General features: G+C 50.5%; 8 protein-coding genes across 20 annotated transcripts in view; 3 read left to right on the top strand and 5 right to left on the bottom strand.

Moving 5' to 3' along the window:
- PFDN5 (prefoldin subunit 5) overlaps positions 1–2,937 on the bottom strand; it is a 3,367-nt gene extending 430 nt beyond the window's left edge. The window contains exons 1-5 of the mRNA XM_046012464.1: positions 2,836–2,937; positions 2,529–2,631; positions 2,207–2,238; positions 1,155–1,229; positions 932–1,037 (exon numbers count right to left, since the gene is read on the bottom strand). Coding sequence (XP_045868420.1) covers positions 932–1,037; positions 1,155–1,229; positions 2,207–2,238; positions 2,529–2,631; positions 2,836–2,907 — 388 coding nt within the window. The 5' untranslated portion in view covers positions 2,908–2,937. The remainder of the gene's footprint in view (positions 1–931; positions 1,038–1,154; positions 1,230–2,206; positions 2,239–2,528; positions 2,632–2,835) is intronic.
- A 1,377-nt stretch (positions 2,938–4,314) lies between these two features.
- Positions 4,315–27,267, bottom strand: ESPL1 (extra spindle pole bodies like 1, separase). 2 transcript variants are annotated; one of them, XM_046014080.1, is made up of 31 exons: positions 27,139–27,267; positions 26,559–26,651; positions 25,333–26,391; positions 24,941–25,045; positions 24,648–24,768; positions 22,100–22,236; positions 20,980–21,173; positions 20,229–20,468; positions 19,863–20,007; positions 19,618–19,756; positions 19,280–19,419; positions 17,125–17,259; positions 15,203–15,322; positions 14,545–14,716; positions 14,010–14,138; positions 13,720–13,876; positions 12,916–13,025; positions 10,715–11,703; positions 9,960–10,296; positions 9,588–9,749; positions 8,728–8,941; positions 8,436–8,626; positions 7,546–7,673; positions 7,288–7,410; positions 6,374–6,529; positions 6,094–6,264; positions 5,864–5,968; positions 5,585–5,700; positions 5,122–5,205; positions 4,790–4,954; positions 4,315–4,516 (listed from the first exon to the last, which is right to left on the bottom strand). In XM_046014080.1, exons 2-31 carry the CDS (start codon positions 26,637–26,639, stop codon positions 4,315–4,317), a joined length of 6,327 nt encoding a protein of 2,108 aa, XP_045870036.1. In that variant the 5' UTR covers positions 26,640–26,651; positions 27,139–27,267. The 2 variants fall into 2 exon arrangements, with proteins under 2 accessions (XP_045870036.1, XP_045870037.1); XM_046014081.1 differs by having other exon boundaries at positions 27,151–27,224.
- A 5,906-nt stretch (positions 27,268–33,173) lies between these two features.
- On the bottom strand, positions 33,174–35,526 carry MFSD5 (major facilitator superfamily domain containing 5). 2 transcript variants are annotated; one of them, XM_046010623.1, is made up of 3 exons: positions 35,372–35,526; positions 33,851–34,785; positions 33,174–33,766 (listed from the first exon to the last, which is right to left on the bottom strand). In XM_046010623.1, the coding sequence occupies exons 2-3, from the start codon at positions 34,765–34,767 to the stop codon at positions 33,415–33,417; spliced, it is 1,269 nt and encodes a 422-aa protein (XP_045866579.1). In that variant the 5' UTR covers positions 34,768–34,785; positions 35,372–35,526; the 3' UTR covers positions 33,174–33,414. The 2 variants fall into 2 exon arrangements, with proteins under 2 accessions (XP_045866579.1, XP_045866578.1); XM_046010622.1 differs by having other exon boundaries at positions 33,174–34,785.
- Positions 35,527–42,714: 7,188 nt separating this feature from the next.
- LOC123947068 (sperm mitochondrial-associated cysteine-rich protein) lies at positions 42,715–43,212 on the bottom strand. Its single transcript, XM_046013032.1, has one exon. It carries the CDS (start codon positions 43,210–43,212, stop codon positions 42,715–42,717), a length of 498 nt encoding a protein of 165 aa, XP_045868988.1.
- A 9,674-nt stretch (positions 43,213–52,886) lies between these two features.
- On the top strand, positions 52,887–73,691 carry RARG (retinoic acid receptor gamma). 4 transcript variants are annotated; one of them, XM_046013659.1, is made up of 10 exons: positions 52,887–53,199; positions 53,964–54,027; positions 57,537–57,868; positions 68,745–68,893; positions 69,112–69,253; positions 69,943–70,103; positions 70,291–70,467; positions 70,852–71,056; positions 71,468–71,626; positions 72,407–73,691. In XM_046013659.1, the coding sequence occupies exons 3-10, from the start codon at positions 57,685–57,687 to the stop codon at positions 72,604–72,606; spliced, it is 1,377 nt and encodes a 458-aa protein (XP_045869615.1). In that variant the 5' UTR covers positions 52,887–53,199; positions 53,964–54,027; positions 57,537–57,684; the 3' UTR covers positions 72,607–73,691. The 4 variants fall into 4 exon arrangements, with proteins under 4 accessions (XP_045869615.1, XP_045869614.1, XP_045869618.1 ...); XM_046013658.1 differs by having other exon boundaries at positions 53,961–54,027; XM_046013662.1 differs by lacking the exons at positions 52,887–53,199; positions 53,964–54,027; positions 57,537–57,868 and adding an exon at positions 60,157–60,176.
- Positions 73,692–75,873: 2,182 nt separating this feature from the next.
- ITGB7 (integrin subunit beta 7) lies at positions 75,874–91,811 on the top strand. Its single transcript, XM_046013960.1, has 16 exons — positions 75,874–75,964; positions 82,430–82,506; positions 83,411–83,614; positions 85,280–85,481; positions 85,558–85,728; positions 86,466–86,707; positions 87,052–87,210; positions 87,523–87,618; positions 87,761–87,850; positions 88,718–88,864; positions 89,217–89,410; positions 89,785–90,008; positions 90,253–90,472; positions 90,611–90,819; positions 91,126–91,283; positions 91,541–91,811. Exons 3-16 carry the CDS (start codon positions 83,414–83,416, stop codon positions 91,619–91,621), a joined length of 2,394 nt encoding a protein of 797 aa, XP_045869916.1. The 5' UTR covers positions 75,874–75,964; positions 82,430–82,506; positions 83,411–83,413; the 3' UTR covers positions 91,622–91,811.
- Positions 91,812–92,242: 431 nt separating this feature from the next.
- On the bottom strand, positions 92,243–101,725 carry ZNF740 (zinc finger protein 740). Of its 5 annotated transcripts, none has more exons than XM_046010709.1 (7): positions 101,589–101,725; positions 100,426–100,736; positions 97,888–98,069; positions 97,451–97,540; positions 96,872–96,995; positions 96,411–96,529; positions 92,243–95,517 (listed from the first exon to the last, which is right to left on the bottom strand). In XM_046010709.1, the coding sequence occupies exons 3-7, from the start codon at positions 97,969–97,971 to the stop codon at positions 95,428–95,430; spliced, it is 507 nt and encodes a 168-aa protein (XP_045866665.1). In that variant the 5' UTR covers positions 97,972–98,069; positions 100,426–100,736; positions 101,589–101,725; the 3' UTR covers positions 92,243–95,427. The 5 variants fall into 5 exon arrangements, with proteins under 5 accessions (XP_045866665.1, XP_045866662.1, XP_045866666.1 ...); XM_046010706.1 differs by having other exon boundaries at positions 97,888–98,037; XM_046010708.1 differs by lacking the exon at positions 92,243–95,517 and adding an exon at positions 95,529–95,900 and having other exon boundaries at positions 97,888–98,037.
- CSAD (cysteine sulfinic acid decarboxylase) lies at positions 101,015–127,832 on the top strand. Of its 4 annotated transcripts, none has more exons than XM_046010704.1 (15): positions 101,015–101,349; positions 117,701–117,837; positions 118,108–118,234; positions 118,337–118,427; positions 118,774–118,880; positions 119,315–119,430; positions 119,954–120,033; positions 120,350–120,404; positions 124,528–124,644; positions 124,722–124,786; positions 125,069–125,150; positions 125,576–125,775; positions 125,967–126,018; positions 126,165–126,254; positions 127,136–127,832. In XM_046010704.1, exons 2-15 carry the CDS (start codon positions 117,712–117,714, stop codon positions 127,307–127,309), a joined length of 1,482 nt encoding a protein of 493 aa, XP_045866660.1. In that variant the 5' UTR covers positions 101,015–101,349; positions 117,701–117,711; the 3' UTR covers positions 127,310–127,832. The 4 variants fall into 4 exon arrangements, with proteins under 4 accessions (XP_045866660.1, XP_045866659.1, XP_045866661.1 ...); XM_046010703.1 differs by lacking the exon at positions 101,015–101,349 and adding an exon at positions 101,562–101,693; XM_046010705.1 differs by lacking the exon at positions 101,015–101,349 and adding an exon at positions 101,707–101,825.
- The last annotated feature ends 8,217 nt before the right edge of the window (positions 127,833–136,049 follow it).

Below are 136,049 nucleotides of genomic sequence, written 5' to 3'. Positions count from 1 at the left end.
TTGGGCTTCCCGAAATGCATGGAGTCGCTTGAGATTCTCTTTTCCTCTGCCCCTCCCCCCACCCTGCTCATGCACTCTCACTCTGAAATAATTAAAACACAAAACAAAACCAGAACTTTTAACACTGATCCACTGTGGGACACACATGCACACACAAATTTACAGTCTACAAGCTGTCAGGAAATATTATAACTACCGAGACATAAAAATGAACAAAATACAGTATTAAATGTGTCAAACATAACTGTGGATAGATTTTTGCCTTCAGAACAGTGTTTCTCAATCCTGACTGTGTAACAGAAAGGCCTGGGGAGGTTTTTTGGTGTTTTTTTTCCCTAAAGATTTTATTTATTTGACAGAGATCACAAGTAGGCAGAGAGGTAGGTGGGGGCGGGGGGCCAGCGGGGCTCGATCCCAGGACCCTGGGATCATGACCTGAGCTGAAGGCACAGGCCCAACCCACTAAGCCACCCAGGCACCCTTACCTGGTGAGTTTTTAAAAAAACACTGACCCCCTGGAATTTCACCACCCCCATCCCCAGGTTGATTTAATTGGTTTGGATTGGACTCAGGCTTCCTTTTTAAACTTCCTGGGTTATTCTCATGTGTAGCCAGGGCCGCAATGACTAGTACTTAGGGTTGTATTTCTTTCCTCTGTGTTCATTTACATATATCTCCCCCATTTCATCCCCATTAGATAGGACATGCCAAGAACAAAGATTATTTCCATCCTCTAAATTTCTCAAGCACCCAACCCAGCAATCTACAAATACTGGGTATGTAATGCACAGAATCTAGAGAATCCATCTAGAAACCAAAGAGAAACACATGATTTTAATCTAGCAAAGAGGACACCCTCAGTTGATACTGGAATCCATGTTCTTTATCACGGAGGTAGAAAGGGTGAAGAGGAGCCCTACGCCAACCTTACCCTGTTTCATGGCATGCTTCTCCTGCAGAGCTGGCTGGATTTTCTCCATTTGCTTGGTAAGGAAGTCTATCTTCCTCTTGAAAAAGTCCTTGGCATCCTCAGCTGTCTGCAAAGTCAGAGGTAAATGAAAGGCTAAGAGGAGACCCTATGCTGCACTCTAGGTCTTCCCCTAAACTTCCTTTCCCTGCTCAGATGGGCATCCACATGGTTGCTTTCCACTCACCTTTTCTACATAGTAGCCTGTTCCCACATCGATGAGTACATGCTCCACATCATGTAGCTTCCCAGGGACATACATCTGAGAAGCAAGGATTAAGGGAAAACTAGCCCAGCAGGAGTGTCATGATTCCCTGTCAGCTAGCCTGCTTGGCTTTCTTTTCTAAAAACCTACAATCCACAAGGACTGAAGAATCTAGAGGCCTTTGAACCATACCTGTACACTCTAAATGGGAAGGGACAGAGAAGTTGGTTCCTTATGGAGACAATGGCATATGACAGAACACTCTCTTGCTCTGATCTCATCTCCCATCCTCCAAACAGTTCTTACAGTTTTTCCACTAGCCCCTCCGGAAGGACTAGATACAATATTTTCCCACTGCTGTAGAGTAGTAGAAGTGAAAATCTGGCTTCACTTTCCATCAACAACCCCAATCATGAAATCACTAGCTAATTCCTGATGAATTTAATGGCCACTATTTGGCCAACCTTTACTACACTACTTCTGTATTTCTTTTTTAGCCTGTCAGCTCTCAGACTACAGCTTACAGATGCCCTATGGCCATAACTTATTCAAGTGAAACATTGAACGGGTAGCCAAAATCCAGGCTAAATAGTTTAGAAATAATAGTTTAGACACTTAATAGTTTAAAACTTAAACTATTGTTTAGAAATAAGTGTCACAGTTAAGCCAAAACTGAGGATTCATAAACAGAGCCCCCTTGTTTCTATATCTTACTATTCTTCCATCGTTTATGTCTTCTAAGTTATAAGTAAAAGTCTAAACCCACCTGTTTTGTCTTTGTATTAGAGGATATTCCCAAACCGCAAAGGGAAATAATCACACCTCAATTCTACACATGGCTTCGTGCTCACAAGGCATTAGCTGCATGTTGGCCCCAGACAGGGAGAGGCACAAAAAGTATATAAGAGTATTCTCAGAATCATGGGGACACTCTGTAGTAATCAAAAGTAATCCTATCCTTCCCCCCCCCCCCCCAGGAAAGGGGTGAGAGAGAAAAGGAGAGAGCAGGGTAGCAGTTTCTGTGGAAAGGATACAGAACTCGTCAGTGGGACGAGTAATTCTTTCCCTGTGAAAGCAATTAAGACAAACATCTGGGGAAGGTTAAGACGTTAAAGAGAGTTCCAATATGGCAGAGATAGTAAGAGAGATCTTAAGAATGGAAACAGGGGACAACAGCAGAGGAATGTCCTGTACATTTCAACTCTAGACAGACAACATGAAAGGGCTCATGTAGCAGTAGACAATATGTAAAGGGTTGGTTTCTCATCTCAGATAAGGGCAATTGGATTAGAAGTCCGGACGAGAGTAGCCGGCTCACCACATCCCCCAGGTTGCCTTCACGCGCCTACCCCATACCCTCGTTGTTCTTGTTCAGCACGTTCAGACAGTCCTTGGCTTCCACATACTTGGTCTGTACCACCTTGAGCTGGGCAATGGACGTGGACAGGAACTCCACCTCCTACAGAGGACGGGAAATAGGGTCAGTGTCGGGGCTGGAGAGAGAGGGAGCCACTGCCGGGGAGGGGGCCGGTCCCGGGATGGGGTGGGAGTTTCGGAGGGGAGGGGAAGCCTCCCAGAGAAGGGAGGAATGGGAGGCGAGGGAGGACGCGTGGGCGGGAGGCATGTGAGGCGGGAATGAGGTGTCTCTGCCGCCCGTCCCCACCTGGTCCAGCTGGTTCTTGAGCATTTCTAGCTGCGGCAGGTTCAGCTCGCTGATGTTAACTGACTGCGCCATGTTGGGAAGGAGGACTAACGGAGCGGAAGCTAGCTCGATGAGCAACGCTCTAGCCGCCCTCTGCGCATCTCACTGGCTGTGCCAGGAGGTCTCGCTGCGCCTGACGTCTCTATGGTTCTCCCCCCCCCCCCCCGCCCCCCCGCTCGGGACGGGAAGGAAGGGCTGGAGCTTTTGGGAGACTTAACATTGTTTTGGCGAAAGCGGCACATAATTTTTTGTTGTTGTTATTTTTTTCTGAAGATTTTATTTACTTATTAGAGAGATAGACAGAGGCCACAAGTAGGCAGAGCAGCAGGCAGAGGAAGAGGGAGAAGCAGGCTCTCCACTGAGCAGGGAGCCCGATGTGGGGCTCGATCCCAGGACTCTGGGATCATGACCTGAGCCAAAGACAGAAGCGGCACATACTTTTTACAAAACCTCCCACGCCTACCATAGTCAAATTGGAGCAAACAGGATTCCTACCTTCAGGGAGCTTAAAAATCTTAGAAATACCCAGTTCATAACGACAATATGAAAGTGATGTATGCTACCTGTGCGGATGGTATAGTCCTAAATGAACCACAGGCAAGGAAACAGCCTGTGAAATTCACGGGTCCGTAGCCGTGAACGTGGTGCTTTGGGCTCACACAGCGGAAAAGTCTGGTGGTGAAGAGGACGATAAGGAGTCACGTTATCAGCCAACAAGTACGGCACAAGGCTTATTAATCAAAACTGTTTTACCGTGTGTTAGATGTGAAGGATAACACGAGAGTGTAAGATAATGTGCTTCCAAAGAATTTAACAGTATGGTTGGGGAGAGAAAAACCATACATAAACAGAATCTCACAGAATCTCTGCTAAAGTTCACGACCCTGAGGAGTGTAACAGGCATATGTGGGGAATGAACAGTGGCCTCTTTTTTAAAAAAAGATTTTATTAGAGAGGGGTGCCTGAGTGGCTCAGTGGGTTAAGCCTCTGCCTTTGGCTCAGGTCATGGTCTCAGGGTCCTGGGAGCCCCGCATCCGGCTCTCTGCTCAGCAGGAGTCGGCTTCCTCCCGCCCCCAACTCCTGCTTGCCTCTCTGCCTACCTGTGATCTGTATCAAATAAATAAATAAAATTTCCAAAAAAAAAAAAAAGTTTAATAAAAAAGATTTTATTAGAGAGCACTTGAACTCTGCAAGCTCTTCTCACCTCTTCATAGTACCACATAGTGGGAGGAGGCAATAATTGTCTTCAGATGTTCTCGGATGAACCACACAAAATGGGTTTAAGTACTACATCTTTATTACATTAAGGTTAAACCAAAGGGAAAGCCTTCATATAAAACACTGGGAAAAATCACTTAAAATATTTATCCTAATGGTTAAATCCAATAGGAGGTAGAACAGTCACATGGCTTCCATCGACGCTAGGACAGCTCCAAGGGGTCATTGCAGGCAGACAGGCAAGCCATATGCCACAGGTGCGGCCCCAATAAGGTACTTCAGTCGGGGAGCCTGGCGGGCCTGGTTGACGTAGTAGAGAAGGGGGGCTCCTGGGCCTGCTCCAAGCCAGCCCTGCAGCAGAGCCTCTGTGTACCGGTCAATGTCACGGTCAGTCACATCCCAGAGGTTACCCAGAAACAGGGGACTGGGAAAAGAGAAGGAAGAACTACAAAGTGAGGGCTTTAAAACAGAATGCGTAGGCAGACATGACTGACAGGAGTGGGTGAGGAAAGAGAAGTAAGCCAGAGGGAAGTGCCCTGGTCCATGGTTCCAGGAGGGGGGCAGAAGAGGACAAAGATTAACGACCCAGGCATGCCAGGGAACTAGAAGAGGAGGAAGTTGGAGAACAAAAGAGGATTTTGGGTTTGGGCTCGGGAAAGAACCTGGGTGGGAGCAAGGATGGGCACTCAGGACTCACCAGCCAGCCATGATATACTTGAGCACGATGCCAGCCCCTTCCAGCCTCCCATGCACAGCCAGGGCTGCGCTGCTGCAGCCGAAGAGCAGAGCCACCGCCCGGCAGCTCAGCCGGAGGATGGCCTGTCCATCCAGGAAGCGGGCCCCAGCCCCATGCCCTGCATAGCTAAGGTAGAAGGACGTGAGAGGAGTCTGACCTAGCAGCGCCTGGCCTCTGCCATGTCTCCAGGGCTGTCCTGAGGCAGCCAGTGGCTTTAAAGCCCCAAAGCAAACTATGGTGATGCCCTCTTTCAGGCCCGTCCATCTCCCCACCTCACCACCTAAAGTACTCACATATATAAGTCATGTTCCGTCAATGCTGCCTGCGCTTGTTCTGGGGTTGGCACTTCCCCAACCACTCCTTTCCAGCCAGCTTCACTGCAAGGAGAAGGCAGGAGTAAGAACTAGGGTCAGCTGGCAAAGAGGGCAGAGGGAATCCTAGGGAGAAGGTGGGTCGCACCATTTGATTCTGCAGGAAAGGACATGTTAACCTCTTCTATGGTCTCTAACCTCCCCCACCCCCTTTCTTCCTTTTTTTTTTTAAAGATTTTATTTATGTATTTGACAGACGGAGATCACAAGTAGGCAGAGAAGCAGGCAGAGAGAGGGGAGGAAGCAGGCTCCCCGCTGAGCAGAGAGCCTGATGCGGGGCTCGATCCTAGAACCCTGAGATCATGACCTGAGCCGAAGGCAGAGGCTTAACGCACTGAGCCACCCAGATGCCCCCCTCACTCCCTTTCTTACTTAGTCCACTGACCTGCTAAAATGGGCTCGAAATTGCTCCTCTGTGCTTGACAGGTTATTGTGCGGGTTCAGGACATAGAAGGTATTGCGTGGATCTACCCCTTGGCTTAGCACCGACGAGGCCCCAGACTGAGAAGACACTGGTGATCAGGATCCTGGTCTGGCCAGAGGGCCCAAGCTTCCACAAACTCCAAACCCCTTTCCACAGAGGAGCCATCAGTCCCCCGAGACCCTCTCTTGTCTTCCCAGATCTCCACCAATCAACAACCATTCCCCAGTCCCTGAACCCCACCTCTTTAGTGATGGTGTAGCTGAGCAGGAAGCGGAAGGAGGGCAGCCGAGTGACAGGCAGTGCGCGGAGGCTGGGCATGTTCTCCCACGGCAGCTTTTGCAGGTCCTGGGCAAAAAGCACACTGCGCTTACTGTCCCCAGCCAGGCACATATGACCGTCGGAAGGGGCATGGGGGTGAGTTGGTGCCTACCGCCCACCAAACACCGCCCCTCCAGCCCCTAGCTCCTTACCTTGTCCAGCACTAAGACAAGGTGCCTATTGTTTGGGACTGTCTGACCCTGCAAACGTCCTGCTGCCTCACTCAGAAGCTCCTGGGCTCGTTCTGGCCTCGCTGGGCACAGCCCATAGGCCAGGGTCTGAATGTCCTGAGCAGTGAGGGTACTGGTGCCACTTAGTACGATCTAGAAGGGCAAGAGCGGTCAATGAGGGCCAGAGCTCCCATCTCTACTCAGTGGCCGGAGGAAAGAATTAAGTCCAACTTCCTTCCCTTTCCCTGATTTCTCAACTCACCTTCAGCAAAGTTGGGTCGGGATATTTCCAACCACATTCCTGCAGCAGCTGTTGGAGGCGGGAGGCCTCCTGGGCAGGGCCAGGGTCCTCACTGGATGGCAGCAACAGTCCCCGCCAGCAGCCCAACACATGCTTCTCTAGGGAAGTGATGAGAACCTGAATAAGGAAGAACAGAACCTTCAGTCAGAGAGGGGAGCTGAGTTTCTCGCCCACAGGCACCAACATTTTGGACACGAGGAAATGGGTTTTCCAATGTATTTGCCTGACATATCTTCCTGCCAATTAAAAAGGCAAGAAGCTAGAGGGATGTCTGGGTGGCTCAGTGGGTTAAGTATCTGACTCTTGATTTCAGGAGATGGAGCCCCATGTCAGGCTCTGCGCTGGGCCTGGAGCTTTCTTCAGATTCTCTCTCTCTCTCTCCCCGCTTCTCCCTCTGCCCCTCCCCCCTCCCTCTCTATTCCTCTCCAAAAAAAAAAAAAAAAAAAAAAGGCAAAAAGCTAGAAACATTTTTCATTTGCTGAGACTGGGGGGGGAGTACATGTAAGATGATTTATTACATATCACTATATTTTGACAAATACAAATAGGTGGGCGATGAAAGCTAAACCCAGGAAGCCGATTCTTGGGCTTAAATCCCTTTTCTTGTATGTATCTTTAAACATTCTGTTGCCATAACACCTTCAGGTTTTGGCTCATGTTTAAAGTCTTCCCCAGGTAACATCATTTAAAAAAAATTTTCTTTTTAATTAAAAAAATTTTTCTTAAAATATTAAAAAGTTTTTTACTCCTATACTTCCAGAAAGGATTTGAGGTAACACAGCACTGGCCCGGGACCCGTGAAAGAGAAAAGACACTGATACCCCAGGGTCACTCCCAGGGCAGGCCTGACCCTACCCCACCCTGGGGACACACACCTCCATCCTATGGTCCAGTTCCAGCCGCCCTGTCCACCACTCTCGCTTGTCAGTACAGCTGCTGTTCTCTTTCTGCTCCTTCTGGATGGCGTCAAACTCTTTCAGGGCTGAACTCAGAGGAAGCTTTGAGAGATGGGACTGTGAAATTTCTGCCGGTCCACACACTCACCATTTCTCCATCCCCCAGCCCCAGAATTGGAGCAGCTTCACCAGAAGCCTACCCCAGTGCAACTTTGCTTGCTGGCCCGACAAACCTACCTTGTTCTGGGCAGTGGGGATCTGCACAGTGACTGGGGGACTGCCTTTTTCCAGCCGGGTCAGCAGGAGGGTGTCGCCCACAGTTCCAGGCTGGAGCGTGGCCAGAGCTAACACACACACGGTCACTCCTGACACACAGAGCATACCCAGGATCATTTCAGCTCTTACAAGGAATTCCCGTCTGTCTTCTACACTCAGTTCCCATCTATCACTCAGGACAACTCCAACTCCAAGAAATCTTCTCTTCTCACTAGACTTCAAGATGCTCTCCCTCGCCCTAACAGCACCCTGTGGACAGAGACCACATCTTGTACTTCTTTGTGGCCCTGACAGAAACAGAAGTTCCTACACAGAGGGAGGCACTCAAATCGTCCATTAACGGGCTTCATGTTAGCATAGTGAGTCTCTGGACACCTGAACTTACCCCTGAGGAAAGACACTGAACCTGCTAGTAACTAAAAGTTGAGGTTTAAATTTAAAAAGGGCAGAGGGGGGCGCCTGTGTGGCTCAGTTGGTTACGCATCTGTTGAAGGGAGGTCATGATCCCAGGGTCCATCCTAGGATCAAGTTCCACGTTGGGCTCCCCGCTCAGCTGAGAGCCTGCTTCTCCCACCCCTCACTACATGTGCTCTCTGTGGCTATCTCTGACTCTCTCAGATGAATAAATAAAATCTTAAAAAAAAAAAAAAGGAAAGAAAAAAGACCTCCAGATTTAGGGTAGTTCTCTTTGGTGAGAGTAACAAAATGACTACTCAGTGAAAAAGTATGACATGTCCTTCCATAAAGGTAAAAGAAATCTATATTAACTAATGTCTTAAAGTCCTCCACCTAACTCCTTAGTGAGAAGACGCAGACAAGGACAGAAGAGCCACCAGAGCCTGCTACCGTACCACTGGGGATCAGAGCCAGGCGCTCCTGGAAACTCTCCTTCTCTGGCTCAGGGAATGGAGCAGATCCTGCAGCCCCGAAGGAAAAGAGGTGCTGGATGCGGGCCAGGGGCACATCTCCAGGTCTCTCCGTCAGGCTCAGCCTCTGCAGCTGGTCTGCCATTTCGAGGGATCCCCGGTGCTTCTGGGCCTTGCTGCGGACAATGCAAGTGGGGGTGAGTTCTCCCTCCTTTAAAAATCTGGACTCTCCCTTCAGTCTGCCCCAGCATGGGCCTCAGGGATTGTGGCCACTCACCTGAGCTGCCTGTGGAGGTGGGTGAGCAGCTGGTGGCGACAGGTGATGGACACAGACTCGGTGACAAGGCAGGCAGTGGCATAGGGATCCCGCTGGCCCAAGCACAAAGCCAGGACGCGGCAGAGGTGAGCATAGAGCCCACTAGGAGGGCAGTGACTAACGCCACGGAAAGCAGTGCTCAGTAAGTCGCAGATGGAATTCAGGGTAGACAGACCTAGAGGAAGGTGAAGATACTTGCTATGGATGAGTCCCGTACTTCTTAGCTGGTAGAACTTTTCACGAAAGTTCCAGGTTTCCAAGGCCTGACCTCCTCTCCCACTTGGAAAATAAAAGCTGTCATTTACGAAGAGCAATGTGCCAAGTGGGACTTACGCAACTTACATCAACTCACTCCATCCTCCCAAACCCCGTTTTACAGATAAGCAAACAGAAGCTCAGAGAGGCTGAGTGACTTGCACACAGCTAGTGGAGAGAGTGCTGGGAATCTAACCTAGGTTCAAAGGTGACCGGATCTAGGTGGGGATCCAAAGACAGAACGATGGACAGGCTAGGAGGGCATCAATATCAAGAGACCAAGAGGCTGGGCTCCTGGGTGACTCAGTCAGTTGGGTGTCTGCCTTCAGCTCAGGTCATCCTCTCAGGGTCATGATCTCGGGGTCCTTAGATGGGGCCCTGCATTGAGTTCTCTGCTCAGCAGGGAGTCTACTTTTCCCTTTCCCTCTGCCCATCCCCTCTACTCATGCTCTCTCTTGCTCTCAAGTAAATAAAACCTTTATAAAAAAAAAAAAAGAGAGAGAGAGAGAGAGATCTAAAGCCTCGCCCTCTCCCACTGAGCAGACCCCAGTGGTCAGCATATTCACCAATGGATGCAGGGGCTGAGGGGAGTCGGAGCCGAGGACCAAGGTCCTTGTCTCTCTCCTTGTCTGGGCATGGGATGGGCAGCTCCTCTTTGCTGGAATCACGTCTCAACACCTCACATTCTCCAATGGCAGTACCAGGTCCTGGAGCTGGTGCCTTCCCACCTGAGAAGACAACATGGTTTTTTGAGGTTCCTTCCTTCTGCCATTCCCTTTGTTCTTTCTAGAATCCAGTCCCAGAGCCAGGGGAAAAAAAAAAAAAAAAAAAGCTTTATTTCTGTACTATCTTTGGCCCCCATTATTTCTTGTGCTTTGGTCCTGGGGCAACCCCCCAAAAACGCAAGCAGCTTCTCCCTCCCACCGTTACCCTAATACCGGAGGTGGAGTCTTCCTCGTCAGAGGCTCTGAGGATCTCAAAGCTCATTTCCATCTCGTTGTCAGTCATTTCCTCCTCGGGGATGGTCCTCATGATCTCAGAGTCCAGCTCCTCAAAATGTCCTGATGTCACTCTCTTGGCCCTCCGGCTCTGGCCACTGACGCCAGGTCGCCTGGAGCCACTATCTGGGGCTGCCACCGAAACCGTCTTCGAGCCTGAGCCCTTCCTGGCCCGGCCCCGGCCCCGGGAAGCAGTGCCGCGTTTCTTGGACTCCTCTGCAAGCCATGCCTCAACTGAGACAGGGTCTTCCAAGTCACTGTCATCACTGAAGTTCACCTGGGATGGGTGGGAAAATGGAGGAGGGGGGCATTAGTGACAAGACATCTGCCAGCAGGTGGCACTGCGGAGGCACAATCACAGAGACCTTGGGGGAAGATTAGAAATTAACCTCTCCACCTTCTACCCACCACACTCCATCAAGGGCAGGGACTCTTGGGTATGGAAGGAGTCAGAGGAGGGAACAAAAGATAAGGGGAAGGATGAAAAGGGAAAGGAACCACTGTGTTAAGGACAGCTCCCTCTCTCTGAAACAAAGGTAGAACTGGCTCTCTCTGGAAGACATAGGGATCCTGCTGCAGTAGAGCTAAAGGTCCCTGCAGGCCCTGGGAAGCCATTCCATAGACACCTACTCTGCAGAACTCTCCAGAACGACCCCACCTGACACCACCAGCACCCAGCCATAGTCCCATCTCACCTTGAGGCGTGTCTGGATCCTCTGTTGTACCCTCGGGGCCTTGGGAACCTCAGCCTCAGGCTTTGTAGGGAGGACTTCCTCAAACACAGTGAAAGGGACACGAAGGCCTGCTCGCCTGACCTGGCCTGGGGGCTTAGGTGTGCAGGGCAGTCCTCCACCTTCCAGACCTTTCAGAGAAGTATTATGGAGGGATGGGGTAGAAGAGGTTGCCCGTTGACGCCCTCTTCCAGAATGTTTTTGGCTCCGAGGCTTTGAAGGCTCTGAGCCTGGGGTTGGTTTTATGGGTGGTGGCTGCCAGCCCCAGGAGCTTGCAAAGAGTTGGGCAGTGCAGGAGCTGAGGCCAGCCAGCTTTGCCAGGGCCCGAATCAAGAGCAGGCTGGCTCGCCAAGGCTCCAGGTAGGGGACCCGCACTGCCACAAACTTCAGCCCTGACTCCAGGACCTTCCCCAGGCTCTTGTTTGATGGCTGGCTCAGGCCCTCCAGGGCCAGCTGTGTGTAGGCCTGAGCCAAGATCTCATCCAGGAGCCTCGGGGCAGGAGAGAGGTGTGCCATGTGATTCAGGGAAGTTTGTAGAGCTTGGGTGAGGCGATCAGTGGCTGCAGGGCAACCCTTCAGCACGACCTGCAGCAGATCCAGACCCTGGGCCTCATGGCCCGTGGCCAGCCTCACCCCTGCTGTGACCAATGCCCAGCGCAGACAGACTGCGGAGAGGATGGGGCTGGCACACAGCATGCAGTCACACGTGGGCAGGTGCGTCAGGAAGCCGGGGCTGGGCTGGGGCTTCATTTTCAGTTGAGGGGAAGAGTTAGTGGAAGGGGCTATAGGGCCAGGCTCCTTGGCCACAGTGGCTACCAACTCCAGAGCCGGGCCTCTTAGGAAGGGCTCCTCTTCTGGAAGCTCCGGTGGGCGATGGACCCGGGCCGGCTGCTTGCCCTTCTGCAGATGGACCTTCTTCACAGAGTCCAGGCCCTGGAGTGGTCCACCAAACTCTGGGGAGAGTGCAACCAGAATTACAAAACTGGGAGAGGTGCTGCTGAGTACTTCCTGATCTACCCCCAGGCCCAACTCCCTCATATAGGTGTTACTGAGTGACTTACTACTTGTACGTATTACTGTATGAACATACTAAATATTAACACGGCTTGTTATTTTTTTTCGATAAAATCCTTTATGTTTTCTTCCCATTCCATGGAGGATTAACACAACCCACAAAACCCCCATATCTGCAGCTGAGATGGCTGCGTGGCTCAGGATAGCAGGCCGGCACCAGGAGGCCTGTGTCTCGGTCCTAACTCCTGACCCTGGCTAGGCCCATGATCTGGCCCCAAACACTGAATTTCCTGACTTCCTCATTTTACAAATGAAAGAAAATCTACGTGACTACCTGACTTTCCAGGGTTTTGTGTGGGTCCATGAAATACTAGAGGTAAAACTGGCTGATAAGAAAAAATGTTTCAGAGGTGCCTGGGTGGCTCAGTGGGTTGGAGCCTCTGCCTTCGGCTCAGGTCATGATCCCGGGGTCCTGGGATCGAGCCCTGAATCGGGTTCTCTGCTCAGCGGGGAGCCTGCTGCCCTTCCTCTCTCTCTGTCTGCTTCTCTACTTGTGATCTCTGTCAAATAAATAAATAAAATCTTAAAAAAAAAAAGAAAAAGAAAAAATGTTCCATAGACTATTTCACTATTAACTTAAGCTCTCCCGAGGCCTCTGCATTTGTGCTGTCCAACAGAGTAGCCACTAGCCCCACGGGGCTACTGAGCATACGAAATGTGGCCAGTGACAGGGAAATGAATTTCAAATTTTATGTGAATTAAATTTAAATAGGTAGCAGCACCTGGCTTGCTCAGTTGGTGTAGCATGAGACTCTTGATCTTGTGGTTGTGAGTTCAAGCCCCAAGATGGGTGTGTAGAACCCACTTAAAAGTAAAAAATTAAAAAAATTAAAAACTAAATAAGTGTAAGTAGCCAAAATGTATTCGCACTGAAAACTAGGGGCAGGTAGGCTTAGTTGTGGACAAGTCATCTGAAGGAGGGAGACCAGCGGTCTGAGTGATATAGAAGGAGCTTTGCCCAGAGAACCGGAAGTCAGACTCCGATTTTGAAGGGCACCACACTTTAACATACAAAGGCGTGTTGCAGTGTGTGTGCCCATCTTGCCACCACTTGCGGGTGTGGGGGGTGGGGTGGGGGCATGGCAGCTCACCTGTGCAAGACTCAAGCAGGAACAGAACTTGCTGCAGGTCTGACTGGCAGAGGTCAATGTCGTTTCGCGCCAGCTCCAGCTCTGCCTTCAGCACCAGGAACAGAGTACACCTTGTTGGGGGAAGAGATGACAACCAATGTGTAAGCCTTTGTTTTCCCAGAGTCTGTCTTTTGGCCCCTCTGGCAGGCAGAGCCCTGGCAGTCTCCTAGCCTCTGAAAGGCCTCTCCTGCCTCCGGCTGAATTCGAGGCTCCCGGAGGAAAACCCTCTACACTGCTTTCTCATTCCAAGTCATCCTTGCATACAAGACAGGACTTCCCAAGGGAAACAAAAAGGGATTGGCAAAGGGATTTAGGGAGACACGTACACTAGATCTCTCTCTTTTTTTTTAATATTTTATTTATTTGACAGAGAGAAATCACAACTAGGCAGAGAGGCAGGCAGAGAGAGGAGGAAGCAGGCTCCCCGCAGAGCAGAGAGCCCGATGTGGGGCTCGATCCCAGGACCCTGGGATCATGACCTGAGCCGAAGGCAGAGGCTTTAACCCACTGAGCCACCCAGGTGCCCCACTAGATCTCTCTTTTGTTGAGTTATGCTTATGAGCACACTGAAGGACCTGAGAAGTCCTATAGGAAATAAAAATGTCTAGCCTTGGTTAACTCAGCACGTCCCACTTCCTTACCATGGAACGTACTCTCCCAACCCATCCAAAGAGAACACATTAACCTGTAGAAGAGTCTGGAAGCCCAAGGCCCAGCATGTGGGCGCTTGGGCTCTGGACTTGGCCTCCTCCCGCCTGTACTCACTGGCGTGGCAGCTGCAGCTTCGTTGTGAGTTTCAGGGCCTCCAAGCAAAAGGCCTTGGCTTCGCTCACACTGCCCAGACGGCCCAGGTGGGAGACCAGCTTCTCTGAGCAGCTCAGCACCTCTGTCAGAACCTGCCATTTTTGTACCAGATTTTCACCTGCCGCAAAGGAGAGAGACAAGGCCGTTGTCACTCAGTTGCAGCCTGGCTCCTCTGGGAGCAAAACTGGCAGAACCTCCCTCCATCTAGCCTGCTCCCGCCCACGGGGCCTCGCTCTCTGCCTCAGACTCACCAGAGTCCAGAAACAGAGTCTCCACAGCTGCCTTCTGAATCGAGAGCACATCGCTGCCCATGAGCAGGAGGATAATGCTTCGGAGGAGCTTATGGGAGTCGATGAGGGCGATCTCTGGCGTCTGCCAGCCTGTGGGAAGAGGGAGTGGCAGGGGTGGGAGGACAAGAAGGGAGATTAAGCAGCTGCAACTGCTACCACTTTCACCTTCTAAGGTACCAAATGCCAAGCCTGCTGCCACTCCTCCTTCTGTGCCTCCGGCAGCAGAGGGACTCAGTCACAGAATTCTTTCCCTCGGACCACACAGGGCCTCAGAATCCTTGTCAGAACAGCATTCTAGTCAGGTACAGAGCAGTCAATCAGGGAGCAGGCAAACAGAAACTCATATGCTACCCCAAGCCTACCCCAGGCAGCCTCTGGGTAGGCTAGTTTACACAGGTGGAACAACACCAGAGGGGACAAGGGCTTGAGAAGGGCCGAGAATGGACAGACCACCAAAGGGGATCACAAAGGGCCATCATCCTCTCTATTTTCTCACCTTGGGCACAGAGCTGCTCCCTCAGGGAGGCTGAGAGGCTGTCTGACGAGAGGCTGAGGTAGAATGCCACCAGCTGCAGGGCCTGGACACGCAGCAAATACCAGGCCTTGGATGACCTCTGGAGGGTAGGGTCCCGAAGCACAGACAGCAACAGAGAGGCACCCTCAGTCACCTGGGAGATGAGGAGGGCCGGAGGAGAGTGGTGAGTGAAGTCAGGTCAGCAATTCAGAACTTAAAATGCCCCTGGAGATCCTCTGGGCCAGGCCTGGCTTTCGAGAATGATCAAAGCTGTGGAGAAAACTGTAGTCTGACAGGACATAAGACTTGGCCAAGTTCACACAGTTGGTTTGTGAGAAAACTCAGGTCTTCGCCATCCTAGTTGATTTCTACTCTAGGGCTCTAGTGCCTTCCCAAGATCATTGTCATCCTGGTTTCTAGTCACAGGACTAGATAGTGTGACTGAGCAGACTGGGAAAGAATGGGAAGGACATTCTCCTCTCCTTTTCTAGAGGAGCGCTGGTGACATTTCATTGGAGAGGGCAAGGCTAGGAAACAGCACTGCTTCTCTAGGTCAGGAATATTCTTCCTAGCTCCAGGGAAATCTCCAAAAATACTTCCAATACCTGGGGACTTTGGGGATTAAGAAACTGAGAAATACCTTCTGGTGAACACAGTAGAGTTGACTTCGAAGTAGGTCACAGGTCAGCGAAAGGAGCAGATACGTGTCAGTGGTGTGATCCAGAAGTTTCAGGCTTGAGTCTGCCTCTTCAAGGTGTAGCTAAGGAAACAATCATGGGGTATGTGAACATGCTGATAAGGAGAGGCAGCCAGGTATTTCAAATTAAAGTGGGTTAAAGCACTTGCAAGTGAGATGCAGAACACATGTGATGGAATAGGAAATTATTTCAAATATAATCTGCATAAGAGTTATTCATTCAGGGGTGCCTGGGTGGTTCAGTGGGTTAACCCACTGTCTTCGGCTCAGGTCATGATCTCAGGGTCCTGGGATGGAGGCCTGCATCAGGTTCTCTGCTCAGTGGGGAGCCTCTGCCTGTCCCCCTCCCCCTCTGCCTGTCTCTCTGCCTACTTGTGATCTATCTCCCTGTCAAATAAATAAATCTTAAAAAAAAAGTTATTCATTCACTAAAATGTTCAGTTAGTATCTTTTGGTTAACCACTATGCTATAAAGACATAGCTGAATAAGAAGTAAGCAGGACTTGGGACGCCTGGCTGGCTTAGTTGGTGGAGCATACGACTCTTGATCTGGGGGTTGTGAGTTCGAGCCCCACGAAACATTACTTAAAAATAAAAAATTAGGGGCGCCTGGGTGGCTCAGTGGGTTAAGCCTCTGCCTTTGGCTCAGGTCATGATCTCAGGGTCCTGGAATCGAGCCCCGCATTGGGCTCTCTGCTCAGCAGGGAGCCTGCTTCCCTCTCTCTCTGCCTGTCTGTCTCTCTGCCTACTTGTGACCTCTCTGTCAAATAAATAAATAAAATCTTTAAAAAAATTAAAAACAAAATTAAAGGGGCACCTGGATGGCTCAGTCAGTTAAGCATCCTACTCTTGATTTCATCTCAGGTCATGATCTCAGGATCTTGAGATCAAGACCCGCATTGGGCCCTTCACTGGGTGTGGAACCTGCTTAAGATTCTCTCTCCCTCTGCCACTTCCACCACTAAAAAAAATTTTAAATGAAAAAAAAAAAAAAAAAAAAAAAAAAAAAAAAAAAAGGAGTAAGTAGGACTTTCCATCCAATACCCTGCAGTGCAATGGGGATGCAGGCCCACCTTTTGTAATCAAGACACAACGTCATTAGTGGTATGGGGACCCAGGGAATGTAAGGGATTCTGCCCTTGAAGAAAAGGACATATAAAATACTCCACGAAGGAGGGGACAGTTGAACTAGGTCTTGAAAAGAAAGTAGAAGTTGGCTGAATAAAAAAAAGGGGAGTGGGGAAGTATACTTAGGGTGGAAGGGCTAAGACAACCAAAGACAGGAAACATGTACAACACTGTAAAGTAACTTGTGTGGATGGACATTAAGTTCCAGTGCGGGGTGGGGGGGCGTGGTAAGGAAAAGTGAACTAGAATATAGAAGATGTGTGATGCCAAGCAAGGAGTTTAGATAGCATCCTTCAGGTAATGGAGAAACCAGTGAAATCCTGATGCAGAAAGAAAGACAAGACCAGATCCAGAAAGATCATATTAGCAGTAGTTTAGGAGACAAAGTGCAGAAGGGAGAAGCTGGGGGGCAGGGAAACCAGCTGGGCATCAGCGCAGTGCCAAGCAAGCAGAGAAATGGCGACCAGGGCAAGTGGTGGGGAAATACGGGATTAGCGGCCTATTCCTGGGGCAGGATCTGTAAGACAGCGAACAATGGTTTTGCGGTGAGAAGGAAAGGCGCTTCCTCTTCCCACAGCTGCCTCCCAACCACTCCACACTTTACGATCCTCCAGCAGGATGTGGCTGTTGAAGGCAGGGAAGATGTCCCTTTGGTATCTTATCTTTTTCGGGAAAAAGATGCGTCACTAGGGCTGGTTCTCCCCTGCAGCTCCAGGCTTGGCTGGCTGGGCACTCACCTGGGCATAGTGGGGACAGCCGAGGGTCAGCAGCATCTGGGCAGTGTGGCAGGAGGCAGCAGTGGCCTTCGCATGGTCCTCCAGTCTCTGGGAGACGATCCGTACAAGCAGGAGGACCTCCAGAGCCTGCAGGGGCTGGTCATCGAGGAGCGGGAAGTTTACCCAGCTCCTGCTCAAACCTCCATCTAGACCATACTAGACCTCGGCTCCCCAGCCCTTGGAGACCTCAGTCTGACCTCAGAGCCTAGATGGAGTGTGGCTCCAGACAGAGCAACTGCCAGCCACCCTCAAGGAGTAGGAGACGAGAGCAGTGAGGGAGCCTACCATCTACCCTCCTGTCTGAAAACTTAGGTGCCAGTGAGCATCAATGGCTAGGATTTACTGGAAGCTTACTCTGGGCTAGGCACCATGCTGAGAGGGTTTACCTGGGGTAGGGGATGGGCAGGATAGGTAAAGGGGATCAAGAGGTATTTCCAGGGGCGCCTGGGTGGCTCAGTGGGTTAAGCCGCTGCCTTCGGCTCAGGTCATGATCTCAGGGTCCTGGGATCGAGCCCCGCATCGGGCTGTCTGCTCGGCAGGGAACCTGCTTCCTCCTCTCTCTCTGCCTGCTTCTCTGCCTACTTGTGATCTCTCTCTGTCAAATAAATAAATAAAATCTTTAAAAAAAAAAAAAAGAGGTATTTCCAGTTATAAAATAAGTTGCGGGGATGAAAAATATGGCGTAGGGAATAGTCAATAACGTGATAACGTTGTATGGTCACTACACTCATCGTGGTGAGGACCAAGTAAGGTGTGGAATTGCCAAACTGCTATGTTGTGCCCCTGAAACTAATATAGTATTCTATGTCCGTTATACTTCAATCAAAACAAGTTTGATAAGATGAAATCAGAGAGGGAGACAAACCACAAGAGGCTTTTAACTATAAGAAACAAACTGAGGGTTGCAGGAGGGGTGGAGCATGGGGGGATGTGGACCAGGTGATAGGCACGTGATGTAATGAGCGCTGGGTGATATACACAACTGATGAATCACCAAACTCTACCTCTGAAACTAGTAATACACTGTATGTTAGTTACCTGAATTTAAATTTTAAAAAATTTTTAAAAATTAAAAATTTGAAGGAGTGTCTGGCTTGCTCAGTGGGAAGAACATGGGACTCTTGATCTTGGGGTCCTGAATTTGAGCCCCACATTGGGTATAGGGATTACAAAAAAAAAATAAACTTGAGAAAAAAAACGGAAATGAAACTTCAAAAGTAGGGTGCCTGGGTGGCACAGTGGTTGGGTGTCTGCCTTCTGCATGGGTCATGATACCAGGGTCCTGGGATCGAGCCCCCTGCTCGGCGGGAAGCCTGCTTCTCCCTCTCCCACTCCCCCTGCTTGTGTTCCCTCTCTCACTATGTCTCTCTCTATCAAGTAAATAAAATCTTTAAAAGAAAAAAAAGAAACTTCAAAAGTAAAGTCATAATAAAAATATCAAATTGTCCAAAAAAAAGAGGTTCATGTGCATCAAGTCATTTTATCTTCATAGGGATTCTAACCTGAGTTTTCTAGATGATGACAGCCTAAGAGATTATGACTGACATGGGCTCAACGGCTTGTCTGAGTTCCCATTACAGGAATGCCATAGAGCCAAGACTCAGGTCCAGGGCTGAGACAGCTTCCCCCAGTCCTCATGCTAGAAATATGGCCTAATGGCCGCAGGAACAAAGGTCCTTTATGTGCCATGTCCTTTTTTGGATGTTCCTAATGTGGCGGCCAGCAAGGAGCTTAGGGAATAAAAGTATAAAATTGGGCCTCTTGGTGTTTCTGTATGTTTCTGAGCATTCAGGTCTCAAACTAGCTAAGAATTAATAATTGTTATTGCTGACACTTGACGATTCGGCTCAGGCACAACACATGTCATCTCACTGAGTGCTGACGACACCATGGTATAGTACTATTATTGTCCTTGTTTTAGAGATAAGGAAACTGGGCTTAGGAAGTTAAATCACTTGCCAAGGCAAGTTACTAATAAAGGACGGAGCTTGGATTTCAACTTAGGGAGGCTGGTGGTAGAGCCCGCACTGCGTACCATGGCTTCTCAGCAGATTCGCAGGCCAAAGAAGGGGAAGGAGCTAGGTTTCTGGGCCGCATTAGCGCCCTGCCTGGTTACCTTTGCCGACAGCTGATAGAGGGCTGCTAGGGTCTGCAGGGAGGTCACTGTCTGCTGGAGACACCGGACAGCAGGCGCCTGCGTCTTCATAAGCACCTCCTTCCAAAGGGCCAGGGCTTGGTCCAGGCATTTGGACTGAGCTAGAAGTCAGAAGAAAGGGAGCAGCCATTCTCTCAGCGTGGGCTATCTAGGGAGAATGCAGCCTCCTTCAGACCACCTTCTCCCCTCTGTGCCCACCCTCCCACTCTATGGACCCACCTCTCCTGCACACTCTGGGTCCCCATTCTGCTCCAGGGAAGCCACCAGGGGAGACCCTACACTGCATTCCCAGCCCTCACCAGCGTCGGCCGCAAGGTTGAAGGCGATGTTACTGTACAGGAAGCGATCTTCCTGCAGTTTATCTTCATAGTTCAGGTCATTGACTTCAAATTCCTCCAGGTGATTAGGGGCCTGGGCTCTCCGATCCCGCTCGATACCCTGGATGGGGAGATGAGGATAAAGAACAGGGCAGGCATCCGCTCAGTGTGAGCCTGGGGCACATTCTCCCTGGACCAAGTTCTGCATACACAACAGCCACACTTACTTCCTGCATCTTGGCCTCCAGGGTACAGATGTAGAGCCATAGCAGGGCCTGGGCCTTATCATCCAGAAGCTGATCCTTGGCCTGGGGCTCAGGCCTCACAGACTCCAGAAGCTGCAGGGCTTCCTGGACGGCATCAAGGGCCGAGCTGGAGGGAGAGGGGCGCAGAAGCTGGGCCCATGACAGGTAGCTGCCCAGCATCCTGGGAAGGGCCTTCTGCAGGACAGCCAGCCCCACCCTCTGATGGAGCTCCTGCGGCCACAAACTGCAGGGGATGCTCAGGGACACAGCGAGGGAAACAGCCTCCAAAGAGGGTCAGAGGACCTAGGGCAAGGAGCAGGAGTGGCATCCCCGGCTACTCTTCCTCACCAGTTGGTCTGCTGGGCAAAGTCGTGGTAGCAGAGCACCTGAGCGAGTTCCACCAGGTGGGTGGCTCGAGCCCAGGCCCCCATCGGTGTCTCCTCAGGGCTCAGTTCCAACAGGTCACAGATGACGTTGAACCGCTCCTGCCCCGTGTCCGCTCGCACAGCCTTATAGGCCTGCAGCTCCTCCCTTAGCAGGAAGACCAGGGTCTCCGGATCCCAGCCGCTCAGGCTGTCTCGCAGAGTCCTGAGAGAAGGCAGGCCCAGTACCAGGTCAGGGAGCCCATGACACATGGACCTTCTGCCCCAGGCCAAGGAGCCCCAGGCTTGGCTTGCTGAGAGATTTGCTAAGTTTCCAGTCCTGAGGGCGCCTGGGTGGCTCAGTTGGTTAAGTGACTGCCTTCGGCTCAGGTCATGATCCCAAAGTCCCGGGATCAAGTCCCACATCGGGCTCCCAGCTCCATGGGGAGTCCGCTTCTCCCTCTGACCTTCTCTCTCATGCTCTCTCTCTCACAAATAAATAAATAAAATATTAAAAAAAAAAAAAAAGTTTCCAGTCCTGAAAGAAAGAGCGCTGCCTGTCGCCCCTGCTTCCCTAGTACCCAGAATAGCTGCCGGCCTATAGTAGGCACCTGACAAGTAACACTGAGGGCAGGAGTCAGTGCCTTTTCAGATGGAAGGTTGACCGAAACCGCACGTACCAACTGCCATCCTTAGCCAGGGAGCAAATACAGTTGCCTTTCTCCCCACCCACTCACCTCAGCTGCAGCTCCTTGTCTCCTGCTTTGGCTGCATCCATCTTGACCCGAACCCAGAAGGTGACTGGCTCAGCCATGTGCTGGGAGCCACAGGGCTGCAGGGCTGTCAGCCACAAACTTACCATCTTGCAGCCCTGGGCCTGTTTACCCAGCTTCTTCAAACTCTCTCCATGTAGCCGGAAGCACCGATTCAACTGGCCAGAGAAAGCGAACAGACCAAACTGCAGCAAGGGACCCATGAGTCTGTAACAGTGGGTACGTGCCCACACAGGTACATGCACCACAAGGTGGGCCTCGGGCCCCAGCCCCGGCCCCGAGGCAGAAGACATGCAAGCACTAAATGTCCGGAACTCCCAAACAGAAGCTTCAATCCACACCCCCCACATACTTAGGTCCACAGCCCTGAAGCCCTGCTCCTCTGCCTGTAAGGCCTCTCCCAGCAAGTCAGCACCTTCTCCTCAGTCAGAAATGCCAGGCCACCATTGACTTCTCTCCCTCCCTCACAGCCAGTCACTTGCCAGATTACTCCTGGACTTCTTGTACCCATCCACGTCTCCCCGTCCCTCAGGAAGCTGCTTTGGTCAGATACCCACCCTTTCCTGCTCGGGCCGCTTAGAGGGGCACGGGGGCCCAGCGTCGTCCTAGCACTCTGTTCATTCACCACGGTGATGCCAGAGAAACTCAAACTGCCAGTCTGGTATCATGCCTTCCCTTCCATCCTTGAGAGGCTCCTCAGCCTCACTCAGGATGAAACCCAAGGCCCTCCACCCCCCATGGCACCTACCAATCCCAGTCAACCCATCATTTCGCGGGTATCCCGGCAGTGGTCTCACTCTGGCTACTTAAAGGACCTCCTAGGGAACTCTGAAAAATATCTAGACAACTGGGGTCTAGCACCAGAGATTTTCAAGTGATTCTAGTGTGAAACCAGGTTGAGAACCACCAGTTTGGGACATGGCTAAATATAAGAAGTAGGACAATGCAAAGAAATTAATAACAGTACAAGTGAGGTGTGGGAAACACTGCCCCAAGTACTGGTCCCTACTACAAGACAGTGCCCCAGCCAGGCTCTTTCATGTCACTCAGGCCACCAACATAACCACCCTTCCTGCCCTCGTACCTTCTCAGGAGGAACCTTGGGATAGGTGGCTGGCTTTGCCAAGCCCAGATGCTGACAGAGGGGCTCAGAGATGGCACAGGCCTCGGCGTACAGCTTATGACTGTAGAAGCTGTAGGCCAAGTTACTGGTGTAAGAGGCTGTGGGAGAGAAAGAACAGTTAGCAGCCGAAGAGTTCTCACTGGCTTTTCTGTTGGAGAGATGGTAGATTGGAGCTCAACCTGGGGTCAGCTCAGCAGCTTCCAGATCAAAGAGGAACCCCTCTTGCTGGGGATGAGAAAGGGGTAGCTCTCCCCTTCCTGCTCCAAGTAGGCCCATGAGGTCCATTCTGGTAAGGAAACCCACACCAGCCAGCCCCTCGGTGCTTGTTTATTAAGAGGGCCCATCACAGGGCCCATCTCAATTCACATACCAATTTTTGTCTTTATCTTGCCCCAAAGGGCAGCAATTTTGGGGAAACACTCTGGCCTGTCCCTTACCTCCTTCCACGGAAGCCACCCTAGTAGGCTCCTTGCTATTCCTTGCACACACCAGACCAGCTCCTGCCTTAGGGCTTTGGCACCAGCTATTTTTTTCTACCAGGGATGTCCTTTCCCAGGCATCTACATGGCCAACTTCACCACATCCTCCAAGTTTTGCTCATGTCACCCTCTCAATGAGACTTTTTTTTTAAATAATTTTTAAATGATTATTTATTTATTTATTTGACAGAGAGAGAGAGAGATCACAAGTAGGCAGAGAGGCAGGCAGAGGGAGAGGGGGAAGCAGGCTCCCTGCCAAGCAGAGAGCTGCATGTGGGGCTCGATCCCAGGACCCTGGATCATGACCCAAGCAGAAGTCAGAGGCTTAACCCACTGAGCCATCCAGGCGCCCCCCCCTATTTGATTTTTTAAAAAGATTTATTTATTTATTGTAGAGAGAGAAAAAGCATGAGTGGAAGGGGCAGAGCGAGGAGAGAATCTCAAGCAGACTCTGCACTGAGCGTGGAACATGACATGGGGCTCCATCTCATGACCGTGAGACCAGGACCTGAGCCAAAACCAAGAGTTGGATGATTAACACACTGTGCCACCCAGGGGCCCCGTGACCACCTTATTTTAAATGGTAACTTGCCAGCTCACCCACCCTGCACTCCTAATTCCCTTTCATATCCTGCTGTACTCTTCCTTCCCCCCCATATTTCTTATCATTTTCCAACATATTGATAATTCAATTATCCTATTGCTTATTATCATTCTCCCCCAACTGGAATATGGTTCCATAAGGAGGGATCTCTGAGGAGGGATCTTTGTTTTGTTTACTGATATACCCGAGTACTCAGGACAGTGCTTAGTACATGGTAGGTACGCAACAGATATTTGTTGAATGAATAAAATTTTCCTAAATTTGAGTTTATACAGCTTCTTGGCTGTCAATGTGGATAGTTGGGGAAAAAATTCAGTCTTTAATATTCTGGGAAAAATTTTCATGCTAGTAGTTTTTGTGACTCCTGATCATATTTTCATCTCAGTGGGTAGGTTCAACCACTGAATATATGAATATGAAAAGTTCTCCAAAATCTTCCAATGACAGAACTCACTGGGTTTGTATAACTTAAATGGCCACACTTTTTGTAAAATGAGGGGGAAACTTATTATAAAATACAAAAATAGGGACACCTGGGTGGCTCAGTCAGTTAAGCATCTGCCTTCGGCTCGGGTCATGATCCTGGAGTCCTAGAATGGAGCCCCGCATCTGGCTCCCTGCTCCACGGGAAGTCTGCTTCTCCCTCTGCTTGTGCTCTCTCTCATTTACTCTCTCAAATAAAGAAATAAAATGTTTTTAAAAAATACAAAAATAGACAAAACTAACCTATGCTGTTGGTGGGGGTGGTCACAAAAAGGGGGGCAGAAGGACAGACTTCCCGGGGTCGAAGTCTTGTTCTTACTTGACCTAAATGTTGGTTACAAACTATGTTCACTTTGTAAAAAAATCCATGAAACCATATATTTATGATCTTAGTACTTTTCTGTCTGTACATTTCAGTCAAAAGGGTGAGGAGAAATACATACACAAATTGTTTTCTATAATACATGGTATCTCTAAAACGACACCTAAAAAATTAATATTTGTTACCTCTGTGGAGGGGAACTTGGTAACCAGGATTAGGAGTGGAAAAGGGACTTTCACCTACAGGCCTTCTTGTACAATTTAATTTTTAAAGCATTTTTACATGGTTCTTAAAAAAAAATAATAAGTTACAAATGTTCTTTAAAATTTACACAGAAGAAAGGTCATAAAGTTGCATATCAGGTATAAACATTTTCATGAAAGAAACACCAAATCATATTTCAGAGTCAATAGGGAAAAACTTACATCTGCTATTATAAGTTAGCCTCATTACTTCTCTACTGCTGTTAAGCGTAGGCTCACTTGGGCTTACAAACTCTTTTTTTCAGTCCTCCTTAAGCCATAAGGAGCCCCTACGATAGTCAGAACCATCCAGCAAGTGCTCTTTGTTGGCCTAGTGAGTGATGACCATCCCCCCGCCTCGGGGCCCCAGGGTACTAACCGGTCATGCCCAGATAGTCAGTCAGCTCTTGGCCTGACAGGCTCTGTAAGGCCTCCAGCATCCAGACCACAGTAGATTTGCAACTTTCCACTAGCTGGGCCAGGTCGGCCCTATCAGCTACCTGAAGGGACAACAAGGGTTTGCAGGTGAGAGGAGAAAGAGTTGGGTTTAAGCTGACATCTACCCCATTCCAAGCCCAAAGCCAAAGCCAAAACCATCCCAAAGATCTACCAGGAGAACGAGCAACCCCAGACCCCAGGACCTGTCCAGGAGTTTGGATTCCCAGACTGTACCTGGCAGCCTTGTGCAAAGTCATAAACCACTGCAGTGTAGAGGTGAAGTCCCTGAAAACGCATCTGAACTAAAGACTGCTGCTGCTTAGAGGCATCCCCACAGACCTGAGGAAGAAAGACGTTGGTTTGAGCAGCTGAGGTAAAGCGTGAGCTCCAAGCTGAAGACTGGCCCAGTGTCCCAAAGAGCAGACTCAGCCCAGGGAGTAGGAAGGAGGAATGTAAGAAGGGCCACTGCCCTCTCAGGGTAGACTAGGCTGCTGGCGGGTGGGCTAGGCATAATCCAGAGAGTGACTTACCAAGGAGGGAGCCAGGGCTTTCAGATCTTACCGAAGACCTTAAACTACCAGTCTGCAGAACCACATTCCTACCCTACCTCTAGGTCTTTAACTCACCCCATCCTGCAGCTGCCGGAGGAGGGAGAAGTAGCCTCTGAGAAAAGCAAAGAGGCCCAGAACAGCATCAGGTCTGTAGCGCCTCTTGATGCCTCGCTCCAGGCCAGAGAGGAAGAACTGGCAGCTGTCATACAAAGCCCGCAGTGGGGGTGATGGTGCCTCCACACTGTCGTTAAGGATAGCCGATGCCTTGATCAGAAGCTTGGCCAGTGCCTGAGGTCCTCCCTCCCCAATCTGTAGCAGTTCAACTCCAAGCTGGCATAACTGGAGGCTGGGGGCCAGACTGGTGTTCCTTAGGTAATCATGGGCCTTCTCCACTACCCTGGTGGCCTTGGTATGGTGGCAGCTCCAGCAGAGGCGACGGCAGTGTTCCAGGGTGAGTTCCAAGAGACAGAGGGCCCTCTGGGGAGAAAGAGCTCCAGGAGAACCCCCTCCCTCGCCTACCAAGGCTTCGATCACATGCCTGGAGAGCAGGTCACCGAGGAAATCAGCATCTGCTTCATTCAGACCATGCCCAGTGGCATCGAATAGCTGATGGGCAGCCACCACTCGACAGGCTGTTGGAGAAGCAAAGTGGGGAACCTCACAAGCGGTACTTTCATCCTCTAAGAGCACTAGAAAGCTCAAGGCCTTCAGCCGAGCCGAGAGTACAGCTCGCCGCTCCTCCAGGGCTTCTGCCACCTTCCAAAGCAGAGAAAAGCTGCCCCGAGCCACAGCCTCATAGTCCTGGGGAGCAGCTTGGCGGGAGCACTGCACCAAACAGGCATGGAGGGGCTGAGCGAATCGGAGTGTGGCGTCTGGGATTCCCTGTGTGGCAATGTTCCGCAGAAAAATGAAGAGAATTCGTTCCAGGTAGAGAGGTGAGCGCTGAGGGGTGAACACCAAGTAGCCATTGCAAGCCAACTCTGCCAGTTCCAGCAGGCTCTCCAGGTGCCCAGGGCAAGCCAGCTTGACCATCAGCTGCTGGTTGCAAGCCCTTAAGATGGCATCACAAGCTTGTCTCCTCTCGGCATCAGATCGGCAGCCAGGTGAACCAGCTGGAAGCTTGGACAGGAACTCCTAAGAGGAGAGGAAAATGTGATTGGGACTACCAAGATAGGGAAAAAGAACTAGAAATGGGGTTGCTCAGAAGAGGATCTCCTATTAATCTATCTCTTAAATAAGATAAAAACAAAACAGCTCATCTTGAGAAGCTGGGTGTATCCAGAACTAGACAGCACCCCTACCTTGAAGTCAGGCAGCAATTCTTCAGCCTCCTTCGGGTTGCTTAGCAAGGTCCCAAAGTTGATTCCTTTGAAGCTCCTCATGGCGTTGGAGGGCTGGGGGAAAGGAGAAGGATTAGAGAAGGCAGAGAAGATTCGAAATGGAGCTAAATGGAGAACAGGAGAAGGGCTTGAAGGCTGCAGAAGGGGGCCAAAGAATCCCATCAGAAATCCTATCGGGAGGGGGCGCCTGACTGCTCAGTTGGTGGAACATATGATTCTTTATCTCAGGGGTCGTGACTTAGAGAGTCCCACCATGGGTGTGGAGGTTACCTTAAAAAAAAAAAAAAAAAGAATGAAAAATCCTTTCGGGGAAAAAAAAACACCATGCCAGGACAGTGGGCTCCCGTTATAAACTGACGCTTCCACCTTTCCTTCCTCCGGGTTGATCCCAGGTTTCACTACCCATCCCACCACCCCAACGCCCCACACCGGAGGCCTCCACCGAGTTCCGCGCCCACCAAGACGTCCTGAGGTCTCCCAACTTTCTCTCGCAGAGCCGCCTCCGCCTTTCCCTCAAGTCAGCGCCGGGGACCCACCTCACCTTGGCGCGTACACACGTTTACGAGTCCCTCAGGCCTTATTGCCCCAGAGGTCGCTTCCTTCCCAGGTCCAGGACTTAGTCGCCAGTGTGAGTACTCCGCAAGGATCCAAGGCGCAACCTTCGTTTTCCGCGCCAGCCCCCCCTTTCAAATATGCCCAGTCACCAATCAGCGAGAGCTTTATAACGCCGGCGTGCCGCGCGGTGTTGTGGGAGTTGTAGTTTACCCGCTGAGCGGCACCGTCACGTGACGCCGGGGGTGGGGTCGTGCTGCTGTGGGCGTTAAGGCCTCTTGGGGGCGCGGGTTTCCCCACTTTTTCTGGCCAAGGCAGAGATCTCACCTATCCGTCGTTTAGTAGCTATCGGGAGGGCCAGCCCTGTACCTTCTTAAGACTCTTCTTTATCTTCAGCTCTCAGAAAGTTTAAATTTCAAGAGAAGAGAAATAGGCAAGACAACAAAAAGAACTTGCTTGGAAATTCACGCGTTTTGGGTTACTAGGAAAATAGGGCGTAGCCTTTCCTGGAATTCTTTAAAAATATAATTTTCTGAGGGTACTGACAGGAGTATCACGACGACTTCTAGCTCTCTGCCTTCGAGCCTTGCTCTTTATATCAGCTTTATCAACTGGATCGTATAAGGAAGACGGAGGATCTAGCGCTCTTGATGGGGGATGGAGGGTAGAGGGGAGGAAGGAAGAACCAGGAAAACTCATTCACTGGGATGTTTCACAGTGCTTAATGGCCTGCGTTTGTAAGTACTATTTCCCCAAACGTGCAGATTCAGTTGGCGCTGTTTCTCTTTCCTTCCTTCGCCTAAGAATTCAGTTCAAAAATTCAGGTCTTTCAGTTCACTTTTTCCTGAATTCTATTGGATAATTCATCCTTATCCCTCCCATCCTCCCTCCCTCCCTCCTTCCTTCTTTCCTTTCTTTTCCTTCCTTCCTTCCTATTTATTTATTTATTTAAGTAATTGCTACAGCCAATGTGGCACTTGAACTCAGGACACCAATATCAAGAGTGGCATGATCTTTTGATTGAGCCAGTGGGCGCCCCAATCATCGTCTTTCTTCATCATCATCAACCTCTTTTAGGAGCTCAGAATCTAGCAGAGAAGAGTATTTTAAAAGACAAAGACAAGAACAAGAACATCACCAAAGAATCTCAGTGTTGGAATGAAATACTAATGCCGGTGCAAATGTATGTTATAGACATTACATACATAATTTTTGTAGGGTAAGGGACCAAACAGAGGTCTTCGTGAATGATCAATAAATACATTAATTTTCACAGTACTCATTTCTTCTGCTTACACCTTTAGCAGTTGGTGCTTATTGTGTAGTGAGTGTTCTAGGACTTTTTTCCTATGTATTTATTACGTCTACTTGATTCTAAACTCCTTAAAGGCAAAGATTTTATCCTTTTTTATTCCTCTTCTACTTCTTACAAAAAGTAGGAAGTTCCTTAAGTATTAAGAGATTGATACATGCTGACCAGTATGAACCTGAGTCACAAAATTCAGTCCCTCACCTGAAACCCAAGCTTATAAAGAGCACAGGAAAGTGGAAAGAACTTTGAATTTTAGGTTGGACAGAGGGGCTGGATTCTAGTACCCGTTCCATATATTATCTGTCAAATGGGGATAGTAACATCAAGCCTCACTGCTTCCCAGGGGTTCTGCTGTCCTCAAATAGAATAGCCTTGAAAAGCTTTCCAAAGGTTCTAACAGTGCTTTGCAGCCATTAAAAAGCATGTCTTGTATGTACCGACATACAAAGGGTGTCAGAGATACATGAAGGACTGTATAGGCTTCCTGAGGATGTCAGCTGTTTTAAAGAGAGAAAAATGAGATATACTGTTATGTAAAAAAAAAAAAAAAAAAAGGCAGAAGAGAATGATTCGACACTTTGATTCAATTTTTAAAAAAGATTTGTTTGAGAGAGAGTGAAAGCACACACATGGTGGGGGAGGGACTGAGAGAGAGGGGTAGAGTCTTAAGCAGGCTCTGCACTGAGTGTGGAACCCAACACGAGACTTTATTTCACGACTCTGAGATCGAACTGAGCTGAAACCAAGAGTCAGACACTTAAAGGACTGTGCCACCCAGGTGCACAAGATTCGATTTTTATTTAAAAACAAAAACAAAACAACCAACTGGGGTGACTGGCTGGCTCAGTCGGTATAGCATGGGACTCTTGATCTTGGGGTCACAAGTTTAAGCCCCACGTTGGACACAGAGTTTACTGAAAACAAAACAAAACAAAAAAGCCTAATATTAAGTCTATGGATTAGACTCCGAACTTTTTTTTAAAGATTTTATTTATTTATTTGACAGACAGAGATCACAAGTAGGCCGAGAGGCAGGCAGAGAGAGGGAGGAGGAAGCAGGCTCTCTGCTGAGCAGAGCCCAGTGTGGGCTCAATCCCAGGACCTGGGATCATGACCTGGGCTGAAGGCAGAGGCTTTAACCCACGGAGCCACCCAGGCACTCCTAGACTCCAAACATTTAATAGTGGTACGAAGAGTGAGATTAAAGGAGTCTGTCTTTTTTTTTTTACATTTTATATATAAATTACATAAATTGTTTATATTAAACATATTTCTGTATTTGCATTTGGTCATTTTACAATGAGTTCATATAACTTTACTGTAAAAAAAGCTTTAAAGTGAGGCACCTGGGTGGCTCAGTTGGTTAAGCAGTTGCCTTTGGCTCAGGTTGTGATCCTGGGGCCCTGGATTAATACTTAAGATTAATATTTAAGTATTAATCTCTTAATACTTAAGGAACTTCGAGCCCTGCATTGGGCTCCCGATCTGTGGGGAGTCTGCTTCACCCTCTCCTCCCACTAGTGCTCTCTGTCACTATCTCTGTCTCTCTCTCTCTCAAATAAATAAATAAAATATAAAAAAATTTAACGCAAATGTGAAATTTTTAAAAAGATTTTTTATTTTTATTTATATGACAGAGTGAGAGAAAGCACAAGCAGGGGGAAGTGGTAGAGGGAGAGGGAAAAGCAGACTCCCCACTGAGCAGGGAGCCTGACCAGACTCGAGTCCCAGGACCCCGGGATCATGAGCTGAGCCAAAGGCTATTGCTTAACCAACTGAGCCACCTAGGCACCCCATGAAATATCTTTATAACATTAGACCTAATCCCAAGCAGGACAAATTTTTGTTTGTTTTATAATTCTATTCTGTGGTTCTGTGAGGAAATGGTGGCAGAAAGTAATAAAATGGACAGGGAGAACCACAGGTTGGGGTCAGGGGAACAGTGATGGGGAACAGAACCTAGACCTAGCCAAAGGGCCATGGCCATTAGCTGGGAAAAGCTCCTCCTCTTCCTGAGCAGGGACTGAATTTCCAGGAAGAGATAGTCCTCCAGGCCTCAGAAACCAGTGCCGTCCTCATGACCCAATCCTCCTGCCTTCTTGTCCATTGGCTCCTAGTTCCTTGGGATGTTTCTGCTCTCCTCAGGATCACTTAAAAGTTCCAAATCAAATAATCATGTGTCCAGCTGGATGGGAAGTCAGAAAATCAGGAGCCTCTTAGTGAAAGATGGTGGTGTGTATCAAGTCTGACACCAAGCTGACCTTCCCACTTGAGGAAGAGGAAATGAGTTCAAGTGGAACATACTGACACCCTACTCAGCTGCTCACATACCCCAGAGCAGAAGGCCTCCCAAATAGCTTGATACTTCTATCTGGGCCAGGAGCAAGGATAAACACTTCTGGGAATCACCCAGCCACTGGGATGAGTTGGAAAGTTCTATACCCCATGACAGGTCCATCCATTCATTCTTCTAACCAGATCTGGTTAGCCTCAGCTGGACTGAAAAAGTTTAAAAATAAAATATAAAAGCAAACACTTATGTGGTGATTACACTGTGGGCCAAGTGCTGTTCTAAGCACTTAAATACAATAATGCTTTTAATCCTCAAAAGAGCCCTATGGGGGTAGAGACTGTATTATCATCCCTACTTTACAGATGAGGAAACTAAGGCACAAACTTGAACCCAGGCATTTGAGCTCCGGTTCCATTCTCTTAACCACTTGCTGTACGGCCTCCCAGCAGAGCATCCTAAGCAGTGCCCCGGTGAATCAATCTCTCCTTTGACCCATATGGGCAGATACCAAAAAGTGGACCAGATAGTGGAGGCCAAACACTCCCAGTCTCTTGCCCTTCTCCCAGGATGGAGCTTGGGATGAGGGAGTGAGGCTGTGGGGGGAAGGGCAGGTCGGCAAAGACCCAGGGAACACAGGCAATACCTGTCATAGAAGGGGCACGAGGCAGGCAGCAAGGAGCCCAGTTTAGCTTTGGCTTGGCCATTCACTTGCTACATGTTCTTTATAAAAGAAATTTACCAGCACCTAGAAATACACTGCATGGCATACAGCGGATGCTTAATAAAAATATATTTAAGGCTGAACGGACAATGTCAAAGATGCCTTGGCGCTCTTAATTCCCTGTACCTCTGTTGGGAGAGAGTCCTTCCCACTCTACCCACCACCAACCCCTTTGGGGAAAGCTCAGCAAGGACAAAATTAAAGGAACCTCATTAGTCTGTCTCTTCTTCTATTTCCTTATTGCCTAGGAATGTGGGGGCTCCCTCATGCTTCCATTAGTAAATAATTACTGTCATCCCAAAGACCAAATCACTAACTAGGCTCTGGACTCTAGTCTAGTAGACTTCCCGAACGGGCAGCTCTTGAAATGCAAAGTGTGAGCTAGTCTCTCCTCTCCAGATATGTACTGAACACAGCCTCAGCAGAGCACCCACTGCGTGTCTATATGGAGAAGACAAAGGTAAAGAAGACACAACTTGCTCCAGTCCTCAAGGAGACCGCACTGTGGTAGAGAGATGGAGAGTCTACAAATAACTATAAAATATATCTAGGTTCACCTCAACAGGGCAGAAAGAGGAAGTGGAATTTTGCAAGAGGACTCTGTCTCAGCCTCAAGATGGGGGAAGGAAAATGTATCTGTTTTTCTGTACTTAACCTCAACTTCTATTCCCTGCAGTCTGGGTGGGGGAACCCTTTCCCCTCTTCACTGAATAGGGACCTGAGCCCCCCACTCCTTCCTCCCCTATTTCCCCCTGCAGAGGCACATCCGCGCTGCATTCCTGTAGCCCTAGCTGATGTTATCTCTCCACACAGGTTGGAACTTGCAGGTCCTGGTACATCTTGCATCCTCCGGTCTGGAAAGTAGCTTGGGACCCAGGGAAATAGTGCCAAACCCTTTCCAAAAATGGGTGGGTCCCCCATCTCCAGCTCAAGCACATTCCAGGACATACCCCTGAGCCTACCCTCCCTTCATCCCCACCTTAAGGCTGGCTCTGCTTTCCCTGAGAAGCCTGGGTTTTGGTGGGAGGAGGAAAGGGAGATAAAATCAGGTGAGGCAGGGAGAGGCCCACAGAACTGGTACTGTTTCCTGCCCTGATGGCTTCCTCACCCTCATTGGGACTGGGTGGGGAAGAGTCAGGTACAGACAGGGTGTCCCAGTCCCTCAGCCATTCACTGTTCTCTCTCCCCATGGTAGCCCTTTGCTTAGGTTTCATGTGAGGATATGGGACACAGGACCTGGTAGCCCCAGGTGGTGCTGGAAAAAGGCAGAAGGCAGGTAGCATACACGTGCTGAGCTGCAAGCTCGTTTCTGCAGGCAGGTGCCAGATCTGCCCCACCGGGTGGTCACAGAAGCAACTCGAGTCCCTGGAATCTCTGTGCGGTGGCGTGGGCATTCACCCCACATGCTCCAGAGACTGTCTCACTCTGGATGTGGAGCAAGGGTCTTGCTGGGCAACTAGAGATGATACCTGTTTCCAGGGTGACAAGATCTAGAAGACCTCAGAGCCTCAGGCACTTCCCACCCATTTCTGCTAAGAGGCCACAGCTCTCAGTTTAAGCTGGAGACAGTCTTCACAAGGCTAGAAATACAAATGCCTTCTGCGGGTGAGCCTGCCTCTATCCTCGAACTCTCCAGGTTCTGACTCACCAGAAATTATGGAAGTGGGTGCAGGTGAGGATGAGTGAATCACATCAACAATCGATTAAAAGTGTTTATTTTTAAGTGGAAAGGGGAGAGGGAGTAACACAGAGGCAATGTTGGCCTCTTCTTTCTAGGCCATCACCCCCCATGTGCTCTCCAACTCAAAGCACTGGCAGGAGGGGCACCAGGGCAGGCTGAGGGGCCAGAGAGTTGCGAAGTCAGTCACGGAGGGATCTGTACAACCCTAGAGAGGTGGGATCCAAGAGTCCTTCCCAGCCCCTTTGTTCTGGAACAGGGTTAGAGCTCAGGGGCATAGGGCTCCCCCGTGGGTGAGGGCACCCGCAGCTCGGCATTGTGCCTGACCACGGTGAAGAGCCCCACCACTGCCAGCAGAGCCATCACCATGACGGCAGAGCAGATGCTGAACATGTTCCGAGTGCCCGTTTTGTGATCGCTGTCATGGAGAACCAGGAGCCCCAGGCAGGCCAGTAAGTGCAGGGGAACCCGGAACCAGTTGAGTACGCCAGCTTGCTCTGTCTCTGGGATCACCTTTCTCCGCAGGAAGCTCATGCTGGGAAAGTAGAGCCCACAGGCCAATTCAATAAGTAGAAAGGCTATGAAGGACTCCACTGGACTCTCCTGGCCTGGGCTGGTAGAGAAAGTCAACATGAAAAGGGAGAAGACAACGATGAGGACAGCAAGGGACAGTAGGTGCATGGGCTGAAGGTGGTACCTCTTGGAGGTAGCGATGCGGTACAGCGAAGAGCCAAGCAGGCTGGCGGCCATGAAACTGGAGAAGACAATGCCCAGCGGAGCCCCATGTGGGTCCAGCACAGGCGTCCAGAGGAAGACAAAGATGAAGATAACACTCTCGAACAGGGCCTGTATGGTACCTAGCAGCAGCACGCGGCGGTCCGACAGGAGGCAGCGGAGGCCTCCAGCACAAGTCCTCGAAAAGGCACGCTGCCGATCATAGTTCTCTCCCCAGTTATGAAGGGCCAATGCCCCAGCCAGAGCCAAGAGAGGGATGGCAGCCACAAAGGGCGCTACTGGCCCCAGTCCCATCCAGCAGGTCACAGCTTCAGCTGCCACACCTGCCACTACAGCCAGCACATGGTTCCAGAAGGCAGCTCGGGCAAAGGTAGCTGGGATCCACTCAGCAGGGAAGTCATGACGCTCCATGTGCTCGTGGATGTACCAGGCCTCAAAAGCCGAGAAGAGCAGGGCCGTAGACAGCCCACCCAGTGCTCGGCCCATGAGCAGCACAAAGTAATCCCAGGAGAGTTTGGTTAAGCAGCACAGAGAGTAAGTGAGGGAGAAGAGGACACAAGACTTCTTGCGACCCAGCCAATCCACAAGGGAGGAGGCCACCAGTCCAAAAAGAACTGTGGAGGCAAGGCCACAGACATAGAGGATGGCAATCTGACCCTCCAGGAAGTGGTAATGCTGATAGAGTTTATAGAGGTAGGGGGCTTGGAGCCAGTCAGCTGCCAGGGCCAGGAAGTAGACCTGATAGAAGTCCAGTTGAAACCGAAGGAAGGAGGGGTTGCTGCAGGCCCTTCCAGGGGGCTTTGCCCGGCATCTTGACAGTTCCAACCCCAGGCAGGAGGCCAGGAGGACCACAAAAGCAAGATAGGCCGTCACCAGCATGGCGGGCCCCCGGACGACCTAGAGAAGGAAGGAGGGCTCGTAATCACATCCATTGCCCAGGGAGCACGTGTCAAGGGGCTGGGTGTCTAAGCAAAAGTCAGCTTCACCCACCCACCTCCCCAGCTGCATTTACCCACCCCTCAACTCCACTCCCCTAGAGCTCAGACCGGAGGGACCAGTCTGGTGGGTGGGAGGAGTGGCCCGCCAGAGTAGGTCTCCTAGGACACTGTGGGGCAGGGAGGGGTAAGAGGAGAACGGAGAAGATTGAGTATTCGCCCCACCCTTGCCTGGCATAGCGAAGAGTGAGTCCCTCTAATACACTAATCCCATAATCCCAGCTCCACAAATTAAGGGGGTGCTGTCCTCTTCCACTACACCTTTTGCATACTTCTATTACCCCCCCAATCTCTCTGGAGAGCTCGTTTTTGCCCTCAAAGTCTTTCCATCTGTCGAGGGCATCCCTCCCGCCCGCGCAGGCCTCCTGAGGGTCACGCGCATGCATCTCGGATTCCCGCTCCTCCGGGTCATAGGCACCCCCCTGCGCCCCCTAGCCCCAGCCCAGTGCCGCCACACCTGCTCGCACCTCGCCCAGACCCCGTCTCACCTGCTGCCCCGGTCTGCGGGGACGCCCCGGACACGTCCGGCTCCAGGCCGCCCGGCCGCCCTACCCACTGTACCTCCGGCTCCTACTCCGGTTCGGGTTCCAGCAGCGTGCCCGCCCCTCACAGCCTGCTTCCGGGAGCCGGGTAGGACTCTGGCCGCCGCCATGATGGCCCCGTCACGTGACGGGGTGAGTCGTTCAAGCTCCGCCCCTTCTCCGCCCCCTGGCCCCCAAGACTGGCGCCCAAGTAGCCAAGCCCGCGGTAAGCTGGTCTCGTCCGCTGCCTTCCCGGGACACCCGCTCCTTCGACTCCCGGGTACCTGCGGGGCCGCCCCGAAATAAAGACCCATTTTCTCCCTCTCCCTCCGTAACAGGGAGAATGCCCGCAGTCCCGCAGACTCTTTGGCTGGAGCAGCCGAAGGAACACCGCTGCCCTAAGCCAAGCCTGCTCCCCGGTTTTCCACCTCTCTCACTGTAGTGACCTTCAGGCCCGACGTCAGGATGGCCCAGACACCTGAGGGAGGCAGTGTGGTGTTAAGGACTTGGACTCCGGCACGAGAACGGGCTAAGGCTCAAATCCCACCTCTGTCACTTAACGATGGCGTGGCCTTGGACAAGCCACATGACTTCTTCGACTTCTTCATGTCCCAGTTCCTTTGTCTGCAGTCACAGGAGAGCAGTGCCCATGTAAAAAAGTCTAATAAAGGGGTGCCTGGGTGGTTCAGTAGGTTAAGCCTCTGCCTTCGGCTGGGCTCATGATCCCAGGGTCCTGGGATGGAGCCCCGCATGGGGCTCTCTATTCAGCAAGGGGCCTGTTCCCCCCCCCCCCCACTCTGCCTACTTGTGGTCTCTCTCTGTCAAATAAATAAATAAAATCTTAAAAATAAAAAGGCTAATAAAGTTCAGCCCTGTTCCTGAATGCCCACCTTTACCGCTTACCAGCTGTGTTACCTTGGAGAGGTTATTTTCCCTGTACTTCAGCCTTAGTAGTGGCTCCAATGGCTTCCCATCTCCCTAAGCATAAAAGCCAAAGTCTTTATAATGACCTACAAAACCCTCTGTCCCCTGTTCCTCTGCTACTTCTCTGATCTCATCTACAGTTCTCCCTCCAGACTCTCTACTCCATCTGTATTGGCTATCTCCCAGGCCTTTGCATACTGTGCCTTGAAAAGTTTGGTTTCTTCTCCAAATACCCACATGGTTCTCTCCAGCCCCTCCAGTTTTCTGTTCAAATGTCATCTCTCAGAGAGGCCTTCCTCGTCCATCCTGTTTAAAACAGCAGCAGTACCACCTCCGCTAGTTATTTCCCTACTGTCCTTCCAGCCTCTATTCCCTTTGCTGCATCTTCTCCATAGTACTTAACGCCATCTGGCACACTATATATTTTACTTATGTACTATCTCTTCTCCCTACAGATTTTTATCTATTTGTTCACTTGTATTCCCAGTACTTAAAACAGCAATTGGGGGGCACTGCATGGCTCATTTAGTTGGAAGAGCACCTGACTCTTGATGGGGGGAGGGGGATACCAGCCCCATGATGGGTGCAGAGATTTAAAAAATAATAATGAAAGAAAGTAAAAAAAAATTATTGGTAAGTAAAAATCATGCAATAAATATTGGATGAATAAATGAGTAAGTGAATCCTGATATATTAGTCTAAAAAGTGCTGGCCCATATTAGCTGGTAACACTCATCAAGCAGTTACCTATATGCATCTAAACTCTGTTTTAAGAATTCCTGGGCCATCTGCTATAGATAAATTATGTCACGTCCCAACAACCCATAAGGTAGGTGCTATTATCCTTGACAGTTGGAAAGCTTAGATAATAGGCCAAGAATCTCGTGGTAAGAGGCAGAGTTAGAACTGGGACCCAGATCTTTCCAGTTCCACATTCATGTGGTTTCTGAGAAGATCAAATGAGTTCACTCATTTGCACAGGTGATTAGTAAAAGTTGGTTTCCTTTATACTAAGGCTTGGAGGGTAGAGGTGGGAGATCCCGGGATTATATTTTGAGAAATAGTTTTGTGTTTTTTTTTTAAAGTAGGCTCCACGCCCAGTGTGGAGCCCAACACGGGGCTTGGACTCATGACACTGAGATCAAGAGTCCAATGTTTAACAGATTGAATCACCCAGGCACTCCAAGAAATACTTTCTTATGACAAAGTAAACAGCTAAGATTAATATCCTGCAAGTTCTAGAGTGTCTTTATTCCTAACTGGCAAATCCTACAGAGTAGAAAGGGATAAGTCATTCCCGCATGGGACTCAAAAACCATTTCCCCAAGGTCATTCCGTGAATGAGAACATAAGTGACCCAAATATTCTTCATCCCAGTCCTGGACTGAAGCTCCTTGAACTCATGACACCTATTTCTTTTGGGGGTGGAGGTCATCCTGAATGAAGGCAGAAGTGGAACAGGATGGCTTTACATTCCTGGCTTTCTGTTCTCCAGGAGGAGGGAGGCCAGCTTTCTCCCATTGTTGAGCTACATTTTGCTCAGAAGCACCTGGCAGAGAGAGACTTACAGCAAGATTACATTATTTTGGATTATTTTTGCATATTGTGGGACCTATTAAAAATATATTTAATCTTAAATCTCCCCTGTCCCCTCAGAACTGAGAAGCTGAGTGGTGCCTAGGTGGCTCAGTGGGTTAACCCTCTGCCTTCGGCTCGGGTCATGATCTCAGGGTCCTGGGATCGATGGAGCCCCGCATCGCATCGGGCTCTCTGCTCAGCGAGGAGCCTGCTTCCCTTCCTCTCTCTCTGCCTGCCTCTCTGCCTACTTGTGATCTCTGTCTGTCAAATAAATAACCCAGGCACCCCAATAAATAAAATCTTAAAAAAAAAACAACAACTGAGAAGCAGTGCTGGGAAAGGTCCTAACATGGGAAATGTGCCAGCAGAGGACAAGAGGGAATAAAAGTCATCCTGTGAGCACAGCCCATCCCTAGGACATGTTTTTAGTAGAGAGAAAGGAGGACTGAGGTCTGTGTATTGAGGAGTCACAGGGGAAGTCCTGGTTTTCAAGGAAGGTGGGAGGATGCTCTGGGAAAACTAGGAATCCTGCTCACCAGAAGAGCATCATTAAAACTTTTATTATGAAAATGTTCAAACATACGCAAAGGTAGAGAGTATAGTTCTATGAACCTCTATATGGTTAATTCAATAATATTAATTTTTTCACTTTGTTCCTTCTTCTCCCTTCTTTCTGTCCTTTTTTATTTGCCAAAATATCTAAAAGTGAATCCAGATAAATTAGTCTAAAAAGTGCCCACCCATGTTAGCTGGTAACACTCATCCAACAGTTAAATCTGTTCACTTCACTCATACCTCAACATGTATCTCCAGGAAATAAGGCCCTTTCCTTGCATAACCTAACCCCAAAGCCATTTTACATCTAACAAAATCAATACTGATTTCTTGGCATTGTAAATATACAATCCATAATTAAAAGGCTCCAACTCTAAAATGGTCTTTTTACAGTTGGGTTGTCCAAATCAGGAATGAAACAATGTCCATGTGTTCCATATAATAGTTGTCCTTTTGTTATTATTTATTATTATTATTATTATCTCCCCCTCCAGCCATTCAGTAGTTGAAGAAATTGGGTCAGATTTCATTGAAAAGATTCCATATTTTGGATGTGTCTTCTCACTTCTTTGTTGTGTCATTTAAGTTGTTCCTCCATCCCTGATATTTCCTGTTGAATGGAGGTTGGTTCTAGAGGTTTGATATGAATCACATTCAGTTTTTGTGTGTGTTTGTTCCTTTGTTTGGCAAGAGTCTTTCATGGGTGGTGCTGAGGGCTTCAGATTACATCACATCAGGAGGTAGACGGTGGGTGGTTGTGCTCCTTTTAGTGAAGGTAAGACCCATCAGTGGGGTCAGGTGGTGACAGATTGATTCTTCCATTATAAAGCTCCCCATCAACCATCATCTTTGGTTTCATCCATTCATAATTCTTGCTTTGATCCATATTTCATTAAGGGTTGCAAAATGATTTTTCTAATTCCATATTTCTTTTACATTAGCTGGAATTCTTCAGTAAATGAGAAGTTTTCTCCACCACTTGGAGCTATTTGGCTACCCTGAAAAATAGTTTATAAAGGACAGGCAGATAAATGCTTAATTCTTTTCTTTTCCCCCAAAGACTTTTATAAAAGTAACCTTTATACCTAATGTGGGACTTGAACCTACAACCCCAAGATCAAGAGTTGCATACTCCACAGACTAAGTGGGCCAGGTGCCCCCAATTCTTCTCCCTTTTGATTGCTGATTTTCAGAATAAGAAATTGGAAGAAGGGGCACCTGGGTGGCTCAGTCGTTAATCAGCTGCCTTTAGCTCAGGTCATGATCACAGGGTCCTGGGATGAAGCCCTGCATCAGGCTCCCTTCTCAGCAGGAAGCTTGCTTCTCTCTCTCCCACTCCCCCTGCTTGTGTTCCCTCTCTTGCTGTGTCTCTCTCTGTCAAATAAATAAATAAAATCTTTTTTAAAAAGAAGTTGAAAGAAACATCATTTTTAAAAAGTTTGAGCTTAAAGCTGAGTAGGGATAGATTGCCTGGATCATGGATGGGGAAAGGAAGGACTATTCTGGTAGCTGTGTCAAGCCCTTGCCCACACCAGTGCTTGGGACATGTGTGGGACAGACAGACATTGGAGGATTCACTGTCCTGGACCTCATGCAGCAATGAGAGAGGCATGATGCAGACAAGGTGTGTTGGTACCTGTAGGACCTAGGGAGAGAGAAGGCAAATATGGGAGGCAGAAAAAGAGATAAGAAGTAAAAAAAAAAAAAGGGGCGCCTGAGTGGCTCAATGGGTTAAGCCTCTGCCTTCAGCTCAGGTCATGATCCTGGGGTCCGGGGATCAAGCCCCGCATTGGGCTCTCTGCTCGGCAGGGAGCCTGTTTCCCCCCTTCCCCGCTTCTCTCTGCCTGCCTCTCTGCCTACTGTGATCTCTCTCTGTCAAATAAATAAATAAAATCTCTAAAAAAAAAAAAAAGTAAAGAGAACAAAACAAAAAACAGCTAGACCCAGAAGACAGGGAGGGAGACAAGGACAGAAAGGGAAACAGAAATGAAAGACAAGGAGAATGAAATGTACCAGAAGCAGAATAGGATAGAAAAACAGAGAGGGGCATGCAACTCTTGACTTTGGCATCCTGAGTTGGGCGTAAAGCTTGCTTTAAAGAGAGAGACAGATGTATAAAGTGAACTGAAAGACCAAGAAAGCAGATAGAAATGATGACACAGACTGAGACAGGGAAGGGGGAAAGAAAAAGACATATATGTTAAGTAAACTTTAAATTAGATGGAGAGGGGTGCCTGGGTGGCTCAGTCGGTTAAGCATCTGCTTTCAGCTCAGGTCATGATCCCAGGGTCCTGGCATTGAGTCGCACATCAGGCTCCTTGTTCAGTAGGGAGCCTGGTTCTCCCTCTCCCTCTGCCTGCCACTTTCCCTGCTTGTGCTCTCTCTCTGTCAAATAAAAAAAAATCTTTAAAATTAATGAATGAATTAGATGGGGAAATGGAGAGCGAAATAGAGGGATAGAGAATGGGGAAAACTGATGTAGAGACAAAGTTAGGTGAAGGCAGAATGTCCCAGTGACACAAAGAAGGAGGTAGAAATGGAGACAGTGATATAGACAGACAGAGGAAAGGTGAACAGAAGGCTACACAGAGATAGAAAGGAAAGAACAAAGGGTCCCAGAAAAGGAGGCTGAGAAAGAGAATACTGAAACGAAATAAAATCTTTTTAAAAAATTTTATTTATTTGATGGAGAGAGAGAGACCGAGCTCATGAGCACAACCATGGGGAGTGGCAGAGGGAGAGGGAGAAACTGACTCTTCACTGAGCAGGAAGCCCCACATGGAGCTTGATCCTAGGACCCTGGGATCATGACCAGAGCCAAAGGCAGAGGCTTAACCGACTGAGCCACCCAGGTGCCTTGTGAAACAAAATAAAATCTTAAAAATAGTGGCGCCTGGGTGGCTAGTGGGTTGAGCCTCTGCCTTCGGCTCAGGTCATGATCTCAGAGTCCTGGGATTGAGTCCCGCATCCAACTCTCTGCTCGGAAGTGAGCCTGCTTCCTCCTCTCTTTCTCTGCCTACTTGTGATCTCTCTCTCTGTCAAATAAATAAACAAAATCTTTTTTAAAAATCTTAAAAATAAGGGGGGGTCGCTTGGGTGGCTCTGTCAGTTGAGCCTCTGCCTTCAGCTCAGGTCATGATCCCAGGATCCTGGGATCGAGCCCCTCGTCAGGCTCCCTGCTCAGCAGAGAGTATCCTTCTCCCTCTCCCTTTGCCTGCTGCTTCCCCTACTTGTGCTCTCTCTGTCAAAAAAATAAATCTTAAAAAAAAAAAAAAAAGAACACTGAAACAGACTAGTGTCAGAGGACTTGAGGAATGTGGAGAGGAGCTTAGGGGCTCTCAGGTTAGGGCCCAGGCCTGGGCAGATCCCGGGGCTTTTACTTCCAGCTTCCTCTTGGTCGCTTCTCCAAACTCCCATCCCCACCCCCAGGGACCTGGGATTCTGACTAGCTATGTGGATGGGATCACTGGGAGCCTGAGTCCAGGGTTCCCAGCTTCCCTTCTCCCAGGCCAGATGAGCATGGATGTAGCAGATGCGATTATTGATGGAAGATTGAGGTCAGGAGACTGCGTGAATACTCAGAGATTTGAAAGGCAAGACACCCAGGCAGAGAACGCCAGGTTCCTAGAAGCAAAGGACCATGAAGGATGTCATGAGATCCAAGGGGAGGGGAGAGCCAGGAACCCTCTGCTCAGCATTCTCTTCTGGTCCTAGAGCCACTGACCTTCTTTGCCCCACTCACGGTGGGAGGTAAGGGATCCAGACTCTTGGGTTAGTCAGGGAGATGGGTGGAGGTCCAGGGGCGAGAAGTGTCCCCTGGACCAAGAATCCCCTCCTGCCTCTGGAGGAGGAATGCACCTTATCCACACAAACTACAGAGATGATGAGCCAAGAAGGATATCCAGCAGAGGTTGACTAGAGGAAGAGAACAGCCAACTTGCTCACCTTCAGCGGCCATGACGGAGGCTCTGGGAAGTACGATTTCCATTCCAGAAGTGGCAGAAGAGGATGTTCTGGAACCAGGGGAGCATGCCCAGAAACCAACATCAAAGCGGATGCACCGCTCTCAGGTACTGAGCGGGGGAGGCCGGGGCTCTGAGCAGCCTTCTGCCTCTACCTGCCTGGGCGAAGGTGTTTAGCTGATCCCTGTCCTCACTCCAGAACTTCTGCCTCCCCCCAGAGGAAGCAGTTGGCCAAAGGGCTCCAGGAGCCTGACAATCTCTCGGGGGGGGGGGGGGGGAGCAACAGCACAGCTAGACTATCAGACATTGCCTCTGAGAGGTGCGTTGCCCCCTGAAGCAGCGGCCAGTGCAGCCTGGAGGAGGCCCTCGGCCACAGCCACAGTTGTCTCTGCAGCCCAGGCAGGAGCTGGGACAGGCAGCTTGGCTTTTGGAGCAAGGGTAATTTGGGCAAGGTGAGCCATGGCCGCAGGTCAAGTGCGGACCAGTGCACAGGCTGCAGGAGCTGTGTGGACAATTCAAGGGAGGGCAGGCAGGGCAGGGAGGGCAGGAGCAAGTACAGGGTGGGCCAGGGAGGCTTGGACAGGAGGGGCAGGGGGTTGCATAGGAGGGATAGGCGGTGCAGGAGCAGATGGGAGGAGGACAGCTAGGGCAGGGGCCAAAACAGGCAGAAGGGGGACAGGACAGGCAAGGAGAGGCTGCTGTTGGGCCGTGGCCGGAGGGTGGAGGGGGCTGTTGGTGGGTGGGTTTCTTGTTCCGAGGTCCCAAGCGTAGGCCGAGAGAGAAGTCCATTTAGCTGCAGGAGCAGCCAGGCTGGGGGCTGGGTAAAGGAAAAGGCAGGGGTGAAGTAGGAGGGGCAGACTAAAAGAGGCAGGGTGGGGGCAGGATAAGACTCAGCTGAGCCTTTGCTGATCCTGCTTGGAGCTCAGACCGCCCCAGCCAGTCCTCCCCTTCAAGGTCTGCGCAGGGATGCTCTCCTGGGTGGCTACCCTCCCCGGAAAACTCTCTGGCCAGTCCCAGCGCAGAATGCAGAACTCGGTTCTTGAATCTGACACTCTCGCTTTCATGCCTCCAGTCCTTTGTTTCCACTGTTCCTTTTGCTCTGCTCCAATGCTCTTTTTCTCTTCTCTGCCTGGTGAGGTTCTCCCATCTCTGAAGTCTTCCCCTTTATTCAATCAAAATGTTTTTTTCTTGAGCTCCGGGCACCTGGGCACCTGATACCTGCCCGGGTAAGGACCCTTGCCTGGCGTGCTGCTCTGGCCCCGATGGCTACTGGCCCAACAGCCAGACCGGCTGCTTCCAGCTCCCAGACAGTCTCAAGGGGATTTAGGGAAGCAGCAAGCGTCAGTAGCCGCCGCAGCAGGGCTGTCTGAGACACTGAGCCAGGGATGTTGGCGGGAGCTGGCAGTGAAGGGAGGATGCTTAGGTTCTGGGGATTTCCAGCCAGGGCAAATCCCAGGTGTGGGGGTGGGGTGCCCGGCTGTCTCTGGAAGATTATATTATTGAGGACTTAACGTGTAGCAGTAGTGAGTAAGACAGCTAAATTAACTCTTTCACAGAGCTCCCGTGAAAGTGAGTGGTAGGGCAGGGTGGGGACCAAAACCAAACCAGTAAATAAACAAATACAGGAGCTGATTTCAGAGCATGAGAATAGCTGTGGGAAAGCCAGGGTGCCCTGATAACAAGGGGCTCAGAGAGATGGGTCCATTGGCAGGAGCAACTAGTCAACCCCCAAACTGGCAGGTATGACAGCACTTAAAAGTTTGGGGGGAGGGGCGCCTAGGTGGCTCAGTTGTTGGGCGTCTACCTTCAACTTAGGTCATGATCCCAGGGTCCTGGGATCAAGCCCTGAATTGGGCTCCCTGCTTGGCGGAAAGCCTGCTTCTCCCTCTCCCACTCCCCCTGCTTATGTTCCCTCTCTCACTGTCCAATAAATAAATAAAATCTTTTTTTAAATATTTTATTTATTTATTGGACAGAGAGAGAGATCACAAGTAGGCAGAGAGGAAGGCAGAGAGAGAGAGGTGGAAGCAGGCTCCCTGCTGAGCAGAGAGCCCGCTGTGGGGCTCGATCCCAGGACCCTGAGATCATGACCTGAGCTGAAGGCAGAGGCTTAACCCACTGAACCACCCAGGTGTCCCTAAACAAATAAAATCTTAAAAAAAAAAAAGTTTTGGGGAGATACAATCTGTCAAGCCCCAGCAGACCAAGGGGGAGCTATCTGAGGCTGAATGCATCCCAGGTGGCTGGGCTATGGAGAAAAACAAAACTGAGGAGGGGATAAGGAATGTGGGAAGTTGCACTATCAAATCTGGTGGTCTGCATTGCCTGGTGGCTCAGTCAGTTAAGCATCTGCTTTTGGCTCAGGTCATGATCCCAGAGTCCTCTGGGACGGAGCCCTGCATCGCATCAAGCTCCCTGCTAGCGGGGAGTCTCCTCCCTCTTCCCCTCTCCAGACTTGTGATCTCTTTCTCTCTCTGTCAAATAAATAAAATCTTTAAAAAAATTAAATTAAATTAAGTAGTCAAGGAAAGTGTCACCAAGAAGGGATATTTTAGCAAGACTTGAAGGAAATGAGGGAGAAAGCCATGGAAAGATCTAGTGGAAGAACATTCAACAGAAGGATGGGGGTGGGGCAGAGGTGGCGCCCCTGGTGGGACTGGGGGCAAAGGGGAGAGTCCTAATGGCACAGGTAGGGAACAGGGCAGGGCCCCCAACATGCAAGGTCCTGGGAACCCCCGCAGGGGCTTCGATCTTACCCCAGTAAAAGGGAAAACCAAGGAGGGTTTTAGGCAAGAAAGTGTGTGGGTCTTCTTGGTCTCACTCCTGACCCCTGATTAAAACGTTCTTCCTGGGGGCGCCTGGGTGGCTCAGTGGATTGGGCCGCTGCCTTCGGCTCGGGTCATGGTCTCAGGGTCCTGGGATCGAGCCCCGCATCGGGCTCTCTGCCCCGCGGGGAGCCTGCTTCCCCCTCTCTCTCTCTGCCTGCCTCTCTGCCTACTTGTGATCTCTGTCTGTCAAATAAATAAATAAAATCTTTAAAAAAAAAAAAAACGTTCTTCCTGTGTATTTGGTGTAATCACTTTGGAAAACAGTTGGGTATTATCTAATAGAGATTGCCTGTAGGAAAACTTTGACTCTAAGGTTTAGGTTTGGCTTTTTTCTTTTTTTAAGATTTTATTTATTTATTTATTTGACACAGAGAGATCGAGAGAGAGCACAAGTAAGCATTGCAGCAAGCAGAGAGAGAGGGAGAAACAGGCTACCCGCTGAGCAGGAAGCCTAATGTGGGGCTTGATCCCAGGACTACGGGATGATGACCTCAGCAGAAGGCAGACGCTTAACTGACTGAGCCACCCAGGTGTCCCAGTTTGGCTTTTCAAGTAAGCTCTACACCCAGTGTGGGGCTTGAACTCACGACCCTGAGATCAAGAGTTGTGTGCTGTACTAACTGAGCCAGCCAGTGCCCCAGGACTCTTAGTTTTTTGTTTTTTTTTAAGAAATTTTTTTAAGGGGCAGGGGGTGGGAGGTTGGGGAACTAGGTGGTGGGTATTAGGGAGGGCACGTATTGCATGGAGCACTGGGTGTGGTGCAAAAACAATGAATACTGTTACGCTGAAAAGAAATTAAAAAAAATTTTTTAAGGTTTTATTTATTCATTTAACAGAGAGGGAGAGTACAAGCAAGGGAGAGCAGCCGGCAGAGTAGGAGGGAGAAGCAAGCTCTCTGCTGAGCCAGGAGCTGGATGTGGGACTTGATCCCATGACCCTAGGATCATGACCTGAGCCTAAGGCAGATGCTTAACGAATTGAGCCACCCAGGTGTCCCCCAGGATGCCTAGTTTTATAGCCTCGAAGAACTCTTGCATGTACGCCCTGGGAAACACATGCAAGAATGTTCTTAGCCGGGGTGGCTCAGTGGGTTAAGCCTTGCCTTCGGCTTGGTCATGATCTCAGGGTCCTGGGATTGAGCCCCACATCGGGCTCTCTGCTTAGCGGGTAGCCTGCCTGTCTCTCTGCCTACTTGTGATCTCTGTCTGTCAAATAAATAAATAAAATCTTAAAAAAAAAAAAAAGAATGTTCTTAGCTGTGTTAGTTATGATGGGTATACTGAAAACAACTCAAACATCTACCAACAGTAGGATAAAAACATAAATAGTGATATATTTATGCAAGCTGAGTACTATGCAATAATAAAAAGGGAGTTATGTGCAACAACTTGGATATGTCTCACAAACAGGAAGTTGAACAAAAGAAGACACAAAAGAGTAATACGGTGTCATTTCATTTACATAAACCTCAAAAACAGACAAGATTAAGCAATATTGTTTAGGGATGCATACATAGGCGCTAAAACTATAAAGGAAAACAAGGAGGGGACCCCTGGGTGGCTCAGTTGCTAGGCATCTGACTTTGGCTGGGGTCACGGTCTCAGGGTCCTGGGATCAAGCCCCATGCCCCCATGCCAGGCAACCTGATCAGTGGGGAGTCCTCTTGTCCCTCTGTCCCTCTCCCTGCTCTGTTCTCTCTCTCGCTCTCTCTCAAAAGATAAATAAATAAATAAATAAATAAATAAATAAATAAAATCTTTTAAAAAATGCAAGGAAATGATTATCACAAAAGTCAGGATAGTGGTTACGTCTTAGGGGAGGAAAGAAATTAGAGGAAGAGGGGTGCCTGGGTGCCAGAGCCTCTGCCTTTGGCTCTGGTCATGGTCTCAGGGTCCTGGGATCAAGCCCAGCATTCCATTGGGCTCTCTGCTCAGCAGGCAGCCTGAAATTTTAAAACAAAATAAAGAAATTATGGGACATAGGGAACTTCTGGAGTGCAGGAAATACTATTTTTTTCTTTTTTAAAGATTTTACTTATTTACCTGACAGAGAGAGACAGAGAGAGAGGGAACACAAGCATGGGGAGTGGGAGAGGGAGAAGCAGGCTTGCCACAGAGCGGGGAGCCCAATGCAGGGCTCCATCCCAGAACTCTGGGATCATGACCTGAGCCAAAGGCAGATGCTTACGACTGAGTCACCCAGGCGCCCAGGAAATACTATTTCTTGACTTGGGTGGCAGTTAAGTAGGTATTTGGTTTGTTCCAGTTTATCTGTACCCTATTCGTAATGTATTTATATATTCTGTCTAGAAAGGGAAAATAAAGTATCACTTTTTTTTCCTCTGGTCCATGCCACCTCGTTCAGATCAAGATGCAGAAGTTAGATACTTTCTAGCCCATATATCTATCTTTTCCTCCAGATCTTAAGCACAGCAACTTTCCCTGTATTTCTGGCACCTATCAGTACCTGGCATGAAGCAAGTGATAAGTGTTTGCTGAACTGGATTGCATTGAATTTCCCAAGTCTCCCATCCCATGGAGAGAGGGCAGCTGCAGAAGAGGAGGAAGCCTGCTGTGGTCAAGAGCGCCCAGGACTGTGGCACCTGGGTAGCTCAGTGGGTTAAAGCCTCTGCCTTTGGCTTGGGTCATGATCCCAGGGTCCTGGGATCGAGCCCCACATCGGGCTCTCTACTCCACAGAGAGCCTGCTTCCTCTTCTCCCTGCCTGCCTCTCTGACTACTTGTGATCTCTGTCAAATAAATAAATAAAATCTTTAAAAGGAAGAAAAAAAAAAGCGCTCAGGACCACCAGGACCTGGGTTCCCATCTTAGCTTTGCTACTTCCTAACTGTGCAATCTGGGCAAGCTGCTTAACTTCTCTGATTCTCAGCTCCCTCTTCTGTGAAATAACGTGGGATCATATCTGCCACCTCTCTGGACTGTGGTGTGGGTTAAGGCACATGCCTAGCACAGTACCTGGAACACAGTAGGTGCTCAACAAAGGATAGCTTCCCAACCCCCTGGCCCCAGCCCCACATCTTTTCTTCAAAGGAAGCTACTAGATGGGGCAGCCAGATATCAAAGATGACCCCAGAGAGCGGGACAACATCTTTGGTGAAGGCCCCTGGAGCTCAGGTGGATTTGTAGTCTGGTGGAGAGCTGACAGACAGGGGGAACCAACTGAAGCTGAACTGATCCCAGGCAGTTGGTGGGAGTTGGCCGGGGAGATAGGACACCAGGGTTCTGGGAGTTTCCATCTCGGGGAAGTCCCAGGTGTGGGTGTGGGGGTGCCAGACCGGCCCCACCCAACACTCTGGCTCCAGGGGATGTGGGCACAGGGAGGAAAGTGGGTCAGAGTAGGGCTGGAATTTAAGCCATTGCCCATTACCTCTTTGCCAGCTCCAGAGGAGGCAGGGCCACAAAGGAGCCTGCTCCCTCCTCCAATGGGCCTTCAATTCCTTATCCTCAGAAAGGAAGAACCTTGGCACCTTGGTGTCTAGCCAAGAGGAACTGGAAGCCCCCCAGTGGACAGAGCAGACAGAACCCTCTAACTCTTGGATTGAGGGTCTGTACAAAACACTGCTACACCCACCCACATGACCACTGACAGAAGCCGGGAGCTCTCCCCTCACAGGTACTCCAGACAACTTGACCTGCTCCTCATTCCCAGGAGTGGGAACAGGTCAGGGCTGGATCAGGGAGGGAGAAGGGTGCATGGCAGAACAGCTTGGAGGAAAAGGCTTTTCTGTCTGGTGAGGCTCCAGCTAGGCAAACACAGGAATCCCTTACCCTGGGGGATCTGCCAGCAACGTGGAGCCTTGTATTCTGTGTATAATCTGAGGCCTAAGCCTGTGGTTTCCTCTTCCCTATCTGTGCCTCTATTTCCCTTTCCGGAGGAGGAAATCAAGGAGTTACCAGGTGTCCCCGGGGCCCCACTTTGGCTTTTATGAGGTGCTTATCATCTCTCCCTTGTACTGTATCAAAATCCAGGTGGGGAACAAGAGTGGAGGGACCCTCTTCTTTCTCCGGGGAGAGGGTGGCTGGGAGCCAGGATCCTGTTTCAGGCCCTTTGCACATATTTTGTTGCCTTCCTCTCTCTCCACTCGTCAGTTTTTCCTGGAAGCCTTTCCTGATCTCTTCAGCTGGGGGGAGGTCCCCCATTACCCCTCTCATTGTGCCTTATGCCTCTGCACACTACTTATTACTTGCAATTTTGCGGATTATTTTTTTAATTTTTTAAAAAAGATTTTATTTATTTATTTGACAGACAGAGATCACAAGTAGGCAGAGGGAGAGAAAGGGAAGCAGGCTCCCTGCTGAGCAGAGATCCTGATGTGGGGCTCCATCCCAGGACCCTGGGATCATGACCCCAGCCGAAGGCAAAGGCTTTAACCCACTGAGCCACCCAGGCGCCGCCTTGCGGATTATTTGGTAAACATCTGACTTGTCCACCAGATTTTGAGCTGGCGGTGGCAGGAACAATCTCAATATTCCCAGGGTCTAGTACAGTGCTTGGCACACAGTGGGTACTTAAAGAAGATTTCTTAAATTAATGAAGGATGAATGTTCAGGGAAGAAACTCCTAGAGTTGTTTGGGCTAGTCCCCCAGTCTTGTGTTTCAAAATCAAGGCCTTATTCCTGGCGATCTGGGCAGCACTGGGGGCCAGGAAGGGCCTTCCACACACAAAGTCATTCACCAGGAAAGCCGACAAACTGGCAAGTGGGAGAAGAGGCCTGGTCAGAGGGATGGAATTGAGCAAGCACTTGGGACAGGGCTGGCACCAAACTTGGCACGGGGCAGGTCTGAGGGAGGAGGTGGGAAAAGAGGGGAGGAAGGGAAAAGAGAAGACACGTGTTGTACAAAACATGTTTTCATCACACTCTCCCTGGGTGCCCTGGCCTCCAAGCTCCAATGGCACTTCCGTGCCTTAATGATGTCCTTGGGGGCTGTAATGTAGCTCCCCCACCTCCTGCAGACATCTGCCAGCCACCTCTGAGCGAGGCATAGGATGTTCTCCCCAGCACAAGTGTGGGCATGGGATAATTACCCATTCAGTGTCCTCATGCTGGTGTGGGGAGGGGAGGATGACAATGAGAGGTGGGGCGAACAAGAACAATCAGGGCAGGTGGGTTGGATGTCCTGTCCTCAGGATCTCTCCTATTGGTCTTTGTGATGAGGGAAGCAAATGAAGCCTGGTCCTAAGGCTCCCAAGAAATAATTTCTTCAAGTTGCCAGGGCGACCCCGTAGAGCGACCACAAACAGTAAAGGCTTGAAATAGGGATGACAGAAGGGAAGAAGACATGAACGGAGTTCTCTCCAACCAGCTTCCAGAGTAGGAGGCCCCTCTTCCCAAGTCTCCTCCTGGAATCCCTGGACGGAACACAGGAGAGAAGAAGAATCCGAACCCCTCACAATGCTCCACTTCCCTGATCCCCAGTCTGCTGACTTTTTGTTTTGACTTCCAAACAGACCCCAGTCATTGGGTCCCAGGGAGGGGCGGGGGCGGAGGCGCGGCAATCCCGAGGGGAGGGGCCGGCACAGGGCGGGTCTTCCCGGGCATCGCCCCCTGGCTGCAGTCCTTGGCTGGGGACGGAGCAGGCCACCCGAAGGGAGGAGCCACAGTTACCAAAGGCGGATGGATGGACAAACACCACCAGAGACAAAGACAAGAGAGAGGCAGACAGACAGACAAACCAAAACAAAGAGAAGGGCAGAGATAGATGAGATGGAATTTTAGACCTGCTGACCCTTTCCAGGCCACCACAAGGGTTTGGTATCGCTCTCTCCCTTTAGCTTCCTGGTCCCCAGCTGCTACCCCAGCTGCACAGTTCTAGAACCCTAGCTCTTGGCCTCTGGGACCAGCCTCTGAGCCCCTTTAAGAGGGAGAGGGGGGAAAAGTTGGGAGAGGAGATTCCCAGCAGGAAGAGTGTCATGGGGGTGGTGCCTGGTTCTGTGTCAGGATGCCCGGCCAAGGGCCAGGGAGGGAGCGGTGCCCTTGCCCGGTCAGGAGACTCATTCACTGTAAACCAAGTACAGATGTACTGGGACAGGGAGGGGGAATTGGGGCCACATTCACAAACCGCACTTGGGCCCGCCCTTCTTCCTCCAGCAGCCAGCATCAGGACGGGAGGGGTTAACTCCGCAGCCTCCTGGCAGGATCCTTGCCACACAGGCCTGCGCCATCCCACCCCAGCCTGGATGCCTGGGTCCAACTCCCTGACACTCGCCCCTCCCGCGCTGCTGAGTACTGCTCCCAGGGTAACCAAGCAAAGTCAACAGCAGCCAGGCCACCTGGGGACGGGACCCTGGAGTACCTATTCCCAGTTCTTTCCACCCCTGGAGTGAAAGGGAGGGCCTTGTCTGCACCCCCATTGACGTCTCCTGTTCTCCTGAGAGAGCCGCAGCACGCCTCTTCTTTCCCCCTCTCCGTCACCTGACTCTGGCTACCAAAAGTGGCCTTTCCTAGGAGGAAGGACACCTGGCCCCCAGGGTGGCAGTGAGGACAGAGCAGAGTAATTTCTGTATGGAAAATGTGATGATGTGATCAGGAGCCCACGTTCCCAGCTCTGGCCACCCAGGGATTGTTGCTGGGGGAAGGTCCTTTGGGTGCGTCCCTCCAGCCCAGCTCAGCCCCTATTACTGCTCTCCTTCTCTCCTTTCTCACTCCCACCCCTTGTGCCTATGGAAGTGTTTGGGGTCCATGCACAGAGCCTGGATTTCAGACCCCTCCTTTTCTCTCATTCTGTCTGCAGTAGAATGGAGACAAACCCTGGGTTCCCACTGTTGGCCTGAGACTCTTTGGTGGTCATGCTGAAGTCAGACACACACACACACACACGCACAGAGTCAACAACAATTCGTGGCGTGGCGCATCTACTAGGCAAGCAGGCGCTGGTTAAGGCCGTCACACACCCTCTGCTTGGGCTTTCTCCCTCACACCCAGCCCCAGGCTCCTCCCACTCCCAGCTACAGTTCCTCCTGCCCTCCTCACCAGTCTCTCCCCCTCCAGATCCAAGGTGGGGACAACATTGGCAGCCAGGGACCCAGGCACCCTAAATCCTGAGCTTACTCAAGGCAGGGTGAGAGGAGGAGGTCTTCCACAACCCCTCCCCTGCCTCAGCAGCCCCCCAAATCCCACTAGGTAAACCAGTTTGCTCTTGGCACCAAAAGACGACCTGGGATAGGCTTGGGGAAATAGAGACTACCTTGACCTGCAGGGGAAGGCTGAACAAAGGGTAAAGACAGTGGCATTTACTTCGTACCCGCAGCCCCATCACACCACCCCCAGAGATAGCGCTCCCATCGTCTCCCCTCGGACGGCAGCAGAGACTGGCTTCACTGAACCACACAGCCGGGCCAGGGAACCCAACCAGTCCCCCTAAATGGCAGGAAGGGGAAAAGTGCCAGAGAGAAAGGGTGGCATCATGGGCCCAGGACACTGACCTCTTCTGCCAGCCTTGCCCAGCCTCCTGGGGATGGAGCCACGGAAGCCCAGCAAATGGGAGGGGCAGAGACCCAGGCGTCCCGGGCTGCCCCGCCCAACCCCCCTCCCAGCCACCCCCGCCCCCCAGCCCCAGGGCACCGAGGAGGGAGCCGGGCAGGGGCAGGCGGCAGGGGAGGGAGGAGCGAGGGCGGGAGGGGGAGGAGGGAGCCGGGCTGGGAGGGAGGTGGGGGGGTGGGGAGGGAGAAAAAGAAAGAAAATATTTTCCGTGTCCCCGCCTGCAGAGTCAGTGTGCGGTTTGGGAGAAAATGTGTCGGATATTTTGGGGCGGTCACGTGGGCGGGCGGGCTCGGAGAGGCCCCGGGACAGTCCCAGCCTAGAGCCCGTGCCCCCCCAAAGCCCCCCATTGCCGCGAGCCCCTGACACTGCGACGCCGCATCCCCGCGACCGCCCGACGCCGGGACCTCGGGGCGTCCGCGGCCTCCCTTCCCCCTCCCTCCCCTCCAGGTGAGTCAGGCGGGGAAGCAGGCTCGCCGCCGCCTGCGGACGCCTGGGTCCCCGCCGAGGTGGGCTGGGGGCGGGGGCGCGGGTGCGGGGCAGCTACGCCGCTCAGTCCCTGCCTCGGCTGCTCCCGCAGTCCGCAGCGCTGGAGGGGCTTCCTGCCCAATTTGGGGGTCAGCCCCGATGCGGGAGGGAATAGGGAAGATTTAGATCGACTGGGGCTGGGTTGGGCTTCAGCGAGACTTCATTTCAGTGAATAGTGAGGAGAGCACTTGGGGAACAGTCTTCAGCCAGGGGGTTTCTAGCCTACTTTTGTGCTTTGGAGAGTGAGGGAAGACAGGGTTCCCTCCTGTGTGGAAGGACCTCGCTAGCCCTCCCTCAGGCTTCCCCAGGGGAATCTGACGGGTGGACTTCTGGTCCAAACTGGTCCAGGTTCCTCCTCTCCTGGTGGAATGGCCCAGCTGGGACATCCAAAGGGCAAGGAGACATCCAGAGGCAAGTGCTCGGAGCCCTTTGGGTCCTGGAGTTTGCAGAGACAAGTGGATAGGATAGGGGTCTGAGAAGGTTCCTTAAACTGCACTTCTGTATTCCCTGTCACTTGTCCCCAAGCAGGCTGTGAGTCTTGACTCCCTCCAGCCAAGGATGGGGGCTGCTCAGGAGTATTCAGGAGGGGAGCCCAAAGGGAACAAAGGAAGAGCAGGAAGACTGGGCCAGGGACCTAGGAGTCCTAGTCTGGGAGCCCCATTGACATGCCTCTCTGTCTTCAGCAGTAACAGCCCAGTCCCCTCAACCTGACCCAGTATGTAGGAGGGCAGCTCTGCAGGTGGCCAGAGGGTAAGAGTACGAATGGCTGGGGTGGGGTGGGTGGGCAGGGGAGGCTGAGGAGGGTTCTGTGGGGGGAGAAGCTGAGATGACTGTGCCCCTTCAGGGCCCATGTGCAGGGCAGGTGCAATCCCAGACCTCAGGTCTGAGTGAGGATCCTGCCCTTAATGTCACTCCTCTGATGCCGAGTTTGGGTTGAGGACCACAGGCAATGTCCCATATCCTTGAGGCAAGAAGAGAGAGGAAAGGGGTGGGGGGCACGAGGTAGTATGTGCAGGGAGCCTGGAGCATGGGTATCCCAAATAGACACACACACACACCCCACATGCATGCTCGCGTACACACAGGCATGCACACTGTAGCTTAAAGCCTGGTAGGCAGGACAGGGCACACCCCCCCCACCCCGGCACACCCCCCCCCCCCTGGCTCAGAAAGCCACCTAACTGGCACCTCCAGTTCCCCCCTCTGCCCCACCCTGCCCGTGCCCTCCATTGCCCACACACATTCCACTGGCATTGCCCGCCTGCCTGCCTCCTGGGCACTGCCCCTCCCTGGGGCCAGTGAGGTGGAGGGAGGGCACCTGGGGATGAGAGGTGGAGACTCAAGGGTCTGGACTCCCCCAAGGGTGGCACAAGGCCAGGGAAACCCAGGCCACCGCTGCCTCCTGGGGAGCAGGCTGGGGGCCCAGGCTAGAGCAGAGGATGCCTGGGTTCTCTGCCCAGGCTGGGGATGGGGTCATGGAAAAAGGTGGTCGTGTTTATACAGGGGGGAGGGGGGCAGTGGGTGGAGAGCAGCCTACAAGAGCAGCTTTGTTCCGAGCTCTAGAGCCGGCAGGGCGGCAGGGAGACTTGCTCCCCCCCATCCGGCAGCCCCCTTCATCCATGCCCTCCCTCAACTCCACCTTAGCCCTAAGAGAAGCAGCTTTGTAAGGGCCCCGGTCCCCTAGTCAGCCCCGCCTCCATCTGAGGTGGCATCTTGGGAAGAGAGAAGGGTTCTCTTCCTCCCACAGGTTCCCCGAAGAACCAAAGCTTCTGGGTCCCTAGTGCAGGACTTCCTTTTACTCTCTGTTCCACTGTCCTCAGTCCCTTGGTCCCTTCCTCCACCCTGGACCTAAGACCCTCCGGTCCCCTTCCCTTCCCAGCCAGGGCAGAGGAACCAGGGCTCAGAAATGGATGACTCTCTGTGTCCTTCCCCTCTCCACTTAACTCTCAAGTCCCTTCTCTGAAGCAAAATAGGTGGAAGCCCAAGGCGAGCTGGGGTGTCCTTCCCTCATTACAGCTTCATTCCTCAGTAAGGACCAGGAGTCTGAGCATCCCTCTCTGGGACAACGACGTCCTCCTGCCCCACACTGAATTCTCTGTTTCCCTCCTGTAAGGGAGAAGCAAGGACAGTGAGTGCTGGAGCCAGAGCCCGGGCCCAGTGGAAGGCAGTCTGAAGAAGATGGGGGGGCTCTTGTAGCTTCTCACCCTTGGCATCCTAGGGGTTAATCCACCTGGAATGTGGCCCAGCCTGTTGAGCTATGGCCCAGGGGCCTCTGGGGCCCGGACTCCTGGCTCCACCTGGGCTTAACCAGGGATGAGGACTTGAGGGAATAGGGGAAGGAAAAGGAGGAGGACCCTAGAGGCTTGGGGGTCAGCCTTTTAGGCCTGGGGAGACACTGGGCTGAGGAGTCTGAGGGCACTGGGGATATGGGTGATGCCTCGTGAGGAGCAAAGGCTGCTTCTTGCATCAGGACTGAGTGAAGGATGGTGGTGTTAGAGTCTAAGTTTCTGTAACTTCCACAAGAGAGTTTACCCTCAAGAGTTTGAAGGCCAAGGTAGATGAGAGATAGAAAAGAAAGAAGGGAAGGAAGGAAGAAAGGAAGGAGGGAAGGAAGGAAGGGAGGGAGGAAGGAAGGAAAGCAGAGGTACAAAGATGTAGAGATACTGATCCTAGAAGCAAAGACTGATGAAAAGAGATGCAGAAATGCCTATCACCTACCTCTGGGCCTGCCCACCCCATGATCTGTATGTGTTTCACTCTCAGTCTTTCTCTGTCCTTCTGCACCACAATCCATTATGGTTCTGGCTGGTAGAGGAGGTACCCAGGCTGGGTGACTCTCCTTCCCCCTAACTCCCCTAGAGTGGGCAGTTCTGGGGCTCCTGGGAAAGTCAAACTTTCCTTTGTCAGAGCATCAGGAGAGAAACCACCTGCCCAGTCCTTGGATTCCCATTTCCTCTCTCCTTCCTTCCTTTGTCCCTCCCCTGGGCTCAGGTTAAACATCTACTGGGGCAGACCAAACCTGAGGGAGGGGAGGATGTAGGGAGGGCTTCCTAGAAGCAGAAGGCTCAGAGAAGACCGAGAAAAGGAGTTGGGGAAGTAAAGTAAGGTGAGGACAAGGAAAGGAGCTGCTTCCTGGCCTCATACCTAGCACTCAGTGGGGCTTCCATCAACATCTGTGGTTTTGAAGGAGAGTAGGCAAGACAGGTTGAGGAGTGAGGGATAATGGAGATAGAGATCAAATTGGGAGAGGGGGAACTGGAAGAAGGAGTATTGAGGAAGATGGGGACAGAAGGAAATGCTAACTACAAAAGAGGTATGGAGGAAGAGAAGGTACAAAGAGAAATGACATGAGACACATGGTATTTAATATGTACCCTAGATTATTCTAAACGCTTTACATATGTGAAATCATTTAATCCTTACAACAACCTTATGAAGTAGGCCCTATTATTCCTAACCGACAAATGAGGAAACTAAAATTCAGCAAAGGGAGATTAAGTAACACACCCAAGGTCCAGCTAGTGAATGGTGGGGATCAATGCCGGTAGCCCAGCTCCAGAGTTAGGATTCCTAACCACTGGACCACTACTCCTTTCCAGAGAGATGTAGGGGCCCAAGCTTACAACAGAAATATGTTTGCTTTCCCCAGAGTGGTGGAGAGTTTAAGTAGTCTCTCTCTCTTTTTTTTTTTAAGATTTTTTAAAAAATTTATTTGACAGAGAGATCACAAGTAGGTGAAGAGGCAGGCAGAGAGAGGAGGAAGCAGGCTCCCTGCTGAGCGGAGAGCCCAAGTCTTTTTTTTTTTTTTTTAATAAGCTCTACATCCAACATGGGGCTTGAACTCACAACAGGAGGGTTTGAATCCTGGCTCTACCACTTACAGCCTCATGATCTCAGGCCAGTTGCTCAACTTCAGTTTCCTCCTCTGTGAAATGGGAATCCGAATTCCTACCTCCCAGGATTGATGTGAAGGTTAAATCAAGGGTCTAGGGCTCGCTCTTGGTCTTCACAGTCACATCTCAGCTTAGGGGTCCTCTGTGCCAGGAGTCCTAAGACCTGAACTAGTTTACCCTTCCCTGGAGAATATTTTTCCTCAACCTGCATAAGATCCTGCCCTGCCTCCTACCCTTGGGTAGAGCTAGGGCAGTGCAAACCTTAGAAGCATGGAGGGAAAAGGCTCCAAGTGAGAGAGGGTCAGGGGGCTTGGAACCTTCTGGTGATCACTCTCTTATCCTTCCCTCTCCTCTCTTTCTCCCCAGGACTCTTGGAGACCCAGTGGGCAGGCCAGGAAGGGCAGGCACGGAGCCTCCCAGGCTGGGGCAGTGGGCATGGGCGGGGGCTGTGGCTGAAGACCTCCCCCGCCCATTGCAGACCCCAGGGGACTCAGCCTCCCTCACGGCAGCAGCAATGGCCACCAATAAGGAACGACTCTTTGCAGCTGGTGGCCTGGGGCCTGGATCTGGCTACCCCGGGGCTGGCTTCCCCTTCGCCTTCCCAGGGGCTCTCAGGGGGTCTCCACCTTTCGAGATGCTGAGTCCTAGCTTCCGGGGCCTGGGCCAGCCTGACCTCCCCAAGGAGATGGCCTCTCTGTGTGAGTCTCAGGGACCTTGGGGGATGAGGGCAGGGGGAAACTGGAGGACACTTAGAGGTGGGAGCTAGAGAACATTGGCACCCTAGTTAGCAAGGCAGGAAGGGTTGGGGGTTTGATCTAAAGGAGTAGGGGGCAGGGGTTGTGGGAAGGGGTTTGGATGTGGAACAAATGACATTGTTCGCAAATGAGAGTCCTCCTGCCCCCAAAGCCTAGAATGTTGCCTCCTGAGTCAATTGGCGGTGGAGAATATTTTTTATGGGCAGCCAGGGGTGGGTCTGGGGAAGTGTGAGGCTCCTGCCTGTATGCTGTGGTGGGTACAGTGGGGGAGCAGCTTGGGGGGGTGGAGGAGTCTGGAAGGCCAATCAGCTGACTGTGATCAAGGGGTGAAGCAGTGAGGCAGCTTAGAGGCAGACAGCACAGGAAGGAAATGAAATAGTGCCAGGTGCCCAAAGATGTGTGGGGTCAGGGAACTCTCCTCTTGGTGGTGGGGAGGGTGGAAACAGCTGCAGAGAAGGTGGCCCTCGTACCATAAGTAATCCGGGGAGGTGAGGAGGTGTTCCAGAAGCATCCTCTCCTCCAGCCATGTGGGTTCTGGACTCCTCCCCTCCCTCTAGGTCTGGCATGGTGCCCACATGCTGTGCAGATCCCTACTTGTCCCTCAGGCCTGCCCTCTTTGGAATAAGCCTTTGAGTGCTGACAGCAGACAAGCGTCAGGCCTCTCCTCTTCCTTCTGGATCCTCTTGTCTCCCACTTCGTAGTGGGTCTTCTTGACCAAGCCATGACAGGCGTGGGTGCCCAGTGCCTGGAGGGCTGGATGGCTGAGTTCTGCGGGGCGGGTAAAGGGGCCGCATATGAACAGGTGTAGAGAACCCTCACCTGGAAAGAAGGGGCGGTGATGGAAGGAGAGGCACAGGGAAGGGCAGAAAACCAGAGGCCCAAAGATGGAGAGGGAGAGAAAAAGACAGAAAGATAAAGACATCCTTTATAGTTCTGCAAGGTCAGGGAGAGAGAGGTGGGAGAGAAAGGGCCCTGCCTTTAGGAGGGGTGCACACGGAGGGTTGTGTGTTTGTGTGAAGGGGTGACTAGATGGGCTGGCAGCTCTAGTGGAAAGAGTGTGCTCATCTGGAGAAGGCGTGTGAGTGTGTGTGTTTGTGAGTGTGAGCACACACGTATGTGTAGACCATATACAGTTGTCCAGGCACAGCCTGTCCTCAAGACTCTCTGCTCATACATGAGATTCCAGTGTGCACAACAGAGTCAGTGTGAGGAGGCAACATTTAATAGGGCTGTTGATGGTGTGTCTGGTTGCTGAGGCCTGCTGGTGGCACGTCTGTAGACCAAAAGGGGATATTTGGGTGGCGTACAGGTGAACAAGAGAGCACAAAGCCCCCTTTTTGGAAACCTCAGCTGGGCTTCCCCTGCCTCATTTACACCCCATGAATCTGTCCCAGGGCCTGAGGAGGGAGGAAGAAACCACCCTTCACAGAGAGAACCAAGAACCCTACAACTCAGTGCCTTGGGACTTGGTTTCCCTAGGTTCTGGGAGAGGCCACTAAGGGAGCGGGGAGTAAGGAGGGAGAGGAGAAAAAGAATGGTAGTGGGAGAATGCTGAGAGCCAGTGGCCAAGTTCCCAAGGAAGTTCTCCTGTGCCCTGGACCCACTGAGATCAAGGTCAGGGATCAAAGCAAGGTCAAGGCAAGGGAAGGGGTCACACTGGCCTCTATCCCAGCAAGGCTGCACTGAAAGCGGGGAGGAGGACTGAAAGGAGAAATCCAAGGGAGGAAGCAAAATCAGGGCAGGTAGTTGGGGAGGGTGCGGCTGGCAGCGGGGGACAGGCCTGGGCAGAGAGGTGCTGGTGGGGTGGGGAGGAGGGGAAGGCCTGGGTCCAGACAGCCTGCATGGGAGTGGGGCATGCAGGGCCCAGTGGCAAATGAGAGGGAGGCAAAGGGGAGAGGAAGGGATTCTGGGGTCTGGGAGACCTCACATAGTGGGAGAGCAGCTGAGGGGTGAAAGGGCATAGTCTCTCATTTCTCTGCCCCATTGTCCCTTTTTGCCTAGGGCCACCCAGTGGAGAGGGATTGGAGGCCTAAGTCGAATGCCAAAGTCACACTCACCTTGAGTCTGTGTCTCTCTCTTTGCCCTCTCTCTCTTAGTCTGTGGGAGGGAGGGTGGTCCATGAAGGAGTCTGGAACTTCTCCCTGAGGCTGCCTCCTGGATCCTACTGCTGGGTCCCTAGCACCTTGGAGACATCCACGTTGAGAAGGGAAATCTTGCTCCACCTCTTGGGGTTCTCCAGGGGCCTAAGTGGGTAAGGCAGGCATCTCAGAACTGGGGACGGGAGAGGGGAGGGGGGCATGTGCTGTGGAGGCAAGCACAGGCCTGTGTGCATGGGAAAGCAGAGGTGTGTGTGTGTGTGCACGCACGTGCACGCATGTGCCTGTCCCAGTGTACGTGCTCACACATGGGTGCGTGAAACCCGGGGGTCTGTGTCTCTCTGTATCTCTGTGTTTATGAACACTGATGTGTTCTGTTTGCTTTGTCAAGACTACAGGGAACAGAGTGGGATGGGGGGGAAGAGAAGCCTTGCCCTCTTCCCTGCTTGAGGAGATGTCTGTGGTGTAGAGGACCTAGCCTTGTTTATCCTCTAAACTTGGTAACAGTGTCCCTGGGGCAAGGAGCCTAGGCTGCACTGCACTAAGTCACATGGAGAAACTGAGGGCAGGCTGGCACAGGAAGAAAGAGAGTTCTACTTAAAAGAAACTGAAAAAAGACAGACTCAGGGACCTAAGCGAGGTGACAGAGAACTACACAGGCCAAAAGGCACAGACACAGAGAGAACCCAGACGCTGGGAGAGGAGGCCAGCAGAACAGGCGGGTAAGGGTGGTGAGCAGGCCTCCTCCAGGAAAAAACCCCAGCCCACTGCCTCCTTCCCCTCCCCTCCCCAGTCTCCACTGCTCAGGCTCGGGCTCCAGCTCCAGGCCTACACAAACGGGGCTTTGATTGCAACAGGAAACCTCTCTGGCGGGGGGAGCTGGGCAAGCCGCCGCCACTGGGGCCCAGGCTGCACCCCCCTCTCCTGGCCCCCTACCCAGTCCCAGCCCCCATCCTGCCCAGCTCCTTCCTTACACCCCTGCTTTGGGCCCCATCCCTCATTCACACCTCCTTTCTCTCTTCTGCTGCCCCCTCCTCCAGAGACCTCCTCTCCCCATCGTCCTTCAGGTGGGACTCCTAAGTTAGGACTTACCCTGGGGGGGGGGGGCTTCTTGCTTTGAAATGCCCCCTCTTCACCTTTTTGAGGGAAGGTTTTGGAAGAAAAGGAGAATTTAGCATGAGGAATTCCGAGCCACTTATCCTCCAGCTCCATCCAGAAGGTGGCAGGAGGGGGGAAAGGAGGGGTGCATAGCAGTAAGCTGTTCATCCCTCCACAGTCCCTCGTTGGCCAAACTCATCATTGCCGGGGTGGTAGAGGCTCTGAGGGGTGACCATGCAAGACCCTGAGTGCTAATGATCTTGTTAGTGGGGGGAGGGGTACACTTCTCTGCCTCTGAGGTCTTGCCTTTGTGGGGCTCTAGCTGGGAGGGGTGAACTGTGGTGGTGGTGGGGATCATAGATGGGGAGGGGGGGTGAGTCAGGCAGCAGCCCCCCCTCATACTCCCACCAGGCTGGTGGAGAACATCTGGTTCCCATGAAATGCTAGAAGGCTAATGGGTCTAATTGCTGCAATAAGGGCTGGGGGGACTTTGGGGATAAGAAGGGGCAATAGATTCCCCCATCCTCTTACCCTCTCTTCAAGGCTGTGCTAAGACTGTCTAGAATGGGGGGGGGGGGGTTGGGGTTGTTGGGAAGGGTGGGCCTGGCACTCTAATGCCTTGTCCCTTATAAGGCCCCCTCTCCCTGCAATGCCTGGGAACCACACACAGATGGGGTCATGAGGAGTGGGGTGCATCTGGTGAAGAGAAAGGGGGGCTATTGAGGACTCTTGACTTCCTGGAGCCCTCCACCCCCCTCCTGTGCCCCACTCCCAATCCCCCTCCCTGTGGCCTGGCCACTTCTGGTTCTAATTACCAACCAGGCAGGCCTGACTTAATTGGGACCTTTCAGATTTCGGAGGAGGAAGAGGGGGTGGGGGACTGACAGCCTGGAGTTGACTAATCAGGGCTCTTTTCCCCCTGGTTTTGGGGGTACTTCCCATTTTATACTTAATTGATTTTTTTTTTTTACTACTGCCCAGAGACTGACAGAAATCTATCATTCCCCCACACCTTCTTTTTTTGTGTGTGTGGGGGGCTGGATTGAGAAATGGGGTATTTGAGGTCGGGGGCAAGAGCAGGGAGCTCACATTGGGTTGGAAAGAACACTGCCTTCCCACTTCATCCTCACTTCAAGCCCCCCCCCCCGCCCCCCGTCAGCCCTGCCATCCCGGACGCACTCTCCATTCCCCCCAATCCACAAGCCTGGCCCTCCTTCCCAGCCCTGCCGCCCCCCCAGTCCCGGGCCACCACCCCGGCCCCTCCTCCGCGCCCGCCTTCCTTCCCTGCCTACTCCTGGCACCCCTTCCTGCTCTTTATTCTTCCAAACTGGCGCCCCACTCCTGCAGCACCCCAGTACGCCCCCCACCCGGTACAACAGATTCTTAGAAAAGCGCGCCCCGCCCTGGCCCAGCCGCAGCCGCCGGGCGGGGGAAGGGGCCGGTCGGGCGCCGCTCCCGCTCCCCGGCGCTCCCCGTGCGAGCTGCGCTGACAGAGCCGGCTGGGCCGGCCCGCCGGGCGGGCGGGAGGGCGGGGCGCGGGGGAGGGGGCGGTTTCCGGGAGTCGCCGCCGCTGGCGCTGTCCCTGGGCCAGGGTCCCCGATTCGGCCGGGCGGCGAGGGCAAACTCTTGACGTGGCCAAACCCCCGCCCCCCTCACCCACTTCTCGGCCGGGCGAGGGCGCTCAGTGCCCGGAAGGGGCTACCGAGGGGACAGCGAGGCGGCCCTCGGAGATCTGAAGGGCACTCAGTGTGGCACTGAAGGAGAGAAGGGCCAGTGACTGCCCATGGGGGGTGATGTGTAATGTCTCTGAGAACAGTTGACGACCGGATCCGAGAGTTACAGCCGAGAGGGGCCCTTGGCAGTTTGGGGCCACTGGCACGGTAGAAAGCCTGGGGGAGGGGAGTTGGCACTCAGCAGGGCAAGTTCATTGGAGGCGCGGTTGGCACTGTAGGGACAGTTTGGGGTGGCAATTTTGTGCTCGGAAAGTGAAGTCAGGCTCGAGGAAGGGGCACTGAGAGAGGCGGTGGAGCGCCTGGGGAGCGTCAGTCGCGGGACGGGGCTGAGGGGACTTGGAGGGAGGCAGCCCGGGACGCGGTGAAGGGAGGACGGCTCGGGCAGGGAGCGGTAGACTCCGGGCTGCGCAGGAGGGGGCGGGGGACTCCGCGGCGGCGCTGGCGACGGCCTGGGCGGGGTGGGGCGGGGCCGGGTCAGGAGGAGGTGAGCGCGCCCGGCCACCCGCCCCGAGGGGGGTTCCCGGAGAGTTCACGGCGGGAGCGCGCTCCGGCCCTTCGACCAGGGGTGGGGAGAACGGGAAGGAAGGAGGAGGCCGCGCGCGCCGAGCCGCAGGAATGTACGGTTCGGCCCCGAAGCGCGCGCGCGGAGGGAGAGGGAGGAGCCAGGCCTGGGAATGAGGGGGTGGAGGTAGTGCAGGTCCCCGAGCTCCGGAGAACTGCCGGGCGCAGGGAACCTCCATGTTCCTCTCTCCCCCGTCTTCCTTGATACCCCTGCCTGTATCGACTTGTGTGCAAAGAGTGCTGGGGAGGGGAGGGGGAAAACTCAAAAGGAAATGCGTGTGCTTGGTTCCCTCACTCCTTCTCCCGTTCCCGACCAGGGCACGCGCCGAAGTGCAAATGCGTGCAAAGCCTCGGGGCTGTGGAGACAGAATGCTTAACAGCATTCTGCCGAGCTAGATGTGCTTGCACAAGCGTTTGTGCAGCTATGGTTTTGTGTGCGTGCAGATAAATGCACGCGCACTGTTGCATATTTGCAGATACGTGGTGCCTGCCTAAATAAATGCATGCACGGATATGTGTCTAAGCAAGCGCGCGCACCGGGTGCGAGTGTGTGTAAGTGTGCGCTCCCCTCCCAGCTCTGCTAATCTTAGTGCCCGGCCCCCTTCGCTCTCCAAGCCCCACCCCCCACCCCTCCGGGCTTCGCTTTTACAAAAGGTCTCCCCAGTGTTAGCCGCCGAGGCGCCCAGAGTGAGCCGGACCGCGGCCGATGCGGCAGCCTCGGCTTTGCGCCCCGCCCAGTCCCTTTCCCCTGCTGGGGATCCCCCTCTTCCCCGCCCACCCCTTACCCCCCATGCAGCCTGGCGCCCTATGCTAGCCTTCCCCCTCCCCCCCTCCAGGAGCGGGGCGCCGCCGGGGGAGGAGGGGGAATCGGCTGCAGGTCCTCGGTGTTCCTAGCACCCAGCTTCCCTCCAAGCCGGGTCGCAATGTACGACTGCATGGAAACGTTTGCCCCGGGTCCGCGACGGCTGTACGGGGTGTCCGGGCCCGGGGCCGGCTTGCTGCGCAGAGCCACCGGCAGCTCCTGTTTCGCCGGATTTGAGTCTTTTGCCTGGCCTCAACCCGCCAGTCTGCAATGTAGGTACCAGAGCCCAAGGGTGGGGTGAGGGGTGCAGGAGAGGCAGCGCCTCCCCCTTTCCGTGGGTAAAAGGTGTAACCAGGGTGCAAGTGGAGATTCTCACTCTCTCTATATGAGGGGCGGCTGTGTAGGAAAGAGAGGTACTGGCCCTTTAAACGTGGGGACCTCAGCGACTCCTTTGGGTGTGTGCCGTAGTGTTTGGAGTGTGTGTGGTTTTTATGGTGGGTGTTTAGCTAGGAGCTGCGGTTGATGCCACTCCAGAATTTCTGGGGATAGGGAGAGACCGAGATGCTATTGGTAGCTTGTGCCCGCAGGTCCGTGGCCCCGGAGGGATATGGCACCCAGGACCGTTGGTGGCGTTTGTAGAGTCCATGTGGGAAGTTGGGAGCGTAGCGTAAAAAATATTTGCAGAGCGTGTGAATCCCTGGAGTGTGCAGCGCCTTACGTAGGCGGTGTGGGTGTGAGTGTAGGGGGGGTCTCTCCACGCCGTGTCGCCCTCCGACAGCGCTGGCAGGTCCGCACGGCCCTTGCGTGGGGATGTTTGTGGCGTGGGGCCGGGAAGGCGTGTGCCCCTGCGTGGCTGCGGGGGCGGTTTTGGAAAGTGCAGTGTTGGAGCGTGCATCCTGTGTGCTCTGCGTGCGGGGTGGACCGGGTGGTGCACACAACGGGGAGAGGGCTGGGCTCTGGCGCCCCTCCCCCACCTTAAAAAGCAAAGTTTGGAACTGTGTATAGGGTTGTATGCGGCGAGACGACTTTTTCTACCGCACACACACAACTTCAGTAGAAAGCGAAAAGTTTACCCAAAGTCTGTTGATGGTGGGGGGTGGCCCGCAGGAGGCAGCGGCAGGGAGAACAGGACTCCTGGGTCCCCAAATATCCATCTTCCCCTCTCTGTGAAATGGGAGATGCCAGGCCTGGGGCCCTGGAACCCCTTTCCAGAGCGGTAATAAAAAGCTGGGGACTGAGAGGCAGTAAAAATGAAGTCCAGATGAGAGGCGGCTTTGAAGCCTGGGCCGAAGTGCCTGGCGGGGGTGGGTGTGGGGAGGAGCCGGGAGGGGAGCCTCGAACACCCCCCAAATTTACCCGGGGCTGGGAGTGCCCTGGTAGCCCGGTGCGGACGCCGGGGCGAGGGGCTTTTGGGCAGCTGGGAAGGGGCGGGCGGCGGGCGGGGCGGAGGGCGCAGGGGGAGTGCGCGCGCGGGGTCACCGAGCCCCCGCCAACGCGCCTCGCTCCTTGGCACTCGGCAGCGCTGTTTACCGGAGTTCGGCTTTTTTTTTTCTATTTCCTTTTTTCTTTTTTCTTTACTGTTCTTTTTCCTTTCTTAATGTATTTCTTTCTTTCTTTTTTCTTTTTTTTTGGGAGGGGTGCTTTTGGTTCCAGGGCAATGCTGCTCATAGATTGGAGGAGGGAGGTGGCAAGCAGGAGACCGTACTTTGGGGGTGGGGTGGGGCAAGAATTAAAAGTGTGGCATTTGTAGGGTGGAGAAAACATGGAACTGTTATTACTTTGCACCAAATCCTGGTGAATTCTTAACCTTCCTTTCACTGCCCAATAGGAAGGGGAGTTGGGGTATGTCGGGAGGGGTGCTGAGGTGCAGAGACTTTCCCAGGAGGGGTTTTTGTGAGGGCTGGGTCCTTTTTTCAGGAGCTTGGCAGTCTCAGGGACTTGGCTGGCAGTCTGATTTTTTGCATTTCAATTTGGACCAATAATTTTGGCCTCTAGGGTTTTGGTGGGCTTCAGGCCTGCTCCACACACTTATAGAGAGAAAGTAGTTTAGACCTGTGTCTGCTTTGGGAAAGGGGAGCGCTCCCTTGAGGAGAGGGCCACATGGTGTGTTTGTGGGTGTTTGCTGGAGTCCTGGTGCTGTGCTGGCAGGCTGGGGGTGTTTGTCTGGTCGCGGAGCTGCTCTCTTGCAAATGTGAAGCTGGGTGTTGTGTCAGTGACTTGTGCCTCCACCGTCTGGCTGGAGTGAGTGTGCTTTTACCCCTGCCTGTGTGTTCTCCCGCGCCAGGGGCCAGTTGGGCTATGGGGGCCCATGGGTACTGTGTCTGCTTTTGTGCCCTGCGTGCTGTCGATGTGTGAGTGTCTCCAAGGAGGTGTGTGTCAGACTATGAGTCTGGGATTCTCAGCCTTGTGCCTCGCAGCTGGGAGCGTTTACAGCCGGTTATAAAGAGTTTGTTTGAAGCTCCGCTCAGCCTGGCCAGGAATTTCCTCAATTTCAGCAATTTGGGCTTTAAAAGGAGAAAAACCTAGAGCCCACCCCCCTCCTCCCCAGCAGGGGCCCCTGCCTAGCTCCTGTTGGGGTCTCGGCCCAGGGCTGAGAAAGGACTCTGAGCAGCCCTGAGCCAATTAGCTCTCTTGTACACTTCGCCCCCAGAGCCCCTGGGCTGCACTCTAGGGTTCAGGGGGCGGACTTGTGCCAGAGGGGTGCCCAGAAGGGGTGACACTACCACTTAGACAGGAAAAGTTGTCCCCAGGGCTGTCTCCCTGCGGCCCCCAGTCTTGTAATTGCCTGGCACTGCCCCATGCCAGTCTGACCGCACCCAGGTCCTTTCGCAAGAGAGGAAATGAGGCAGCGCTCTGCGGGCAGGGAGGGCGTCAGCGCTGGAGCGAGCACCACCCCACGCAGTGGCCTGTGGGGCGCACTTGTGCTGTTCTAGGATGTCAGGAGGGGTCCTGAAAGGCATTCCAGCCCGCCCCGCATCTCTCCACCCCAGCGCCTTCTGGAGCTCCCTCCCACCCCCAGACCCCGTCCTGAATAGAAGGGAGGCACCTTCTTTCCTCCTCTCTCCGCAGTCCTTTTCCAACTGGAAATCTCTCTACGGCAGGATTCTTATGCTAATGGGGGTCTTAGGTTAGAGGGTGGGGAGGGCTTCCCTCCTGTGGGGTGGGTGGAGCTAGCCCGGAACCCCCGCATCCTGGGCATTCCTTCTGCCCTGCTGGCGGCCTGGGGCAGCCCTTTTGACCAGGTGGGCCACGGCGGATTAGAAGGAAGAAAGGTGCTCACGAGGTGGGTGTGTGGGCCACTCCTCAGGGAGGGTCTCAGCGTTTTCTTGCACTAATTGGGCTCTCTAGGTGTGGGCATCAGGTCCTACCGGTTGAATAATATATAGATTTTTCCAGCCTCCGAAGATGAACTACAGACCCAAACAACCTGCAGAATCAAAAAGGTCTCCCAAGTAGTCTTCTGAATAGGGAGGGTGTCCTCCCGGCCACACATGCTCAGTGTGGCTGGGGCTGAGACCCTCCCCCCACCTTTGAGCTGCAATTGGGTATTTGTGTGGGAAATTTAGGAGTGAAGACCTAGGCTCAGAGAGGGTCCAGAGGTAGCTCCCCTCCCCCATGAGCCCTGTTTACCCACTGTCACCTGACTTTTCCTGCTTTGCTACACCCCGAACCTTTTCTGGACCTTAGAATTGGAGCAAATATCTCGGTCTCTCCTTCCCCAACTTCTCTTGAGTCCCTGCCAGGCCACTTAGAACTAGTCAGAGGACCTAAGCGGCTTGGCTCCACCATCAATTGGTAGTGTGGCCCTGGGTTGGCCACTTCCCTCTCTTGGCCTCTGTTCCTTCAGGTGTAAAATCAGGCTATTGCATATCCTCTGACCTACTTTCTTGTAGGTCCTGTGTCTGATTTGCTCTGCTGCCTCAGTGGTTTTTGGAGAAAAGGACACTGGCAGTTATTTGGGGGGAGGGGGCGGTATGAGAGGCAAAAGCTGGAAGATGATCCACCATGTACTACTTGAGAGAAACTGAGGTCAACTCCCTGGGCGCTAGCTGCTACTTGCCTACTGGGCCCCAGAACTCTTGCCTCATGAGGAGGAAGATGGTGGGAGGTAGACGACCTGACGAGGTGGACCGACATGACAGACAGCAACTACACAGTGCAGAGCCACAGCCCATAACCCCTCCCCCTGCCCACTTGATAGCTGTGGAAACTGAGGCCCGTGACAGTTAACTGCCAGGATGACCTGGACCTGGAATTTGGAGAACTGAGCAGTGTCTCGAGGGCTTGGACTGGTACTGTTGTGCAGGGAGATGGCCCGACTGCAGGAGGTGCACTAAGAGTGGTTTTCTGGAAGTGTTTGCTCTGGGGCTGTACGTGGTCGTTGGGACTTTAAGTCACCTTGCCGGATATGGTGGTGGCACCGCTGAGCCGGAGGGAGAAGTGGGAATGGGGTGGATGTGTATAGTGAGGATGCCTGGAGAAGTGAGGGACCCTACTCCCTGACCCTCATGTCACTGCTTTCCCCCCAGCGGTGGAGACGCAGAGCACTAGCTCAGAGGAAATGGTGCCCAGCTCGCCCTCGCCCCCTCCACCTCCTCGGGTCTACAAGCCTTGCTTCGTGTGCAATGACAAGTCCTCAGGCTATCACTACGGGGTCAGCTCCTGTGAAGGCTGCAAGGTGTGTGAGTAGTGGGGGTGGGAGCCCTGGGCCTCGGGTCCAGACCAGAGGGGCAGGACTCTGTGCGTGAGTGGCTCTCGCTGGGGAGCGGGAGGGGCTGCTTTGCACAGACTTGACCCCTAGACTGGCAGGGGCCTGGGCTGACCCCACAAGGCCCCAGAGAGGCTGGTATACTCCCAGCATCCTGCTTCACTGCCCACCCCCACCCCCAACTCCAGGGCTTCTTCCGCCGCAGCATCCAGAAGAACATGGTGTACACGTGTCACCGTGACAAAAACTGTATCATCAACAAGGTGACCCGGAATCGCTGTCAGTACTGCCGGCTACAGAAATGCTTCGAAGTGGGCATGTCCAAAGAAGGTATTGCCCACCCCGCAACCCGGCCGGAGCAGGAACCCTCCTGTCCTACGGGTCATCGCTACTCTCTTCCCACTGGCCCGCTGCCACTTCCTTGACCTCCTGGACCTGGCCTGCCTTGCTGTGCTGCTTCTTCATCCCTGGCCCATCCTATTTGATGAGTGCCCACCCATTCACCCAGGAGGCCCCACCCCTTGCCCTTCTCCCCTCTCAGTGCTTAATCCTTCCTCTGAATGAGTGAATGGGGGTTACTGGCTCTCTTTGCCCGGTTTCATGGGGAGGTAGTGGGGGGGGGGGCTTGACAGTCGCCTCCCTGCTCCCAAGACTGAGCCTGAGGTGGATCTGGGGTGGCCCCCCTCCCCTGCACCATTGTGCTGCCAAGGCTATAAGTGGATATCCTGCCGCCTGCATATCCTGCCCCCCCCCCTCCAGCTCCTGCAGGGTGACAGGAAGGGCAGGATGGAGCCGAATGGCCTGGGGAGGGAGCAGGGGCTGCAGGCCCTGGGTGGGGCTGGAGAGAGCCAGCCTGGGAATGGGAGCTCATAGGAGCTAGGGAAACTGAGGCAGCGATTAGGGTCCCAGGGAACAGATGTTTATGATAAGGACAGAGGACAGGATAATTAGGGTGAGAGGGGATACCCAGAGGGAGGTTCTGAGAATCCTGACCCTCTCTGTGTGCCTTCACCCCCAAGCTGTGCGGAATGACCGGAATAAGAAGAAGAAAGAAGTAAAGGAAGAGGGGTCGCTTGACAGCTATGAGCTGAGCCCTCAGTTAGAAGAGCTCATCACCAAGGTCAGCAAAGCTCATCAGGAGACCTTCCCCTCACTCTGCCAGCTGGGCAAATACACCACGGTGAGTCCAGTGAGGGCAGGGAACCCTTCGCTTGGGAGACTCGGTTGGGGTTGTATTGAGGTCATGGTCTAGTGCTGAGGACTAGGAAGGGCAACAGAACACAGAGGGGAGAGCTTGGGGTTTGGGCAGAAAGAAGATAGCCCCCAGGGCAGGCTTTAGCTTGCATTCCCACCTGCCTTCCCTGTAGAACTCCAGTGCAGACCACCGGGTGCAGCTGGATCTGGGGCTCTGGGACAAGTTCAGTGAGCTGGCCACCAAGTGCATCATCAAGATCGTGGAGTTTGCCAAGCGGCTGCCTGGCTTTACTGGGCTCAGCATTGCTGACCAGATCACTCTGCTCAAGGCTGCCTGCCTGGACATCCTGGTGAGTTAAGCCCGGTGGCCTATCTCCCTCCACAGCCTGACCCTCCTGTGAGGCCAAGGAGTTGGTCTGCACAAAGATCTCATTATCTCCCCCAACCCCATCTCCAATCTGGGACTCTCCAGATCTTCTCTAAAGCCGAGCTTTTTTTGTCTTCCCCCTGCCCAAGACCTGATCCTACACTTCTGGACGCCCTGCCTCCTTCCGACCTCTCTTCCCTCCCAAGCTTTAGATACCCACCCCCCCCCTGCCTCCCTCCTGTGCCTGCTGCAGGTTGCCCTCCTTCTGCTTCTAACTCCCTCCTTTGCACCCCATCGCCTCTTCTCTCCACCTGAGATGGGCTCTTCCCCAGGCACAGCACTCAGCCTTCCCCTTGCCTACCTCCAGATGCTACGGATCTGCACAAGGTACACCCCGGAGCAGGACACCATGACCTTCTCCGATGGGCTGACCCTGAACCGGACCCAGATGCACAACGCTGGCTTTGGGCCCCTCACGGACCTCGTCTTTGCCTTTGCTGGGCAGCTCCTGCCACTGGAGATGGATGACACAGAGACTGGTCTGCTCAGTGCCATCTGCCTCATCTGTGGAGGTGCGGGGGCGCCCCCTGGTGGTTACCTGCGCTCCTTTCCCACTGTACCCCATACCTGCTCTCGGACCAGGCAGGAGACTTTGGTCCTTCATTGTTGCAGCTGCCCCATGCGCCCCATGCACAGACTTCTCAGACCCAGTTCAGGCTCCCCGGCAGCGCTGGGGCCTAGGACAGAAAGGAGAGCAGAGGAAGAGCTGAGGAGATCCCAAATGACTGGTGCTGAGAATATAGCGGTTTGGGCAGGAGTGATTTACGAGAGGGGAGGTGGTCTGGGTAGGAACCATAGGCAAAGGGCTGATGGGACAGAGTGGGAGGTCTGGGGGAGCCATAGGGCAGGGCCAGTTGGGGATGGGCCCTCTCACTGTCTCTCCCAACTCTTCCTTTCTCACAGCACTATGCTTGTTCCTGCAGACCGCATGGACCTGGAGGAACCGGAGAAAGTAGACAAGCTGCAGGAGCCGCTGCTGGAGGCCCTGAGGCTTTATGCGCGTCGGCGGAGGCCCAGCCAGCCCTACATGTTTCCGAGGATGCTCATGAAGATCACGGACCTTCGGGGCATCAGCACTAAGGGTCAGTCGTGAGGGCACCCCTCCCCTCTCCGGCACCTGCTGGTCTCTCGAGTCAGGCAGGCAGACAGATAAGCGAAGACCGGAACAGAGCATCAGGGGCTCTGCACTGGGCTCCTAGCTCTGCTGCAGGCTAGTGGAGAGACTTCGGGAACATTCCTTTACTTATTGTTCCTTGTTTTCCTGTTTGGAAGCTAGACTGTACTTAACAGTTACCCCAACAGTTGTTGTGAGAGCTAAGCAAGTTAACAGAGAGGGCTTAGAACGGCTCTGAATTAAAAATGCAGTTCTTCAGTGGCTATAGCCGCATTTCAAGTGCCCAGGGGTGAGTGAGGACTGTGCTGGACGAAGCAGAGAGTGCCATCCTCACAGAAAGTTCTGTTGGACAGTGATGATTCAGAAGGATGTGTGGCAGATAGTAGGGGTTCAGTTGGTATTAGCTATTATTCTAAAGCTTAGTAAGAAATGACAGTGGGGCAGCTGTAGACATGGGAAGGCGGGGGAGTGCCTGAGGGATGGGACTGAGAGTTGGGCCCTGATCTTGGAGCCTAAGAATGGGATGAGTGGGCAGCAAACTTGGCAGAGAAGGTAGGTAGAAGCTGCAGGCAGAGGGGTGGCCCCCAGGGACCATGGGGTAGGGAGAGGGTGAGCTGGGACAGAGAGGTGGCAGGCTTGTGCTAGGTTCCTATGTCCCTATGTGTTCCCAGAGAGAGAAAGGTTAGGGAGATGGCCTCAAGGGGCATGGGCTTCTGCTCCCTTGAACCTCTTTGTCCCTCTGTTGCAGGAGCGGAGAGGGCCATTACCCTGAAGATGGAGATTCCAGGCCCGATGCCTCCCCTAATCCGAGAGATGCTGGAGAACCCCGAAATGTTTGAGGATGACTCCTCGCAGCCTGGTCCCCACTCCAAGGCCTCTGGCGAGGATGAGGTTCCCCGGGGCCAGGGCAAAGGGGGCTGCAGCCCCCAGCCTGACCAGGGCCCCTGACTTCCCTGCCGTGGGGGTTGGGGCTCCAGGCAGCAGACTGACCATCTCCCAGACACCGCCAGTGACTGGGGGAGGACGTGCTCTGCCCTCTCTCCACCCCTTCCAATGAGCTCCTTGTTTTTGCCAAAGTTTCCAGGGGTGCCTCTGTGTTCATAGCCTCCCTGTTCTAACTGGCTGCCTCTCCGGTCTTGGGGGCTTGCTCTGTTCCCGCCAGGAGAGAGGGCAGAGGGGTGAGCCTTGGTTTGGACTCTAAAATCTCAGCACTGCCCCTCAGACACCAGGGTCCCAGGCTCCCCAGGGCAGAAGGAAGACCCTGCCAGTTCCACAGCCCCTTCCTCTGCCAGGTGCTTAGGCCTCTGGGAGCAAACAGGAACACTAGAGACCAAAAAGGGGGCATGGGGGGGGGCTGAGCCCACCCTCTTGCCCCTGCCCTTGGTGCCTTGTGCCGCTAATGCACCTGCCAGGTGCACGCTGCCCTCGGAGCCCAACCTCGTGCCAGGTCAGGTTGGGCCAGGCTGGGCCCTGCATTTGTGTTGGGCCCAGAGGGTGAAAGGGACAGACACAGCTCCGTTAGGCACCTCTTTGCTTGGGCCCAGAGTTGACCTTGTGCCCTCCGTTACAAGCCCCTCCCCCAGTCCCATGTTGTCCCCCACCCCAGTCATGTGCCTTGGGCTTCCCCTGCCTCCCATCTCAGCCACCGGGGCAGGGACCCTCCTACACTACAGAGGGGCCAGGGGATCCCTCTCCCCCAATGCCTTCCCCACTCCTTGATCTCTAGAGCAGCTTGGCCCAGGGAGGGGGGTGGGTGGGCCCTGCTTAGCTGATCCTTCCCTGACCCAGAGGAAACCTCTATTTATTTATTAGCTTTTGTTTACACCCTGGACTTGACCCCTTCCTCCAGGGGTCTTGGGAGGGGGAGCCCAGGGCCCCTGTGACCCCTCCCTTCTTCCTCCAATCCCCAGTTTGTATTTAGCTGCCAAATAAGATTCCCACTGGCTCCCCTTTTTCTCTGGGGGGGTCAGGGTGCTGTCCCCTCCCCTCTGTTTACATCTCCCCTCCACCCCGCTGTATCGCATATTGCTGAGTTTTCTATTTTTGCAAAATAAAGTGATGGAAACTCATGGTACATGGCTCCCTCCTGGAGGAGGTGGGGGAAATGACCTGGCTCACCTGGAGAGGGGCTGGGTGAGGAAGGTGAGCCCCTAGTCTACTGGATTTTGCGGCTTTCTTAGGGAAACAAGGGAAATTGGATAAGATGCTCCTGGATGGGTGTGGTGGGAGATTGAGGGAAGGGAGCCCATGGGGCCTACCCTGGGTGTCTGGGTCTCCCACAGCCACCAGGTGTGGGCTCTTAGATTGGACCCTGTGGACCTCTGGGAAGGTGTGAATGGTCCCAGAGGCCTTTAAGGTGTCCCCATAGCCCGGGTTATGTATATGTGCATATCTGCCCTTCTCTGGCGAGGGCGTTCATTGAAGCTACCTTTGGCTCTCATGAGGGTCTCTGGCCCCAGAAGAACCACATCCCGCATCTGAGTTGCAGTGTTTCAGTTTTACACCAACCCTCTCTTTACTGCATGAGCTCCCCTGCTCTGTGACCCCACTATCACCTCAGAAATCACTCCCTCTGCCCCTTCTGACCCCACTTCACCTCACGACCCCACTGTTCCTTTGGTCCTAATATCTCTCCTTGCCCCTACGTGCCTCACCTTTGCAACACCGCCACCCTCAGCCCACTGCCTGTGGCCTCCCCACTCCACCTCTGCAACTCCCCCTCCATAGCCCCCCTAAACACACTTGTGGCCCACCTTCCTCACTGGAACTGTGCCCTGCCTACCTTGTGCCTGGCTTTCTTCGGCTTTGGAGGATGACCTGTGATTGTGGAGAGAGGTTGAGGATGGGGGAGTCAGGGAGGAAAAGAGGGGAAAAGCAGAAGAAGAAAGTGAAAGAAGCTGCGGAGGAAACCACAGGGCCTGTGGGGAAGGAGGGGTCATCGCCATAGTAACCCCTGCTTGTGGGGGAAGGGTACAAGGGCCAGTAGGCTGAGGCCAGCTGAAGAAGCCCCCACCCCCCTGCCACCAAGAAGCGTCCCCACCCTGTTCCAGTGGCTCCTCCCAGCAGCGACACTCCTACAATCCACCTGCCGCTCACACCCACCGAGAGACAGGTGCTTGTCTACATATCTACTTGTGTGTCAGTCAGTCCCCGCCATGCAGAGGGTCTCTCACAGAGAAGGCCAACCTGTGAACATAGATCTCCAGTCCAGCTCCTTCTCAGAGCTCCCTGTGGTCAAGCGTGGGCTGGGAGCGGGTATTTTCCACAACCCCTTCTCCTCCCAGGCTTCATCCTTGCCCTTGCTCCAGTGGCCGTGACCCCACCCTCAGCTTCTCCCATTTCCCTCCTCTCCGCCTTTCCCAGCCTCCACCGCTGCCTTCTTGGCACAGGGGCCCCCTAGTCTCATTCTCTGAGCCTGGCCCCGTGTCCATCTCCAACTTCCCAGCTGGCCGGACCTTGAATTTCTCAGCCTCTCTGCTTCTCACCGTGTTCCTTCTCATCCACGGAATCTATTATCAAGCCCTTAGGTTGTCCCGGGTTCTCTTGGAAGCAGTTGATGTGATTTTAGCTCATTTAATTCTCATGGCAATCCTCAGTTCCCTGGGACTGATGAGAGGAAGCCACAGGAAGATTAAGTAACTGCAGAAGTTCTCAGGGCTGTCATGAGAGATCCAGGATTGGAGCTCAGGCTGTTTGGCCCCAGAGCCTGTGGCGTTCAGCCCCCAGCATGATAAGAGTGGGCACTGGGTTTTCAAAATGAGTGCCCATAGTCCCTAACATTCCCCTTCCCGGTGCTTACTGCCTCCCTATTTCTTCCTTTCCTATCATGTTCCTGTATGAAGAAGTGGAGAGGTCACACCAACTTGGGAAGCAGGCAGCCCTGGAGGGAAAGCCCACACCAGCGAATTGTTAGCTATGTGGACTTGGGCAAATATTTTCATTTCTTACCTCTGAAACACAACATCTATCTTTCCTCTTTGCCTCTATATCTGTAAAATTTGGGGGCTGGGGGAATATTAACCTTTGGCTGTGTCATGGGTTAATTGTAATATCGTGGGACACCCCAGCATGTCATAGGGTCTTGGTAGCCACACAAGCTTCCTTGCTTCCCTGTATCATCAAAAACCCCTCGGCTCAGTTCCACTCCTATGGGCTCCACCTTCTCCTAGGTCAGTTACCCCACCACCCCCAAATCTCCTCCACCCCACCCCACCCTAGGGCGTGTCACTTCCTCCTCTGCAGCCTCCCAGATCAGTACACAAAGGCCACCGCTGCTGGAGGAAGAGCTGCTCTGTGGCATGCACCTGTGAGTACTAGGGCACCAGCCCTCTGCCTCCTCTCCTTACAACCCAACCCCTGCCTGCTCCCTATCACCTCCAGGGAATAGGGCTCTGGGCTCTGACCCAAAGATGCCCAAGATCTGGCTGAGACTGGAGAAAGGCTCTGAACTCCTTTCTGAATTCCTAAGATCCTCTTCCCAGTTCCCTCCTCCAATTTCTCAAGCTCTCCTCGCCTCACCCCTACCTATCTCTCCTGCATGGGTTTCCCAAAAGTGGGGCTGGAGAGGGAGGCAAAGAAGGTAGGGGAGTGTATGACTGCTATCATTGGAGAGCCCGCCATGTGCCAAAGATTATGTCAAGGTAGGGCTCTCCCAGTGTGACTTCCCAGCGGCTACCCCAGCTGCCTAGTGACTGGTGCTCAGCTCAGATCTGCCAGTGACAGCTTGACAGTGGCTACCACAGTCTTGGGGGATGGTGGCCCAGTGGCTCTGCTCTCTTCCCTCCTTGTGCTGCTGAGTGGGCAGCAGAGGATTCCACCTGATTTGGGAGATCTGAATAGGTTGGGCAAACCTATTTCTCAGGGCTACCTCTGTTTCTCAGATGGTGAAGGGGGAATGTTAGGGTGTGTACTGGAGTCAGAATCGAGGCCAGGAAAATGGGACAACTACAGAGGGAAAGAAGGGAAGATGGCAGAAGATCCCCTCAAGGGAAGAGAAAGGGGATCGATCAGGTGGAGCCCACTGGAGCTGATGGGGAGAAGACACAACTTTTGATGAGTCTCACCTGTCTTAATCCCTGTTCACGGTCACTTAACGCCCTGGGATTCAGGTTTGTAAAAAGAGGGGGATGAAGTTGACAGCCCTGCTGCTCTATGATTAGGATAAGAGGGAAAAGGAAGTAAAACAAAATGCTGTACAGAAGTGGAGAAGAGGGGCGCTTGGGTGGCTCAGTGGGTTAAGGCCTCTGTCTTCGGCTTGGGTCATGATCTCAGGGTCCTGGGATGGAGCCCCATGTCAGGCTCTCTACTCGGCAGGGAGCCTGCTTCCCTTCCTCTCTCTCTGCCTGCCTCTCTGCCTACTTGTGATCTCTGTCAAATAAATAAATAAAAATCATCAAATTTTTGAGTGGGTGGGGGGGAGAAATGAACAGAAACAAGCTGTAGGTCGTGTATCCCCGTTAGAAAGAAGAGGGAAAATTGGGAGAAGGGGGATGGGAAGTCCTGGGCAGGGAGTCCCAAGGGCTCCCTTTAGGGGAGATGAGTGGGTTTGAGGTCTCTGGATATGTCCAATCCTGGGGGCCCCGCCTTGACAGATGAGTCAAAACTGGGCTTTGTGCTGCAGCATCGTTGGCCTCTTTGACCACAGGCGTGCAGAGCAAGCAGGGTTGAGGTTACAGAGCCTGAGCCGTGGGCCGACCTTACACAGGAGGGGGGCCCCGAGACATATACATATATATATATAGCACCCAAGGTCCTAAGTGGTAGAACAGCTGAGGTCAACAACTTGGCACCCCACCCCTTCCCCACGCTGTATAGAGCATCCATTTGAATCTAGACCCAGGAGGAGGAAGAGGCAGGTGCTTCAGGCCAAGGACTTAGTTGGCCTTTCTCATACACACACCACTGGTGGGAATATAAACCGACACAGTTGCTAAAGTGGTTATGTCAATGATAATGCGCCAACATTATAAGTGATACCTATTTATTGACCCTACAAATCCTCTTCCGGGGACTTTAAAAAAATTATTCATTTATTTGCCAGAGAGAGAGAGAGGGAGAGCACAAGCAGAGAGAGGTGCAGGCTCCCCACGGAGCAAGGAGCCTGATGTGGGGCTTAATCTCAGGACCCCAGGATCATGACCTGAGCTGAAGGCGGATGCTTAATCAACTGACTCACTCAGGCGTCCCTTCTTCCAGGGATATACCCTACAGATTCACTCACACACATGTGAAATGATAAGTACATGAATTTACATTGCAGCATTAGTTTCAATAGTGAGCAATTAGAAGCAATTTAAATCCCCATGAGAGATTAACTGTAATGTGATACATCCGTGCTAAGTGGAAATCTATATGGCTGTGAAAATGACAAGCAAGTTCTTTATTTTCTTCAGTAACAGGTTTCCAAGAAAAGTAATTGAAAGAAAAAAAAGGGGGCAAAACTGCGTGTATTCTAGAATGTGATCATAGAAATCTGTCATTTGATTTGACCATTTGAAGAACGTATATACTTATATTAGTTTGTATATACATAAAATAATCCCTAGAAGGATTATAAACAACAAAAGATAATAAAAAAAAGCGATGGTTATTTATTTGGAGTGAGGTGTGGAAATGGAAGGATGGGGGATAGGAGTGGGAGATTTGTAAATGCTTTGATTTTTTATGTGATAAAATGCACATAAAATTTATAATTTTGTAAGGTTTTTTTTTAGATTTTATTTATTTATTTCAGGTAGAGACAGAGAAAGAGAGAAAGCTCACGCCAGTGCACAAGCAGGTGGAGCAGCAGGCAGAGGGAGAGGGAGAAGCAGGCTCTCCACTGAGCAGAGAGCCTGTCTCTGGGGGGCTCGATGCCAGGACCCTGGGATCACCACCCAAGCCGAAGGCAGACACCTAACCAACTGAGCCACCCAGGTGTCCCTAAAATTGATCATTTTAACCATTTTAAGTGTTCAGTTCAGTGGCATTAAGTACCCTTACAATGTTGTACAACCATCACTGCTATCTAGTTCCAGAACTTTCCCTTCACTCAAGAACAAAACTGCCCATCAAGTGGTTATTCCTCATCCTTCCCTCCTCCCCAGCTCCCCCTGCAATGACCATCTATTTTCTGTTTCTGGGGATTTGTCTAGTCATAAGAGTTCCCATAAACCGAATTGTACAGTGTGTGTTTTTTTGACTGGTTTCATTCACTTAGCATTGCGTTTTCAAGTTTCAACTTTCAAGTTTCAAGTTTCATGTTGCAGCATGTGTCAGGACTTCATTACTTCCTATGGCCAAATAATATTCCATCGTGTGGAGATAACACATTTTGTCTATCTGTTCATCAGCCGATGGACATTTGCGTTGTTTCTACCTTGAGGCTATTGTGAATAGTACTGCTATGAAGGTTCATGTACAAATTTTTGTTTTAAGTAACTTACTGGGGATTTATCAAACTCTGTCGTACCATTTTACATTCCCACCAGCAATATACGATGGTTCCATATTCTGTACATCCTCTTTTTCTATTTTTTAAAAAATTTAATATAGCCGGGGTGCCTAGGTGTGTCAGTGGATTAAGCCTCTGCCTTTGGCTCAGGTCATGATCTCAGGGTCTTGGGATTGAGACCGCGTCGGGCTCTCTGTTCAGCAGGGAGCCTGCTTCCTCCTCTCTCTCTCTGCCTGCCTCTCTGCCTACTTGTGATCTCTCTCTGTCAAATAAATACATAAAATTTAAAAATATATATATTAAAAAATTTTAATATAGCCATTTACTGGGTATGAAGTGGTATCTCACTGTGGTATTTTTTTTTAAATATTTTATTTATTTGACAGAGAGAAATCACAACTAGGCAGAGAGGCAGGCAGAGAGAGAGGAGGAAGCAGGCTCCCTGCGGAGCAGAGAGCCTGATGTGGGGCTCGGACCCAGGACCCTGGGATCATGACCCGAGCCGAAGGCAGAGGCTTTAACCCACTGAGCCACCCAGGTGCCCCTCACTGTGGTATTTGATTGGCATTTCCCTGATGATTAATGGTGTTGAGCATCTTTTTCTGTGCTTGTTGGCTGTTTGTCTACCTTCTTCAAAGAAATATCTATGTAATTTCTCTGCCATTTAAAAATGGCGTGGTTAGGGGCTCCTGGGTGGCTCAGTGGGTTAAAGCCTCTGCCTTCAGCTTGGGTCATGGTCTCAGGGTCCTGGGATCAAGCCCCGCATTAGACTCTCTGCTCGGCAGGGAGCCTGCTTCCCTCTCTCTCTCTCTCTGCCTGCTTCTTTGCCTACTTGTGATCTTCGTCTGTCAAGTAAATAAATAAAATCTTAAAAAAATAAAAATAAAAAAATAAAAATGGGGTGGTTTGCCTTTTAGTTGTTGAGTTGGAAGAGTTCTTTATATGTTCTGGATCCTTTCCAGATATATGATTTGCAAATATTTCCTCACTTTCTGTAGCTTGTCTTTTCGTCTTCTCCATAGTGCTCTTTGAAGCACAAAAGTTTTATATTTACACATTTATACTTTTATGAAGTCCAATTGACCTATTTTTTTTTCTTTTGTTGCTTGTGTTTTTGATGTCCTCATTAAGAATCCATTGTCAAGGGGCACCTGGGTGGCTCAGTGGTTTAGGCCTCTGCCTTTGGCTCTGGTCATGATCTCAGGCTCCTGGGGTGGAGCCCCACATTGGATTCTCTGCTTAGCAGGGAGCCTGCTTCTCCCCCTCTCTTTCTGCCTGCCTCTCTGCCTGCTTGTGATCTCTCTCTGTCAAATAAATAAATAAAATCCTAAAAAAAAAATCCATTGTCAAGTCCAAGGCTGTGAAGATTTACCCCTCCATTTTCTTCAAAGAATTTATAGTTCAAGGACTTACATTTAGGTTGTTGATGCATTTTCAGTTAATTTTTGTATATGTGGTGAGGTAGGAGTCCAACTTCCTTCTTTCACATGTGGATAGCCAGTCATCCCAGCACCATTTGTTAAAGGCTGTTCTCTCCCCATCGAGTAGTTTGGCACCCTTGTTGCAAATCATTTGGCTGTAAATGGATGAATTTATTTCTGGATTCTTGATTTTATTTCATTGATCTACATGCCTACCCTTGATCTACATGCCACATTGTCTTGATCACTGTAGCTTTCTAGTAAGGTTTGAAAGATGTGAGAGACCTCTGATTTCATTCTTTTTCAAGATTGTTTTGGGTATTCGGGGTCCCATGCAATTCCATGGGAAGTATAGGACTAACTTTTCCATCTCTGTAAAAAAAGGTCATTGCAATGTACCTTTCTGATTTTTAAAATATATTTATTTATTTGACAGAAAGTGCGCTTGCACACAGAGGAGAGAGACAGAGGGAGAGAGAGTGTCAAGCAGACACCGTGCTGGGCACAGAGACAGAGGGACAAAGGACTCTATCTCTTGACCCTGAGATCAGGACACAAGCTGAAAACCCAGAGTCAGACACTTAACCGACTGCACCACCCAGGAGCCCCCTTAACTTTCTGATTTTTGTCTCTCTTTTTAAAAAAGATTTTATTTATTTATTTGACAGACAGATATCACAAGTAGGCAGAGAGGCAGGCAGAGAGAGAGGGGGAAGCAGGCATCCCGCTGAGCAGAGAGCCTGATGTGGGGGTCAATCCCAGGACCCTGAGATCATGACCTGAGCTGAAGGCAGAGGCTTAACCCACTGAGCCACCCAGGTGCCCCAATTAATAAGTTTTTAACAATCAGAAATTTGCCTAGTTTTCCCTGGAAGTCATTCCAGGAACTACCCTGCCTTCAGGCTCTTTCTTCAGTCTATATTTGCTCTGTGCAACATACAAGAAAGAGAAAAGTTTACCAACCGTGGCTTGCCTTCCTGCATTATCCCAGGCCTTTAGAAATTTCTCTTATGGTTTAATCTTTATTCCTCTTGCTACCATGTCAGCTACCTTCGCTGTCTCTCTCACACACTCCTTCATTAGCTCTAGTCTTCCTTCCTCTCATTCTTTTTTTTTTTTTAAAGATTTTATTTACTTATTTGACAGACAGAGATCACATGTAAGCAGAGAAGCAGGCAGAGAGAGAGAGGAGGAGGAGGCAGGCTCCCTGCTGAGCAGAGAGCCCCAGGACCCCAAGACCCCAGGACCCCAGGATCATGACCTGAGCCAAAGGCAAAGGCTTTAACCCACTGAGCCACCCAGGCACCCCTCTTCCTCTCATTCTTATTCCCTGACTTTCCTCCCTTAAATTTAGAACACTTGACCCTCTTTCTTTCTTTTTTTCTTTTCTTTTCTTTCTTTCTCTCTCTTTCTTTAATGTTTTTTCTCTTTTTAAAAAGATTTTATTTCTTTTTTTTTTTTAAGATTTTATTTATTCATTTGACAGAGAGAGAGAGATCACAAGTAGGCAGAGAGGCAGGCAGAGAGAGAGGAAGGGAAGCAGGCTCCCTGCGGAGCAGAGAGCCCGATGCGGGGCTCGATCCCAGGACCCTGAGATCATGACCTGAGCCCGAAGGCAGCGGCTTAATCCACTGAGCCATCCAGGCGCCCCAAGATTTTATTTCTTTATTTGAAAGAGAGACAGAGACAGAGCATGAGCAGTGGGGAGGAGGCAGAGGGAAAGGAAGAAGCAGACTCCCTGCTGAGCAGGGAGCCCAATATGGGGCTCAGTCCCAGGACCCTGAGATCATGACCTGAGCCCAAAGTAGACGCTCAACCAACTGAGCCACCCAGGCACCCCTGTTCCTTTATTTAGAATCCAAGATTATGAAAACTGCAAGGCCTGTCAGATTATTTATTTAACTCTCTCTCTTTACAGATGTGGGAACTAAGGCCCAGAGAAAAAGTCTGATTGGCCATACAGCCAGCGAGTGACTGAAGCAGGACCAGAACTTGGTGTGTTTCCGGTTTGGTTCTGTTTCCACTGTGCCTTGGAATCTTGGTGATTAGACATTGGTGGGTGTAGACCTTAGTGCTTCCGGGGCTAGTCCCCAGACTCTTGTTACGCCATTGTGCCCACCTTGGCCCTGGCAAAGTCTGCGCAAAGGAGGGACAGGACTTCTCTGAGGCTCCTACCCACGTGTGGTGGCTGCCTCTTCCCGACAATTTTTTTTTTAAGATTTTATTTATTTATTTGAAAGAGAGAGACTGAGCAAGAGAGAGAAAGCATGAGCAGGAGGAGAGGGAGAAGCAGACTCCTCCGCTGAGCAGGGAGCCCGATGTGGGGCTCGATTCCATGACCCTGGGATCATCACCTGAGCTGAAGGCAGTTGCTTAACCAACTGAGCCACCCAGGCCCAGGTGCCCTATCTTCCTGACATTTTAAAGAAACAGCTGAATACACAGGGAGAGACTCTCAGAGGAGATAAAGATTTGAGGTAGAGGTTTGTTTGTTTTCTTTTCTTTCTTTTTTTTTTTTTAAAGATTTTATTTATTTATTTGACAGAGAGAGGTCACAAGTAGGCAGAGAGGCAGGCAGAGAGAGAGGAGGAAGCAGGCTCCCTGCAGAGCAGAGAGCCCGACGCGGGGCTTGATCCCAGGACCCTGAGACCATGACCTGAGCCGAAGGCAGCGGCTTAATCCACTGAGCCACCCAGGCGCCCCTGTTTGTTTGTTTTCTTAAGTAAACTCTACACCCAAGGTGGGGCTTGATCAAAAGTTGCATGCTCTAGAACTAAGCCAGCCAGGCGCCCCTGAGGCAGAGTTTTGAAAGTGACAAACACAGGCTAAGTTTAGAGGATGGAGAGCTTGGAGGCCCTTCCTTAAGGACCCATGTGTCACCCTTTATGTCCTATTGTAGGCCATGGTGGCTTTGCCCGTGGTCCTTGTTTTCCTGCTGGTCCTGAGCAGAGGGGAGAGTGAGTTGGATGCCATGATCTCCCTGTCCGAGAAGGCCACAGAATGGAGGGATCCTGATCCATCCCTGCAGGGGTCCTGCCAGCCCGCCTCCTCCTGCCGGGAGTGCATCCTCTCACACCCAAGCTGTGCATGGTGCAAGCAACTGGTAAAGCTGGGCCTGTGGCCTTTGAAGCCTGTGTATAGGTGTACGTGCAGAACAGAGCTCTGTGCGTGATTGTGTGGGCAAATGTGTGATTTCTGGGTGCACTCGGTAGTCCCATGGGTGAGTTTGTGCACCTAGGACTCCTGTGTGTGACTGTGTGTGTGTGCATGCATGTGTGTGCAAGGGTCTTGTGTGTATACACTTATGTGTCTGTGTATTTGTGTATCTCTGGAGAAGACTTGGTGACCTTACATTTGGTGGAAGTATGTTCTTGCTGGGACTCACACTTGCATACAGGTAGAGCGAGCTTTGGCACACGTGTACATGTGAGAAAGTGTTTGTCAGCTCAGGGAGCCATAACAACATACCACAGACTGTGTGGCTTAAGCAACAGGGATTTATTTCTCACAGTCCTGGAGCCTAGATCCAAGATCAAGGTGGTATTCATTTTGGTTCCTGGTGAGAGCCCTCTCCCGGGCCTGTAGTCAGGCTGTAGACAAGCTCTCTGGTGCCTCTTCTTATAATGGCATCAATTCCACCCCCCCCACACGTGAGGGTTCTCCCTTCATGATCTCAACTAACCCTCATTTCTTCCCAGAGGCTCCATCTCCAAATGCTTTATCATCACATTGGGGGTTAGTCCCTAACAGAAAGTATATGACTGGTTCTCTGAGTCTGTGTTGGGGGTGCAGGGGCATAGCCTTCCCAAGGTATGTAGTCTCCTGTGGCTGGGAGAGTAGAAGGGAAGGAGGCAGAAGAGGGTAGGCTTTGGGGGAAAGGCTTGATCTACCCAAGTGGCCCAGAAGGATGCTGGAGAGGAGGTGTCTCCCTGGCCTGTCAAATGAGGCGGTTCTTTGTTTGTGTCTTAAAGAGACAGGGCTCATGGAGTGGCAGAGCATGGTGGGTACGTGAGCTGGGGGGTAGGAAAAGGGAGAGTTCGATCAGAGATGAGGGCAAACTCTCTAGAAGGCAGAGCTACAGAAGCTGAGTGGAGGCTGAGCCAGCCTGGGAGAAAGGCACCCTGTGAATCTGGGAGGACAGGAAGAGGAGACTCAGAGTCTGCGGGAGACAGAGAGCAGAGAGGGGCGAGGCAGACACCTACCAGTCTGCCTCCTTCAATCTCTGGACCTAAGACTGGCACCAGGGCCAGTTGAGAAGCCACTGTAACCATTTCCTTCCTCTGCCACTTCCCAGCCAGTCCCCAAGGGACCAGACACGGGGGTGGGAGCTGGGTGGTGAGGAGTCTCTTGTTCTGTCCTGGTCCTTCCCCCTCCAGGGAACTTAGCCTGGGTCTTAACCTGACCAGCTTTCCCGTTTTGGCCTGAGCATGCAGGAGAGCTTGGACTAGGAGACCAGGCTCCTTTTCTTGTGGTAGTGAGGTGCCTGAGATCTCAACAGGAAGTCTGTGGCGCTGTGGGGAGGAGAAAGGTAGGTGGCTAGGGAGAGGGGGTTGTCTAGATGAGCAGAGAGGAGGTGGGGTGCTAGAGGAAGTGGGCTCTGACAAGACAGAACCAGGTTTGGAGGTGGCTGTGGAGGGACGGAGAGGGGAGGGCATCCGAGGGGCTCAGGGCACTGTGAGGGGAGGGTCGGGAGCGGCCTGGACCGCAGGTGTTGGGGTGGAGGGTCCGTGGGGAACCAGAGTCCCGACGCGCTTCCCCTTGGACTCAGAACTTCACCGCGTCGGGGTTAGCGGAGGAGCGGCGCTGCGGCCGGCGACAGGAGCTGCTGGCCCGTGGTTGCCCTTTGGAGGAGCTGGAGGAGCCCCGCGGCCGGCTGGAGGTGCTGCAGGACCAGCCGCTGAGCCCGGGTACCCGCGGCGAGGGGGCCACGCAGCTGGCGCCGCAGCGGGTGCGGGTCACACTGCGGCCCGGTGAGTCCCCGGGGGCGGGGCCGGAGGGCGGGGCCGGGGTGCCATCTCCCGCCCGCTGACCCACGCCCGCCCCCAGGGGAGCCGCAGCAGCTCCGCGTGCGCTTCCTCCGGGCCCCGGGATACCCCGTCGACCTGTACTACCTCATGGACCTGAGCTACTCCATGAAGGACGACCTGGAGCGTGTGCGCCAGCTCGGGCACGACCTGCTGGTGCAGCTGCAGCAGGTCACACACTCCGTGCGTATTGGTGAGCGCCCCGCCGGCCCTCGGCCTCCCCCTGCGGGAGCTTGGGCCCCTACCTGCCCTCTCCCAGTTTTTAGCAGACCTGCTCAGGAAACGGGTTTCTGGTCTGTCCTCCCAAAGGCATTCATCTTCCAGGACAGAACTGGAGGGGATTTAAGAGGCTGTCCAGTAGGAGCACTCATTCTACAGGAGGGGTAACTGAGTCCCAGAGTCTAGTCAGATGGGGTTCAGACAGGGTCAGACGGGGTCAGTCAGGGCGCCCTGGATCTATCAACCCAGATACTGCCCTGACGCCACTGTCTCAGCCCCATCTGTGTCCCTCCGACAAGGGCTAAATGCCACTGTCCCTGGCTGCGCCTTCTGCACTCACATCTCCCTTGTTCAAGATGCCCTCCTTTGCATCAGGCTATACCCTATTCCATCTCCGTCCTCCAGAGACCCTGCCTGACTGCCACTGTGTCCTCCTCTTGATCTCCTCCATACCCCACTGCCCTGAACCAGTGATCCAAACCTTTTGCTCCCCCCACCCAGCCCCCACTGGCCAAGTAGGCCAGATACTTGGACCCTCCACGCTGGGGGCACTCGCTCTCATTATCTCCTCTACTCCTCTGTGACTGCCCCCCTGACCACCCGCCACCGCTTCCCATGGACCTCTGCCTTCTGAGCCCTCAGCAGAGGCCCTTCCACCCTGCAGCTAGCCAGAGACTTCTGGCACAGCCCTCATGATTTCCGCCCTCCCAGGCTTTGGCTCCTTCGTGGACAAAACGGTGATGCCCTTTGTGAGCACGGTGTCCTCCAAACTTCGCCACCCCTGTCCCACCCGGCTGGAGCGCTGCCAGCCACCCTTCAGCTTTCGCCATGTGCTGTCGCTGACTGGGGATGCTAAGGCCTTTGAGCGGGAGGTGGGGCGCCAGAATGTGTCTGGAAATCTGGACTCGCCTGAAGGTGGCTTTGATGCCATTCTGCAGGCTGCACTCTGTCAGGTGAGGACGTGGGGAGGGCATCTGGGTCAGAAGCACTGTTTGGGGAGACTGCCACCTAGGGTCATGCAGTGCCCAATTCTAGGAGTGCCCTTTGTACCATCCCCACTGTAGTTTGCATATTCATTTGAACAATTTCCTGGTGGATTGGAGTAAAGTACCTTAAGGAAGAGGCATGTTTTTTTAGTTCATAAGAAGGTCTCCACTAGCAGTGACCATGTTTGGGGGGCTGGGGAGAAGCAGGGGGCTGGAGACAGGGGGTACACAAACTGACGCAGAATGAGGCTGGCAGATCCTTGGCTCATAGAACAAGGTGCACAGCCTAACTCCCACCCCCCCAATCCCAGGATCAGATTGGCTGGAGGAATGTGTTCCGCTTGCTGGTGTTCACTTCAGACGACACGTTCCACACAGCTGGGGATGGGAAGTTGGGTGGCATTTTCATGCCCAGCGATGGGCACTGCCACTTGGACAGCGATGGCCTCTATCGTCGCAGCCCAGAGTTTGTGAGTCTCTACCCTTGCCCCACCCCTATTGGAGCCACCCCTCCTCTACGCCCAGGCCCCCCACCCCTGCCTCCTTGCCCTTACCAGTGACCACCCTGCCCTCTTCCCCAGGAGCTCCTCTTCTCCATGTCCCCCCACTGGTCAGACAGAAACCCATGTCACCCCACTCCCTAGCCCCTCCCTCCTCCTTGCTGAGCCTCCAGGGTTCCTCTAGCTGATGGAACCCTGGTTCCTGGACTTCCTGGGCAGAGGGCATATTGGATGTTGTGGGGGAGGCTGGCAGAGCTCACCTTGTCCCTGCTCCCTGCCCAGGACTACCCCTCTGTGGGTCAAGTAGCCCAGGCCCTGTCTGCGGCAAATATCCAGCCCATCTTTGCCGTCACCAGTGCCACGCTGCCTGTCTACCAGGTGAGAGCTGTCTGAATGCCGGACCTTCCCGCCGTGAGCCTTTCTCAGTTCCCTCAAAGACCCACTCTCCTCCTCCCCATACATCCTCACCCCCCTTCCAGACCCTCCAGAAGCCCATTTCCTTCAACTCCTCATAAACTAGGAGCTGAGTAAACTGATTCCTAAGTCTGCAGTGGGGGAGTTGAGCGAGGACTCCAGCAACGTGGTGCAGCTCATCATGGATGCTTATAAGGTAAGGGGCTGAGACTGGGCAGCATGGCGAGTGCAGGCCCTGGGAAGGGGCCTTTGAGGAGGTGGCAGAACTGAGAAGGACTGATCGCCTTTTGGTGTAGCCCTCCACGGCTCCTACCTAGAGTTCGTCTATGGCTGTCATTAATCGTTCACTCAGATTGGCTGACACTTGTACATCTGAAGTGTCTGACTTGCGTGGAACACAGAGCCCTGCTCTGGGCAAGGAAGGAAAGGAACATTCATTGAGCCAGTATTTCATGCCAAACACTGTCTTAAGTGCTCATGCTGTTTGCCTTCCCACTTATCCCACTGAACCCCTGCTAACTATTAGCATCCCTATTTTATAGATGAGAATATGGACACAGGGGGCTGAATGACTTGCCCAGGGTCACACAGAGGACAGACAGAAGGGCTGGCATTTGTGCCCCAGTTGATCCATAAGGAAAATAACATCTGGACCTACTTTCACTGAGCTTACAAATAATTCAGAGGCATTTTTCACAGGAACCATAGAATTTTACAGGTAGAAAGAACCATAAAGATCCTTAAGTGTTTCTTGGGCTTAGCTCTGTAACCATGCTACAGGCGTCTTATGACGGGGATCATATCCTAAAGCCACAGTGAGAAAATCTGAGACAGGATCCAATTTCCCAGGGCAAACTCAATTGAAAGACTCTGCCCTCGAGCGTTTTACATGTACAGGTTGTATATCCTGATTGGGCGTATGAGAAGCAGCTCCTGCATGTTACAAGGGGCCCCATGGCAGGCCGAGGGCAGGCTTGTGGTGGAATTTGGAATGGCTGCAGAGGGCACAAGGTGGGGTTGGAGTCCTGCCTTCACGTGGTTACTCACTGTCTCCCCTCCACAGAGCCTGTCCTCCACGGTGACCCTCGAACACTCTCCACTCCCTCCGGGGGTCCACATCTCATACGAATCTCAGTGTGGGGATCCTGAGAAGAGGGAGGGTGAGGCTGGGGACCGGGGCCAGTGCAACCACGTCCGAAACAACCAGACGGTGAGAGCCAGCTGAGATAGGCAGAAGGAAGGAAGTGGGGGTGGGGGAGGGAAATTGAAGCAGGCAGGAAAAGATTGGGGGCAGACATAGAGAACAATGCAAAAGCGTGGGGTAGTTCTCCCTCCATCCCTTCTGAAAGGGTTTAATGAGTGACTTCCTCCAGTGGGTTTCTAAGAGATGAGTGTTAGCACGATCTTATCCCTTAATTTCCTAAGGAATAGGTTCTGGATGATCAATGGGTTTGGCGTGTGTGTGTGTGTGTGTGTGTGTGCGTGCGTGCGTGCGTGCGTGCGTGTGTGTGTGTGTGTGTGTACAGGACCTTAAGTCTGATTTCTGCCCATATTGTCCTCAGGTGAATTTTTTGGTTACTCTCCAAGCTACCCACTGCTCCTCGGAGCCCCAGCTTCTGAGGCTGCGAGCCCTTGGCTTCTCAGAAGAGCTGACTGTGGAGCTGCACACTCTGTGTGATTGTAACTGCACTGACACCCAGCCCCAGGCTCCCCACTGCAGTGATGGCCAGGGGCTCCTACAATGCGGGGTATGCAGGTGAGGCCTCCTGCTTCCTTTCAGCCATGTGACTCCTCACACATGACCAAGCCCAGTATTCCTCCTGTCCTTCTATCCTCCCACTGGCATCTCTAGACATCTTTTTCCAGATGTCCCAAGACTCCACCCTGATTTTCATCTGAAGTTTCCCAGATATGCCAAGACCCTCCCCTCCACCAGAACCCCCTCCACTCTTTTACTCCTTGGTGCTCAACCACATACCAGCATCCCTTCAGCCACTCATCTCTCTCCCACTCTTTAGAGATCTTAGGTTTAGAGGATCCTGGGAAAGATAGGTCAAGGGATGGTAACCCTCTGACCCACCCTTCCCTTTCCTGGCTCTGCCTGACTCTGCCTCTGCCTTCCCCTCCCAGCTGTGCTCCTGGCCGCCTGGGACGGCTCTGTGAATGCTCTGAGGCTGAGCTGTCTTCCCCCGATCTGGAATCTGGGTGCCGGTCCCCCAATGGGACAGGGCCCTTGTGCAGCGGGAAGGGACGGTGTCATTGTGGACGCTGCACCTGCAGCGGACAGAGCTCCGGGAGTCTGTGCGAGTGTGATGATGCTGGCTGCGAGCGACACGAGGGCATCCTCTGTGGAGGTACCTGCAGGCTTTGGGAGAAGGGAGGGGTTAGAGTGGCTCCCAAGGGTATTTAGGCTCTGGGGACTTCATGGCCTTAAGGGTGAGTATCGAAGGTTCTGGCCTAGGAGTTGGAGGTGTCAGGCACCCTTGGGAGGGAGTTGGATGCACGGGAAGAGACCAGCTCTAGGCAGCCTGTGGTGGCATGTGATGCCCATTGTGTGTGAGGAGCGTGGTTATCAGCCCGAGCATGGCTCTGCCCCAGGCTTTGGCCACTGCCGATGTGGACTGTGTCACTGTTTCGCCAACCGCACTGGCAGAGCGTGTGAGTGCAGTGGGGACACCGACAGCTGTACCAGTCCCGAGGGAATTATCTGCAGCAGGCACGGAGAGTGCAGGTGCAACCGCTGCCAGTGCTTGGAGGGCTACTTCGGTGCCCTCTGTGAGCAGTGCCCAGGCTGCGCGACGTCATGTGAGAGATACAGGTGAGACCTCCTGTTCTGCGGCTTGGGAGCAGGGGCACAGCAGGGCCCATAGAGCCACTCCTATCTGCCTGCTCCTTCCTGCCGTCTAGTGTGAGTGACAGCTGCCTAGCTGGTAATCTACTGGTGTCCACTGGACAGGGACTGTGCAGAGTGTGGGGCCTTTGGAACTGGCCCCCTGGCCCTCAATTGCAGCAGGGCTTGTGGCTCTCTCAATGTGACTCTGACTTCGGCCCCTATCCTGGATGATGGCTGGTGCAAAGAGAGGACCCTGGACAACCAGCTTTTCTTCTTCCTGGTGGAGGAGGGAGCCGGAGGCAAGGTTGTGCTCAGAGTGAGACCCAAAGAGAGTAAGTGGGCAGGGATGCTATGGACATGCCAAAGGGAGCCCTGGAAGTTTGATGGGTAGGGCCTCAAAACTCGGGTTGGGGAGGTGAAGAGAATGGGAAACGAGGCTAGGGGTTGAAGTAGAGCAGTGAGCCCAGGCAAAAGTGGAGGTGATGGACCAAGTGGACAAGACTAAGGTCTTGGCCACTGAGGATAACCTTGGCCACTGCTGGGTTCCCTTTGTTTTCAAGGATAGGCAGGGCTGGGGAGGCTGGACACACTTTGGGCAATGGCTGATCAATCTCCACGGCCCCGTTTCTTCCCCATAGGAGCAGATCACACCCAGGCCATTGTGCTGGGCTGTGTGGGGGGCATCGTGGCAGTGGGACTGGGACTAGTTCTGGCTTATCGGCTTTCTGTGGAAATTTATGATCGCCGAGAATTCAGACGCTTTGAGAAGGAGCGACAGCGGCTCAACTGGAAGCAGGTGGGAAGACTGCCTCCTACCCTACTAGGCTCTCCCTGGTTAGGACCTCTTTGCTCTCTGCTGCCCACCCCGCCCTCCAGTCCTGGCTCCTTCCAACTAGGCCGCCTCCTCACTTTGGACTGTACCTCCTCTGGCCCACCCCGCTGCTAACTTCCATCAGCTCTTGGGGAGCTGCTCAAGTTTGAGGTTGGCCTCTTAGGATTAGATAAAGGAAAGCCCAGGGACTCTTCCTCATCGTTTCCAACCTCCTTTCCCAGGACAGCAATCCTCTCTACAGAAGTGCCATCACGACCACCGTCAACCCTCGCTTTCAGGAGGCAGGGAGTCCCCTTCTCTGAAGCAGAGGGAGGAGCACTCCTCCCAGGGCTCTTCTCAGCTGCCTAGAAGGGGACTACTGAGGAATGGTCACCACCCACTTCATTCTCAGTGTGATACCGAGGGCTGCCTACCCCCGCAACCACGCTTCCCTACCTCATGAGTGGGGGTTAGCCCCCACACCCCATATACAATAAAGAGTCTTACCTCAGAGCACCGCTGTCATCTTGCTTTACCCAAGGCCAGAGCAGGCTGTGGAGCCTGAGCCTCAGGAAAACACGTGTTCCTTCCTCCCACCTGAGTGCAGGGAGAGCCTGTAACCCGAGGTACAGGAGCTTTGGTAAGCGGCTGCCTGGCAGGAGGGGGGCAGGGCTGCTCAATTCCCAGGTAATGCTGATGTGGGAGGACTGCAGACACACACTCAGAGACACGTTGGTACCCCGCCTCATTTTGTTCTGGCATGCATCCCCCTCTATATCCAGAAGTTATATCCTGTTTTTACCTGCACTTGTTGCTCTTCTGTGGAAGGGAGTTTTAAACAGTGGTTTCCAGGATGCTGGACGTTTGGACTGGTTATATTTTGGGGGAAAAGAGAGAACCACTTTGGACCCAAAGAAAAAGCTTTCCCAAAAAAAGAGATAGTATGTAGAAAAGCCCCATTTTCTTTTTATTTAAATATCCTAAATATATCACGAAGGAACATACACTGCACTTTAATGGTAAAAAGATACAAGTTTATAACATCTTATAAAAACTACCATTTAAAAGTGATCTTGTTCATTTGATATTCCCCTCCCCCAATAGCAAAATAAGTATATTAAAAAAAAAAGAGAGAGAGGGAGGGAGGGAGGGAGAGGGCAGAGAGGAAGAGTTGGAGGGATTGTTAAGATAAAAGCCCCAGGACTGCAGCAGAGGCAAAGAGCGTCTGGGGAGAGGGTTAGAAGTTGTGGTGGGACCCCACGTCTCATTTAACCCTCCAATGTCAAGCCATAGGGCACAATCAGTAGCTAAATGATGAAAGAGGCTGTTGGGGGGTGGACGGAGAAGAGTTGGGGTATAGGGAAGGGCAGGGCTGGTAGGGCCCAGTATAAGCCCCCCCCCCCCAGAACTGGTGCTACTCTCTTTCCCAGGTCCCCAAATTCCATGTCCTGGTCTCTGAGAGCCTGCCCTAGCTCCCTTTCCCTTCACTCCAAACGCACCTGAGGCATCTGTCCAGTGCTAGACCCCATCAGCTGAGGAGGGCTGGGCCTTGGGCCCAGGAGCCTCTGCAGCGCTCTTCATCTGTGCTTTCCCTGGGGTGCAAGTGGTGCTTCTGGGCCCTCTGGGAGGCTAAATCACTCCCTTCTCCTCTTTGCTCCTCTCTCCTCACACATCCTTGGCCCCAGAACCTGGACACCTAAACCTCCCACCTGCTCCTGAGTTGCCCCCACACCCAGTCCTTGGCGGGGTGCTTCTGGTACGGCTCTTTACACACCTGTGCACAAACTCCCTCTCACCCACCCCTGCAGGAGGCTGAAGCTGTGGGGGGCCGCGGCACACTGGGACCTAAGCACACATCCGCACATGTGGGGGAGAGGTCACTCAAGGGATTCTCTCCACACAGACTCCACCCCTAAACAGATTAGCTGCAACTGGCAGGGAATGAAGCCTCCTATTTTCAAAAGTGCTCCTGGGAGAAGTTTTCTAAATGTTGCCTCCTTCCAAGAATCTACACCCAGAGGTAAGTGATAAATTCCGGCCCCAGCAGAGCCCTCTAACAGGAAAGGGGCTCGCTCACATACGGGAAGCTACCCAGCTTGCGGGGACCACATGGCAGCTTCAAGGACTGAAGCCTAGGTTCTGGACAGTATCAAATGCAAGTGTCAGCGTAAAGCTAGAAGAGCACAGGCGGCAAACACATTCCCCAGTGTCTCTTCCAAAGGATCTCAGGTGCCGTCAGGGAAAATCTGAAGGGTGCCATACCTTTCTCTTTCCCTGAAATCCTCACATTTCGAGGTATAGAGCCCCTCCCCCCACCTCAGGTAACAGCCAGGAGCTTTCTGCTGCTGTTTCCTACATTTTCTAGGAAATGAAGTCACACTGCCTGGAGTTGCCATCTTAGAGCCCCACTGACAGCGTGGTCAGGTTCACCAAGCCTCCATGATTATTCCATGATTACTCCCTCTACAGGTCAGGGCAGGCCACAGTGGGGGGTCAACCAAATCCCAGGACCTTCCATAGCAGAGTTTTTTATTTCACTTTAAAAAATTCATGTTTACAAGCTATGGCTTGGATTAACACCCTAACCAGCCTGTTGAATCAATCCAAAAAAAAAAACCCCTCCAAACAAAGCCCTTCACTCCCCTAAATCAAGTTCCTCAGCTCCTGCTGGGACCTCAAGAACCCTCAGATTTGGTGGTGGTGATGGGGGCTGTTTCATGCTCATCCTCCCCTGAGTTGAGGGCCAGAGAAGGGTTTGGCTCAATAATATGCCATCTCCAAGCATACAAACGCAAGCACACACTTGAATGAACACATTCACACGCACACACACACACCCCTGATCACTTTTTTGAGGGTGGGTAGGGTGGTGTTGTTGGAGCAGAGAAGAGCAAAGAATATGATTAAGAATAAAACCTACAATAGATTTCTTCCTCAGTCCTTTCTCTGCAGCACCCTCCTCCCCCAATTCTTTGTTGGGTAGGGATGGCCATTAAGAAGGAAGTGAAGATCTTATTCTTTGGGACCAAAGGCCACACCCCTATCTCCTCTCCCTGAATACAGTGATAGGACTTGGGCAGGGAGAGCAGCTCACACTGCTCAACCGTCATGTCAGGGGACACCAAACTCCTCTGTTTCTTGAACAGTTGTTGCTGAACTTGGGACTAGCTTCGGGTTGTTCCAAGAGGGCACAAGGAGAGAGAGCCCCCTTTGATAACCATGACTACCTGCTGAACACCTCTGTCTGGCTCAGGAGTCAACGGCAGCGAGGTAGCCACACACTATCTCCAAGATCGAGTGCCCAAAGAGGGCATGGAAGGGCTCTGTGGGCCGCTCTCACCCATGTTCCCTCCACAAGGCACTTGAGCTGACCCCATCAGGTACCAGGGTGGCCTGGGCCAATGCAACAGCTGTGGGCACAGCTCTTGCTCTTCCCTGGAGGAAGAAAGAGGTACCTGCCCACTCTAGTTGGACCCAGCCCTTATCTGCTCCTCCCGCCATTCTTCCTTCTGTCCTTACAGTGTATACGGAGACCAAGGTAAACTCAGCTGCCATCCCTGATCCTACTCTCCTTCAAACAGAAGGTGAGATGCGGGCTGTGGAACACTGAGGATCAACTGCATCTAAAAACTCAATTTTGGGGAGGGCTGGACCAGCCATAGTCCCTGCTTTGACCAGGGCTCTATGCCTCCATGTTACCTGTATCCACAGTGTAGCTGCTAAAATTGCTTTTGGATAAACAAAAACAAGAACAGAACAAACAAACAAATCCCTCTCCCCAAACCTTTCCATTTCAGCTGCCAGCTGGAGTCCAAGGTTGTGGGAGCCACACCAGTCTTGGTCCTGTACCTTCAGTCCCCACCTATAACCTCAGCCAAGGGTCCAGGGACTAGCTTCCCTACCCAGGAATGCTGTAGGAACTTCCCCGAGATACTCATAGTCTCAAGATTATTTACAGAGCTGAAGCTCTGAGGCCGCTGTCCCCTGATGCACTCTTCTGGTCTCCTGGGTCAACTCCTCCAGGAGGGGGACAGGTACAGACGGGGTGGTGGTGGGACCATCAGACCAGAGGGGGTGCGCTCTTCGGTAAATTCTTCTGATCACTCCCACCACCCAGGGCCCCTTGCGCCTATAGAGAAAACTGCCCGTCGGAAGTCTTGGACTGGCACCCTTGGCACATCCGTTTGTGTCTGAGTAATCGATCTGTCCGAGAAAAACACTGAGAAGAAAGGAAGGATTAAGTGTTGAGAGAACCTCAGCAACCTTTGGATAGCTCTGCCGTCCCCACGCGGGAGGCAGGCATTCGGTTCCACATGCCCTGAGCAAGTACACAGATGGCAGGAGCACACAGCAGTTAAGAGCACAGGCTCTGAAGTCGGGAGCCCTGGCTCTAGCACTCAGCAGCTGTGTAACCTTGGACATGGTATCTAATAGCACTCAGTCTGGACACTCATCTGTAACCGGGCTAAAGTACCTACTCACAGAAGGGCTGTGTCATTCATCCAATATTTATTGTCTGTCTCAAGGCAGGTACAGTTCTTGGGGCTGAGGATAGAATGGTGAACCAGAGGGGCAAAATCTCTGCCTCATGGAGCTTCCATCCTAGTGTTTTGAGATTCAGTGTAAGAGGGTGGACCAAACATTCTCATCAGATCAGACACTGACCCCCGTCCCCCGGGCAGAGATGGTCTTTCTTCCAGGTGCACCAGCTCTGAGTTTGACTGAATCCTGCCTCTGCCCTCAATCTGCTGTGACTTTAAGAAACTTAACCTCTTTGAATCTCAATTTCCCCACATGTGAAATGATGACAACACAGGTCTTCATGGAATTAACATGAGGATTAAAAAGATAATCTATGTTAAACAGGCTCTCACAGTACCTTGCACAGAAATAAGTACATGAGAAATGCTATTGTTAATACAATTATTCTCATGGCCCCTCCCCATAGACAGCTGCACAAGCCCAGAGAGATACACCTCACCCGGACACACTAACTCTATCATGGCTAGAATTCCATGGGGCCCCTTGTCAGGTAGGGGATGGGGGCGGGCCCTGCTTCTTCGTGAAGGAAAAGTTTGTTGTGCGGGGTGGGCGGAGGACACGTGAGCTTACCTGATGACACCGTTCACACTGGTAGGGCTTTTCACCACTGTGCACACGCTTGTGACGCTCCAGGTGGTACTTCTGGATGAAGCGCATATCACATATATCACACTCAAATGGCTTCTCACCTGGCCCACATGGAGAGAGAAGTTGGTATCAGGAGGTACACAAGGCAGGGACTTCATTCCAGGTATTTTCCCAGAAATTTTTAATTTTTAGCCATGTACAGATACCTAATGAGGAAGGGTCCCCAAAGCCGTTGGTCTCAGTGACACTAGATACAGAGCCACAAATTTCTCTAATTCACTTATCTTCTTCCTCTATTTCTAATACTTGGCCTCTAAAGCAAACCCAACAAGAGCTACACACACACACACACACACACAACACACACACACACACAACACACACACACACACACACACACACACACACAACTACAGACTACTGAATATGAGCAAAAGACTTACCAGTATGAATAAGGATGTGCCTCTTGAGGTGGTAACTGCTCCTAAAGGCTCCAAAGCAGTGTTCACAAATAAAATTTTTGGGAATCTTTACTTGAAAAGAACCATTTTGTTCCACTACCACCACCTAGGGGCAACAATCAGGCATGTCATAAGGCTATCTCTCAGCCTCCTTTTTGTCCCCATTCTACCCTGGGTCAATTTCCAGTTGCTGGACAAAGTAATCTTTCTGATGTTGTCATCTCCCTCATTCCCTAGATTTAAGAGACCCTCTGAGGAAAGAGATGGGTATGGGTAAGCTGTATGCCCCATCAAATCTAACACCTCTGAATGCGACCTGAGGGAGGTCTACCTGCGTACAGGATCCCATGCCTCCCTGGTCCTCCTTCCTTTACCAAGGATGTTCCGGAGAGGGCAGAGATCAAAGACCAAAATGGTCTATGGAGGAAATCAGAGTGACACATTCACTGGCTATGAGTGACCAAAACATCTAGGGAAAACTCCTGGTTGAACCACAGATGAAAAGAAAAGGATTATCCCATTACCAAATGATACCAGTTTGGGGATTACCCCATTACCTGCCTTTTTAACAGTCTTCTTTGAATGAGAGGCCTCAGCCAAGCTGTCATCATCTTTGCGACTCCGGGACTTATCGCTGTCTTTTCGGTGGCCCTTTTAAAATAAATCAAAGCTAAACTCACAGTCTATCTCCCTACACAAGACAGGAAACCAAATGCTGTGCTTGCAGACAACTTCTAAATAACAGTAACCACCTGCCCCAAAGGTTTAGAGAGGGTACTCATCCATTTCCTCTCCAAGTACTATGGTGTTAAGGGGTTATAGGTAAAGAAAAGCCCTTCCTTAGCTCTCTAAAATACCCACATTCACTCATTCCCCAGCTGGATCCCTTTTCCCCACTTCCCTAAATAGACACACTGAGGAATCAAAGCTTGACATCTCCTGGCAGAGAGCTTGGGCCACCCGACCCCCAGGTGCCACAATGGACTCAAACGCTGTACCTGACTTGAGCACCTCAGCACATCAGGGCTACCTGCCCGCTCTCCATTCTCGGCCTGCTTGCTGGCAATCTGGCTCAGCATCATCTTCTTGCTGGCTGCAGTGGGAACCAAACTCACACCTGCTAGGCCTTCACAAGCCAGGAGACTTGCCTAAGTTGAAAGGAGATGAGGTGTCAGGTCACCTGGCAGGGCAGGGCAGGACAAAAACAGGCTGCCATCTTCTGTACAACTACCTTTCACACCCAGCCACAAACAAACTGCTTCTCTAGGGAGTGTCCCTCTCTACTGCGAGAAACTCTGCTTCCTTCAAGAGTACTCCCTAACTCACCTCACCAAGAACAAGTTACTTGTTATTATTCAGCATTTAAATACCAATCAAGTGAATAACCAAGTATTACTAACACTTTTGTCATTAGCAGTGTGCTAGGACATGTTACCAGGTACTTGACCTTGTGAATGGGCATGAGGGTCTGCCCTGCTGATCCACTGAAATGGGAGATTTCTAGCAGACTTTCCTCCTCTTCCTCTCTCAACAGAAGCTTGATCGGCAGACATCACTGGTGCCAAATATATATTATTTAAGGTCCCACAAACATGCTTATCCGCAAACTAGGTTATTTCTCCCTTCAGATTTTAAATTCCCGAGGTGTTGTCAATTTTAACAGGTCTAAAAATTAAATCACTTGTAAGGATTTTAGGATTGAGTATCACTTTCTCTTGACCTCCAAGGCCATTTATTTGTGTGCAAATCCATATGTTTTCACATTCTTTACTCTATGTATAGTTTAAAAACTACTCAAATAAGGAATGATTTAAAAAATTTTCTCTTTTCATGGCTATATTCTTCAAACTATGTTGGGCTAGCACTAGAAGATGTATTTTTTTTTTTTTTAAAAGATGTATTTTTCTTACTGAAAAAACATTTAAGAAACACTTCAAAGAAATAGTTCATCAGCAAACTTCCACAAGTCATTTATTTTAAAAATTCCTTTTAAAAATACTCTCTTAAAAAAAAGTCCCTTTTAGTATAACCTGGGACCCCTTCTTTCCTCTCTCCTTCAAGGACTTTGGACATTGAAAGGTTTAGAGGTGGAAAGTTCAGATCTGCTGTTTGCACTGCATGATCTTGGGCAAATTACTCTACCTCTTCAGGCCTCAGTTTCCTTAAATGCAAAATGTTTACGAAGAGTATCTACTCTCACAGGGCTGACGAGAATAAAACTACGATACAAATACATAGCAGTACCCAATACAAAGTTAGTGATTAGCGAAAGGCAGTTTCTCAGAACAAGAGTGAACATGATGCTGTGAAGGGGGTTGCAAACAAAGGAAGAAGAAACCAAAGGGCTCCTAATCTGCATGGAAAGGAGGAAGCTATGCATGCAGCTGGAAGAAAGCCAATTATACTATAATCAGACTGCTGTCCTGGTGAGACTGGTAGGGGAGGGTCCCTGGAAGAAAGCTGGGAGAAGCTCCAGGGATGCCTGCACATAGCTTTGCTATCCACACTTACAGCAATTTAACAGATCATCCTGTCTCTCCAATCCAATCCTGTCCCCTCACAATGACAATTACCTTCTAAATACACTGATCTGACACTACTCTGCTACTTAATGTTCTTCAGAGAGCTCCCATTCCCTACAGAATAAAGTCTGATTCCTTAGCGAGGCATAAAAGGCCCTTGGGTTATACTCTTACATCTCTAGGAAACAACTCCCTTACCCTAACTTTTCCCTCTATCATTACCTACCCTGTCCCCCTAACCCATTTAAGTCCTTTCCTCCTTAACTAGCAAACTATCTGCAGTACTCCTAACCTCATCACATTCTCCTATGCCTCTAAGCCTCTGCCCATCCAGTTCTCCTTGTCTGAAGGCCCTGTCTGCTTGTTCCTCTAGGAAAATCCTATGTATTCTTCAAACTTCATCTGCTTTTGTTCATCCAAGCAGAGGTACCCTTCTCTCCTCTGCCACGTACATACCTCTATTATTGCACGTTCCTTCAATCAAGTTTTATTGAGTCTCTGCTGCTAATCAACCACTATGCAAGGTATTATGTACATAAAGATAAATAAAAGATTTTCTCTCCACCCCCCCCCCCCCCACTATCCTGGAAGCTTGCTGGGGATGGGGATAATCTTATTCATCTTTGTATCCCCAGCATAATGCCCTTGCATGTAAGAGGAGTTCAATTAATTCCTGTTGAAAAAAACAACAACAAATGAAGCATTCACAAGACTCTTCACTCCCTCATGCCACTCAGCACTTAATGTACCAAGTGTAAACTGAGTAGTTGTTTTGCAAATGTCCCATCAGTGCCTGTGATGCAAAATGGCCTACCTCCTTCATTTGACTGGAAGCTCCCTGAAGGCAGGGGCTGTGGCCTGTCTCCTTTCCTTCCTCTAGATCTCCCCCTGGTGCTTAATACAGAGCTTGGCTCACTGGGTTGGTCAATATGTTGACTAAGGCAGCATTCAAGAGTGAAACTGCAAACACGCTTCCCAGTGATCTTGAAGGAGGAGGATTCTATAGCTTTTTACCTGAGCCATGCTGATTTCTCACTTAATGCAACCCAAAAGTTCAGGAGTTTCTTGATCCACCTTTCCTAAGACACTGTTGTTTGAAGAACTGTCACCAAATCACGGTAACAACTCCTTCGTGTCCTTTCAGTCCTGCTGCCATATTGAACTGCCTTTGTCTTCAAACAGAACTTAGTGTCCTCCAAAGGGAAAATAGATGTTCCAAGAATCCCTGGACTCAGCCTGGCTCCTGCCTATGATCTGAAGAAGTCTGCCAGTCTTGGTTTTCCAACTGAATCCTCTCGTTGAAGTTCACGATCTGTTTCAGAAACCTGAAACCAGAAAAGGAGATGGGGCTGTTAGGTGCAACATTCTCAGGCCATAGGACCTGCAGCAGGCTGGACTTTTTTTTTGTGGCTGCTCTCTGTGAACCTCAGAAAGAGGACATTAGTTAAGCAGTTTTCTTTCTAGGTCAGAAGAAACTGGCCTCCAGGGCAAAGACGAGCTGCCAACAGGAGTAAAAGTAACTGGGGCCTCTCATGGAAGAACTGCAATAGGCCGACTGTTTGGATTTGCCATCTCACGAAGAGAAGAAGGGGGCGGAGGCCCTTCGGGGCTTTTGTGCCGAGTGGGCCGGGCCGCGAAGCTCGCACTCTGTTAAGGAGGCCAGAAATGGGGTGGAGAAAAGCTCAGAGGCTATCGCTGGACGTCTGAGTAGCAAGGCAGCAACCGGACTGGCAGTGTGCGCCAGGCCGGCCCACACGTGCACGTTCTCCGAGTCCGCCCGAAGGTACGGAAACTCGCTGCGGAAGAAGGCAGGCAGGCGGAGGCCGGCGCTCCGTGTTCCCTCCCTCCTCCTCCTCCTCCAGCCAGCCAGCAAGCCGCAGCGCCCCGCCGCACCGAGCCGGAGGAGAGCGCGGAGGAGAGCGCCGAGAAGCGCGCGAGGTGCGTGCTCGCGCCCGCGTCCCCGCCAAGCAAGCCCCTCTCCGCCCGGCCGAACGAGCGGCGTGTGTACGCGCGCGCGCGCGCGCGGCCCCTTCCTCTCCCCGACGAGCCCCCTCCCTTCGCCACGCGCCCCTCCTCCCTTCCCCTCCCCCTTCCCGTGCGGCGCCCCACGGCCTGTGAGCTGCTGAGGCGCTGCCGCCTGCCAGGACGACGCTGCGCTCCCTGAGGCGTCCTCCTACCTGCCAGGCGCGGCCTCCCGCGGTCTCCGCGACCGCGCGGCGCCTCCTCCAGGCCCCAGCACACCGTGCCAGCCCCGTGGTCGCCGCTGCCCTGCCGGGACCGAGGCAAGTTTACAAACACCAACCCGGGGCCCGTTTCCCCGGAAGCACTTCCCCCTCCTCCTCGTCCTCTCAGCCGAGCCGCAATATCCACTTCCGGGCTCGGAGCCTGGACCGGCGGGAGCAGCCAGAAAGGGGGTGAGGCTGAGGACGCTGGGAGGGTCGGGGGGGGGGGGGTGGTTGTGCAGCTGGTGAGTGGGCGGTACCGGCGCGCGGAAGGACGGGAAGGGGGCGGGCCGGCGGTACGACGCGTGCGCCTTGATAGGGCGCGCCCCGGCGGCCATCTTGGCTGAGGGCAGGAAAGAAGACTGTGAAGTGACGTGCATTGGGTTCTCTGGATAGGTTTTGCTAAGTGGGCTGCTTGAGGCGCCTTGAAAAAACGCCGTCAGTTTCTCTTACTCGCGTACGTTCTCCCTGTCGCATCTGAGCCTGCAGCCCCAAGTAGAGCCTGAATAGTTCGTACCCAGCCTTTTCACGTAACTCAGCGAAGGTCCTCTTTAACTGAGTTTTCTATCAGACCCAGCTCTGAAGATTCTGGGGCCGCCCAGTCCCAGTTAATTTTCTTTGCATGCTTTGGCCGTGTACACTCAATCTGGGCGTGTCCCGAGGCCAGTCTGTTAACTTATACCGCTTACCCCTATATTTCAGACCTTCCAGTGTCTAACATTGGCCTCCTCGCCTGAAAGAAGCCATAGGACTCCCCTCGGTAGAAGACTGTTATTTCATTGGAGACTAAGCCATAGAGAGTGGCCCTTGGTCTGGCGTTAAGAAGATGGAAACTTGAGCTTTTCTTTAGAATCTCCCAGCTTGAGCTATTAGGGAGAGGTCCCGCTAAAGATGGACTATGCCAAGTGTTCTTAGTGGAAGGAAATGTCAATCCATTTTTAATCTCATCTTCTGCTGTAGGTGCTGCCAGGATGTGAGTTTAGGAGAATTAATTGAGATGCCAAAAGAAAAATAATTATTTATGGAAGAAAGGAATTCCCAACTACTCTTTGTACACGGGCTTCATTTCCTTGAGCACTTCATGTTTTGAGACTGACAGCAAATCTTTGTGCTTAGACTCATGATAAAATTGAGATAAAAAATAGAGAAATGTCATCAGAAAGAACCTTTTTTTTTTTTTTAAAGATTTTTATTTATTTGACAGAGATCACAAGTAGGCAGAGAGAGAGGAAGAGAAGCAGGCTCCCCACTGAGCAGAGAGCAGGATGCGGGGTTTGATCCCAGGACCCTGAGATCAGGACCTGAGCCGAAGGCAGAGGCTTTAGCCCACTGAGCCACCCAGGGGCCCCAGAAAGAAGTCTTAAAAAAAAAAAAAAATTCACTCATACTTAATTTGACAAGTCCACACACACATAAGAAGAAAAGGCAAAAATGTTAAATGTCTGTTTTCTACTATCCTGTGCTCTGAAGATAGTCACTTTTATCCATTTGGCAAATACAATTCCAGGTTTTTTTCTATGTTCATACAATTTTTTTTTCATCCAGAGTATATTTATTGAGCACTTACAGTGCTGGACACTGTGTTAACATTGTAGATATCTAAGTTCTTTAACATTTTAACAACTGTTGCATAATATTCTAACTTATATTTGTGCTTTGATTTGTCTAGACTCATCCTGATGGACATTTAGGTTAGTTCCGTTATTTATTTTATATACAGTGCCATAAAGAACATCTTCATAGGGGCACCTGGGTGGCTCAGTGGGTTAAAGCCTCTGCCTTCCGCTCAGGTCATGATCCCAGGGTCCTGGAATCAAGCCCCACATCGGGCTCTCTGCTCAGCGGGGAGCCTGCTTCTCCCTCTCTCTCTCTGCCTGCCTCGTTGCCTTCTTGTGATCTCTGTCTGTCAAATAAATAAATAAAATCTAAAAAAAAAAAGAACATCTTCATACAATTAATCCTTTTGCACTTATAGATTTGTAGATAGAGTATGTGCATTTAACACATTTTTTAAAAGATTTTATTTATTGAGAGACAGCACAAGCAGGCAGAGTGGCGGAAAGAGAGGGAAAAGCCATGTGGGGCTTGATCCCAGAACCTTGGGAAATTGACCTGAGCAAGGGCCCCTGTGTGTTTTAAATTTCAATCAATTCTGTGAAATTGAATTTCAGTTTGTAACAATTTACATGCTCACTCAGAACCATGTATGAATGTCCCCATTTCCTATAGCATAGCAATACTGGATACTATGAATTTTTAGTGTGGTTGCCAATTTGATAGATGAAAAATAGTTGGGTTACCTGGGTGGCTCAGTGGGTTAAGCCTCTGCCTTCGGCTCAGGTGATGATCTCAGTGTCCTGGGATCCAGCCCCACATTGGGCTCCCTACTCGGGGAGCCTGCTTCCCCACCTCTCTCTGCCTGCTTCTCTACCTACTTGTGATCTCTGTCTCTGTGTCAAATAAATAAATGAAATCTTAAAAAAAAAAAGAAGAAAAGTAGTGATTTCATCATTTAAATTTACATCACCAATAGTGGAGTGGAGCAACTTCTATTGCATCTTCTCTAAGTTATATTAACTTTTTATTTGTCATATTGTTTAAAATACTTTCTCTTCATTTTTCCTTTATTTTTCAGTTTCCCCTCTCCCCGAGCAAATTATGTTTTACAGGAAATTATTTGAAGCATTCCTATCAAAAATAGGAATGAGACAGGAATGTTTACCATCAAAGCTAATATTGTATTGGAGTTCTTGGCCACTGAAAAGTCTCACTATTTTCATATGATAACATTCATCAAGAAAGAGAATTGACTGACAAAATACTAAAACTAGTGAGTTCAGCAGTATGACCAGATGGGAGATTAACAAACAGAAATTATACACATAAAATATAAGAACCACCAACCGTAAAAATGCCATGAAGTAAATACTTTCACAATAAGAATATTACAGTTCTAGAAATAAATTTGACGGGAAACTGCAAGCCATATATTAAGAAAATCAGACTATTTTGGTGAAAGACAAAAAGATTTTGCTTAAATGGAGAGTTTCTGGCATGTATGAATAGAAAGACTTAATTTTGTGAGAGACGTGAGTTTTTGCTGTGGATTAAAGTAAGTTTTGGGGTACCTGGGTGGCTCAGTGGGTTAAGCCTCTGCCTTCGGCTCAGGTCATGATCTCAGGGTCCTGGGATCAAGCCCCACATCGGGCTCTCTGCTCGGTGGGGAGCCTGCTTCCCCCCACCCTGCCTTCTGCTCTGCCTACTTGTGATCTCTCTCTCTCTCTGTCAAATAGATAAATAAAATCTTAAAAAAAATAAAGTAAGTTCTAATTAAAATAGGACTTTGGGGGCGTCTGGGTGGCTCAGTCGTTAAGCATCTGCCTTTGGCTCAGGTCATGATTCCAGGGTCCTGGGATTGGGCCCCACATCGGGCTCCCTGCTCGGTGGGAAGACTGCTTCTCCCTCTCCCACTCTCCCTGCTTGTGTTTCCTCTCTCCTGTGTGTCTCTCTCTCTGTTAAATAAACAAATAAAATCTGATTTTTAGATTTTCATGGAAAAGAGTGCTTGTGTGGCTAAGTGGGTTAAGCGTCTGCCCTCGGCTTAGGTCACAATCCCAGGGTCCTGGGATCAAATCTGGTGGTTTTTCACTGAGTTCCCTGCTCAGTGGGAAGTCTGCTTCTTCCTCTCCCTCTGCCCTTCCTCCTCACTTGTGCTTGCACTCTCTCTCTCTCTCTCAAATAAATAAATCTTTAAAAATTAGAATAAAATAAAATTTTCATGGAAAAGAATAATTGCAAGGAGAGCAAAAATCACTTTGGAAAACAGAGTGGGTAAAATAAGGGGGGAGGGGTAAAGTCATGAGTTATCTTTAATCACTTTAATGGTGTCTTTCTTTACACAGAATTTTGAAGGTTTTATGTAGTCAAGTCTGCCTGTGGCTTTTGGGTTTTTGTGACACTACCTCAAGATTATAAAAATATTACCCCGTTGTTTCTTTTGACATTCTTATAGTTTTATATTTTCAGCTTATGTTTTTATCTTAGCTGCAGTTTATTTTTGTGTATGGTGAGAGGTAGTGAGAACTGCCTGACTTAAAAGTAACCGATAACATAGTGGGAGAGGTACTAGCATAGAATTCAGAAAATCAGAGATCTAGTCTTGTTCTCGTGTCACCTGTGTAATCTTGGACAAAAATACTCTAGACTGAGAGTCCTCATCTTGAAAACCAGGGTGAATAAATAAATATCTTTCAGGCTAATTTCCAGCACAATGTGAGGATCAAATGAGGTCACAGATGAGAAGGTTTTGAGAGAAAAAAAAAACCCTTTGCAAATCTTCTAAGATATCATTAATTCAGGTTTTTGGTCTTTGTAAATCAAATATAAGTGGAATGCAGCATTATTTTTCAGTACCTGGAAATAGTGGGTCAATTCACTCAGATGTTCATTGAATACCTTTGTGCAAAACCTTGGGGGAAGGGAGAGGGGAGAGGGTGGATTGAAAACTAACATTTTTTGGAGTGCCTCTTTTGTTTTTAGTGCTTTCCTTAAAGATAAGATTTTAACCCCCAGGAATTTACAATCAGAAGGGGGAGAAAACACTATACACATAAGGAGAGTTGGTGCCTTTATGGATGTGGCTATAGAGTCTGTAGGATTTGTGACCATGTAGATAGTACCGAGGTCAGTATCATTTTCTAACAGTAAGCCTGGCCAAAAGTGCTTTAAGGAGCAACTGCCCTGATCTTTTTTGCCTGCGCAGGCCTCCTCCTGTGTTACCTTCCCTAACTTCTTTGGCACAGCTCTCCCCTCAGGCCCACCCTATCAGTTATTCAAATAGTATTGTAATAATTACCGATGAGTCTTTTCCTGCACCAGCTCTCTATTGCTTTAAGTCCTGAATGTTTTCTCTTTGAAGGCTGCCATGAGCCAACAGAACAGAATTAACCAGTCCTGACTTTCCTTGTGAGCATTCCGCTCCTTTGTGGCAAGTGCGTCTGCCCACATCCCTACTGGCCTGTAAGCTGGAGCACACAGGGTAGACACAGTCCCGTCCCCCCCCCCCACCCCGCCGCTCCTCCTGGGTAGTGCCAGTGCCAGGGATACATAATGAGTCAGTGTTTTCTGAACTGGCTGATGCCATACATCTCTCCGAGAGCCATTTGGGCTGCATCATAGAAATGAGGAGTATATGGCTACATTTGTCACCAGTGAGACCTTTTTGATGATAGTGGATTGAAAAGTTGGAAACCACATGATGTCCTAGGGCCATTCTTGAGCCTGGTGATTTGTATATTTTGGAGTTCTTATTGCCCCTTAACCTCCTTAATTTTTCTTGTTGATTAAAAGTAACCTTTATTTTAACTATGTGAGTAATATGAAGTTATATAAAATTATAAAAGTATATGTGTATAAATAAGAAAATGAAAATAATTTATAATTCCAATAGCCAGGAATAACCCTAATTACTATTTTGAAAGCTTTCCCCATCTTTTTCAGTCTTTTAAAAAATGCGTGGGGAGCGACTGCAAATAGGTATGGGGCTTTTCTTTGGGGTGATGAAAATGTTCTGGAGTTAAATAGTGTGAATGATGCACAACTTTTGTGAGTATCCAAAAAAAAAAAAAAAAAAAACACCCCACTGAACTGTACAGTTTCAAAGGGTGAACTTTATGGTATGTGAATCGTATCTCAATAAAGCTATTATTCTAAAAATGCCTGTAGATACATACAGCGTTTGTCTTTTTCTTTTTTAAAAGATTTTATTTATTTATTTGACAGACAGAGATTACAAGTAGGCAGAGAATCAGGCAGAGAGAGAGGAAAGCAGGCTCCCCACTGAGCAGAGAGCCCGATGCGGGACTCGATCCTAGGACCCCGAGATCCTGACCTGAGTGGAAGGCAACGGCTTAACCCACTGAGCCACCCAGACGCCCCTGTTTGTCTTTTTCTGAACTGAGAGAAACTTGCAGATACTATACTCCTTTTCTACTAAATGTTTCAGTATGTTTTCTCAGAATAAGAACATTCCTTTATATAACTACATGCAATGATCAAATTAAGGAAATTTAACACTGATCGAGCGCTAATATTTATGATACCATCCATAGTCAGCTTCCACCAAGTGTTCCAGTAATGTTCTTCATAGCAGGTTTTTCCTTTCTCATCCACATCACAAGTAGGCAGAAAGGCAGGCAGAGAGAGAGGAGGAAGGGCTCCCCACTGAGCAGAGAGCCCAACGTGGGGCTCCATCCCAGGACCCCGGGATCATGACCTGAGCCAAAGGCAGAGGCTTAACCGACTGAGCCACCCTGGTGCCCCAACAGTTCTTCAGTCTTTCTTGGAGTTTCATGACATTGATATTTTTGAAAAGTAACCGGTTAGTTCTTTTCTAGAATGACTCTCACTTTAGATATATCTGTTTCTTCACAATTAAATATGGGTTACGTATTTTTGGCAGAAATGTGACAGGAGTGAGTTGAGTGCTTCTCAGTGCCTCACATTAGGGCCATATGTCAGTCTGTCCCATTATCAATGATGCTGTCTTGATCACTTGGGTAAGGCGGTGTCCCCTGGGTTTCTCCACTATAGAGTTACCTTTCTCCCTTTAAAGTGTTTTTAAGGAAAAGAATTTTACAACAGAGCCCATGGCGGGGGGAAATGAAGCTTTATTCAGGTTTTGCTGTTGTGCTGATATTTTTGGATGAGACAGAGAGAAAGATGTAACAATATTTGAAGACAAAGTGAAAATGGAAAAAAAAAATCAGTCAAGGATGAGGAGGCAGGGAATCAGTCAGAATCTAAGTCTGAGTAACCAGTAGAAGATGGGGCCATTCACCAAACCAGGGAACCTAAGAAGAAGAGCAGATTTGAGAGGGCCAATATTGAGTTTAATTTTGGACCTACTGAGTATGAAGTGCCCAGGAGTCTTCTTCTTCTTTTTTTTTTTAAAGATTTTATTTATGTATTTGACAGATAGAGATCACAAGTAGGGAGAGAGGCAGGCAGAGAGAGAGAGAGGAGGAAGCAGGCTCCCTGCCAAGCAGAGAGCCCAATGCGGGGCTCGATTCCAGGACCCTGGGATCATGACCTGAGCAAAAGGCAGAAGCTTTAACCCACTGAGCCACCCAGGTGCTCCCCAGGAGTCTTCTTAATTAGGCAGCTGGCTTCATGGACCTGGACTCAGGAGAGAGGTCTGGAATGGAGGAGCTGCCAGCAGGTAGCCCTAAGAACAGAAGCAGTTGTCCAGGGAGTAGTGCAGAATACAACAGGTAAAAGAGGCACTGGGACAGAGCCCTGGGGGCCCCAGCATTTCAAGTCGAGCAGAGGAAGGTGAAAGTGCAAACAGATCTAAGAAATGGCTGGTGGTAATCCTATGGAAGCCAGGGAAATAAAATGTTTCTAGGATAACGCTGATGTGTGTCCATTGAATATGGAAGTTCTTGGTGTCTTGGTGGTGGGCTGGGGAAAGTGCGAGAGGGGGGAAAGCGAAGATGGAGTGCAGATGACTCTTTTAAGAAGGTTGCTTGTGATGAGGAGGTGGCTAGAGTGGGAGCATGTGAGAAGCTCAAACAACTTAAAATGCTGTGAGAAAGAGGTAGTAGGAAGGAGAGTTGAAAAAATGAGGGGATAATTAGGAGGAAATCCCTGAGGGAAAAGGGGAGTGATTAGACCAATGGTTAGATCAGTGGTTCCAACTTGGATATCTCCAGGGCCAGGCAGGTAATGCAGATGAGTGAGGTGGGCTGGCGTGGACTGAGGTGAAACAATGCAAAAAGAATTTTTAAAAAGATTTTATTTATTTATTTCTTTGATAGAACGGAGAGCAAGAACAGGGGGAAGTGGCAGGCAGAGGGAGACGGAGAAGCAGGCTTCCCTCCAAGCAGGGAGCCCAATGCAGGGCTCCATCCCAGGATCAACCTGAGGCAGAGGCAGATGCTTAACCAACTGGGTCCTCCTGGTGTCCCCAGAATGCAAACTTTTAAGGGTTTCTGTCCAGTGCTCTTGTGATGAGAGTTTACATCTTCACCCATTGCCATGACTTTGGCAGTGCCCGTCTGCAGGAGGAACAGACATCCTTACCTTGCTGCCCTGGGGTTTGCCAGGGTCTCCAGGGTATGAGCAGATGTGCCCTATGCCGAGGTTTTAAGAGTCCTTGCATGGTTCTCTCCACCTTGTGCTCCTTTCCTTCTTCCAGGAGAACACTGTGTCCCAGATAGGGGTTGTTCCTTCAGCCTAGGTCTTGGACTAAAGGCACATGAATCAGAGCTGTAGCCAGCCACACCACCAACGTAAACCAGGAAAGAGAGACAAACTTCTCTTGTGGGAAGCCCGTGGGATTTTGAAGCCATTAGTTCCCACAGCAAAACTGTCTGATGCAGGTGTTCACCTAAAATAAAACCATACTAAGATACCATTTCTTATTCCTCAAACCACAAAGGTTCAGAAGTTTGACAGCATACTCTGCTACTGAGTCTAAGAAGGCAAGCGCTTTTTCATACACTGGTACAACCCTCTGTGGATGCCGGCAGTCCTCATCAAAATTACCGATGCAAGTGGCTATAACAAAAAGGGTAACAATAAATCTGGCAAGGACGTGGAGAAATTAGAACCTTCCCACCTTACTGATGGGAATAAAGAATGGTACTGGCTCTTTGGGGGACAGTTTGGCTTTTCCTCAAAAAGCAAAACATAGAGTTACCGTAAGACCCAGCAGCAGTTCCACTATCGCGTCTGTACCCAGGGGAATTGAAAACACGGACCCACACAGAAACTTGTACATTCATGTTCGTAACAGTGCCTGCCGCTCACAATAGCCGAAAAGTAGACACAACCCGAGTGTCCATCGGTTGGTGAATGGTTAAATAAAATGTGGTGTATCCATATTATGGGATGTTATTTGGCTCTAAAAGGGAATGAAGTGCTGATACATGCTAAAAACATGGATAAACCTTGAAAACACTATGTTCAGTAGAAGAAGCCGTATCTTCAAAAGAAGATCATATATTGTATGTTTCTGTTTATATGATATGTCCAGAATAGGCATATCTGTAGAAGCAGAAAATAGGGTAGTGGTGGCTGGAAGCAGGGGTGGGTGGGTGGGTGGATTGGAAATGGAGAATAAGGAGTGACCACTAATGAGTTTCTTTTTGAGTTGATGAAAACATCCTGGAATTACTGATGATCGTTGCATAATTCTGTTATACCAAAAACCACTGAAAATGTACAGCTTAAAGGGTTATGTTTTGTGGTATCTAAATTACATCTCAATAAAGCTGTTTGATTAAATAAAGAATATAGGGGCGCCTGGGTGGCTCAGTGGGTTAAAACCTCTGCCTTCGGCTCAGGTCATGATCCCAGGGTCCTGGGATTGAGCCCCGCATCGGGCTCTCTGCTCAGTGGGCAGCCTGCTTCCTCCTCTCTCTCTGCCTGCTTCTCTGCCTACTTGTGATCTCCGTCTGTCAAATAAATAAATAAATAAAATCTTAAAAAAAAAAAAAAAAAGATTAGGGACGCCTGGGTGGCTCAGTTGGTTAAGCCGCTGCCTTCGGCTCAGGTCATGATCCCAGGGTCCTGGGATCGAGCCCCACATCAGGCTCTCTGCTCAGCAGGCAGCCTGCTTCCTCATCTTTCTCTCTGCCTGCCTCTTTGACTACTTGTGACCTCTCTCTGTCAAATAAATAAATAAAGTCTATAAAAAAAAAGTTTTAAAATAAGGGTGCCTGGCTGGCTCAGTTGGTAGAGCACATGACTCTTGATCATGAGTTTGAGCCCCACTGGGAGTAGAGATTACTTAACAACAACAACATACTATGCAAACCAAATGAAACCACCTCTGTGTGAGAGTTGGTTCACCGGTGACCTGGCTTAGCTGCGAGCTTCATGAGGGCAGGGCTATGGCCTTTTCTTCCTTTTTTTGGGGGGGTTTAATTTTTATTAAGTAAGCACTCTGCCCAACGTGGGGCTTGAAGTCAACGACTGAGCCAGCCAGGTGCCCCAAGGGCTATGTCTTTTGCTCTCTATTATATCTCTAATGGCCGCCAAAGTGCTTGGCACATACTAGATACTGAACAAATATTGAAAGAAGGAAGGGAGGAGGAGGAGGAGGAGTTGTGGGGGTGCGGTCCAGAGGGCAGATAACCAAAAGTTGAGTGCTGTTATCCTTTGAATATGGTTATTACCTTCATTACGGCCCTTTGGGTTCCCTTCATCTCTCTCCTGTGTTGGAGGTGTTTGATTTGATCCGAATCTCTGTCTTTTGTCTATGACCCAGTTTTGGTTGGTTTGTTTTGTTTTATCTCTGGAAGTCTTTGGATCCTCCGCTGTTCTAAGACAATGTTATAATCTGTCTTTGTATTGGTCCTTCAGTGGATCCTTTTAATCTGTCCTTCTGTTCTATAAAGCTTTCTTTGATTTCTTTCTCCTCCTTTCCTTCCATTTCTGAGACTTGTATTACTTGACTGTTGGTCCTTTTGGATTGCTCTAAGGTTCTTTTCTTTGTCCATCTCTTTATATTTTTATCTTTCTGTGTGATTTTCTTGGCATCGTTTTATTTCTAATTTTTCATTTCCGTTGTCATATTTTTAAAATCCTAGAGTTCCTTCCTGTTCTCTGAGTATTCCTTTTTGAGGGCGACCTATTTTTTAATGAATGCAATATCTTCTGGAAATTTTGAGGCTTCTTCTGCTCCCTGACTTTCTTTTCTTCCATCAAATGCCTTCTTTCAATTTGCCTGTTTTTATCTGTGTGGTTTAGGTTAGGGGCTCTTCTCTAGTGTCTGGTAACCTCTGGCCGGTTGGTTGCTCACAGTGAAAGGGGAGGCATGCTGGCATATTGGAAGGCCCAAGTGCATGGATGGGCCATATTGACTTGTGGGCACCACTGACCAGGAGATTAGGTGAGGACTGAAATAAGAGCATCAGGAGGTCTTTTCTCTGGGGCTGTCGAGGTCAGTTTCTCTGGAGAGGAATCCTCTACTCTCCTGGCCCTCGAAAGTTTACCCCTGGCCACTGGTTCTGAATGCTGGTGAGGAGAAAGGAGTTGATTTGATGGTAACTTCCTCCTAATCCTCCTGTATTCGGTGCAGTGCCTCCTGCTCACCTGGTGTGCCTCAAGTCTCTTAAGTCCTGGCCTCCCTAAGTCCCACCCTACCTGTTCCAGTTGCTCTAGAAAACAAATCTCTTGCTTTTTTGGAAGCAGGGGGGAAAGGAAGGGAGTTGCCTGACTGTATAAGTAGGAGGAGGAGAGGGAGTTCTAACTGCACCTTATACACACTTCTACAACTCCCTCCTGCCTTCCAAGACGGCTAGTGTTTTCAGTTCCTGAGCCTTTCTGAGCTTCTGCCCCAAGATCCAGCTTGTTTCCCATTGGCATAGCCATCCACAGACATACTGATTTCGGCTTTCTGCCTTGTGCTAAACCAGTTACCACTTCTCATCTGCCTTCTGTCTTCTTTTTTTTTTTTTTTTTTAATTTTTTTTTTTTTTGCCTTCTGTCTTCTGTGATTATTGACATCTCTCATCTCTCCTCATTTACTTTATTCTTCTGAATTTAAAATGCCACTGATACAGTTTTAGTGGGGTTTCAGGAATGAATAGTGGTACACATAGGTGTTTAATCTGTTAAATTTAATTGGAATGAGCACAGGGACCATGAATTCATAGCTATATCAATTTGAATGGCTGGGTGGCTTTTACTAGTAGAATCCAACAGTTCTGGTAGATTTGGTAAGAGAAGGATTGGCCAGTTGGATTGGAGTTTCCCCAGGTGGGTTTGGTGGAAGGACCAAAGGGTGCAGGAGCTGAGGATTTTGCACAGAATGGCTGAAACAACAGAACATACAAACAAGGTTGCATAAGTGAAGAAAAGAAAGATACGAGGGAGTTGATGGCTAGAGGAGTTGATGGACTAGAGATCCCATGAAGTTGGAAGAAACGTAAATTTTTTAAACAAACCCTACTTGGTCCTACCAACATCTTCTCAGCCAGGGCTGAAGCCCTGTTCCTAACTCCATTCATATTTCTTTGCTTTATCATTCTATACTGCAGGTTAATGTCCTTCTTCTTTTTATTATTTATTTATTTTAAAGATTTTATTTATTTATTTGACAGAGATCACGAGTAGGCAGAGAGGCAGGCAAAGAGAGAAGAAGGGAAGCAGGCTCCCCGCTGAGCAGAGAGCTCGATGTGGGGCTCAATTCCAGGACCCTGGGATCACAAACTGATCTGAAGGCAGAGGCTTTAACCCACTGAGCCACCCAGTCGCCCCCCTCCTTCTTTTTAAAAAGAAAAACTCTGGGACATCTGGGTGGCTCAGTTGGTTAAGCGTCTGCCTTTGGCTCAGGTCATGCTCTCAGGGTCCTGGGATCGAGCCCCACGTTGGGCTCCCTACTCAACAGGGAGTCTGCTTCTCCCTCTCCCTCTGCCTGCCGCTTCCCTCTGCTTGTGCTCGCTCTCTCTATGTCAAATAAATAAAATAAAACCTTCTAAAAAAATAAAAAGAAGAGAAAAAGGAAAACTCTTGGCATACCTGGGTGGCTCAGTTTATTGACCGTCAGCTCTTGGTTTCGGCTCAGGTCATGATCTCATGGGTTGTGGGATTGAGCCCCGTGTCAAGTCCTGAGTCAGGCTCTGTTCTCAGCGGGGAGTCCGCTTGACATTCTCTCCTTCTCCCTCTGCCCCCCCCCCCGACTCCTGCATGCACCTGTGCGCTCACTCTCTCTCTCAAATTAATTAATTAAAAAAGAAAAAGAAAAGAAAAACTCTGCAGGTGGGGCCCTTCCCTTTCTCAGGGGCCCAGGGCAGGATTCTGTATGTGGAACAAGGGTGGTGATGTCTCACTTCTCTGTTTATCCCTGGAAAAAACTGGGAGTATTCAGAGCCCTCAGCCCCAGATTTCTGAGCTATGACTTAGGTGGGAAGGATAAAGAAGGTCCTGGGAGAGGAGAATAGAGTCTCCCCTACAGAGCCTTTCTTTGGAGCTTTGGGGAAAGCGTCCCTCCTGCTAGGAGATTCTCTTTGTTAAGCAGTTGTTCTCGCCTTACAAACCCCCTGCAACCTGTTTTCTGCCCCCGCTTGGAAAGAAAAGTCTCCCTTGGCCTGCTTGTCATGTCTCCTGGCCTGAGCTCCTGTGAACACCAGCAAGCGCCTTGGGAGTTCTCTCTTGGAAACCCCTTATTTTACAGAAAAGGAGGCCCTGAGGTGTCCTCACTCCTGGCCCAGTGGTCTCAGCAGCACAGCACACTCAGGGCCTGACGGAGCCTCATGAGAGGCAGTCAAGCGTGATTGTTAGGAGCAGGGAGCTTCAGAGCGCACCACACCTGGGTTCACACCCTGCTTGGCCATGTGCTGGCTGCGTGATCTGACCCAGCTATATCCATAGCGTCTCTGGAATCTCAGTTAAAATGTGGGCCATAGGGGCGCCTGGGTGGCTCAGTGGGTTAAAGCCTCTGCCTTTGGCTCAGGTCATGATCCCAGGGTCCTGGGATCAAGCCCCACATTGGGCTCTCTGCTCAGCGAGGAGCCTGCTTCCTCCTCTCTCTCTGCCTGCCTCTCTGCCTACTTGTGGTCTCTGTCAAATAAATAAATAAAATCTTTTAAAAAAAGAATGTGGGCCATAAACCTACCCTCAACAGTTGTAAAGATGATAATAATACACATTAAGGACAGAGTATGGCATGTGGTTAAGTGCTTCATTGGTACCTATCTTCCTTTGCTTCTTCCCCTTAAGCCTCTCCACCCCAACACCCCACAGCTGCCACCTGTCAGGGGAGCTAAAGCGACACTGATAAAGGACTGGCCTTCCATTTTCAAGTCCTGGGCCAGCTCCCCTCTCTCCCCCAAACCCAGTCTACTGAGGAAAAGTTTAAGGGTTGGACCTCTGGGGTTCCTTGAACCTGTGTTTTCAACTAGTGTGGGGTCCAGTGGCTGCTGACGGTGGATTAAACCAGAGCAACCCACTTGAGGGAAGGTTCCTCTTCCTATTCCCTTGATCCTTTCACCCACCTGTTTGTGGAGGCTTCCTAGGCCTTGGTGCTTTCCCCTCCTCCTGGCTGTCCCTCCGAACATTTTCTTCCGTGAGGAATGGAGCCTATCACCAGGCTTTAGCCTGTATCCTGACTCTCAAATCTGCTTTTTGTTCCTGTAGCTCATCAGAGCTTTGGGTGGACCTCCTCAGTGAGTTCCTGTTTTCTTTCTCTCTCTCTTTTTTTTTTTAAGGTTTTATTTATTTGAGAGAGAGAGAGAGAGAGAGTGAGTGAGCATGAGAGGAGGAAGCAGACTCACCGCTGGGATGGAGCCCCAGGACCCCGAGATCATGACCTGATCTGAAGGCAGATGCTTAACCCACTGACCACCCAGACACCTCAATGAGTTCCTATTTTCTGCTGGATAAAATTTAAATCCCTGGGCCTTTCTGGCACTCAGGGCTCTCCGCATAACCTCATGCAACTCTGCTCACCTTGCTTTGGCTCCAGTATCATCCTTGCAGACCTCCCTGCAGCCAGCCAGGCGCCTTCATTGACCTTACATCAAGCCGTACTTTTTCCCCATGTCGGCTCCTGGCATCACCCTACCCCCACATGCTCTCTTTCTCCCTTTTGCTAATCCCATTTCTCCTGCCTTCTTTCAAGATTCAGCTCCAGTCCCACTGCAGATCTTCCGCAGTCTTCCGCTGCCATCCACCATCCATCTCCTCTTTAACTCTGTAGCACATGGGGTTAGCATCCAGCCTGCCTCGGGCTGTGAACATTGCTCATGTGTCTGTGCCTTCCTAGCAGACAGGGAGGCTATCTTGGTCCCCAGTACCTTGTCACGAACACAGTTGGTGCTCACTTGAGACCACCACGTTCTGTGTATTGAGTGCTCTCAGCCTGTGAGGCACGCAGATTACACTTGTTTAACAAAACGCTTCCTCAACATAACCCCCCTTTCCTTCCTGCTCTAGGAGAGGGCTTTAGAAATCAGGATGGTTCAGGGGGCCTGGGTGGCTCAGTGGGTTAAAGCTTCTGCCTTTGGCTCAGGTCATGATCTCAGGGTCCTAGGATCAAGCCCCGCATTGGGCTTTCTGCTCAGCAGGGAGCCTGCTTCCCTTCCTCTCTCTTTGCCTGCCTCTCTGCCTACTTGCGATCTCTATCAAAAAAAAAAAAAAATGTCTGCCTTCGGCTCAGGTCATGATCCCAGGGTCCTGGGATCGAAGTGTCTGCCTTTGGCCTGGGTCATAATCCCAGGGTTCTGGGATCGAGCTCCGCATTAGGTTCCCTGCTCTGCAGGAAGCCTGCTTCTCCCTCTACACTCCCCCAGCTTGTGTTTCCTCTCCAGCTGCATCTCTTTCTGTCGAACAAATAAAATCTTAAAAAAAAAAAAAAAAAAAAAAAAGAGAGATCAGGATGGTTCTTTGGGGGTGGGGGTACAAATAGGTAAACTCTTTCACCTCCACCTCTCTCAGGCTCCCTCCCCCTTCTGTCTCCAGGGTCAGGGTCAGGAGCAATAGCTCCCTGCACCACACCCCCAGCATACTTCACTAAGTCGGATCTCCAGCTCTCTGCTTCACATTGATTCTTCCTGGCTGCTCTCTCAACCCCGATGTTAATGTTTTTTGCTTTTCTTTGCATTCCCCCCTTCTTCAGGTCAGCTAATGATTATTCAGGGACTTATCTCAACTGGTTGTCCCTATCCCAAATCTCTAAGTTCTCTTTAGGGCAAGGGTCAGGAGAGTGAGCTCATGGTCATGTGACTGTTGCCTATACCTCACCCCCTCCACTGTCCCAGTCCTAACTCTCTCAAAAGCCAGTTGGGTGCCTTCCCTCCGGCTCCCCTGAACAGAGACCTGGGTGGAAAGGTAAGCCTCTCATCGTTGCCTGAGGTAGGCAGTGGCCACTGGTTTCCACCAGCTCAGCGCTTACTGCCTGTTTCTTCCCCACCTGTTGCTACTGACCTTCTCCCTGGGCACTTGCTTGCTCTTGTCCGCCCAGCGAAGGCTGGGACTAAGCTGCGGTTGGGGTCCTTGCTGCTTAGGTCCTGCTGGGATATACTGGGCGGAGTAGGGAGTAACTCCTGCTTTGCTCACAGATTTTATCCTGATGGCTGACTCTAAACCACTCTTCTCCCCTGATGGGGACCCCATGGCTGCAGAAGCCTTGCTCCGGGATGTGTTTGGGATTGTTGTGGATGAGGTCATTCGGAAAGGGACCAGTGCCTCTGAGAAGGTGGGTCCTTTCCTCTCCTCCTGTCCATTGTACCTGGCTCCAAACTTTCCCCCAGCCGACAAGGCTTTGCCCCCCAGTTCATCACTGTCTCGCAGCCGCAGCCGTGTGCCTCAGGGATTATATGCTGCCTCCTACTGTGTATGTTTACCCTTGTTCATGAGTTACTCGGGAAACATTCCTAACTCATTTTCCATGCAAGCTGAAAGGCAGTGCGGGCAGCCGGTCCGTGGGGTGTCCACGGCCGCCAGAACCTCCCTCCCCTCCCGCCAGGTCTGCGAGTGGAAGGAGCCTGAGGAGCTGAAGCGGCTGCTGGACCTGGAGCTGCGCAGTGAGGGCGAGGCGTCTGAGCGGATCCTGGCGCGGTGCCGGGAGGTGATCCACTACAGTGTGAAAACTTGTGGGTCCTGGGCTGTGGCGGGAGGAGTGTCTGGAGTTTGTCCGTCCGCCTGCCCTGGCTGCCCTCTGAGCTCCCTGCCCCCCCTCCACTGCCCTTCTCCAGGTCACCCGCACTTCTTCAACCAGCTCTTCTCAGGGTTGGATCCCCACGCTCTGGCGGGGCGCATTGTCACTGAGAGCCTCAACACCAGCCAGTGAGTCATCTCAGGGTCCCTTCCCCCCACCTTACAAAGGCTTGGATTTGCTGGAGACATACCCCAGGGGGAGGAGAATGGTTTTGCTCCCCCCCCCCCCATTTCCTGGCATCTCTGCTAGCAGTCTTTCTCCTTGTACCCTTTGGGCTCCCTTTCTCCCAGCTTTCTCATACCTCCGGACCCCAGTTCTTCCTCATTCTTGCTTTCCTGGCTTTTGGTCACCAGGTCATTCCTCTGTTTGGACCTTTCCTCCCTCATTGTCCCCACCTCCTTTCCCTACTCTTCTGAGTCTGACCACGCCGGCCCTCCTTCCTCTTTCCTTTCTCATCCTCTCCTCTCCCGGCAGGTACACTTATGAAATCGCCCCTGTGTTTGTGCTCATGGAAGAAGAGGTGCTGAAGAAACTCCGGTCCCTGGTGGGCTGGAGCTCTGGGGATGGGGTCTTCTGCCCTGGTATGTGACAGGGAGGGGGGCCTCTCTTTGGCCTTTTTGAGGGTTCTCCTCCCCCACGATTTTTTTGCTCCATACTGGCGAGTGGGGTGATTCCTCTCTGTCCTCTCCAGCTGGGCTTGGGCCAAACCTGAGAGAAGCTGCCCAGTCCCCTGTATCCTCATGTTTGTCAAACAGTCCATGGGATCAGCATTCCAGTGCCTGCTCTGGGGAGGGGAGGCACTTGCCTGGGTCCGCCCAGGATATGGAGGGGAGTATTTGGGGGAAACTGTGAATCCCGGGGCTGTTGGGGCGGGTGGTTATCAGCATGCCCTGAGGAGAGCCCTGGGAGCCTATCACTCATGCTGCTTTGATCTGTTCTCCTGGGTGGAGGTCAGGGAGAGCAAGCTCCAGTTTTGACCCACTGCTCCTTCCTCTTGCCACCTTCCCTGCGACAGGTGGCTCCATCTCCAACATGTATGCCGTGAACCTGGCCCGCTATCAGCGCTACCCGGACTGCAAGCAGAGGGGCCTCCGGGCACTGCCGCCCCTGGCGCTCTTTGCATCAAAGGAGGTGAGAATAAGCTCAGACCTGCCCTGGGCTCCTGATTCTAACGTCCAGTCCATCGTCCATCGAGTGGAGTCTGCCCGCCCAGACCCATCTGCAGGGCCAGCCTGCCTCCAGGCAGAAGCACTTCTTTGCAATCAAGGGGCTGGGTAAACGCTCCCATTTGCCTTGCCTTCTGTGCACAGGTAGCAGAGGGACCAGGAGTGCAGCAGACATACTCCATGCCCTTTCGACTCAGAGTGTGTGGTCTGTGGACCAGTAGCATCAGTGTCACCTGGGAACTTGTCAGAAATGCAGTCTTAGAAAGGAAGGAAGGAAGGAGTCTCAGGCCCCACCCCAGACATACTGAATATGAATCTGCATTTGACCAGACACCCTGGTGATGTGGAGGCACATGAACATTCGAGAAGCCTTAGTCTGTTACAGAGTCTCATCTGTTGCAGCTCACACATTCACCAGTGTCTCTCTCCTCCCTGTCCTCCCTGCCCTCTTGCCCCAAGCCTAATCTGCCCTCTGCCTTTCTCCACAGTGCCATTACTCTATCAAGAAGGGAGCTGCTTTTCTGGGACTTGGCACCGACAGTGTCCGAGTAGTCAAGACAGATGAGAGGTAAAGGTCCTTCTGTTCACATGGCTCAGAGCCAGCCTGGCACAGTGTGCCTTCCTGCTGCCAGAAGCTCTGGCCTCAGGCCCATGCCGCAAGCGGGCTCTTCTCCCCTCTCTGTTCCTACAGAGTTGCCCCTTCTGTCTACCAATGCCTGCTGGAGTCTCTCGTCCTGTCCCCTGAGATCCGCTTACCCCTCTTAGGAAAAAAATCAACATTATGACCTCTGTGTAGCTAACCCCACATTACCCTCCTCTCAGCCATTCTGCCTCCTAGCCGAGAAAACCAATTACTTCTTTACCCAGTCAGTTTTCTTTTCCAGAGGGAAAATGATTCCTGAGGATCTGGAGAGGCAGATCAGTCTGGCCGAGGCTGAGGTGAGTGAGGGGCGCTGGGACAGTGGAGCAGAACCCCTTGGTCTTTTCGTGGAGGCTTCTCTGGGCCCTCCCCACTCAAGGCACCGCTCAGTCCCTCTTCTTGACCTCTGTGCCCTTCAGCCCCGTGGGCTGAAGTGATCAGTGGGAAACTTGAGGAGTCAGGACACTCTGTGCTATTCTTGGGGGCTTTGCCAAGACCCTTGGGCAGGACCGGACCTCTAGAGTTAGGAGAGGCTGGAGTCACTGAGCATAATATAGAACTTTATTGCATAGGGTTGTTGTAAGTATTACATGAATAAGAATATATGCACTTGGAACAGTGAAGGACTATATAAATACTAGTGGCCATTATTGTTTTTGTTGTTATTATTGGAGTACTTATAGCCATTTAAAAGAATAAGGTGGGTATGTATATACTACCTTGAAAATACCCCCACTATATATTTAAGTAGACCTATATAAAATACATATAGCGTGTTGCAGTATAGAATGAACACTTTGAACCTATGGTTATTTATTTTTACTTTTTAAAAAATTTTTTAAAAATATTTATTTATTTGGAAGAAAGAGAGCATGCAAGAGCATGGGGGGTTGGGAGGGGCAGAGGGAGAGGGAGAAGCAGGCTCCCCGCTGAGCAGGGAGCCCGGGATCACGTCCTGAGCTGAAAGCAGACACTTAACTGACTAAACCATCCAGGTGCCCCAGAACCTATGGTTATTTAGAATAATACATACTTAAAAAAAAAAGATTTTATTCATTTACTTGACAGAGAGAGGCACAGTGAGAGGGGGAACACAAGTAGGGGGAGTGGAAGAGGGAGAAGCAGGCTTCCTGCTGAGCAGGAAGCCCGATGTGGGGCTCGATCCCAGGACCCTGGAATCATGACCTGAGCTGAAGGCAGATGCATAACGACTGAGCCACCCAGGCACCCCGAATAAATACATACTTATTGATAAATGGATGTTACTCTGAGTAGCAATGTGAGCAGCAACTAGAATAGTTGAGTACCACTTTTACTGGGTAAACCTTTTCTTTTTTTGTAAATGCTGTACTGAGATATCATACACATGTCATATAATTCACCCACTGATAGAATGCAATTCAGTGTTTTTTTTTTTAAGATTTTATTTATTTTATTTGAGAGAGAGAGTGAGAGAGCATGAGAAGGGAAAAAATCAGAGGGAGAAGCAGACTCCCCAGGGAGCCGGGAGCCTGATACAGGACTCGATCCTGGGACTCTGGGATCATGACCTGAACCAAAGGGCAGTCACTTAACCAAATGAGCCTCTCAGGCACCCAATTCAGCGGTTTTTAACAGAGTTGTGCAACCATCACTACAATACAATTTTCATCACCCCCAAAAAGAAACCACACACCCTTGAGCCCTCAATCCCCAATTTCCCCCAAACCTACTAGGCAGAACTTTGTGTTTGTGTCTCTATGGACCTGCCTGTTGTAGATTTTTCATATATGGATTTACACTATGCATGGTCTTTTGTGATGAACTTCTTTTACTTAGCATAGTGTCTTTGAGCTTCATCCTTGTTGTGGCGTCTCAGCATTTCATTCCTTTCATCGCTGCATAATACTCTGTCGTATTTCATTGATCTGTTCCTCTGATGATGGATATTTGGGTTTCCACTTTTCAGCTCTTCTGAGTAATGCCACTATGACCATTTGTGTACAAGTGTTTGTGTGAACGTATGTTTTTCATTTTCTTTGGTATATACACTTGGGGACAGAATTGCTGACTCATCCACTAACTCGGTATTTAACTTTTGAGGAGCTGCCGAACTGTTTTTCCAAGTGGCTGTACCAGTTTCCAGTCCCACCAGCACTGGATGAGGGTTCCAGTTTCTCCACATTCTCACTAACACTTGTTACTTCTTTTCTCCTCCTCTGTTTGTTTCAATGGAAGTATGATTAACACAAAGTGTTAAGTTTCAGGCGTACAACACATTGATTCAACAGTTCTATCTATAGGGTACTCAGAGCTTGCCACGATAAGTGTAGTCACCATCTGTCACCATGCATTACCACAGTATTAATGACTAGACTCCCTATGCTGTGCTTTTTTAAAAAAGATTTTATTTATTTGACAGAGAGGTAGAGGACACAAGTAGGCAGAGTGTAGGAGAGGGAGTAGGAGTAGGAGTAGGAGAGGGAGAAGGCTCCCTGCCGAGCCTGGAGCCTGTCCTGGGGCTTGATCCCAGGACCCTGTCACCACCCAAGCCAAATGCAGCTGCTCATCCGACTGAGCCACCCAGGCGCTCCTATGCTGTGCTTTCATCTCCACGACTTGTTTATTTTATAACTGGAAGTTTGTTCCTCCTAATCCACTCTCTTTCACCGATCCTCCCTCAGCCTCCCCTCTAGCGACCACCAGTTTGTTTTCTGTATTTGAGTCTGTTTCTTTTTTTGTTTCTCTGTTCGTTTGTTTTGGTTTTTTTTCAATTCCACATATAAGTGAAATGATACGGTATTTGTCCTTCTCTGACTTATTTCACTTAGCATTATATTCTCTAGGTCCATCCATGTTTTGAAAATGGCAAGGTCTCGTTCTCTTTTATCGCTGAGTAATGCTCGTGCGTGCGCACACACACACGTATACTACATCTTCTTTATTCATCTATTGATGGACACTTGGGTTGCTTTCCTACCTTAGCTATTGGAAATAATGTGGCAGTAAACATAGAGATGCATGTATCTTTTCAAATTAGTGTTTTCATTTTCTTTGGGTAAATACTCGGTAGTGGAATTATGGATCAGATGGTAATTCTGTTTTTAAGTTTTTGAGGAACAGTGTCTGTACCAATTTACATTCGTACCAGCAGTGCACAGGGGCTCCCGTTCCTCCACATTGTCGCCAACACTTGTTTCTTGTTTTTTTGATTCTAGGCGTTCTGACAGGTGTGAGGTTAATACCTCATTGTGGTTTTGATTTGCATGTCCCTGAGGATGAGTCATGTTGAACACCTTTTCATGTGTCAGCCATCTATATGTCTTTGAAAAAAACGTCCATTCAGGTCCTCTGCCTTTGTTTGTTTGTTTGTTTATGATTTTTAAGTAATCCTTACACCCAGTGTGGGGCTTCTGCTGCTTTCCTTTCCAATCTGGATGCCTCTATTTTTTTTTTTTTCCTCTTACCTAATTGCCCTGCTAGAACTTCAACATAATGTTGAATGGACATGGGGAGAGTGGGCATCCTTGTCATGTTCCTAATCTTAGGCAGAAGGCTTTCAGTCTTTCAGCATTGAGTATGATGTTAGCTGTGGGTTTTTTGTAGTTACCTTTCATCAGTTTGAGAACGTTCCCTTCAACTCTTAGCTTGTTGAGTATTTTTATCAAACAGGATTGTTGAATTTTGTCAAATTTTTTCTGTGTTTGTTGCTATGTGTTTTTCCCCCTTTATTCTGTTGATAAGAATGTATTACATTAATTGATTTTTGGATGCTAAATGGAGCTTGTACTCCTGGAACAAATCGTTGGTCTTAACGTGTAATTTTTTTATATGTTGCTGGTTTTGGGCAGCTAGTGTTCTGTAGGTTTTTATGTCTATATTCACAGAGATATTGTCTGAGGTTTTCTTGTGACGTTTCATCTGGCTTTGGCATCAGGGTAATATTTGCCTCATAGGATGAATTTAGCAGCATTCCTCTTCTGTATTTTAGAATTTTTGTGAAGAAGTGGTACCCGTTCTTTCCTAAATGTATTGTACAGTTCATCAGTGAAGCCATATGGGCCTGGGCTTTTCCTTGTGGTCGTTTTTTAAAATAAAAATTCAAGTTCTTCATGAACTTTTGTACTATTAGACTTTTTAAAATAGCATTCTGATCTTCAAGACACTAAAAGTGTTTGGAAGTGTGTGAGCTTTGAAATAGACCGTGGCCAGACCTAGGATTGAATTCCATCTCTGAAGCTTCAGCTTGGGGGTGAATTTCTTATTACCGCCGAACCTTAGTGTCCTCACCTGCAAATTAAGGGGCCAACAGTGGCACGTTGTCAGGTTGAAAGGGCTGAGGTCAGGCATGCAGTTGGGGTTTAGAGACGGCTCAGTGCCGGGCTCTGGGTAGCTTTTTAGATCCCTTCACAGCCTCTTTCTCCTCCTGTATTTTTGCCACAGGGCGCTGTCCCGTTCCTGGTTAGTGCCACCTCTGGAACTACCGTGCTGGGGGCCTTTGACCCCCTGGAGGCAATTGCTGATGTGTGCCAGCGTCACGGGCTGTGGCTCCATGTGGATGTGAGTGAGCCTTGGGCCTCAGTGGGGGAGTGGGCTGAGCCAAGGCCAAGGCCCACGTTATTCCTTTTGCTCCACAGGCCGCCTGGGGTGGGAGCGTCCTGTTGTCACAGACACATAGACATCTCCTGGATGGGATCCAGAGGTGCATACAGCCACCTACTTCCTGAATCCCACCCTTCCAATCCTTGACCCAGAGAATAGTCTTGGACTAGGGAGCTTCTGATGGGAGGGAGGGAAGGAGGTTGGTGGGAGGGGCGCTGGAGAGATGGTGGACTGGGGCCATCAGACACCGGAATTCTTCCTGACTGCTGCGCAGTTTCAAGTCCCTTTACTGAAGCTGTGGTAAAGGGGGGGGTGGGCTCTGGCTGAGGAGCAGCGAGCTGATGCCGGTTTGCTCTGCACACCCCCCCCCCAAAACACACAGGGCTGACTCCGTGGCATGGAATCCTCACAAGCTTCTCACAGCCGGCCTGCAGTGCTCAGCTCTTCTTCTCCGGGATACCTCGGTGGGTCGGCCCTGCTGCTCTCCTCACTCCATCTCTCACCCTGGACCTCCATCTTTTTCTCTGTACCCCCACTCCTTTGCAAGGGTCCTGACGTTATTCTGTTCTCCTCATCTGAAGCTGAGTTTCTGTGACCACCCTCATCCCCTGGGGTGCCCCCTCCCCTACTGTGGCCTGTCTTCAAGGCAAAGGGAAAAGTTTCTAGCTGGCAGTTGTAATTGAAGGGATCCTAGGCCAAATCTGGGGAGAACTCTGGGCATTGGGAGAAAAATCCAGAGAAAGGAGTCTGATGGCAGGAAAAGAATGGGTGGGCTGAGCTAAGACCCCCCCCCCAACTTCACTGTGCAGCTCTGGAGGCGGCCTCGGTGGCGAGAATGGGGTCTGACAGTCTCCCCTTCTTTGCTTCCCCCACCCCCGCAAACCAACAGAACCTGCTTAGGCGCTGCCACGGGTCCCAGGCCAGCTACCTCTTCCAGCAGGACAAGTTCTACGACGTGGCTCTGGACACCGGAGACAAGGTGGTGCAGTGTGGCCGCCGCGTGGACTGTCTGAAGCTGTGGCTCATGTGGAAGGCACAGGGCGGGCAAGGGCTGGAGCGGCGTGTTGACCAGGCCTTTGCCCTCGCCTGGTAGGAGTGGGGGCGGTCCCAGTTCCTCTGCCCTGCAGTTCTGTCCTGGCCTGTCCTGCCCCCACCCACTGCCCTGCTCTTCCCATTTTCCTTCTTCTCAGGGTCTCTGAGCTCATTCTGCAGGACTCTTCTGTTTCTGTAGCTCTGCTTTCCCTCCATTTGTGATTTTTTTCCTCTCTCTGTGTTCGCAGGTACCTGGTGGAGGAATTGAAGAAAAGAGAAGGATTTGAGTTGGTCATGGAGGTATGCTTCCCCCCAACTCCCTCCCCGGCCCCCTGCACCCCAGTCTATCCCACCCAGCAAAGCCTTGGGGAGGGGGGAAGAGGGGAAGTGAGGGGGAACATCTCCCCTTCCACAGCTCACCTCTTCTCCTCCCTCATTCCTCCCAGCCGGAATTCGTCAATGTGTGTTTCTGGTTCGTGCCCCCCAGCCTGCGGGGGAAGCAGGAAAGCCCGGATTACAGTGAAAGGCTGGCTAAGGTAGGCTCTGTCTTCTTGGCTCTGGTCAGGCCAGTTTAGGGAACTGCCATGCTTCTGGTGTGTTTCTGCCCCCTGCTGGCCATGCATGGCATGGCAGGTCCCTCTGCTAGTCTTCCTCCTGAGGTGGGGGTGTGAGCAGGAAGACAACCCCATCTTGTCATTTCTGTGGGGATGGGGATAGGAAATAAGGTATGTTTCTGGAAAATGAAAAGAAGACAGAGAGGGATGTCACGGAAGAAGTCACCAGTGCGTGTACATAATCCATGGGAATTCTGCTGGGAGCTCCAGCCCAGGACAGCCATGTGAGGCCTTATTCCCTGGTGCTGGGGGCAGAATAAGTCTGTAAGGCTGGTCCAGACCTGTCTCCTACAGGAAAGGAGATATGTCATGTCCCTAAGGATAGATTGGTACTAGGTGTGGCCGATGATCTGAAAGGACAAGAATGTTCTTGCCTTTAAGGAGTTATTTAGAAAAACGAGAGTTACCTATCTGAAACCAGTATGTTTGAGACAGTCTTGTAAATTACATGTTAGATTACAGCATACAGATCACAGATACTCCAGGAATTCTGAGAGGGGAGAAGAAGGTGTTAAGGATGACAAAGGCTAGATGTTAGACTAAAGCAGTGTTGGGTGTCAGGGAACAGTCAGGATTTGGCAGAAAATGGTCCGTGTGACAACCTAGAGATAGGTAAGATAGGAAATAATGCAGAAGCTAGAGAAGGCCAAGCAGGTGGGATGCAGCGGAAAAGGTGACCCAGGGCCATGGTCAGGAGCTGAGTGATGAGTGCTCCCTCCAAAAGGTAGCCGAGTGGGAGGAAGGTGCACCTAGGGGAGTGGGCATCAGGCTGCAGCTGGAAATTCTCTCCACCCCTTCCACAGGTGGCCCCGGTGCTCAAGGAGCGCATGATGAAGGAGGGCTCAATGATGATCGGCTACCAGCCCCATGGGACCCGCGGCAACTTTTTCCGCATGGTCGTGGCCAACCCCGCGCTGACCCGGGCTGATATGGACTTCCTTCTCAACGAGCTGGAGAGACTAGGCCAGGACCTCTGAGCCTCCTCCTCGCTGCTGGCCCTGACACCCCACCTTGCCCTCACTGTCTCTGCATTCCCTTCCTGTGTTCTCAATAACAGAGGGACCTTAACAACCTTGATATGCCTTGATCCACTAACTCTCTTATGAAATATTTGCTATTAGGAGAATATTTAAATAAATTACAGTATATCTAGATTATGGGATGGTTCTCTGCCATTAAAATTATGTTTATAAACAAGATTTTTATTGATAGGAGGAAAGATAATTTTAATATAATGTTATATTGAAAAAGCTGGATATGAGACTTTGTATATAGTAATATCTGAGTGGTGTTCAGACATACATAGGAGAAGACTGATAAAATGAAATATGCTAAATGTTAATCATTTTCAAATATTAATAATAATAATAATAAACCTAGGATGGGATTATAGACAATTTAAAATTAATTTTTATGCCTTTTGTGCTCCTCCCTTTATTACATAATGAATATGCATTACTTTTATAATAGGGACATAATAAAGCAAAACCTTCAACTATATTATTTTGGAATGTTTTGAAGTTTGTTACCTTTCTACCAAATAATAGCGAATGAAATGTTTTTTTAAAGGGTGGTGTGAAAGAGGCTGAAGATAAGAATTTTTTTTTTTAGATTTTATTTATTTATTTGACAGAGAGAGAGAGAGCACAAGCAGGGGGAGCAGTGGAGGAACAGGGAGAAGCAGGCTCCCCACAGAACAAGGAGCCCAATGTGGGGCTCGATTCCAGGACCTTGAGATCAGGACCTGAGCCGAAGGCAGCCGCTTAACTAACTGAGCCACCCAGGTACCCCTAGAAGTTTTGTTTTGTTTTTAAGAAATTTTTAGTAGGAGAGGAAAGACCGAAGTGGAATAGTTCTAAATTAACTGTACTTTAGTGACATTGAAAACAAAATGGGTACTGATTATATGTTGGGACCAGATCCTTGTCTGCTTATCACTCCTGAAAAATCCTCACACACGAAGCAAAGGAGGAATTTGCCTTCTGTAGGGGTGCCTGGCTGGCTCAGTCAATAGAGCAGATGACTCTTGATCTTAGGGCCATGAATTTGAGCCCCATGTTGGCTGTAAAGTTACCTACTTACTTATATACATACATACATAAATTAAAAAAGAAAAACACAAATTTTCCTTCCATAATTTAAACAACAGAAACCAAGTTAAAAAAAAAAAAGAAGAAGAAGAAGGGCACCTGGGTGGCTCAGTTGGTTAAGCAGCTACCTTCAGCTCAGGTCATGATCAGAGTCCTGGGATGGAGCTCAGTGGGGAATCTGCTTCTCCCTCTGCCCCTCATCCTGCTCATTCTCTCTCTCTTTCTCTCTCTGTCTTTCAAATCAATAAATAAAACCTTTAAAAAAAAAAAAAAGGCCCAGCAATCAAACTTCCATTTTACACTTAAAATCCTGGGCTAGTGTTGCTTTTCAGTCATTTTTTGGGAAAGAGGCAATTAGCTACCCAAGTTATTTGCTTTTGTCATTGTTGTCCAAGGTTAATTGAAGATATTACAGCAGAAAGATTCAAATGGCTCTACAAGGTGTTTTGAAATTCATCCCAGCTCTAGGCAGAGTGACCTGCCTAAGTCCTGCAGACTAGACTGCCCAAGTCCAAGACCATCAACATTTCCTCAGTGTCAGTATCCACTGCCATTGTTTCCTGCCCCAGGACTGAGACCTCAGGAATGTAATTCTGTCTCCTTTCTCTCTCCTCCTCCTGCAGCTTGGTGGAAACCCCTCTCACTGGGCCTCTCTGAGTCTGCTCCCTCTGACATGTGACAGCTGTTCTCTCTTGCAGAGCTTCTTGATGGGAATAACGGTGTCTCCTCGCGCATGGACTTGTTGGCATGGAAGAGGTTGCCCAGGCACGTGCAGTACTTCTTGATGACCACGTGGTCCATTCTTCATGGCTTTGGTGCCAACGCAGCCCAGGTTGGCGGGTCTCGTAAAGGAGGAAACAGCACTATGCAAGTTATTAAGGACAAGAGGCAAGTCTACCAGAACTTTCTGTTATTTCCAATATCCTAAAAATACCTTTTATGGAAACAATAATGTGGTCATGTAAAAATCATCCAAAGTTATTTGAAGAGGCAAATACAGACTGAACAAACCATAGCAAAGGAACATCCAAATCACAGACCCAATTCTCTTGACCATTTGGCAGGGGGGAAAAGTCTTTCTATTTATAAACTGCTAACAATTCCCCTATAAACTTATTATTCTGCAAATGGTATTTAACTTCTTCCAAATAATAAAATTGTTTGAAAGTATTAATAATTTGAACTCTAAGCCCTATTCTTGTTTTGTTTTGTTTTGAATAATTTATTTATTTGACAGAGAGAGAGCACAGGAAATGGAAGAGAGAGAAGCAGGCTTCCCGCTGAGCAGGGAGCCCAGTGCGGGGCTCCATCCCAGGCCCCTGGGATCATGACCTGAGCCAAAGACAGATGCTTAACTGACTGAGCCACCCAGGTGCCCCTCTAAGCCTTATTCTTAAAGAGTTCTGTATATCTGCAAAATGCCTTAAACTTAGTGAAAAAAACAAATTTTAAAAATCCTCATTTTCAACCCAAAACAAAGCTAGAAAGCAAAACTAAAACCAAAATCTTCAGGACATCTAGGGGCTCAGTTGGGTGAGCATCTGTCTTCGGCTCAGATCTTGATCCCAAGGTCCTGGGGATGGTCCCGCATCAGGCTCCCTGCTTAGGGAGCCTGCTTCTCCCTCTCCCTCTCCCCCTGCTTGTACACTTTCTCTGACAAATAAATAAAATCTTTTTAAAAAATCTTCAAAATCCTTAAATCATCTCCATTTCAGAAATATTTTTAAGAGATCAGAAAGACAAGACCTAGAATCAGTTAATCACCAGATTTTCTCCAGCTTTATGAGCTAATGCTTCTACTCTTCCATTTTTTAAAATATTTATTTATTTTTAATTAATTAATTTATTTTTTTCAGCGTAACAGTATTCATTGTTTTTGCACAACACCCAGTGCTCCATGCAATACGTGCCCTCCCTATTACCCACCACCTGGTTCCCCCAACCTCCCACCCCCGCCCCTTCAAAACCCTCGGGTTGTTTTTCAGAGTCCATAGTCTCTTATGGTTCGCCTCCCCTTCCAATTTTTTTTTTTTTATAAACATATAATGAAACAAGATGGGATTGGGAGGGACACAAACCATAAATGACTCTTAATCTCACAAAACAAACTGGGGGTTGCTGGGGGGAGGTGGGGTTGGGAGAGGGGGAGCGTGTTATGGACATTGGGGAGGGTATGTGCTATCGTGAGTGCTGTGAAGTGTGTAAACCTGGTGATTCACAGACCTGTACCCCTGAGGATAATATTTATTTTTTTTTAAAGTAAGCTCTACACCCAGTGTGGGGCTTGAACTCACAACCCTGAGATCAGGAGTCACATGGTCTACCGACTAAGCCAGCCAGGTACTCCTACTCTCCTATTCTCAAAATTCAACCTTTAAATCTCTGGATATAATATGGCAGTCTCCTCCTGCTTACTCTCTTCCATCAGCATTTACAGAGCTCCTGTTATGTGGAATTCCTTTCCCTGCCTTCGAAGAGTTAAAGATTTAAGCAGTCATCTCTTCATCCAAGGCATGTCCCTGTTCCAAGGCCTTGGCACCTCCTGTCCCCTTTTGCCTCAAAATTCATCTATCTACATGTTTTTTCCTTTATTGACTTTAGATTTCTGTCCAGATGTCACCTCCTTAGTGAAACTTTTCTTGAATATTCTACTTAAAATTACATTTTCACTTTTGGTTCTTGCACTTGCTATTTTATTGTCTGCCCTGTTTTTCTCCATGGCACATGTATCTGGCGTCGTCTATATTTCAGTCTCTATCCATCTATCTATCAGTCAGTATATTTATTTAAAATTTTTTCTGTCTCACCCAACTAGAATGTCATTTCGGGGAGCAGAGATTTTGTATCGCTGCTTCCTAAAATGCAGTCTGGTACTTACTGGATGGATAATGTTGAGTGAATGGTTAATGAGCTCCAGGTAGTAGCTGACTTGCTGTCAGTCACGTAACTGAGTGGTGGAGTCAAAGCCAAATTCAGGCCGTCTTCCTCTGGCTCTTAACCACAGACGTAGCCTGCTTCTGTTGTCACGTGTACATAATTCATAGGTGGGTGGGTGTTAGGCCCATTGTATTATCTATATGCTGTGGATCTGCTGCTTGCAGGAAGGATGAAGCCAGGCGTAGGTTCAGATCCACATCTTGCCCTTGACCTGGGGAAATCGTGTTTTCACCAAACAGGAAACAAGGCCGTTGGGAGTACCTACCTGGGTGGCTTGCGATGTTGGAATAGGTTTTGTTTTGTTTTGGGTTTGGGTTTTGGTTCAGAGCGGTTGATGTATTCAAGTGGCTAGATTGAACAGGACTGGGGAAGGAAAATGGCACCCTCACAGGTAGGCCATGGGCTGAGGAGCTAAGAGCTGGGTGGGCACCTGTGATATGGTCGGTCTTGAGGTTGATGGTTAAGAGCCTTTTTAGGAAAGTAGATGAAAGGGACCAAGCTACAGGAAGGTCAGAATTTGACTAAACACTTGGAACTTTTCTTTCTTTTTTTTTAAAGATTTCATTTATTTATTTGACAGAGATCATAAGTAGGCAGAGAGGCAGAGAGAGAGAAGGGGAGAAGCAGGCTCCCTGCTGAGCAGAGAGCCCGATGCGGGGCTCGTTCCCAGGACCCTGGGATCATGACCTGAGCCAAAGGCAGCAGCTTAACCAACTGAGCCACCCAGGCGCCCCTCTGGTGCATATTTCTTAAGAAGAAGACTATTCTTAAATTTAAATTCAATTAGCCGACGTAAGAAGAATGTTATCTTAAATAACCATGGCACAGTTACCAAATTCAGAAAGTTTAGCATTGGCACTATACTTTAAAGTCCGTATTCCAAAATTATCTGTTGTCCCAATAGTGCCCATTATGGCATTTCCCCTCTCATACGAGATCCCAGGCCAGGATCATGTATCACATTTTTTGTCATATTCTGTTTCCTTAAACTCAAGTAAACTAAACTGAAATAGTTCCTCAGCCTTCTTTGTCATTAATGACATTGACATTTTTAAAGAATATGAGACAATCATTCTATAGAATGTTCTGTTTGTTTTTCCTGATGTTTCCTCTTGACCAGATTCAAGTTCTACATTCTGAGTGGGAATATGACATAAATCACACGTGTTCTTTTCAGGGAAGTTAACCCCAAGGTCCGCAATGTCCATCTGCTTCTTATTGGTGATGTAATTTGATCAAGGTCAAAATGGATCAAGGGGAGCACCTGGGTGGCTCAGTTGGTTGGGCAACTGCCTTCAGCTCAGGTCATGATCCCAGAGTCCTGGGATTGAGTCCCACATCAGGCTCCCAGCTCCACGGGGAGCCTGCTTCTCCCTCTGACCTCCCCTCTCATGCTCTCTCACTCTGTCTCTTTCTCAAATAAATAAATTTAAAAAAATGGATCAAGGGGTTGTCTGGTTTTCCCATAGTATAGTTACTATTTTCTCCTTTACAACTAATACACAATCTATGAGGAGACATTCTGAGAACACGCAAATAACCTGCTGTGCTTGCACTCCCTGCTGAGACTTAGGATTCACTCATGATCCTTGCCCAAGCCAACTTTCATCATAATGATTGCAAAATGGTGATTTCCTAACTCTAGCAAGCCCTCCACTTTTATCATCTGGCATTCAACTACAAAGAAGAACCCTCCTTTCTCCTCATTCATTCATTCATCTATTTACTATCAATATGGGGCTTTGTTTTATTCAGTAAGTTATAATCCATTTCTTTTTTTTTTTAAGATTTTATTTATTAATTTGACAGAGATCACAAGTAGGCAAGAGAGGCAGGCAGGGAGAGAGAGCAGGAAGCAGGCTCCCTGCGGAGCAGAGAGCCCGATGTGGGGCTTGATCCCAGGACCCTGGGATCATGACCCAAGCCGAAAGCAGAGGCTTTAACCCACTGAGCCACCCAGGCGCCCCTATAATCCATTTCTATCCTTACTTATTTTAATGCTCAAATTGTACCATTTTTGACCATAGGAAGACCCTTTAATGTGGCTCCCCGGTCCTTTCACCATGACACTTTTTTTTCTTTCAGCGCTGCCTCTGCTCCTGGCACAACACAAGTGTTCCAGGATTATCTTGTGCTTTCTCTGCTCACTTGAAATCACCATGTCTTCAAGGAACCCTGATTCCTTTTTGTGGAGAATGGCATTTGCAAACTACCATCTTGGGGCACTGGGTGGTTCAGTTGGTGAAGCATCTGCCTCTTGATTTTGGCTTAGGTCATAATCTCAGAGTTGTGGGATTGAGTGCTATGTACTCAGTACAGAGTCTGCTTATCCCTCTTCCTCCGCTCCTCCCCGCCTCCATGCTCACACTCATTCTCCTTCTGTCTCAAATAAATAAATAAATAATCTTAAAGAGACCATGATCTAGGCACCCTGTTCATAGCTAATGATAGATTGATGGACTTGTGAATTTTAAACTCACATCCTCTTGGATGTGAGTTTAAAATCCCATCTTAATTGTGCTAAGGGAAACAAAGGGCCAGAGCTTTAAAGGGGGAAGTGATGTTCCACTGGGAGATATCACAGGGGAAGCAGAGAAAATGGATTGAAAACCCAGGATTGTAGGTGAGGCATGAGGTGCAAATGAGGTGGGGTGCTTGATTCTTCTCTCTCTCTTTTTTTTAAATTTAATTTTATTTTTTTTCAGTGTTCCAAGATTCATTGTTTTCTCTCTCTCTTTTTTTAAATTTTTATTTTATTTTATGTATTTATTTGACAGACAGAGATCACAAGTAGACAGAGAGGCAGGCAGAGAGAGAGAGGAGGAAGCAGGATCCCCACCAAGCAGAGAGCCAGACTTGGGTCTCGATCCCAGGACCCTGAGATCATGACCCGAGCCGAAGGCAGAGGCTTAACCCACTGAGCCACCCAGGTGCCCCTCTGCTTTCTCTTTTTTTAAAGGGAAGTTTCTAAATGTTAAATGAAGTACCTTGAAGGTCAGACTTTGTATAAAGAAGGCAACATTAAAAAAAATTAATAATAATAATAAATAATTTTTTTTTAAAAAGAAAGCAACATTCTCTCAACCCGTGGTTAGTGTTAGTATTATAAGTTTGCTAGAATAATAGGTCTTGGAGTTGAAAGGCCTGCAGAAGTACTCACTTGATACAACCTTGGCCTTAGGCAGATTTTTTTAACCTGTATTTTACAAATAAGGCAGCTGAGGCTGGGCAAAGCTATGGTTCTTACAGAGTCACAAAAATATCTCTTAAGGAGAACATGTAGTTTATTCTAAAGAGGATTACCATTGGTTTGTACAAGCCACCATCTCTTTAATTTTATCCCCCAAAAAACAACAATTCTGTGCTTTCTTTTCTAGACTGATATTTTGTCAGTTCTTGAGATCCAGTTTCCACATGTTAGAAGAATCCAGTAGTCTGATGACCTAGTTTTGAAAAATTCCTGAAGTTCAATTTTAGCAAATTCTCCGGTGCCAACATAATTAGCTTGCACATTTCCTTAGTTTGTAGCATGTTATTTTTAGTTTTTTTTCCTTATAACCACATACGTTTTAAAGTTGGATGAGAGGTTTAAGTCTTTTTAATGTCAGCTGGAGGTGTTTTGCTGCTGTTCCCTTCTGCCAAGGAAGGTAGACTAGAGGGTTCTATATACCAGGTATAGACACTGGGATTTCTTTGGGGGAAGATTCTAAACCACACATTCAATTTCTTTAACAGATCAGGCTGTTTAGGGCTGTTTTTTCTTGAGTAAGCTTTGGTAATTTTTGTCTTTCAAAAAATAGTGTATTTTCATCTAAGTTGCAGGATTTGCTGATCTAAACTTGTTTCCTTACTATCCTTTTAGTATCTGTAGAATCCGTAGTATCATTACCTGCCTCTCCTTCCTTATACTGGTAACTTGTGGCCTCTTTTTTTTTTTTTTCCTGTTCAGTTTATTATTATTATTTTTTAAAAGATTTTATTTATTTATTTGACAGACAGGGACCACAGGCAGGCAGAGAAAGAGGAAGGGAAGCAGGCTCCCTGCTGAGCAGAAAGCCCGATGCGGGGCTGGATCCCAGGACCCTGAGATCATGACCTGAGCTGAAAGCAGAGGCTTAACCCACTGAGCCACCCAGGCATCCTTCCTGTTCAGCTTAGTTAGATGTTTCTTGCTATTGATCTTCTCAAAGAACCAGCTTTGGGATTACTGAGTTTCTTAATTGTTTTTCTTAACTTGATTTCTGCTCTCATCTTTATCCAAGTGAGTTTTCCAGATTGGCGATATTCAGTGCATACAGTCACACCCTGATGCTGAAAGAGTAACACATCCTGAGGGAAATGGAAGCTTTGGTTACTACAAAACTGTAGTATTCAGCACAGTATAGGCTACAGTACAGACATGCAGACCAAAGTAAGAGACTGAGAATCCAGAAATAAGCCCTCACACTTACAATCAGTTGACTTCAACAGGGATGTCAAGATAGCTCATTGGGGGAAAGAAAAGTCTTTTCAACAAATGGTGCTGGGACAACTGGGTACCCATATGCAAAAGAATGAAGTTGAACCCCTTTATCACATCATGCACAGCAATTATCTCATAATGAATTCTAGAACTAAATATAAGAGCTAAGACTATAAAGCTTTGGAAAGAAAATAGAGGAGTAAATCTTAATGAGCTTGGGTTAGGCAA

The sequence above is a fragment of the Meles meles genome, chromosome 7 (genome assembly GCF_922984935.1).
Source record: "Meles meles chromosome 7, mMelMel3.1 paternal haplotype, whole genome shotgun sequence".
Lineage (NCBI taxonomy): Eukaryota > Metazoa > Chordata > Mammalia > Carnivora > Mustelidae > Meles > Meles meles.
This window is presented reverse-complemented; position numbering and strand designations above follow the sequence as displayed.

Coding starts and splice junctions, on each gene's coding strand:
- LOC123947068 (XM_046013032.1), bottom strand. CDS start 43,212: ATGGACTTCTCTCTCGGCCTACGCTTGGGACCTCGGAACAAGAAACCC.
- ITGB7 (XM_046013960.1), top strand. CDS start 83,414: ATGGTGGCTTTGCCCGTGGTCCTTGTTTTCCTGCTGGTCCTGAGCAGA. Junction 85,729..86,465: donor CACACACTCCGTGCGTATTG/GTGAGCGCCCCG, acceptor CCGCCCTCCCAG/GCTTTGGCTCCTTCGTGGAC. Junction 90,009..90,252: donor CGAGGGCATCCTCTGTGGAG/GTACCTGCAGGC, acceptor GCTCTGCCCCAG/GCTTTGGCCACTGCCGATGT.
- MFSD5 (XM_046010622.1), bottom strand. CDS start 34,767: ATGCTGGTGACGGCCTATCTTGCTTTTGTGGTCCTCCTGGCCTCCTGC.
- ZNF740 (XM_046010706.1), bottom strand. Junction 96,530..96,871: donor GCACATCCTTATTCATACTG/GTAAGTCTTTTG, acceptor CATGTGGGCCAG/GTGAGAAGCCATTTGAGTGT. Junction 95,518..96,410: donor AGTGTGAACGGTGTCATCAG/GTAAGCTCACGT, acceptor CTTTCTTCTCAG/TGTTTTTCTCGGACAGATCG.
- CSAD (XM_046010704.1), top strand. CDS start 117,712: ATGGCTGACTCTAAACCACTCTTCTCCCCTGATGGGGACCCCATGGCT. Junction 119,431..119,953: donor CGCTCTTTGCATCAAAGGAG/GTGAGAATAAGC, acceptor CTTTCTCCACAG/TGCCATTACTCTATCAAGAA. Junction 125,151..125,575: donor TTCTTCTCCGGGATACCTCG/GTGGGTCGGCCC, acceptor GCAAACCAACAG/AACCTGCTTAGGCGCTGCCA.
- ESPL1 (XM_046014080.1), bottom strand. CDS start 26,639: ATGAGGAGCTTCAAAGGAATCAACTTTGGGACCTTGCTAAGCAACCCG. Junction 19,420..19,617: donor CAACCTTGCGGCCGACGCTG/GTGAGGGCTGGG, acceptor TCTGACTTCTAG/CTCAGTCCAAATGCCTGGAC. Junction 9,750..9,959: donor CGAGGAAGACTCCACCTCCG/GTATTAGGGTAA, acceptor TTGTCTTCTCAG/GTGGGAAGGCACCAGCTCCA.
- RARG (XM_046013659.1), top strand. CDS start 57,685: ATGGCCACCAATAAGGAACGACTCTTTGCAGCTGGTGGCCTGGGGCCT. Junction 69,254..69,942: donor AGTGGGCATGTCCAAAGAAG/GTATTGCCCACC, acceptor TTCACCCCCAAG/CTGTGCGGAATGACCGGAAT. Junction 71,627..72,406: donor TCGGGGCATCAGCACTAAGG/GTCAGTCGTGAG, acceptor CCTCTGTTGCAG/GAGCGGAGAGGGCCATTACC.